General features: G+C 40.3%; 3 protein-coding genes across 4 annotated transcripts; all 3 read right to left on the bottom strand.

The window, feature by feature from the left end:
• Positions 1-50,825: 50,825 nt before the first annotated feature.
• LOC139444008 (uncharacterized) lies at positions 50,826-69,811 on the bottom strand. Its single transcript, XM_071224907.1, has 9 exons — positions 69,656-69,811; positions 68,730-68,866; positions 66,737-66,878; positions 62,776-62,897; positions 61,188-61,298; positions 60,366-60,411; positions 57,084-57,144; positions 56,218-56,305; positions 50,826-50,966 (listed from the first exon to the last, which is right to left on the bottom strand). Exons 1-9 carry the CDS (start codon positions 69,762-69,764, stop codon positions 50,826-50,828), a joined length of 957 nt encoding a protein of 318 aa, XP_071081008.1. The 5' UTR covers positions 69,765-69,811.
• A 6,716-nt stretch (positions 69,812-76,527) lies between these two features.
• On the bottom strand, positions 76,528-111,936 carry LOC139442547 (putative ATP-dependent RNA helicase DHX57). 2 transcript variants are annotated; one of them, XM_071223370.1, is made up of 29 exons: positions 111,853-111,936; positions 110,418-110,658; positions 109,355-109,492; positions 108,447-108,632; positions 105,166-106,138; positions 104,388-104,509; positions 103,642-103,837; positions 101,952-102,076; positions 101,502-101,635; positions 100,456-100,510; positions 99,275-99,486; positions 97,257-97,363; positions 96,472-96,581; positions 95,642-95,701; positions 94,578-94,691; positions 93,629-93,792; positions 91,711-91,787; positions 90,907-91,002; positions 89,980-90,029; positions 89,444-89,534; positions 88,502-88,597; positions 87,251-87,334; positions 85,747-85,887; positions 84,048-84,162; positions 83,111-83,172; positions 81,845-81,934; positions 81,344-81,487; positions 79,413-80,399; positions 76,528-79,275 (listed from the first exon to the last, which is right to left on the bottom strand). In XM_071223370.1, exons 2-28 carry the CDS (start codon positions 110,651-110,653, stop codon positions 80,256-80,258), a joined length of 4,122 nt encoding a protein of 1,373 aa, XP_071079471.1. In that variant the 5' UTR covers positions 110,654-110,658; positions 111,853-111,936; the 3' UTR covers positions 76,528-79,275; positions 79,413-80,255. The 2 variants fall into 2 exon arrangements, with proteins under 2 accessions (XP_071079471.1, XP_071079470.1); XM_071223369.1 differs by lacking the exons at positions 76,528-79,275; positions 79,413-80,399; positions 81,344-81,487; ... (2 more) ...; positions 84,048-84,162; positions 111,853-111,936 and adding an exon at positions 111,631-111,710 and having other exon boundaries at positions 85,712-85,887.
• An 11,039-nt stretch (positions 111,937-122,975) lies between these two features.
• Positions 122,976-140,194, bottom strand: LOC139442409 (E3 ubiquitin-protein ligase synoviolin A-like). The gene is made up of 14 exons (XM_071223223.1): positions 140,027-140,194; positions 137,693-137,785; positions 137,016-137,168; positions 136,734-136,782; positions 135,796-135,899; positions 133,377-133,503; positions 132,698-132,797; positions 132,486-132,551; positions 130,859-131,109; positions 130,591-130,656; positions 130,124-130,306; positions 128,915-129,092; positions 128,008-128,183; positions 122,976-123,488 (listed from the first exon to the last, which is right to left on the bottom strand). The coding sequence occupies exons 1-14, from the start codon at positions 140,153-140,155 to the stop codon at positions 123,313-123,315; spliced, it is 1,851 nt and encodes a 616-aa protein (XP_071079324.1). The 5' UTR covers positions 140,156-140,194; the 3' UTR covers positions 122,976-123,312.
• Between the last annotated feature and the right edge of the window lie 3,985 nt (positions 140,195-144,179).

The following is a 144,179-nucleotide window of genomic DNA, read 5'->3' as shown; positions in this document are numbered from 1 at the left end:
AATATCGTATCATGGCAACATTCTCCAGGTTGTCAACAGGGTCCGGATTATTTAGGTTTTCCACCAGGAACAACCATTGTGAATGATGACGAAAGTCTGTCATTCTCTTGGATTTCAAATCAAACTTGTCCGCCTGCAATGTAACATATGAAAGTGAAGGACTGCACAACTCATCGTGCACGTGACATATCGGAAAATTAAATCTGAGACAACAATTATCTTTTTCGATTTGCGTCGCTTAGCTGCTTAGTTCCAATCCCATAATCGCCTTTGAAATTGAATGAATTAATCGTCAATGCCGTCGTATATCTCACTCACCGTCGATAGTAGGTACTGCATCGGCCCCTGGTCCACTGCGGCGATCACGTGGATATCAGGAAACTGTATGTCGTGGATGTCTTGCAAAACAGTGTTGATGTTGGTAGTGTTCAGGTCATAAACACAGACCTGAATACCACGACCCGACGCCCGGTACACTTCAGAGACAAGGTCACCACAACCTGAATACGCCAGTATTATAAAAAAAAAAAAACCTTATAAATTGGGTATACGAAGTAAACAGACACAATCCGTACCAGAATGCCATGTCGAACAGGACAGTTTCGGTAACTGCTAAGCTAATCTACATGAGTTGTGAGTTAAATGACGAAGTGGAGTTTGAATTATAGCAAAAGGGATTTATAAAACCACACCCCACACCCCCACACCCCTGTGTGTTTATCCCCTTTATGCCGAGCGTCAGACAGGGTAACAAGTACCATCTTTTAACGTCTTTACGTATGACGCTTTCCGCACAAACGCTATATCAACTAGACCGAAGCAGTCCAACAGAAAGGACTTTGTATTTAAAATGTTTAAGATGGACGACCCTTTGACAGTTACAGTACTATGGAGCGATCATTTTATCTTCTTCTATGTAATATCTTTTCAGACATAAATAAACAGCCAGGAAGTAAAAACATTATTTTAAAATGATGATGAAAGATGAAAGCAAAGATTTCAATCACATTTTCCGTCAGACGTCGGTACACCAAACAGAGTCAATGATACAACAGTCAACTCTTAAATGGAAAATGATTTTACGGCACAACACACATGCACATACCGTTTCTACAATGTAGCAACATCGCCAAGTTGTTCCATCCGAGTCCCTTAATGAGATCATAAATTCTCCCTCCGTAAAAAGGTGCATGTGCGGAATCTGAATGAAACGTTTATTATTAACAGCGTTCTTACCAGACCCCTCTTGCAATCTTTCTATCGGAACTATCTCTGTATTTCATGCTTGTCGTCAGAAGGTCTAAATGGGGATCGGAACGTCGATCTGTGTATCTTGGTTGATTGCGTGTCATCTAAGGATCATTACTCGTGCTTTCAGTCACTGCATTGTGAGGTGCAGACTTACTTACATGCCCAAATGATATAGCTGGAATACTGCCGTGACGTTAAAACACCATTCACTCACTCACAAAACAAAAGCAGTCAACTGTTATTCTACGTATTCGAACGGCACACCTTCATGTATGGAAATACCGACCTACAACATAGGCAATAACGCAAAGACTTCTTTCCTTGAGGGTTAGACGCAATCAACTCAAAATGGGGACTTTTGTCCTTTTTATATACACTTTGTATGGAAGCGAGCGAGTGAGTGAGTAGTTAATGCTTAACGCCGCATCAGCAATCCTGGTCTAATCTGACCATATGTAAACAAACAATAAAAGTGATGCTGAAAATCACTAAAACCTCAATCAATATGACAATCAGGTGTAAAAAAATCTATAATTTATCACAGAGTTGGAGTTGTTTTAAATATGCCAAAATCAAGTGGTTAGAAACTGTTCTAAAAGGTTCAGTTAAGATATGAACATTATCATAAATGTTCATGTCCGATAAGTGCAAAAATCAATATAGCAAGGTCAAACGTGCTTGATAGTAACTGGGCTAGTGCAGGGGATACGAAATATGTACGTATTTAAAAACTGTGGCCAATGCGCCAGCGCTGTAACACAACTTCATCGCGGCCAAATGGACCGGAATTGGTTTGGTCTCCAACTAGTGGTTCGATGGCATGGGGCTTATTCAAACCCTCGATGTTCCATCTTTATTGCCAATGGATCAGTCACATATTGTCTGATGGAAGGTTTTAGATCAAAATACAGGACGTTTGTGTTTGAAGTTTTTTATTGAGAGCGCCTTTTGCCGAAGCATCTGTTTTACAGTAAAACCATACTCACTCACTGACAATGAGTGGTCATTTCAAATTGCCAAACTTGGCAATTCTTGATGAGGAAATGATTGAACCAGAGCAATGTACACATATTCACATATCTATTCTATCATGATCTTTGCCACCACAACAATAGCAAGCAGCACCATTGTTTGAAGGTTTTCTGTCCATGGCCACATTTCTGGCAATTAAAGCATCTGAGAGGATTTGCAACAAACATGTCACGACTCAAAGAGAAGCATCCTACTTTAATTGTTTGAGGCAACTTTGGAACATCAAACGTAAGGAGTTAAATAGATTCCATCCTTCTTAAAGTTGAAACGCTTTGCCTCAACTACACCCTGCATACGTAATTGATGTCATCAGTGAAGAGATCGGCAATAATCTTGTCTCTGTCTCGGATAATTCCTTTGCTGAAGTTCAGAGATGTAAGTGTCTCTCTTGACACATTCTATAAGAATATCTATAGCCCCAGATATAATTTTATTGACATTCTTTACAGTTCCAGCGATACCTTGAATTGGTTTTTTTTTTCTACTAAAAACGTAGAACAGCTGTTATTCACTAGATTCGGCAATGATGAACCGAGGACAGGTTTCACGTTTCAGTATGGCATGGTCTGGTTATCATATCTTCCTCATCATCAGTTTCATCTGTATGAAACCATGGTTGTTGAGTGCGTGTTTCACCCACCATGGAGTGTCAACAAGGACAAATGTCTGTTAGCCTCCAACAGGTGGCACAAATGATGCCATGAGGGCATGCTCAAACCGAAACATTATATATAACTTACAAGATTGGCCCATGAACCACCGCCTTCTGGGCTTAAGGACTCCAGGCAAATATGACAAATAATTCAACATACAAATATACATATTTACTTTGAGAACAATTTAAGGAAGGACAATTTCCACAATGAGGACGGAATTGTATCAAATCTGGGCTAAACAGAAAACGCACGATACCTTGACATGACCAGCCGATTAATAGGACCAGGCCCATCCGACCCGTCAAGATAAAGCAAGGGTCGAAGTGGTGTATTGGGCACAGGAGCACTATTCCTGGAACCTATGTCCTCAACCACCAGATCTCTGTCCTCCATCGACACAGGGGCGCAACCCAAGGCAAATGGCTTTCCCAATTCGGTCACGACCAATTGGGTGCTTGGGACACATTCTACCCCGGGTCTCCACGGGTTTGGTATTAAAGAATTGTGATCCTGAGTCATGAATGTCAATAACAACGGTATGCTCGGCTACTTCCGCAAAATACAGAATGCTGCTGGTATTTGGATGAGCCATGCAAGTATGCTCCATGCGAGTTACCTGCCCTTGTGTATTAAAACTCCAGGAAGAAAGATCGCATAATTTTCACACATCAAAATGTCGTCCCATACTCAAGCTGTGGGAAGGTTATATCGCTTTTATATAAAGGACTGAGTCATATATTTTAGTCCATAGCTGTTAGGTACTAAAATAGTGTCCCTCAGAGTTTTGTGAGATTTCGTGTCATAAATCTTATGTTGAATTAGTGAGTGAGTTGGGTTTAACGCCGCTTTTAACAGTATTTCAGTTATATCACGCCGTGTCAGCTTAATGTGGCTGGGAAGCCCGAAGTGATGCAGGTCTCTGACGTTAACCACTTCGGTGAAACCCACGAGCACGGGTATGGTGCTGACAAACCTAAAAAAATAATCGGGGCGAACCGGAATTCGAACCCACAATCTTATGTTTCTGTTCTCAATGTTCCTTGCTGCTACTGCAATAGTTGTTGCAAATGATACAGAATTGGAAAAATAACAATACTGACCTGTTACATGTGTAGCAGTGATCAAAGACACTACGAAAATCATGCCGATACCCATTGCCCTTTTGGCACTAACCACAATGCCTTAAAGAGGGTGAGTAGTCTTTACCATGACATCAACAGGACACCGATTTGCTCTTGTCCGAGCATAATGAAGCAGGTCTGGAGAAGAAACTCTACATTTTAATCAATCATTCGCTCATGACTTAGATGTGTACATGGACATTAATGTTAACTGACTATCATTAAAGTAATCCTTTTACACGGCAGTCGTGACAACCAGCTGATGCTCGAGCTCGTACATGTCTTAATTACTCTGTATCTGGGACAGATAAGCAGATATCGCAGATAAGAGCACGATAATGTGTAGGATAATGGGTCCTTCGTAACATGAAACTCTTTTAAGAGTACATTCAACAATTATATACAAAGTGCGAAATCGGTTCAACCGGATGCGCTACTTAACTCGTATATTTAGGATTAAATCAAACACTAAAAGGTTCCATATGAAATTAGAGTTATGGAGTAATATTTCACATTTTGTAAAAGGACGGGACACTGGTTGTTTGTTGGTTGTTTTGTTGTTCAACGCCGCACTCAGCAATATTCCAGCTATATGACGGCGGTCTGTAAATAATCGAGTCTTGACCAGACAATCCAGTGATTGATATCATGAGCATCTATCCACGCAATTGGGATTGATGACATGCATCAACCAAGTCATCGAGTCTGACCACCCGATCCCGTTAGTCGCCTCTTACGACAAGCATAGTCGCCTTTTACGGCAAGCATGGGTTGCTGAAGACCTATTCTACCCCGGATCTTCACGGGTCGACGGGACACTGAGTGTGCAAGATATTTATTATTTACAAACGATGACGTATTCTATACTACCCAACAATAAAAAAGGGAACTAATGATTTGAATGTAGCGATCTTTGAGATCACCACGTACACCACGTGTCTGTGCCTATAGGGAATCTTAAAATATCTAATCCAATTGAGCTAAGCACGAGCTTCAAATGCCTACTAGACAGTATGGGGGCGGTAGTGTCATGGTGTAGAGCGATATCACACATGACAGGCAAACTGATTTTATCAAAGTGAAGGGACATTTTACTGGCCAGCGATATGTTGAAATATTGCGTCCTGTCGTTGTTCCATTCGCTAGAATTATCGGCACATCACAGTGCCAGGCCACATGGTGCCCAGGTTGTCACCGATTATCTCCGACGAGAAGGCATGCGGACACTGACCTGGCCCGCTAAGTCACCTGACATGTCTCCAATAGAGCGTATGTGGGATGTACATTTACAATATCATGGCGTTACATCTTAACGCATCATCTGACATGTCTCCAATAGAGCATATGTGGGATGTACATTTACAATACCATGGCGTTACATCTGAACACAACATCTGAGGTGAGGTGAGGTGAAATGGGGTTTAACGTCGCGTCCAAGGTTATTGCACTTATATAGCGACGTGCATGTACGTGTGTGTGTTTGTGTGGCTGCTTGTACTAGTCCGGACTGATGCCGATTTATAGTGCTAGCCCACTGAGATACCATGCCGCAGTTTAACATGAATACCCCACTCAGACACAGTATACTGACTCCGAGCCGACCAGTCCTTGTTTTAGCCCCTTCATGCCGAGCAGACAGGGTAACAACAAGTACCATCTTTTAACGTCTTTTGGTATGACGCGGTCGGGGATCGAACCCCAGACCTTCCGCTCTCCTGGCGGACGCTCTACCACTAGACCACGGAGGCGGTCACACAACATCTGACATGTCTCCAATAGAGCATATGTAAGATGTACATTTACAATACCATGGCATTACATCTGAACACAACATCTGACATGTCTCCAATAGAGCATATGTTGGATGTACATTTACAATATCATGGCGTTACATCTGAACACAACATCTGACATGTCTCCAATAGAGCATATGTTGGATGTACATTTACAATATCATGGCGTTACATCTGAACACAACATCTGACATGTCTCCAATAGAGCATATGTGGGATGTACATTTACAATATCATGGCGCTACATCTGAACACAACATCTGACATGTCTCCAATAGAGCATATGTTGGATGTACATTTACAATATCATGGCGTTACATCTGAACACAACATCTGACATGTCTCCAATAGAGCATATGTTGGATGTACATTTACAATATCATGGCGTTACATCTGAACACAACATCTGACATGTCTCCAATAGAGCATATGTTGGATGTACATTTACAATACCATGGCGTTACATCTGAACACAACATCTGACATGTCTCCAATAGAGCATATGTTGGATGTACATTTACAATACCATGGCGTTACATCTGAACACAACATCTGACATGTCTCCAATAGAGCATATGTGGGATGTACATTTACAATACCATGGCGTTACATCTGAACACAACATCTGACATGTCTCCAATAGAGCATATGTGGGATGTACATTTACAATACCATGGCGTTACATCTGAACACAACATCTGACATGTCTCCAATAGAGCATATGTGGGATGTACATTTACAATACCATGGCGTTACATCTGAACACAACATCTGACATGTCTCCAATAGAGCATATGTGGGATGTACATTTACAATATCATGGCATTACATCTGAACACAACATATGACATGTCTCCAATAGAGCATATGTGGGATGTACATTTACAATACCATGGCGTTACATCTGAACGCATCATCTGACATGTCTCCAGTAGAAGATATGTGGGATGTACATTTACAATATCATGGCGTTACATCTGAACGCATCATCTGACATGTCTCCAATAGAGCATATGTGGGATGTACATTTACAATACCATGGCGTTACATCTGAACACAACATCTGACATGTCTCCAGTAGAGGATATGTGGGATGTACATTTACAATACCATGGCGTTACATCTGAACACAACATCTGACATGTCTCCAATAGAGCATATGTGGGATGTACATTTACAATACCATGGCGTTACATCTGAACACAACATCTGACATGTCTCCAGTAGAGCATATGTGGGATGTACATTTACAATATCATGGCGTTACATCTGAACGCATCATCTGACATGTCTCCAATAGAGCATATGTGGGATGTACATTTACAATATCATGGTGTTACATCTGAACACAACATCTGACATGTCTCCAGTAGAGGATATGTGGGATGTACATTTACAATATCATGGCGTTACATCTGAACGCAGCATGAACCATCTGCAACATCGTGGCCCATCTTTGGATAGGCGGAATGGCAGGCAAAACCATGGGCAACCATACGCAAGTTAATCTCCAGTAGAGCATATGTGGATGTACATTAACAATACCATGGCGTTACATCTGAACGCAACATCTGACATGTCTCCAATAGAGCAAATGTGCGATGTACATTAACAATACCATGGCGTTACATCTGAACGCAACATCTGACATGTCTCCAATAGAGCATATGTGCGACGTACATTTACAATATCATGGCGTTACATCTGAACACAACATCTGACATGTCTCCAATAGAGCATATGTGGATGTACATTAACAATATCATGGCGTTACATCTGAACACAACATCTGACATGTCTCCAATAGAGCATATGTGCGATGTACATTTACAATATCATGGCGTTACATCTGAACACAACATCTGACATGTCTCGAATAGAGCATATGTGGGATGTACATTTACAATACCATGGCGTTACATCTGAACGCATCATCTGACATGTCTCCAATAGAGCATATGTGGGTTGTACATTTACAATACCATGGCGTTAGATCTGAACACAACATCTGACATGTCTCCAATAGAGCATATGTGGGATGTACATTTACAATACCATGGCGTTACATCTGAACACAACATCTGACATGTCTCCAATAGAGCATATGTGGGATGTACATTTACAATATCATGGCGTTACATCTGAACGCAACATCTGACATGTCTCCAATAGAGCATATGTAGGATGTACATTTACAATACCATGGCGTTACATCTGAACACAACATCTGACATGTCTCCAATAGAGCATATGTAAGATGTACATTTACAATACCATGGCGTTACATCTGAACGCATCATCTGACATGTCTCCAATAGAGCATATGTGGGATGTACATTTACAATACCATGGCGTTACATCTTAACGCATCATCTGACATGTCTCCAATAGAGCATATGTAGGCTGTACATTTACAATACCATGGCGTTACATCTGAACGCAACATCTGACATGTCTTTAATAGAGCATATGTGGGATGTACATTTACAATACCATGGCGTTACATCTGAACACAACATCTGACATGTCTCCAATAGAGCATATGTGGGATGTACATTTACAATACCATGGCGTTACATCTGAACACAACATCTGACATGTCTTTAATAGAGCATATGTGGGATGTACATTTACAATATCATGGCGTTACATCTGAACACAACATCTGACATGTCTCCAATAGAGCATATGTGGGATCTACATTTACAATACCATGGCGTTACATCTGAACACAACATCTGACATGTCTCCAGTAGAAGATATGTGGGATGTACATTTACAATATCATGGCGTTACATCTGAACGCATCATCTGACATGTCTCCAATAGAGCATATGTGGGTTGTACATTTACAATACCATGGCGTTACATCTGAACGCAACATCTGACATGTATTTAATAGAGCATATGTGGGATGTACATTTACAATACCACGGCGTTTCATCTGAACACAACATCTGACATGTCTCCAATAGAGCATATGTGGGATGTACATTTACAATACCACGGCGTTACATCTGAACACAACATCTGACATGTCTCCAGTAGAAGATATGTGGGATGTACATTTACAATATCATGGCGTTACATCTGAACGCATCATCTGACATGTCTCCAATAGAGCATATGTGGGTTGTACATTTACAATACCATGGCGTTACATCTGAACGCAACATCTGACATGTCTTTAATAGAGCATATGTGGGATGTACATTTACAATACCATGGCGTTACATCTGAACACAACATCTGACATGTCTCCAATAGAGCATATGTGGATGTACTTTAACAATATCATGGCGTTACATCTGAACGCAGCATGAACCATCTGCAACATCGTGGCCTATCTTTAGATAAGCGGAATGGCAGGCAAAACCATGGGCAACCATACGCAAGTTAATCAACAATATGCCATCAAGGTGACGTGGATGTATCGTCACACCAGATATTGATCTGCACGCCCGAAATGAATTTTTCCGACATTTGACGTCATGACACCTTCACTATCATTTCATTAGTAGGTACATGTATGTATCAAGAAGTCCTAACATTTAATTGTAGCGTTGCGAAGTTTGAGGGGAGAAACTCAAACATTTTGGTTAATGAGAAGTAGTCCTAATAATGTGTAAATGTAACATAGGCTGTTAGGTGTTTAAGCGCTGTATTAAGCAATATATGCTTGTAATTGACAGGCGACTAAGTGGATCGGGTGCTTAGGATTAGGACCTACCCGACGGCGTGGTACGTTGCTAAAACAAATCCATTGCCGGTTAGTCTGCTACTCGATAATGCACAGGTTGCCTTGATATAGCTAGATGCAATATTGTTGATACGACGTACTACTCTATTGTAATGGGTGAGTATGTTTTAAGGACTGCTTTAAACATAACTTAGTGATATCACAGCTTGTTTGCTAAATGAGGGAGGCAAACTCGAAGTGATACAGGATGTATACCGGTAAAACTCCCGAACTCGGGAAATGTGCTGACAAACCTAAAAACATAATCAGGGGGAACCAGCATCACAGATTTCCTTCGTCTTTTCAAAGCCGACTGAACTTCCATGTCCCCTTGATTTATTGCACGTGGAATTTGTTCATATTCTCCCACTCACTGCCTTATTATTCCCTCTGGTTCATGCATTAAACAGTGATATTGCATTTCAAGTTACCATAGAGCCTGCAAAGCACGCACTACTGACGAAGCACGCACATGTGCTCACGGAGGTTCATGATTTTCTGGTGTTTTGCCGTGGCAGCGTAATTTTTGCGATTGCATGTTTTATTTCACATACTACAAATGGGAAGTGCAACGTCAGTATATTATTGCACCCGCCATGTACTAAAACTCCGGGAAGAGACGTGCTCAGGTCATTTGGGTCACCCATGTCCATTGTTTTCTTTCAGATCACAGAAAGGAACGAGTTGTGCCCAATGCGGCCATATTGCATTTCAGGGTGAAACGTGATGTTTGTTTGTTTGTTTGTTTGATTGTTGTTTAACTCCGCACTGAACAATATTCCAGCTACATGACAGCGGTCTGTAAATAATCGAGTCTGAACCTGACATTCCCTTGATTGATATCATGAGCATCGATCCACGCAATTAGGATACGATGACATGCATCAACCAAGTCAGCGAGCCTTAAAAGCGACAAAACTTACTATTCACGTGTTGATATCAGACGTTACGAGTTTTGTAGCTTGTATGATTAGAACATCATTGGAAGAAACTTGTCTGAAGGACACTTGAATGACCTTGAAAATGACATTGAGATATGATTGAATAATCAAGTACAGAAATTCAGGTTTTTACCCTTCGAGGTGCAATAACGTGCTTTGGGAATTGTATTTAGAAATAAAGAATGCTCCTTTCATTTTGTTTCCTCAAACAAATAATAAATTCTAAACGGGATCCCTAAACTCTTTAATTAACAAATTTGAAAAGAAACGAAAAGATACCAGACTAATACAATATTATTTTGATCAATATTTATCAGAACAACTTTTGTCCATGCTGTCGGCGTCAGTTATGACGGAGGCATTTGACGTCATCTATTGTATTATGCCTTAATAGCATTCCAGCGTGACGTCACAAATCTCCCGAGAGAGTTGGCGTAGGGAAAGAGTGCTGCGGAAAATTACAAATTACTTTTGCATTTTACAGTCCAGTGGGGAAACCTCATACTGGTCGTGATCCGTGAAGATCCGGGGTAGAATAGCTCTTCAGCAACCTATGCTTGCCGTTAAACGCGACTATGCTTGTCGTAGGATGCGACTAACGGGATCGGGTGGTCAGGCCCGCTGACTGGGTTGATGCATATCATCGATCTCAATTGCGTGGATCGATGCTCATGATATTAATCACTGGATTGTCGGGCCCAGAGTGCGGCGTTAAACAAGAAACCAACCAACCAACTAATACTGGTCGTACGACGTGACCAAATAGATCGGGTGTCTTGGCTGATTGCCTGTCAACGCACCCTGACAGCGTCCCAATATGGATCACTGGATGACAGGCCGGCTGGAATATGTCGTAAATAAATACTCCCTCGTGACAAGAAGGCGAGAAATGCACACGTAAAGAATCAGTACACTGGGCATCCTAGAGAAGAGATCAAACGTGTAAAAACTAACAACCAGCACAACTTTAAAATGCAAGCAAAACGTCGCGTTTGTTTTTCATTAATAAGGCATATTGTGCAATAGGATTGGGTTTCTTCAACATATATAATTTATTATTATTATCAACCGTATCACTGAAAATACCAAATGTTCCTCGCCAAATGATTTATTCTTTTTATTGTTCTGTTTTGTCACGACTTAATGAAATATAAATGAGAGGCAGAATCAAGCGTTGGATTCATAACCTTTGCAACATAGACTGTCGGGCAAAAGAAAGTATACACTTGAAAATTCGAATTGACCAAATTTTTACAAACGTCATCTGAACGTTACTAGTATGATCAGTCGCCGAGACATTGCAAACTTCAGGTCCAAAACACAACTATGATACCCGTATCATGACTTTCACCATTGACGGACCATTTCTTGTTTGTTCAATTTTAGCCACCATCAAACATGAGTGTGTATTTCCTTTTGCCCAGTAGTATATTCTGAGATGCAGTGAAATCTCAACCTAGTGAAGATGCATGATTGCCAGTCATGCTGCGAATGACAATGTCGCGATCTACAACTACTACATGCAATAATCAGAAGCAGACCCAATATTGACATTTTCATGGATGAACCAAACCTTCGGAAAAAGAACATCAGAAACATGCATCACGAAATATCTCGATGCCCCTCGCTACTTTGTCGATTGCCAACATGATGCGCGATGCTATTCCATGCAATCTAATTACTATATGGCAAGTACACTTTTAATGAAAATTATGTGGGTGGCGGATGCCACCGGTGCTGCAGGATATGTTTATCCTAGTGGTGAACACCTGGTGTCATAACTGATTTTCAGTGATCCATTCATATCATTTTCATCACTATTTTGCCTTTTACGCCCTATGGCATCTGTTGGCAGGTATTCGAGACTGGTCTCTGGCGATGACGTTTTGAAGTTAATAACAAAGGTTGTCCGTTTAAATTACGTCACGTTTTGACGTTTTTGATATATACGAGCCCTTTGTCCCTAGGTTCGAAAGTAATAAGCATTTCCGGTTTAATGAAATCGCTTCTGGTTTGGGAAACATGTGCATCATGTTGTACTTTGAAACGAAGTCCTTCTTTGACTGTAGCTACTTTAATAACAAAGTCATAAGCACCTTCAGTTTTTTTTTTAAAAATTACTCACGGTTTGCAAAAACATATGCCTAATGCAGAACAACATTGAAACAGAAAATTCCATACCTGTAGCAACCTTATTAACCAAAAGTAGTATTAAGTAATTCTGGTTTTGTGACATACATGCCCAAAGCAGTACAGTTTCAAAACAGTAAGGCTGAAGAGTGAGTGAGTGAGTTGAGTTTATCGCCGCATTTTACAGTATTCCAGGTCAATCATGGCCTGTCAGTTTAATGTCGGAGGAAAACCCGAAGTGATGCAGGTCTCAGACGTGTATCACTTTGATGAAACCCATCTGACGCATCAGTGACAAAGTTATGTCCAATGCAATTCCACACTTTGACTTGTACCACATGTTCTCAAACCTCTTTTCAATTGAGGTTGCAAAGAAATTAACCATTTACCACAGATGGATTCTGTGGAGTATTTATGTCTGATGTTGAGCAAGGCTAATGATACATTTTACTTATGTGCACTACTTACGAACATATATGCATGTTATTCTATTAAACATTAGTGTCACAAAAATATATGTACGTTCAATCCCGTCTACTACAAATAGGGATATCAAACATATTTCGCCATATAGTCCACTACATTAATGCCATTAGATTGGTTGGTTGGTTTGTTGTTTAACGCCGCACTCAGCAATATTCCAGCTATATGACGGCGGTCGGTAAATAATCGAGTCTGGACCAGACAATCCAGTGATTAATATTATGAGCATCGATCCATGCTATTGGGATCGATGACATGTATGAACCAAGTCAGCGAGTCTGACCACCCGATCCCGTTAGTCGCCTTTTACGACAAGCATGGGTTGCTGAAGGAAGGGAACGTTGATTGACTGGAACATTTACATTAATGCACAGCTGCAACTTGTTTGTTTTTTTATAAATTTGGTGTGATGCTATTATCAACTGACATTGTTGAAGGCTCTGTCCAGGAGCTTAAAGTATCGTAAAATTATTGTCACCCTGTGTGACACGTAATCCCATCATAATCGATTTAACTATCATCAACCAGTGTTTTCAAGCCAACTCATTGCCGAGTATTTTTTAATATTGGCTGGTATTGTGCACGATCACCTGTAGCTAAAGTGATGACGTAAATCCTGCTGGGGTATCATGCAGGAAGCCGAGGTACTGTAAGTCCACATGATGCCCAGCGAGGTGGCCTTGCTTTGGTTTCAGGTGGCCTATAGCCTTTATACATGATATTGTTATGCCCAAATATGTTTAATAAATTGTTTTAAAATATAACTTTGTATTCATGAACAAACTATGTATATATCAATTTGGTCTCGACGCTATAATAAAAATGTAGATGCGACGTTAAAGTTTAACTCACCCACTCACTCAGACGTATCTTGTGATCTTATCTGCTAAAATGCCTTTAAAATATACTCTTTTAAAAAAGAAACTTGACACTGACTTTCAAATGTAATATAATGCGATTGTTTCAAAACAGGACACAGAAACCATAATTGAAACACTGTTTGAAGATCAATGTACACAATGTTCAAAACATTAATCGTGTCACCTAGACAGACACACGTACACGATACAGTTAATGTCACAGGGGTACAGACAATGTCAGTATCGGTTGTGCCTACCACGTGCATCAATCACCGCTTGACACCGACCACCCATAGATGCAATCAAGTTGTCCATAACACGCTGTTGGATGTGCTGCCATTCATGCTGAAGTGCAACAAGAAGCGCCGGAAGTGTTTGGGGCGGTGGATTCCTTCTGCGAACGCGTCGATCCAACTCGTCCCACAGATGCTCAATCGGGGACAAATCTGGTGACCGGGCTGGCCAAGGTAATGTCGGGATGTTGTTGTGCTGTAAGAAGTCCTGACAAACACGTGCAATATGCGGTCGAGCGTTATCCTGGTGGAACTGTCCGCCATGAACGTTGACGTGAGGAAGAACGTAAGGCTGTAGGATCAAGTCTCTGTAACGCACACCTGTCAATGCCCCTGCCACATGCACGATGGGCGTCCTACCACCGTGATGAATTTCGACCCATACTGCCGCCAAATGGGAAAACCTGCTGCACACAGTTGGGGGCGTAACATTCACCCCGACGGCTGTAGACATGTGCACGCCCATCAGCACGTGTGAGTAGGAAACGGGACTGGTCAGTAAACCGTTTGATCTGATATTCTGCGTACCCCAGGGATATGTGTGGTTGTAGACGTGGCTGTGGTAGTGCGGTCTCGGAGGTGTCGCAGCCGGATGTATCGATCTTGTGCTTGGGTTGTCACTCTTGGTCTTCCTGACCTTGGTCTGTCGTCAACTCTGTTGGTTTTGTTGTGTCGGGTCCACAGTGCGGAGATTGTCTGTCTGGATACGCCAAAGTGCCTGGCCACTTCTTGCTGAGTTGCTCCAGCTTGTAATCTCATAATGGCGTTATTCCGTTGAGCTGCATTCAGTCTTGGCATTCTGTCACCGCCTCTACTGCCGTTATAAGGACTGTATGAACAGCCGTTGATGTGGATTTTATACCCATTCAGCAGGGGGGCCTGCATGCCTTAATGGAGGATCCTGTGCTGCACGTTTACAGGCGGTTGCGTTTGGAAGAAGCTGTACAATTGATCCCCAAACGCTACGTTTATGTGCTTTGCATGTGTTTTCGCGAACTATAGACACATCATCTTTCTGTTTGACTTATTTGGTTCTCATTAAATGTAATTATTTAAGATATTTGGCAAATAGTGGTTTTACATCTATGTCAAGTTTCTTTTTTTGAAGAGTATATTTATTACAACTAGTCATACTAAAATAATAAATGAACAGAAGTATGCGCCTCGTATTCTGAAGATCACGAACTGAAATCAATCGAGTCAGGTAACATAGGCGAGCTACACACACATACAAGGCTGTCAAGAATATTCCACAAATTTACAATGGCACTCATCACCCTACTCATTGTTCTTGCGTGGACGTTTCACAGTAATAGCAATACAGTGGCTGGAAATGCTGATTCCGCAATGACGTCCGATAGTGGGTTGTCCAGATGTGCAATAGACTGTTCAGCAAAGGAATCATGCTCGTTCTTTGCGGTGACAAGAACGTATCAAGATATTTCAAATCAACGTGAATCATGTGTTTTAATTGATGAGTACAGAGACAGTAACCATGACAAGATGTCTGTGATGTATCGCCTTAAACTGCGGAGCAACGATGAAATGACGGGCATCACCTGTTCTTCATTTGCGAAAATAACAGACACTGAAAAGATAGATATTTTAGCAAAGGAGACACACGACACCAAACCAGCACACACAGCACGTAAAGGATCTGAGAATAAAGAAGATGAAGCAACTGGTGCAACAGAGAAGATGATGAATGAGATAGTGGATCCTAAATGCATATTCCCTTCTGGACATCGTGCATTGACTGATAACATCATGTTCACTACCTCAAGTCGAGAAATTTATGCGTATGACGTGCAAAATAAGAAGAGACTTTCAACGGGACTAAAATACACGGAAAAAACAAACATTAACTTTGTCATAACAGAATGCAAATTGTTTACTCTCAAGAATGGAGTTAGTCTTACAAGTCAAAACATTAATGGAAAAAGTAAGAGGACTGTCATGAAAGGAAGAATTATATCTTTTGCCGTAGATACAACAACAAGACTACTAGTTACCGTCTGGCTCAGTCCGATAAGTTTCTATTTCGTGTCATTTTCAATAGATGGAAAGAATCTGAAATTTATCCCGTATCGGTCCCGTGCGACTTTTGGCTATTTGGCTGCTGCGAACAATCATATATTGTGGACTTCTAGAAAGGGTACCGGGTGGTACACGTTGTATTCGCTTGACTATAATCAGAGTGGAAAAGTTACAGTTCTTTTGAAGGAAAAGGTACCTAAACAGCATGTTTGCGTCAACACAGCGGGCAAAGGGATGTCACAGCGGGAAAATGGTCTGGAGGTTGTAGATCTTCTTACAAAAAGTAAGACATTGTTGCTGTGCCCAAACGCCAGTCACAGTGCTTCTTGTACTATAAACAGGGAGAAGATAGGATTGGTCTGTTTCTTTGAAGAATGGATAGAGATACATAGTTATTCTTGGAATAGAAATTTAATATCAAACGTTACTCTTCCTAAAAATGTTAAACATATTTTCATATCAGTATGAAAAACGTACTTTACAGAAAAAAGGTATTTTGCCATGTTGTTTTATGCCGTGAGAGACAAAAGGGAAACGGTCCAGCCGAGGACTATTTTAGAAAGAAGACGGAACTGTCACACTCTACATAGAAGCACCTGTATTAACCAAGTCTCTTGTGCTCTTCATTCGTTATTCTGGTTTCTTTCATTCTTTCTATTTTCATTTTGCTCTTTTACACAATGCAGATTGACTGAAACAGATGAGAAGCTGTCTCAGTGCTTAACAAAAACAAACAATTACATGTCTATACGTTTTAAACGATAATTAACTTAAAGAGAACTAGGCTCACATTTGAACTTGATGGGCAAGTATGGTAAGGTGAGCTTCTACAGATGAACTAACACACACATGGTGAAACAATTATCAGTTGTACACACCAGAGAAATACTTAAAGGTTAGCATAATATATGCAATGTAACATTGCATTTACATTAATTGCTTGAGGCTTGGTGTGAAATTGTGAAACTGGCTTACCATTAAATTGTTTGATAGGCATTACTTAGAAGTTGTTGGCTTACCATTGTTTTAGACCATAAATCTTGACTTGGCGACTTGGTGTCTTGGACATGTGCCTTCTCAGACCACATGGCTTGAAAACCTGACTCCAAACCATTTACCTCCCCTTGTTATATATTTGGAAGGGTAGCGTTAGACCAGTTAATTCAAATTTTAGAACTTTAAACGAAATGGCAATATTACAAATTGCAAACTTAAAAGGAACGAAAAAGGAATATAGCCTTTTAGATGCTAAATGAAAACGGGTGAAATTTTTACCACTACATCACCGAAAAAGTCTTGTGAGGAGGAAATGTTGCTTTAAGAATCATTGTTAGTCCTGGTTATTTTACTGATGTTGACAACTCCAAGGCAATATTTGTGACACATATTGAACTTTCATCAGTCAAGGAGTCAAATAACTTTTCTTGAAAAAGGACACTTGTGTTTCATTATAATGATATGGAGAGCCAGTGGTCAAACCTTTTTCAATGTGATTTCGATTCTAATTGAGAGGATTTGAACCATCTGAACAAAGACTATTTATTCCTGCTTCAGTCAAGAACTCAAGCAGTTTGGGGGAAATTAAATATTGCGAAAGATTTCTATGGGCTTCACACAACATTAATGTTGAGTTTCCAATCATTTAATGATGACATTTCCAAACATGACGTGATGTTCGATGCAGTTCCATATTTTTACTTATTTTACCATACTGTTATGTTCCCGTATTTGTTCAGTTGGACAATTCACTTGCCTTTGCATGTGTTTGTAACCTGTGCCATCGGTGGGAAAGGATATGCTCCGATGGAGGCGGATTCGAATCCAAAATTATCGTCCTTGATCTGGATCTGTTAACGCGGGGCTTACCAAACAGATAAATGTCTACGACTCTACAGTCCTTCCTCCCACAATATCACGAAATGCACCTATTATTAAAAATTTGGTTCAATATGTTTTCATTATCAAAATGATAGATGTTAATATACTGTTGTTTTATGTGAATTCATTCCTAACCCCATAGGGCCATGGGGATGTTAAATGATATTATATATACACACGGGAATAATATACATTAATACACAAATCAGTAATTCTTTTGTCAGGTAAATCCCATGTATCCCATTATTATAAAAGCTGACTGAAATCGATTTTGTGGTCAGGTTCGGTGACTCGATGGCGTGGATACTAGTGTTGCGTATGCTTTCTGTCGTGGTTTGTCTGGTCAGGACATTAATATTTACAGGCTGTCTTTGTAATAGCCGGCATCTGTGCAGTGTACCAATCATTACCATCTTGGGTAAAAAACTTATCCCGATGGCTGTTTATAACAGCATCGTTCTAACTATGTCCTTGGTCAACGTCCCACATCTTATAAGGTTCCCGTGAAGATCCGGGGTAGAATAGGTCTTCAGCAACCCATGATTGCCGTAAAGGACGACTGTGCTTGTCGTAATAGGCGACTAACGGGATCGGGTGGTCAGGCTCGCTGACTTGGTGATCATCGATCCGAATTGCGTGGATCGATGCTCATGATATCAATCACTGGATTGTCTGGTCCTCGTTTGATTATATAGCTGGACTACTGCTGAGTGCGGCGTGAAACAACAAACAAGCAAACAAACAAACTACAACAAAACAGGAACGGAGTAAGTCTCATTTGATTTCCGTGAGTTCCGTGATTATTTACAGACCGCCGTCATGAAGCTGGAATATTGCTGAGTGCGACATTAAACAAGAAACCAACCAGCCATCATAAGGTTACCATCACAGTCACGATGCTGGCATGGAAATCATATTTTTAAATAGTTTAAACATACTTTGATCCACCTTGGCGTATTTTAATTTCCCAAGCTGGAAGAGGCACTGTGTTTAGCTTTACAGTACTCCACAAGTTTTTCCCCGACAAGAGCTACAGCTGCAAGGCCCACACCAGCTGCCAATAGGGACAGTTCCCCTGTCATATGTGTGAATCCAACCGGGTTTACTTCATCGGTGACATCGCACATGTGGGGAGACTTCGATAACTTGGCCAAATGATGCTGGATGATCCCACTGCTCTTCAGCTGCATCATGCTGAAATAAGAAATAATTTTATTGCTGCAAGGGAATGATTCAGCCTCAACTTTGCAATCAGCAAAGTGTGGATGCTAGATGTCCAGTGGACCACTTACACCAACCCTGAGTGAACCCCAAGCCCCATCCCAATGCAAAGAAGCCTGTATGCATTTTGTTGTCGTGTATGGGTAAATTGTTATTATTTTAAATTTTATATGTAGTCTAAATTAGTTTGTAGTAATATGTAGCTACAAGTATTCAGTTATATATATTCTGTAAGTAATAAAGACAAAATTGGCTTTCAGATTGCAAGTTCTTTTATTCTTGTATTGCAAGGTTTCATTTCGGTAGCGTCATGATGTAGTTTATTTATAAAGCACATGATTGTCTTAATTCATCTTTGTACTACGTGAAGACACTGTAAAAAATTAAACTCGAAATGCCCGTGGCCTCACAAAGAAAATCGCTCAGAATGGACTATATTCACACATTATTTTTCAATATATTCTTACACTTCAAAACGTCTGTGTACCAAGCTGTACGCCAATTGGGGTGATTTCGATTTTCGAATCGCAGATGTCCTCATCATGTCATCAGCTCCAGCTTATGGCATCCACATTTCGCAAGTGTATTTGTACTTCAGAGCAGGTACATGTTGTTCATATGCTTTTCATGCTTTCCAATCCCGGTTTTACCACCAAAATTCGGGTTAAGTCATTCTAGAACTGTTTTGGTAGGCCTTCAAAGGAATTTACTAAATATGACACGCTCCTTTGTCAACATCGGTGACGCAAACACATAATTATCCCCATTGCAGGTTTTACCGCCGCACAGATTCTGTTTCCGTAGATATTCGAGACCGACGTTGACGTACAGAATTCGAACCAGCGACGCTCCAGGTTAATTATATCCCTGTCCTTTGGAAGTTTAAATCTTGACCAGCATCCACTGGACAACCTCAACTTGAGTTTCAGACTGCTGTGGTCATCTGTTGTGCTGCTTTCGCAGACATGAAGTTCAGCATACAATTTCTTAACGGTTAGAAAGAGAAAAAGTCTTTCCCTATCGTGCTTTTCAAATCTTCGTGTTTCATGTCGTGACATACCTTTTTCCCGTTATGCTGGTACTGAATCACTTTCGATTCTCACTTTTTTCCATTTTTCTCTAAAAACCAAATAGTGAGCTATTGTCATTGTTCTGTATGTTACCGACATACAGAAAATTGCAAACGGGTTGTAACTTTGAACTAAATGTTTTACGTACACCCAGTACCATGTTTCACTTCAAAGTAACACCTCGCAAATAACTGCGAACACCTGGTGTCATCACTGATTTTCAATGACCCATTCATGTGAAACGTGAAACGTTTGGTTTTGAACCATATTATTAGTTGAAATTGAATTCCAGACGATTACCACACAGGACAACCGTATATACAGGATTATCCCCAGGCTGTTTTCTGGTCATCACTGGTCTTGATATGTGGCCTGAAATGTACAATATATTAACGTAGACATGTATACAAAGTCCTTCTTTTTAGAATCCGGAGCACTCAATGTAAACGTATCACCACTAATTTAAAATCCATTTCCTACAGCATATTCGTGTTTCTCACACTTGATTGCAGTTTATGTACGTTTATAACGGCTATTAACTCCACGTTCTTATGAAAGTTTGACCATTTAAATATGAGTTACAAAGATAAAAGTTTATATGAGCGCGATACTGAAATTTCCTGCTTTTATTGATAAATGTGGAAAGCTGTATTGTCAAACGATACAGAACAACATCCATCAAGAAACTTACTTACCGCAATGATCTGTAATTTTTAAACAATCGAGAAAAGCATCACCCTCACGTCCTTTTTTGGTACTGAAGACTGGCGTAATCTACGCGCATATAATCCGCTTCTCAGTTCGAAATTACTCCGGTTTTCTGACGGTTGTTTTGTGTCTACCAGCATGTACCTACCACCCTGTACCTCGAGTCATATACCCAGTCGTCTAAGGCGCCGCGATTCGCTGTGCAGAGTTGCGTCCCTTGGGCACGCCAGAGACCTATGATTGTGGGTTCGGTTTGCCCCAATTATGTTTCTAGGTTTGTCAGCTCCATATCCGTGCTCGTGGGTTTCACCGAAGTGGTAAACGTCTGAGACCTGCATCACTTCGGGCTTTCCTCCCACATTAAGCTGACACGCCGTGATATAACTGGAATAATGTTAAAAGCGGCGTTAAACCCAACTCACTCACTCACTCACTCGATTCATATATTTCTTTTAAGAAACGATTAATTTAACCCTATAGCCTACGGACTCATCAAGTTGCCATTGTGAATGCAATAATATTATTTCTCCTATTTAGTACTTGTTCGTGTTCTACTGTGTAATATATTGATATTAATTATTTTCTGATTATATGTAGCTATGAGTATTTTGTTGTAAAATGTAGATGGAAATATTTTGTAGATATAGTATACATGTATACTTGTATTTGGATTTTAAATAATTGCAATAATATGTAGCCATAAATTGTGCTGTAACATGTTTTTGTGAATAAATATATTCTAAATTCCAAATGTTCATTGTGTATTTCAATCAAACAGAACGTTACTACATACACTCCTCGGTAGAGAAACGGCTTATAAATTGGTCCCCAGGAATCTTAGTTGGTCGTGAAAAAAAAATTAATGGACTGAGCTCGGTGACTTGGTTGATTGTGTGACATCACATCGAACGGTGTGGGACAGTCCAGAGAATATTACGGGATGTAAATCTGTTGTAATTAAGCAGCAAGGTGTAAATGGAAAGATTCAAGGTATATTTGGACCAAACGCCGTCGTTTGTTTTTGAAATCAGTTATGTATATCATATATCTCCGGAAGCGTAGTAGGGCCACGGTGAATTTTTTTTTGTCTAAATATCTCCTACGTAGGACTAAGTATCTCCTACGAAGGACTTAGTACCTCCTACGTAGGACTTACTATCTCCTACGTAGGACTTACTATCTCCTACGTAGGACTTCCTATCTCCTACGTAGGACTTATTATCTCCTACGTAGGAGATAGTAATTCTAGGCCATACTAAGTCACCATGGCCCTACTACGCTTCCATATATATCTCCTTTATAGCCTTGGAATTACTTTTTTAAACTACTGTGAAGGGTCAAGGACATGTTGACGGTCATAGCCTGAAGAATCTTGACTAACTGAAGGTCAATTAAAGTTGGTATATGCTATCCTTCGAGCGGAGCAAAGATCGAACAAGGTCAAGGTCACAGTGAAGGTCATTTGTCGAGTACCTGTACTATTCAATCTCATTAAAATCAGATCTTAGTCCTCGCTATCTCCACACAAAGATCTTAGGACATCCCATTAAGGGTCACGCCAGAAATTATTTTATTCGCAGATCACGATCAAGCCAGCAGAGGATACCCAATAAACGCCATTAATTTTGGCAAAAATGATTGAGATAAAACTGGACAGTTCTTAAGCTTACCTATCTCTTTGGTTTGCAACAGGCCTCTGTGTTTTATATATTCTGTTGGGACGTATGAGTTTCTCATGTGATCAAAGAAATTACAACAACGTCAACTGACAACATACACTCAACGTTATTTCTGAGGGGTATATTCATGAAACGTCATATTTTCAACTTCCAAGAGTTGCGTTTCAGTTGCATATGCAATGAACAATTTTATGCCCACATTGACTGTTGCTTGTCATGTGTAGCACGTGCGGGGCTAAAAATAAAACTGGTTGCGTTCAGACGTGTTTTGGGAAGCGTTTTCCTTCACCGTCAGTCTTGTAATTAATAGTTCTAGTTACTTTGAAAGCACTCGGACAGTCATTTTGTTACGAAATGTCAAGTATACACCATGAAGTCGTTCATCCATGTTTCTGTCAGTTATATCAATAATGATCTGCGTTCCCTAAATTATTTTTATTAGTATATTTTCCCAAATCGATAATGATATATGACTTATGTATGACTTGAGGAATGTACTTTACTGGTATGAGTGAGTGAGTATGGTCTTACGCCGCCTCTAGCAATATTCCAGCAATATCACGGCGGGGGACACAACAAATGGACTTCACACATTGTACCCATGTCGGGAATCGAACCCGGGTCTTTGGCGTGACGAGCGAACGCTTTAACTACAAGGCTACCCCAACGTCCCTTCACTCCATAGTGAGTAAATTGGATAAGTGCATGGTTTTAACAAGTTATCACTGATTACTTACACCCGATCGAAGTCTCTTTTCAAATAGGATCCCAAAGGGAGAGCATATGTCATTTGTTGCCAGTGAAGTTTTTCAGTCAAAAGTTTCAACCGACAGTCTTTTCTCGCCATTTCCATCCCCAAAGTCCCCTCAATCACAAGGGCGTAGTTTTCATTTATTACCCTGTTTAACTGCAACTGGGAGTTCAGTGAAAATATAGAAGGGTCAGTCTCATTTAAAGATGAAAGCCTTGACCATATTTCTCTCACTTGACCGGATTTGGTTCTCTGAAAGAAGGAAATGATTCTTTGTCAACTGAAACCTTGGTGCTCGTTCATTCAAATTTAGCTTCGTGCTTATTCAAGCAAAAATATCGAATGGTAAAGTCATGCTCATGATAATATTTACTAAATACAGTAACCCACGTTTATAACGAACATGCTCATACCGAACTGACGGATATTACGAACTGTTTTGGGGCCCCGAACAGTTGCTGTATATAGGCTGTATATGTGCCTGTAATGAGCTACGGTTATAACGAACTAAAATTAGTGGTCCCTTTTAGTTCGTTATAACCGTAGTTTACTTAACGTGTTAACGTTCTGTCTCTACCAAACAACATCATCAGGTGACATCCTAAAGTACATTTCACTGGTTGCCTTTGTTGCCCCTCGGCCCAAGTAGTCGTTCTCTAATTGATACAATAGTATCCAGATATCTCAAAGTGGTTCAGATCACTATAATTAACTACCCGTGAAGATCATGGTGGAATAGGTCTTCAGCAACCCATGCTTGTCTTTAAAGGCAACTATGCTTGTCGTAAGAGGCAACTAATGGTATCAGGTGGTCAGGCTCGCTGACATGGTTGAGGCATGTCATCGTATCCCAACTGCGTGGATCTATGCTCATGATGCCAATCACTGAATTGTCTGGTTCAGACTCGATTTTTTACAGACCGCCATCATATAGCTGGAATATTAATGAGCGCGGCGTTAAACAACAAACACACACAGGTAAGAGTGAGTGAGTGACTTTGGTTTTACGCCGCTTTCAACAGTATTCCAGTTATATCGCGGCGTGACAGCTTCATGTGGGAGGAAAGCCCGAAGTGATGCAGGTCTCAGACGTTTACCACTTCGGTGAAACCAATGGGCACGGGTATGGTGCTGACAAACCTAGAAACATAATCGGTTCGAACCGGGATTCGAACCCACAATCATAGGTTTCTGATTGCCCAAGGGACGCAACTCTGCACAGCGAATCGCGGCGCCTTAGACGACTGGGCCACCCGTGCCCCCCAACACAGTAAGATATATTTGAAAATGAGTTAGTGTTCATTTGCTAGATAAGTCTTTTGACACCAGCCAACAGTTTTCAAGAACATCTAACAACCAGTACTAAGCACTGTACTAAGTACTAAGTACAGTACTAAGTCTTTCACGTGACTTCTTTGTAATTCCAACGCAGAAAAGTGTAATTATGTACTTGGGACTTATATTAAAGAAGAATGCTTGCTCACACTCAGTATTGTCCGTGGTGCTCCACTTGCCAACATTCCTATAGTATAGTCCTGTCTGTCCAGCAACTCTCTGATGTTGGTGAAAGGGGGCGCCTCTGTTTTAACCGCCATGGACGCCGTGAGCATGGCGCTGTACGCAGCTCCCATTATCACACAGAAGATGCAAAAGGTGGCAACAAGAACGCGTCCTGCGCAGGATGAGGGCTGCAGGCGTCCACCTTCGGTATGAAAGGGAGATAATAGTCGCCAGGTCACTTCGGCTGTGTTGTCGAACGTCATAGATACAGTGCAAGCCGCGTTGATAAGTATTTTAGTTATATTCCGGCGTATCAGCCTAATGGTTGTGACCATATTGTGAACCCAAGGGAGTGTGTGAGTGAGTTGGGTTTAACGCCGCTTTTAACAGTATTCCAGTTATGACAAGGCATGTCAGCTTAATGTTGGAGGAAAGCCCGAAGTGATGCAGGTCTCAGACTTTAACCAGTTCGGGGAAACCCACGAGCATGGTATGATGCTGACAAACCTAAAAACATAATCGGGGCGAACCAGGATTCGAACCCACAATCATAGGTTTCTGGCGTACCCAAGGGACGCAACTCGCGGCGCCTTAGACAACTGGGCCACCCGTGCCCCGAACCAAAAGGAGATGGGTATGTTGATAACTGACCAAGGACCACCATTGTGGTGAAACATGACATAGCAACTCCGACAGGCACCTCTACGTAAGTGAATTAAGGCGCCATTGACCATTGGGACACTGGTGTTTAATCTGATGTAAATATTAAACACCAACGTCAACGTCATAACGTTGAGAATAACCAGTCTTAATTATCTGTCGAAATACATGCCTTTGCTTGCCCCGCGTACAAATGACCATACACGACTTAAAGACGTTATTGTTTCCTGGATACAATGGGGTTTTTTATATTCAAAGCCTATCAAAGACTTCTAGAAAGTGCATATTTCCCTTTCGGACAAATGTGTTTTAAAAAATACGATATAGTTAAAAATAAAATATATTTTACACAATATATGATAACGATATCAAATAAAAGATTCAACGTTTAGCCATTGTACAATTGACAATGTAAGTCAATTCAACAATCGTGTGAATAAATAATGTTGTAAAGATTACATCTGAGATATTCAGTTATTTATAAATATAAATCTCCAGTAGTGTCATACCTTGATGCAGAACGCAGCCCATAAAGTAGTGGTATAATTCTCCAATGGGCGTCTTCTCGATGGCCAGCATTGGTCCTACCTTGATGAAATACTGTACGATCAGATACAGTAACGGCATCACCACCAAGGCAACAAGGAAGCACAAGTAGACAGACGTTTGGAATGGACGGAGAAAGTCGAGTAAAGTGTCCTTCTTCAGTTCCCCCTTCCGATACAATATATCAATTGAGTCAATGAGGATTTCAGGGAAGACAAAATCCAAAACACCGAACCTGTCCTCGTGAACAGTCACTTCAGCTGCTGCCACATCAGCCTCCTGGAATATAAGACACGTCAGCTTGATGGAACAAGATATATCAGCATATTAGAATAATTTTGTTAGTTTGCTCCGGTTATAACAAGTTACGGTTGGATCACTTACCACAGAAATAGTGTGAATATCCGACCAAACAAACATTTAATATCATTATGTTTACAACTGATTGGGGGCGGTCGGGCAGCCTAGTGGTTAAAGCGTTCGCTCGTCACGCCGAAGACCCGGGTTCGATTCCCGACATGGGTACAATGTGTGAAGCCCATTTCTGGTGTCCCCCGCCGTGATATTGCTGGAATATTGCTGAAAGCGGCGTAAAACCTTACTCACTCACTCACTACAACTGATTGTTAATTAATTAAACGTCTAGCTAGCTATATCTATCAAGCAATGTCACTACGTAGTAATTATTGTCAGAACAATACGATCTGTGTTCATCATGTGCATTGTAATACAAATGTAACTATGGGACGATGGCATATCGGCCTATTGGAATATAAGACACATCTGCCTATTGGTGAGTGAGTAAGTGAGTGAGTTGGGTTTAACGCCACTTTTAACAGTATTCCAGTTATATCGCGGCGTGTCAGCTTAATGTGGGAGGAAAGCCCAAAGTGATGCAGGTCTCTGACGTTTACCACTTCGGTGAAACCCACGAGCACGGGTATGGTGCTGACAAATCTAGAAACATAATTGGGGCGAACCGGGATTCAAACAATCATAGGTTTCTGGCGTGCCCAAGGGACGCAATCTGCACAGCGAATCGCGGCGCCTTAGACGACTGGGCCACCCGTGCCCCCTAGCCTATTGGAATACACGACATATTAGCATCATATAATAAGACATATCAGCCTATTGGAATATAAAACAAATCAGGCTATTGGAATATACGCCATATCAGCCTATTGGAATCTACGATATATCAGCCTATTGGAAAATACGATATATCAGCCTATTGGAATACACGACATATCAGCATGTTATAATAGGACACATCAGCCTATTGGAATATACGACTATGAGCCTATTGGAATATAATAATAACATAGAGGAAAGGTATATCCCAATAAATGCTTGAAAACAATAAGCATGCCTCGGACTGTTGAAGAAAGGAAACTGTCATCCACAAAAATACATTGTTGCAAGATGGGGGTTATAAAATATATTTCGGCTAGTTTTAATTTTAAAATATCTTGGTTTGCAGCGGTAGCTGATAAAAATATGTAGTCTCCATACAAAATCCCTGAATTTGTTGTGATCCTATGCTTACCCTTCTAGCCATTATTCCCACCAGGCCGCTCCATTGTCCGTCTACCTTGTTTCCCCATTCTCTGTCGGGCGGCGCTATTATCCGGTCGTAGCTGATAACAAATTACTCACACTTAAATATCAACAACCGTGGCATGACGTATCTTTGAAATGTGGTTAGTCACAATATACGTGCAAACATCACGCAATTACGGAGGTTTGTGGTAATATTGGTTTGGTACAATATCGACAATATTTTTTATTTTTTATTTTATTTTTTATTATTATTATTTTTTTTTATTTTTTTTTATTTTTTTTATTTTTTTTTGCTAACGATCATTGGATAGAGGCTTTCATGATTTTGAGGATCTGATAAATTGCGGGGGGTGGTGGCTATGATGTAACTCACCTGAAATTAAGAGCCAGAGATATTTCTCTGAGTATATCGAAGATAGGTCCAGTGGCCACGCTGCCATTATAGTGATGCAGAGCCCCTGACTGAAATGTGAACTTGTGTATCAATATCAAATACTTCAGATTTATTGGCATCATATTGTAACGTATGGATTACTTTCCGATTACTTTCCGGTAGTCGATAGTTCATACTTACCATTGCTGTCCTCCAACACCCGTGAATACATAGAGAATAGTTCACGGGTCGAGTGAAATATCATGTTTCTCTCATCGAGTGACCACGTAGCCACGAGTGAAAATATCTCCATAAATGACCTTCTGTCATTATTTTGCGTTTCAATGTGGAACCAAGGTAAAAAGGAAGTCAACAGTTTTGGACGGACCCGACACTTACGATAAAGGGAGACAATTTGAGGGGAAGTCACTCTTGTACGACAAAATTCCGTCAAAGCGTTATGTTCACAGCAGTGAAATATCAATAGTTATGTTTACTGCAGCGAAATATCATTTATTATGTTCCCAGCAATGAAAATATCCCTTTTCTCATCTTCTGAAAACTCAATCTTTCTCACTTAAGTATATAAGAAATACGACCGCTTTGCGATGACGTGTGTCTATTTTAAGACAGGTCGCGGTAATGAAATGGGTCCATGTGGAAATCAAATTAGACTTTCCCCGTTCCTGTTTTGTTATAGTTTGTTTGTTTGTTTGTTGTTTCACGCCGCACTCAGCAGTATTCCAGCTGAATATTCAAACGAGGACCAGACAATCCAGTGATTGACAATATGAGCATCGATCTACGCAACTGTGATACGATGACATGCATCAACCAAGTCAGCGAGTCTGACCATCAAATCCCGTTAGTCGCCTCTTACGGCAAGCATGGGATGCTGAAGACCAATTATAAACCTGATCTTCAGGAGGACTCCGTTCATAAACTTACGGCGATATTCTACCGTAGTCTAGGGAACGAACCAAAGCATAGAGCAGGCACGTGTTGCATTTGTCGATGTAATCTGAGCTCTCATTGGTCAGACCACTCGGTGGAACCAGGCAGTGGTTTTATTCGATGGTTCAAAATAGCGAATACACCACGAAGCATTCGTATTTATTCACGGGTGGTGGAGGACCGTAGCTGCACAGCGTATACAAATCGATGGCGTATTGGCGATGTGGGTACCAGGACTAGCAAAAAAGCAGATAATATGTTCCGATAACTCCGGACATAACAAATATTGGGCTTCGGCGGAAAGATTATACTGTATGGAGGAGGTATTCATGTTAAACTGCGGCATGGTATCTCAGTGGGTTAGCACTATGAATTGGCATCAGTCCGGACTAGTACAAGCAGCCACACATACAAACATGTGCATATAAGTCGCTATATAAGTGCAATAATCTTGAACATGACGTTAAACCCCATTTCACATTACCTTCAGTCCTTTTTTAATATAGTTATGACACTGACGACATTAATCTAAATAATACCATTTTACCGATGGAATCCGATGTTCTGATGAAAATGAAGAAATTGTTTGCCTTTTGTACTTTGCAGGGTTTTTTTAAAATGACCACGAAAATTATATAATCATGTCATATATATAAATATCATATATACACTGACAGAACTGTATTTACTACAAGATCTCAGTGGCCTTACGTCCAATTTATTGGTAATGTGGACTCAGTAATAACTACATATGCTGCACTATATACACAGTGATTAAGCACTGTACAGTATATGGGATCGAAATATTCCTCTGTATCGTATTAAACCTGAAATACTGTTTATCGGAGAGGCACCAACATTAGGAAGTACTCCTCGTCTTTCAATTCATTTTAACCAATCGAAAAATCCAAACCTTCATGTTATTTTGCCAAATGTATAGACCTAACACCTGACATAAATAAAGTATTTTTGTGAGAATATATTCTCAATAAATCATGTACAATTCTATTTAAGTTGTGTTTATCTAAATACCCCTTTTGTGGCGACAACGAGAGCTCGCTTGTTGTAGCCGTATTTCACGTTGGGAAACAAGTCATCAAGTATATTGCATTTCCTGCAGGAGTCAATGGGTGTACGTGTCCAGTGTTTGGTGCTGCCGATTCCTGTAAGACGGGTCACAGACAGAATAGTACCTGGGGGATCACACTGTAAAATAAACAAAGTATAGTGACTGAATATGGTTATACTGTAGACTCTGCTTTTAGCAGATATTTCTTATGATAATGGACCCATGAAGATCCGGGGCAGAATAGGTCTTCAGCAACCCATGCTTGCCGGAAAAACGACTATACTTGTCGTAAGAGGCGACTAACGGAATCGGAAGGTCAGACTGGCTGTCTTGGTTGATGCATGTCATCGTATCCCAAATGCGTCAATCGATGCTCATGGTGTCAATGTCTGGATTGTCTGGTCCAGACTCGATTATTTACAGACCGCCCTCATATAGCTGGAATATTGCTGAGTGCGGCGTTAAACAACAAACAAACGAACAAATATCATCATCTTATGATTATGGAAATGGCTTTATGACATTTATTTTATGTATGGCACATTCAGTAACATTCGTGTGAACACAAAGCTGTCTAACAAGAATGAACTTCTCTTTCTACCAAGATTTCAAAGAGCGCCATACGACTTGTTCAGAAGTTGTTTGATCAAGGTTACAACATTCAAGGCCTCAGTACAGCTCTCAAAGGTTTTGTGGTAGACGTGGAGGACGTTTTTCAGGTTTGCAATTGACATGTATTTGTGACGGGCATCACCAGTGGGGCAGGATACGCCCAGCTATTTCGAAGACACCTGGTATCATCACTTTTTGATATGATTCATAAACACGTGCTCATGACATAGTCGGAATCGTGCAATCGACACTGCTTTTAACAGAGATTTCTATTGAATATGGAAAGAGTTTGGAGAAACTTAAGATAAGTTGTTATTTTAGTTTAACGACGCACTTAACAATTTTGCAGCTTTATCACTGCGCCTGTAATAATCTAGTCTGGACCAGACAAATCAATGATTGCTATAATGAACAAAGATCCACGATTAATATGATGAGCAAATATTCATGCAATAGACCAAGTGACCCATCCTGACCACTCGACTGAGACAGTCACCTTGTACGACAATCACGTGATGCGTACCTGTCGTGCAAAACTGCTTCATCTATTCAGTACATATTAGTCTTATACAAATTTTCGGATTTATCTCAAACTGGCTCTAAAGTCATATATTCAACAGACACAAACAAAGATATACTTGCATTGGTCTCCCTTGGTGTGGTGAACAAGGCAATATTCTCAAGATACACAATACCGGAAGTCGGGATGACCTCCTGGACGACTGCTAACCAGAAGGAAGAGTGACGGAAGTCTGTAGTTCTATTGGAAGTGGTATCCACAGCGTCAGCCTGTTATGACACAAGATTCAGTAATCATTGCCACCATGCAGCAAGATGAAAGGTTGTCTTTTTATTTACACCGGTTTATGAATACTAAGACGCGGATCCAGAGGCTGAATCATTTGTGGCATACGAAAAAAACAAACATTTAACTATTTATTTTATAAACGCAAAATGTTACTGGAATGGATTGCGTGTAATCATCTGTCTTTTTTTCTACAAAATGCACACACACACAAAATTGTCGTGTCATGGATATATACACATATTAAGTGGTAGAGTAGGTCAGAATTTTGACAGATTTGATGATAATATATAATGCAGTAAACCATTCAGGTTAGCATTTGTGAACAATAAAGAAAGATAAATCGGCATCAGTCCCGATTAGCGCGCGCGCACGCACGCACACACACAGACGCACGCACGCACGCACGCACGCACGCACGCACACATTCTACCCCACCCCCACCCACTCTACCTCGCACACTTTCCAAAAAGCTTTCCCCATCCTTTTCCTGAAAGCAAAATCGGCGCTTGAATTTGCAAACTACAATATCCCAAATAATGAATCAAATTACCCCTTGCACTTTCCGCCATCTGTCTCATGAGAGAACACCTTTATATTAGGTTAAAAAAGAGACATACTCTGACATGTCAATGAAAAATAATCTTCTTCATTTCACCCTAACCGACAATGCTTTTTTAAGGGGCACTTGTGGCTCTGACGTCTAAACAGTCGCAAACGATGTACAGAGTTGTGTTCTTTGGACGTGCAAGAAACCTATGCTCATGGATTCGAATCCCGGATCGCCTGATTATGTTGTCAGGGTTGTCAGCCATACCCGCATTCGTAGGTTTGTACAAAATGGTAAACGTCTGGACTCTGCATAACTTTAGGATGTCCTCCCACATTAAGCTAACACACCGTCAAAGAACCTGAACACTCACTTTAACAGAACACTAAACTAACATGTTTTTGAACCATTTAATTATATTTAAAATCAAAATTGTATTCTATAGAGTATACATCCGAAAAAGTAATTACGAAGGCCTTACGAGAAAATACCTTCGATTCCATTTGGGTTAGTTGGATAAATTCGCAAGCTTTTATAGCATAGTAAAGAAAGCATGATTGACTTCATTCGAAATAGTGTCAGTCCATAGAAAGGGGATAAGGAAGTACTTACTGCAGTTATTAATGCCTGTACAACTGGTTGGTCACAGACTAGGATGAAGTGAAGGTTTGGAAAGACGTGCATGTAAATATCCAGCAGGATGTCCCTGAAATACCCATGTGGCTTCTTGCTGATGTTGAAGTGAAGTACCCGGATGACACTGTGTGGACGCTGCAACTGTTGAGTCAACCCTTCAAGGAACTTGTCTGTAACGAGGTATTGTACACGGTATTCTGGTTTCTTTGATTAACAGATGTACCGGGGTATAGGCATAGCACTTTCAAACAATGAACATAAATATGTTTCTTTGTTCTTTATCAGCGAAGAGGGTTTAACAGAACTATGTCCTGGTCATACACAAAGACAACTATACACCATGAACACAAAATAAACAACGCCGTGTGACATGTTTAAGAAATATGCCAAACCATACATGTTCATCATGGTTAAACAAACACAAATATTACGTCATTGATAGAGATTAAACAAGGCTTAAGATCCATGGTTAAACAAGAAAAACGCTATACGTCATACTAGAAATATAAGCAAGACCATAGATGCTCGTGAAACAAAGACAACTATGTATGATGCTTAACCAAAAAAATGAAAACTGCATCATGCTTTAACAAAACTATGCGTCATATTTACACAATAAACAAAAGTATATGCCATGGTCAAATGAACAAAACTATGTGTCATTATCAAACAACAAACAAAACTACGGTTATTGTCAAATAATACACAAGTACTGTATCCATGTACAAACACAATATGTTTCCTACTCAAACTAACGAAAGCAGAGATCACAGTCAAACAATAGACAAAACTAGTGTCAAACAAAGTATGTATCCTGATTAAACAAACAAAACCATGTCCATGGTTACACAAAACTCAAAACTGTTTGTCCTTGTGCAATAATTAACTAGCTATATATGTACCCTGGTAAAGGAAATAGCATTAAGCTATCATCATGGTAAAACCTTAACAAAGAACTTTGCCTAATCAATGAAAAATAGTTTAACGACACTGTAGCTCACCTGGATATATAGTCATTAAAAATGCAATAATTAACTAGCTATATATGTACCCTGGTAAATCGAATAGCTTCAAGCTATCATCATGGTAAAACATTAACAAAAAACTTTGCCTAATCCATGAAAAATAGTTTTACGACACTGTAGCTCACCTGGATTTATAGTCAACTATTAAAAATGCAATAATTAACTAGCTATATATGTACCCTGGTGAAGCAAAATATCATTAAACTATCATCATGGTAAAACATTAACAAAGAACTTTGCCTAATCCATGAAAAATAGTTTTACGACACTGTAGCTCACCTGGATATATAGTCAACTATTAAAAATGCAACGATTTACTAGCTATATATGTACCCTGGTAAAGTAAATAGCATCAAGCTATCATCACGATAAAACATTAACAAAGAACTTTGAAAATCAATGAAAAATAGTTTTACGACACTATAGCTCGCCTGGATATATAGTCAACTATTAAAAATGTTAACAAGGACGGCCACTTGACATAGTAAACGTTCCTCTCAGGATTTCTATTCTAGATTCTGCATTAATATTGAAGCCAAAAATATGAAACAAGTAGCTAAATTTTAAAATCGACGACAATATGAATGTTTGTTTCAGTGCACAACTACCACATTTACTTTGCCTTTTACATCTTCTGAGGAGAATATGGCATTTTCTAATGCCATACAATTGTTTTCAATTGTTTCACACACAAAAAGTAAACTCCCAACTATTTGAACACAATATGTCATCATGAGGAGAAACACACATACCAAACTTCAGCTTCCTCGTGCAATTTCAGAAATGTGACCAGAACCAAAATGCATTTTGAAGGAATGTAGGAGCACAACTGGCTGAGCAGGGGCCATAAATAAGATTTTCATTATAGCGGCCATATTGAAAATAAGATTCAAACCTCTTGAACAAATTCAGATATCATCATGGCTGGAAACAAGCAGTTAAAGTTTCAGTTTCTGGGGAGATGATGTTTACATGGTGAGAAAATGTATTTTGGGAGAATTTAGGAACATGGTCTGAAGTGCAAAGGCCATTTAAGGTTAAAATTCAAAATACTACGAAAAGCCGATCGTAAGTGTTGTACCCCACTACTAACTTCGCTGATACAAGATTGCATGTTATTTTGAAAAAGAATGGCTGATAAATGGCCATAAGAAGTTTCAACTTTCATGATTCTAATGTTTTGTTTGCTTTTTTTTAACGCCGCATTCAGCAATATTCCAGCTTTTTGACGGTGCTCTGTAAATAATCGAGTCTGGACCAGACTATCCAGTAATTGACATCATGTGAATCGACCCACACAATTACCACCCGATCCCGTCAGTAGCCTCTTACGGCAAGCATAGGTTGCTGAAGACCTATTCTAACCCGGATCTTTACGGGTATATGATTCCAATGAGACTTAGATGAGGTACAAAATTGCATGCTATTTTGAAAAAGAATGGCTGATTAAGCCCAAAGGTCAAATCAAGGCCAAAATATTAAATGGCACCTTTAATTTGGACCCCTACAACCAATAAACACATACTAAATTGCATTATATTTTGAACAATACTGGCCGCGTGATGGCCATGAATTTTGCAATATGATTACCATATTGAAAATATTATTTAAACCTCTTGAACAATTCAGATATCATACTTGGTGGGAACAAGCATATGAAGATTCAGCTTCTTTGGCCCAGTGGTTCCAGTGGTTCCAGTGGCCCAAGATGTTTACTAACGACGACGACGACGACGAGCAGGCCATGACATAAGCTAACTGGAGAGCTAAAACTGGATCACTATTCAAACAATAACTAAACTATGCATCCTGCTTGGCAAAGTAGACACACTTTATGGATAACAACTTCTTTAATTACTGTAAGGGCGACGTTTCGGTATATATCCTTAAACCGATGTCAAGCAAGACAGTCTTGCAAGATGTCAAGCAAGACAAGCCAGACAGTCTTGCTTGACAACGGCATAAGGATCTATACCAGAACATCCTGCTTTGCTTGGTATATACTACTTACCGCTGGACGAATCGCCGATGAGCACAACAGTTTGCCATCCCAGTTGTCTAACGATGTTTGATAATGTCGTTTCCAATAGGGCTTCATTCAGTTTATGTGGTAACGAACCTATGGAATTGTTCAGCCTGTTTTCTTTGTATTTTAGGAAGTATGCAAAAGAACTCGGTGTGCCGTTTTTGGGGAGATATCCGTATGCCACCATGTCTGCCAAAGTGAAATATCATTGGTAATACCGGGAAGGTCATTTAAAAAATGAATTGCAATTGGCATTCAAAACAGATAAAACAATGTCTACAGTGTGTATTCAGAAAATTGCGCATTATCCTCCAGTTACGATACAAACCTGATACATCGAAGACATCGAAGACAAAGTTTGCACTCAAACTGTTTGAAAAATGCACCATGCCTTTTCATAGATAGTTGATATGTCTCCAGATTATGTACATCAACACTGCTATAATTATGTCGTGGTTGTACATGTAACTGTTTGCACAGAGTTTCACCAAATATTTGTTTGTTTGTTTGTTTGTTGTTTAACGCCACACTGAGCAATATTCCAGCTATATGACGGCGGTTTGTAAATAACAGTCCGGACCAGACAATCAAGTGATTGACATCATGAGCATCGATCTAAGTCATTTGGGATACGATGACATGCATCAACCAAGTCACCAAGCCTGACCGCCTCTTACGACAGGTTTGGATTGCTGAAGACCTATTGTAACCTTGATCTTCACGGTTACGAAGTCATCGTGACGTCTGCGTTGACCAGTCACTCTATAAATAAATGTACTCAAACCTTCTTCAGAACAGTCACATCAGCTGGAACACAGACTGAAGACCAAAAAATATCAATTGTAATGTAAGCACGCAAACACATGAACCATCAACTCACAGTGTTGGTATTCAAGTTGACAAACAAACATTGACCTGGTGTTCCGATGAAAGTGTTATGTTTTGCATTCATTAACATTTGTAGCTTTCTTTAATGATATGTATGATGATGATGATGATGATGATGATGATGATGATGATGAGAAGGTTTACTCGGACACATCTGATGGTGGGAGGCCACATGCTATAAGGCAGATAGATCAATTGTCCATGATTCGAATGTTTTGTTGGTTTGTTGTCAAACTCAGCAATATTCCAGCTATATCACGGCGATTTGTAAGTAATCGAGTCGGGACCAGACTATCCAGCCATTGACATCATGAGCATCGATCCACACAATTGGGTTACGATGACATGCATCAACCACGTCAGCGAGCCTTACCACCAGATCCCGCCAATCGCCTCTAACGACAAGCATAGTCGCCTGTTACTGCAAGCATGGATGCTGAAGACCCTTTCTACCCCGGATCTTTACGGGTCCATGATTCTAATGAGACTTAGATTAGGACTGTTACTAGATGATTTAACAAACCAATTTTTATAATTTCAAGTGCAACATGCAGCAGATGGTTTCACTATTTTATATGTTCAGCTCTCTTTGTTGTTGCAGGGGCCATTAAGGGAAAATGTAAATGCAACTACACTCTTCAAAAAAAAGGAAACGCACAGGTAGTATGTAGTTCAGTGGACATAACTACACAAAACATCCGGTATATAAATTGGATATATGTTCTTGGAAAATGTTGGAGGCCTGATATTCGACAAACGGTGTGTCAAAACGCACAGCTGTTTCGACAGGACAACGCTCCATCGCACCCAGCTCGTGTCACGGTAGATTACCTACATAATGCCAACATCAGCGTCTTGCCCTGACCGTAGAGATCTCCAGATCTCAACCCAATCGAACACCTCTGGGATGAAGTCGATCGACATGTACAACAACGCCAGAACACGCCGCAGACACTCACAGAACTGGCCGACGCGTTACAAGCAAAATGGCGCAGGTTTCCGCAGGACAGAATTCGTACATCTATCAAGTCAGTGCAGAGGAGATGCAGAACCGTGATTGCTGCCCGGGGCAGTCACGCGAGAGTTCAGCGCAACCTTGTGGTCTTATGTGACATGACAATGGACAGTTTTCAATGCTTTTGTACAACGACAACATGTGACTATCGAGCTCCAAAATTTCATATTTGTATCTATGATATTAAATTAAATATATCGACTAAATTTACTAAAAATCTTCCTGTGCGTTTCCTTTTTTGAAGAGTGTATTCCAGATTCATTTTGTAGACATATCCTACCAGTAGAGTAGATTTAGATTGCACTGCGATATGGACAGAGGACGTTCACACCTAGCTCACATCAGCTACAGTCACATACATGTATGACATACAAGGCATTGATTAAATTATTCCAGCTGGTGTTGTAACATTCTCTTCGGACTTGTATTGTGATTGACATCAGAGGCAGTGGTCGCGTTGAACTATGTGTGCAAGGCGCTGCTCTTATGACAGGTTGTTTTAATCTCTGATTTAACTACACCTAGAGGTATTGATCTCATTATTCCCCCATTTAAAACAAAAAACATCAGCTGACTCAACATGAGGTGTAATATAACCAAGGAAACTGCCTTTTTGAGGATTCATGTCGAGCGTCAAATGATAGAGTTACAAACTGTCGCATATTACAAGGTACTATTTCCATCACAATGGCTTAACACAAATATTGCATATATGTATGTATTTGACAAATATTCAACCACATCTTGTTCAATAACAATATCTGTTGATACAAATTTGTTAAGGATGTTGCCAAGGACAGAGTAAAATATTTCTTGGAATGTGAGTGGACTTAAAAATAGTGTAAATACTGAGTTTCTGCATTATTTAAGTTTGATTGAGATAGTGGGTCTTTATGAGATAATGGGTCTTTATTGAGACCTTCAGTAGGCATGCAATAGACTTATTACCTGAGTTTGTTCACTTTGGAACCTCCAGGAACTATTCTGGTAAACCTCGGTCAGTGCGTGTTGTTTATTTTTACATAAGAAAATCTACATCATATTTGTTTGAAAGGAGTCATTTTGGTTTAACAATGATCTGGACCAGGAGAACTTTGACATGCTTCTTAAAAATTCTTATAAATAAGTCCTCGATACAAAAGGCATTGAATCCTTGAGGAATGGAGATATCTCACCTCAATACGCGACAAAAGTGTCGTGTCATGGATATATACACATATTCAGTGGTAGAGTAGGTCAGAATTTTGACAAATTTGATGATATTTTGACTGATAATCGTATGCTTGAAAATGTGGATTTGTTATATATAATGCAGTAAACCATTCAGGTTAGCAATTGGGAACAATAAAGAAAGATAAATCGGCATCAGTTCCGATTAGCGCGCGCACACACACACACACACACACACACACACACACACACACACACACACACACACACACACACACACACACACACACACACACACAAACAGACACACACACATAAACAAACACACCCACGGATTGCCAAGGAAAGTCCATAAATGATAACCACATGGTAAATTAAGCTCTAGCTCTTCAGCAGCAATCCATATTTAACCCATGTTGTTGACAATGAGTCTGAACATAGTCATCAGTTCATCAATAAAAAAATGTTGATGATTTATTTGTGTCTTGGTCATCGTGGTAATGTCATGTACATGTTTGATAGCATGACTTGTATAACTGAGCTGCAACGCAGATAATTACTATAAGCTATCAATAAGGATAGCAACACCTGTGTGAGGAAAAACAGAAAAGTGAATGATGTGAACTAAATATATTTTGTATTGATTGTTGAATCAATATTCAATACAATAGGTGAAGCAGTTTCCTTACAAAGAAGATACAGTTATTTGTCTTTTCTTTACGGTAAGTTCATGGTATATGTTTTCACTGTAAATGTAACAGGAAAGTACATGTATCTTGATAGTAATATTCAAACACCTAAATATACAGGATATATAAGTGTTTTACATATGCAATCTGAAAAGCTCAGCTACATTTGAAACCTTGTTAATTATACAGTCCTCTTTTCACTCTTCTTGAGAATAATTCTGATAGGACATTTGGGACAGCATGTCATTCCAGCTTTTTTCTTCAAATCTAATTCTGTCAACAGTCCATTCGTTCAAAGTTCAAACCATGAAACAAGACAAAAGTCTTTCGGTAATAGCCAATTGACCCTGATTTTGATAATAATATCTTTGAGACTGTTCAAGCCGAACACAGCCCTTCTCATCAAGAGAACAAAAGAATCGAGGACCATTTGCATACTCCTTGGACTCCAGTCAAAACGTGCAGGACACTTTATCTCGAGAACACCTCCAGTTTGTCCATCAACACTGTATCACAACATCTGTGCTATCACCAAGGTGTGGGTACTTTGGATGAACAATAAAACCACACTGTTCCACACAAACACAGCTCTTGTTTGCTCTTTGTTAGACCTTGCGTGCTGCAGGTTCATGGCTAGTCTCTCATTTACAATTACTAACATTAGAAATGTCTCTGTCTGAAGCCAAAAATATCTCCAAGAAGATTATCTGACTTTGTGTCATTCCGCATCAACACAACATCTCTAAATTTGGTATAAGTCAGTCTTTCACTTCTGGCATCTAACCATAAGTCCTGTTACAATCTCTAAATGTTAACATCTATCTCTCCAATATGCATACAATCAATTGGTGCCTGCATTTCATCCTGATAATGGAAAATGGGCAACCACATGGGACATGGGCCATGGGACAACCAACCGTCATGGTTAATGACGACAATATCAATGGCGTACGCTTTCGGGACGTCATCGTACGACATCATGTTCTACCCTTTTGTGCAAATACAGACACGTAACGTCACGTTGGAGCAGGATAATGCCCGCCCGTGTGTTGCAACAGACTCTATGAGTCAGACATCTCCCAAATAGAATATGCCAGGTATGAAATGGACTAACTGTTACGACAGGACCAGAACCAGCCGGTTACCCTTGCTCAACTTGGCCAATCTTTGGTTGACATTTGGAGCAGCATCTCCCAGACTGTTTAATCAATCTTTAATGCACCGACGCTGCCTCGCCTGTATCAACGCAAATGGTTGTCACATCCGATATTGACATTGTTCATTGAGCACCATTCCTCTTTTAGGGCGTGTCGCTGTCTCCTGTTACCAGGTATTGGGGTTTTGTCAATGAAATTCTTATGATAAACAAATATTATGTTGTTAGGTTCAATAACATAATACTCACACCACTTAACTTTACCACAATTAGTTTTTCCCGCTGGTAGCACTATGTTGTAAGCTATATGTTAGTCTACCTACAGAATTGAAACATTGGGTATTAACAGAGTAGGGTATTTGAGATTGGTGTATGAGGTTGCGCCCTCTCTTCTGTTACCATGTATGGGTTTTGGCAAGGATTTTGTGATGGTCGTAACTGAGCTAAGGGTCCCATCTCCACCATCTCGTAACTGTGTTTTGGGATACCCAGGAACCCTACAGTAGTTACTTAAGCGCATGGCCATTTTGTGTCGCCATGGTCAGTTTAAGACATCACTCTGCAACTCGTATGGACGTGAGGGTTTCGCTAGGTCACGGAGTGAGGGAAGAGCGATGGTGGTGGGATCTATTGTCTGACATGATACCCTGAAGTTCTTGTTTCGTCCAATCAACAACACCAAAAGAATATGAAAGGACGGTACAGCATAAGTATTTGTGGCTTTTACTTCATTGCGAGCGTTCAGCTCTGAACTCCAGATTTTCTTAAGTCTACTTTTGAACTCTGCCCGATTTTTTTCCTTGATATGGGCATTCTGGAGTTTGTCCCTAATCTGCATCCCTAAGTACGTATAGGCCTGGCCTTCCACGAGATGGTCAATAACTCCTCCTCCAAGTAAACTGACCGATCCTCCCTCTTCTACCTTGCCACGTTTCAGATGAAGAATGTTGCATTTGTCGAGTCCAAATGACATGCCAATATCATCGGAAAATGACTCCACAAGGAGAATCTGTTTTTTTTAGTGTGGATCCTCCATTGGCAATAAGTTCAAGGTCATCCATGTAAAGGAAATGAGTAAGGGGTGTTGGAGATCTGCTGAGGAGGTCCAGGATGATAACCTTCCTCTTTGCTAAGCACAGAAAAGCAAAGGACTGAAAGAATCGCCCTGAAATATTCCTCTTCTAATAGAAATGGGAAATGTTGGTGTATCAGTGTGTCTGTTGGTGTATCAGTGTGTCTGATGGTGTATCAATGTGTCTGTTGGTGTATCAATGTGTCTGTTGGTGTATCAGTGTGTCTGTTGGTGTATCAGTGTGTCTGTTGGTGTATCAGTGTGTCTGTTGGTATATCAGTGTGTCTGTTGCTATATCAGTGTGTCTGTTGGTGTATTATTGTGTCTGATGGTGTATCATTGTGTCTGTCGGTGCATCATTGTGTCTGTTGGTGTATCATTGTGTCTGATGGCGTATCATTTTGCCTGTTGGTATATCAGTGTGTCTGTTGGTGTATTATCGTGTCTGATGGTGTATCAATGTGTCTGTTGGTGTATCAGTGTGTCTGTTGGTGTATCAGTGTGTCTGTTGGTATATCATTGTGTCTGTTGGTGTATCATTTTGCCTGTTGGTATATCAGTGTGTCTGTTGGTATATCAGTGTGTCTGATGGCGTATCATTTTGCCTGTTGGTATATCAGTGTGTCTGTTGGTGTATCAGTGTGTCTGATGGTGTATCAATGTGTCTGTTGGTGTATCAATGTGTCTGTTGGTGTATCAGTGTGTCTGTTGGTGTATCAATGTGTCTGTTGGTGTATCATTTTGCCTGTTGGTATATCAGTGTGTCTGTTGGTGTATCAGTGTGTCTGATGGCGTATCATTTTGCCTGTTGGTATATCAGTGTGTCTGTTGGTGTATTATCGTGTCTGATGGTGTATCATTGTGTTTGTTGGTGTATCAGTGTGTCTGTTGGTGTATCAGTGTGTCTGTTGGTGTATCAGTGTGTCTGTTGGTGTATCAATGTGTCTGTTGGTATATCAGTGTGTCTGTTGGCGTATCATTTTGCCTGTTGGTATATCAGTGTGTCTGTTGGTGTATTATCGTGTCTGATGGTGTATCATTGTGTTTGTTGGTGTATCAGTGTGTCTGTTGGTGTATCAGTGTGTCTGTTGGTGTATCATTGTGTTTGTTGGCGTATCATTTTGACTGTTGGTATATCAGTGTGTCTGTTGGTGTATTATCGTGTCTGATGGTGTATCATTGTGTTTGTTGGTGTATCAGTGTGTTTGTTGGTATATCAGTGTGTCTGTTGGTGTATCAGTGTGTCTGTTGGCGTATCATTTTGCCTGTTGGTATATCAGTGTGTCTGTTGGTGTATTATCGTGTATGATGGTGTATCAATGTGTTTGTTGGTGTATCAGTGTGTCTGTTGGTGTATCAGTGTGTCTGTTGGTGTATCATTGTGTCTGTCGGTATATCATTGTGTCTGTTGGTATATCAGTGTGTCTGTTGGTGTATCAGTGTGTCTGTTGGTGTATTAGTGTGTCTGTTGGTATATCAGTGTGTCTGTTGGTATATCATTGTGTCTGTTGGTATATCAGTGTGTCTGTTGGTATATCATTGTGTCTGTTGGTATATCAGTGTGTCTGTTGGTGTACCAATGTGTCTGTTGGTGTATCATTGTGTCTGTTGGTATATCAGTATGTCTGTCGGTATATCATTGTGTCTGTTGGTATATCAGTGTGTCTGTTGGTGTACCAATGTGTCTGTTGGTGTATCATTGTGTCTGTTGGTGTACCATTGTGTCTGTCGGTATATCATTGTGTCTGTTGGTATATCAGTGTGTCTGTTGGTGTACCAATGTGTCTGTTGGTGTACCAATGTGTCTGTTGGTGTATCATTGTGTCTGTCGGTATATCATTGTGTCTGTTGGTGTATCAGTGTGTTTGTTGGTGTACCATTGTGTCTGATGGCGTATCATTTTGCCTGTTGGTATATCAGTGTGTCTGTTGGTGTATTATTGTGTCTGATGGTGTATCAATGTGTCTGTTGATGTATCAGTGTGTCTGTTGGTGTATCAGTGTGTCTGTTGGTGTATCAATGTGTCTGTTGGTGTATCATTGTGTCTGTTGGTATATCATTGTGTCTGTTGGTATATCATTGTGTCTGTTGGTATATCAGTGTGTCTGTTGGTATATCATTGTGTCTGTTGGTGTATCAGTGTGTCTGTTGGTGTATTATTGTGTCTGATGGTGTATCATTGTGTCTGTTAGTGTATCATTGTGTCTGTCGGTGCATCATTGTGTCTGTTAGTGTATCATTGTGTCTGTTGGTATATCATTGTGTCTGTTGGTATATCAGTGTGTCTGTTGGTGTATCAGTGTGTCTGTTGGTGTGTCGTTGTGTCTGTTGGTGTATCATTGTGTCTGTTAGTGTATCATTGTGTCTTGGTGTATCATTTTGTCTGTAAGTGTAACATTGTGTCTGTTAGTGTACCATTGTGTCTGTTGGTGTATCGTTGTGTCTGTTGGTGTACCATTGTGTCTGTTGGTGTATCATTGTGTAGTACGGTTTTGTACACAGCACAATTTTCCCCAAAGACATCCCAGGCATCTCTTCGCAGTGTTGTCCGACATCAAATCGTGAGACAATTATATTGCATTAAGGATCGTTGTATAAAACCCAGTACTTCTACACTCTATTGTATTACCATCTGGCAATCTCTTACGATTGTGTCAACCATCATTATCATTCCAGCTTATTAAAGACTGCGATAACAATATTTAAAAGTTCAACAATCAAACCGAGATGCCTTTGAAAATAATACTTGGCTGAGGTTGGGGGGGGGGGGGGGGGGGGGGGGGGAACAAACAATACTGAAGAGTATTTACTTTTGGTGTCACTTCCAAATAGAATAATGCAAATATTTTAACGTGATCCGCGTCGTAATATGGAATGTTATCTTCCATTTGATCTTCTAGGTTCTTTGTGCATGCGTCCATGCCTCAGGTTAACTTGAAGACCCCACTTAGACACAGTATACTGACTCCGAACCGACAAGTCCTTGTTTTAGTCCCTTAATGCCGAGCACCAGGTAGGGTGACGACAAGTACTTATCTTTTATCGTCTTTTGGTATGACGCGGCTGGGGATCGAACCCTGACCACTTGACCACGGAGGCGGTCTTTTTTTTATCAGATGATGTATTAAAATAACCGATGGTCTGTCCCAAGTGAATTAACTAAGAAAGTCTTGTGCCTTACGATTGAGTAATTCTATACATTAACCATAATCTTTGATTCTTAGAAAATGAAGAAAGAAGGTGGTTTACCCGTCAAACGTTGCGACATTAGTCCAATAAAACTATTATTGGGACGTCACATAATCCGACTATGACATCATGTCCAGTGACGTACAGCGTCGCGTTGCAACACTTCGTTCAAAGTTTTACAATGGACAATAAGATATACTCGTTTAATGTGAAGGTTACCCAATATACGGCTTTTCCATTGACGCGAAAATGACGTTTATAAGTGTATGAACGACACACTTTGACGGACTACTTTCATAGTCCCAGGGAAACCCCTGGGAATTCCTGGCAGGAATAAATCCAAAAGCGTTGTTTCTGATCATGTTAATCTTTTAATCTTAAGCTTAACTTTTCAGAATGCATTCGGAAAGGTCGGACAGTTTGACTGCATGTCCGTTCACGATACTCGATACGACCGCAGTGAACAAAACGACGAAATGCACATCGCAACAATCCACTCGATCTGTGTTTAGGCTGACAGTGAGAGACTACAGCAATCTATGAATTTACCTCAGTATCTATTTGACGCACCTTCATATTTACCTTCATTAACAATTTCGTAAATCTCTCCCGTCACATGTGAGGCATTTTGACTTCCTGATCTTGATGTAAATGTATAACGACGCTGGTTGATAATATTATTTAAATCCATAGACCCGTGAAGATCCGGGGTAGAATAGGTCTTAGCAACCAATGCTTGCCGTAAAAGGTGACTATGCTTGTCGTAAGAGGCGACTTACGGGATCGGGGGGTCCCTGGTTGATTGGCTACACTGTCTGTGTGCTCATAGCTACACTTTTGCATGCTCATAGCTACACTTCTGTGTGCTCATTAGCTACTGTCTGTGTGCTCATTGCTACACTTCTGTGTGCTCATTGGCTACTGTCTGTATGATCATAGCTACATTTCTGCGTGCTCATAGCTACACTTCTGCGTGCTCATTAGCTACTGTCTGTGCTCATAGCTACATTTCTGCATGCTCATTGGCTACACTGTGATCATAGCTACACTTCTGCGTGCTCATTAGCTACTGTCTGTGTGCTCATAGCTACACGTCTGCATGCTCATTGGCTACACTGTGTGATCATAGCTACACGTCTGTGTGCTCATAGCTACATTTCTGCATGCTCATTGGCTACACTGTGTGCTCATAGCTATACGTCTGCATGCTCATTGGCTACACTGTGTGCTCATAGCTACATTTCTGCATGCTCATTAGCTACACTGTGTGCTCATAGCTACACTTTCTTTGTGTGCGCATTGGCAACTATATAAAGAAGTCGACCAGAAAACAGATGAAGAGGGTTTGAGATGGCTGAAATCAAACTTGCTAGGATTGAGTCGAAATCCTTCCTTTCTTTGGTGTAAATTTACATAAATCTTGGTTAGGACATTGGGCACAATGTGACAATAATCTTACCTGTGAAAAGCATCGACACCCAAACAGGTAAACAAAGCACCCGGAAGAAGAAAAGAAGCATACTGGTATGCAACCTGAGGTATTACAAATCTGTCGTGTGAATAGCTTCATCTGCGTTACATGCTGGTAAAGCTGCACGTTGAGAAACGGTAACACATGATTGGATAGTTGCTGAACTTGAAATTGATTTTTATTCAGTCAATGGCAAGAAGAGAATCAACAATGTGGTTTGTGAGATGGAAACGATGTATGAAAACTCGTTACTATGACAGCAATCCCTTACACGAAACGATTTTGAAAGGATAGAAAATGTCATATTTATATTCGCCATTTTGTTCAATAGGACACCGCTCTCGTTCAATAATATTGTAACCATACCGTGTCTATCTTATTTGTTGTGGAATGCTTGCTTATCGTATTGGAGTATCTCGGGGCGGAAAAGGTCAGACTTTAAGATAGTCAGGTGGTAATTAATGAGTTTGGTTTCAGGCCAATGTGAACAATATTCCAGCTGAAAGTATAATAGCCTTCATACGTCGTGTCATCTTAACGTGAAGTACGTGACGACTACTGGGGTAAAAGGTAGCCATGAAGGAATATAATCTGGAGAACTCTGGGATTTGAACACAGCATCAGCATATCCTGACATGATAAAGGGAAGTAACTCTGTGAGCAGTAAAACATCACTTTATGAAATGCGAGTATTAAACAGTATTAAAGTGGAATTAAATTGTAACGTCCTCCAACAGGATCTCATGAGTCTGTTGAGAATAGGATGATCTCCAGTGTCAAGCCCGTCCTATTGAAAGAACTGATTTTAGGGCAGAACGGTATCCCTCATTAGTGTTATGATGGAACTTGTTATTCTGGCGGAGATCGATAAGGAAATCTGCCAGTTTTGGAATCGTAACAGGTACCACATCCCTGCCTTGTCTTTTGTGCCACTGGCAGAACTTGTTCCATCAGCTGCCAGAGATGGCAGATGAAGATAGTCCCCATGAACGAGTAACTGCTTCCGTACTAAAAATGTAGGTCAATGCAACAAGCGTACTCAAGCATCGGAGACACGACTTCGTCTTCAAAGGATGGCTTTATACGAGGTATAAGGTGACCAAGTTCTTTCGTGAGCGCCAGACAGGGTAACAACAAGTACCATCTTTTAACGTTTTTGGTATGACGCGGTCGGGAATCGAACCCCGGACCTCCGCTCTCCGGGCGGACGCTCTACCTCTAGAACACGGAGGCGGTCCAGCTCTTCTGTGAATACTTGGTGTCATCACCGATTGTCAGTGATCCTTTCATATAATTTTCAGTTATTCTGCCTTTTATGCACTATGGAATCTGTTTCATTGGATAATTGAGCATGGTTACTCTCTGGCGTTGCCGTTCATATTTCATTTAGGTCAGCAAACGATTTGGTTGGTTTGTTGTTTAACGCCGTCTGTAAATAATCGAGTCTGGACCAGACAATCCAGTGATTAATATCATGAGCATCAATCCACGACATTGGGATTGATGACATGCATCAACCAAGTCAGCGGGCCTGACCACCCGATCCCGTTAGTCGCCTTTTACGGCAAGCATGGGTTGCTGAAGACCTATTCTACCCCGGAATCGAGTGGTCCAGGAACAATTTGCCTGTGGTAGGGGTTTCCAGCGTTGCCAAAACATCAATATTGCAACCATTCTGTGCCATCCGGATCCTATACTGGTATAGTAGATAGGTCGTCCGACACCTGTCTCGTCTGGGGCATGTTAGGCACCAGCATGTCCGAATCTGACAGCGTCCAGCTCAGAGCCACGAACGGGGTAAGGTTGACACTGGACATATGTGCTTTGTGTGCAATTTGGAGCACTCATCCGTCCTGTCTCCTGGCTGTCTCGGTCAGTGGGTAAGCGGAGAACGGATCTGGATCTAAGGAGAATCGTACGTCAGCTGCAATGACCGTGTCATTAGCGGGTCTCTTCTTTGACTTCTTCGGTATGGCCAGGTTAACCATTACGCTTCCTGTTACTTTATCCGTGGCAGCTATGGTACTCCTTGAGGTGCTGGTCTTGGGCTGTCTGTCTGTTCCACTCTGTCTGGGTGGATCTTCAGTTTGTTTGTTTGATATCCTCCCCTTACAGTCACCTTACCTGATATCCTCCCACTTACAGTCACCTTACCTGATATCCTCCCACTTACAGTCACTTGGCCTGATAACCTTCCCCCTTACAGTCACCTGGCCTGATATCCTCCCACTTACAGTCACCTTACCTGATATCCTCCCACTTACAGTCACCTTACCTGATATCCTCCCACTTACAGTCACCTTACCTGATATCCTCCCACTTACAGTCAACCTGGCCTGATATCCTTCCCCCTTACAGTCACCTGGCCTGATATCCTGGCCACTTACAGTCACCTTACCTGATATCCCCCCCCCCCCTTTACACTCACCTTAGCTGATATCCTCCCACTTACAGTCACCTTACCTGATATCCTCCCACCTTACAGTCACCTGGCCTGATATCCTCCCACTTACAGTCACCTTACCTGATATCGTCCCACTTAAAGTCACCTTATCTGATATCCTTCCCCCTTACAGTCACCTTACCTGATATCCTCCCACTTACAGTCACCTTACCTGATATCCTCCCCCTTACAGTCACCTGGCCTGATATCCTCCCCTTATAGTCACCTGGCCTGACATCCTCCCCCTTACAGTCACCTGACCTGATATCCTCCACCTCACAGTCACCTGGCCTGATATCCCCCCCCCCCCTCTTACAGTCACCTGGCCTGATATCCTCCCCTTATAGTCACCTGGCCTGACATCCTCCCCCTTACAGTCACCTGACCTGATATCCTCCACCTCACAGTCACCTGGCCTGATATCCCCCCCCCCCCCTCTTACAGTCACCTGGCCTGATATCCTCCCCCTTATAGTCACCTGGCCTGATATCCTCCCAATTACAGTCACCTGACCTGATATTTTCTTCCTGATATCCCCTCCCCAACTTTACACTCACTTTACCTGATATCCTCCCACTTACAGTCACCTTACCTGATATCCTCCCAATTACAGTCACCTGACCTGATATTTTCTTCCTGATATCCCCCCCCCCCTTTACACTCACCTTAGCTGATATCCTCCCACTTACACTCACCTTAGCTGATATCCTCCCACTTACAGTCACCTTACCTGATATCCTCCCACTTACAGTCACCTGACCTGATATCCTCCCACTTACAGTCACCTTACCTGATATCCTCAAACTTACAGTCACCTTACCTGATATCCTTCCCCCTTACAGTCACCTTACCTGATATCCTCCCACTTACAGTCACCTTACCTGATATCCTCCCCTTACAGTCACCTTACATGATATCCTCCCCCTTACAGTCACCTGACCTGATATCCTCCCCTAACAGTCACCTGACCTGATATTCCCTATTTCACAGTTGGACCTGACACCTGATATCTTCCCCTTCAGTCATCTGACCTGATATTCTCTTCTTCACAGTCACCTGACCTGATATCCTCCCCCTTACGGTCACCTGACCTGATGTCCTCCCTCTAACAGTTACCTGACCTAATATTCCCTATTTCACAGTGACCCGACCTGATATCCTCCCCTTACAGTCACCTGACCTGATATTCTCTTCTTCACAGTCACCTGACCTGATAGTCTTTTCTTCACAGTCACCTGACCTGATATCCTCCCCCTAACAGTTACCTGACCTGATCTTCTCCTTTTTGATCTGGTGAACACAGATATATCGATCTGAAGGCCAGGAGCCTGGCAAGACGGGAAACCAAACTAATTAAAACATGCAGACCTGTGCAGGAAATGGCAAGTGACAATGTCTATATTCACATACACAGCCCAACTTCTGTCAACACTTCACATCCGGCACCCAACACATTTCACATCTGCTGCACTACGTATGTCAACACTGCAGCAAAGTGCACAAGGTTCTTATTCAAACATCCAACACATCTAACTCTCTACACGCATTGTGCATGCAAAACTTCTAATTACACCAATATTTGAAATCAAAGTTGCGTTCTTTCTCGGAAAGCTAGTGTTGGTACAGTGGGCAACCACATCCAATTACAAATGGATATTCAAACCCATGACAACATATGTAACACAAAAGCAGCTTTGCACAACCAGAGCCATGCATTGAGGCAATGATGAAGACACACACTTTGTAATTACTTATTTATTGACTAGAAGAACGTCATCCCAGGACTCTGTACAAATGGATACTTGTGAGGTCGGCGTCATCAGCGCCGGGACTGTCTAGGAGCTGGTGCCTGCCCTTCTGGAGAGCTGAGGTCAGATCAATAAACTCCACACACTGCTTCAAATTAATACCAGTCTGAAACAGAGACAAATGAACGTCTATCATCTGTGGTAACACATCATATTTTTCAGGTTTCACATAGCTATGTTACATGGCACCAAGGGATTTCTGAAACCGATTTTTGTATATCCAACAGTACAGCACACATGCGACGCCATGCTGTCAGAGGAGGATGTCTCTTAATCTTTCAGTTGTTTTTTGTAAGTGGAAGGATGATGATAATTTTTTCTGACGTTAGCGACAGACTGGATTTCATTGTCAGGATTGCAGGAAAATAATAGCGGGATCAGGTTAGGTTAACAAAACTATTTCTGATTTGGGCCTCATGTGTGTTGTGACATTGTTGAGAAGACTTGGTGCAAGTCTTATGTAATGCTTAACATTAAGAATGCAATGAGCTTTCTGTGAACTTTCTGTACATCCACCAAAAAAAGAACACATTTCATCACTTAATCAACCTTCCTTTGATAAGTAAAGTAACTTGAAATGGTCAATGTCCGAAATAACTGACTGACTGCCTACCCGTGGCTGTTAACTTTTCAGTCGGGCTGCATGAAATTTTCCACCACCTGCATGACTGTCTGGCAGATAATTTTAAGACAACTTACTTACTCACTTCTATTATACCTCCTCGTAGATTATCAAGTGATTGTTTGCATTATTTCAACTGAATCAAGACGAGATTTGTCTCTTACTTTTTTTGCAATTTTTTCAAAATTTATGATGCCTGAATACAAGCACGTAACTATGAAGATAGGCAGGCAACACTTATGGGTCACTTGCACGACTGTCTCGTTGGGTATTAAAATCATTTCAAACACTGAAAGGGTTACTGTGATATGATCCAGTGTCACTGTCAAATGGTCAAGTGTTACTGTCAAATGGTCCAGTGTTACTGTCAAATGATACAGAGTTACTGTCAAATGGTCCAGTGTTACTGTGAAATGGTCCAGTGTTCCTTTCAAATGGTCCAGTGTTACTGTCAAATGGTCCAAGGCTACTGTCAAATGGTCCAGTGTTACTGTCAAATGGTCCAAGGCTACTGTCAAATGGTCCAGTGTTACTGTCAAATGGTCCAGTGTTACTGTCAAATGATCCAGTGTTACTGTCAAATGGTCAAGTGTTCCTTTCAAATGGTCCAGTGTTACTGTCAAATGGTCCAAGGCTACTGTCAAATGGTCCAGTGTTACTGTCAAATGGTCCAGTGTTACTGTCAAATGATACAGAGTTACTGTCAAATGGTCCAGTGTTAATGTCAAATAGTCCAGTGTTACTGTCAAATGGTCCAGTGTTACTGTCAAATAGTCCAGAGTTACTGTCAAATGATACAGAGTTACTGTCAAATGGTCCAGTGTTACTGTAAAATGGTCCAGGGCTACTGTCAAATGGTCCAGTGTTACAGTCAAATAGTCCAGAGTTATTGTTAAATGATACAGAGTTACTGTCAAATGATCTAGTGTTACTGTCAAATGGTCTAGAGTTACAGTCAAATGGTCCAGTGTTACTGTCAAATGGTCCAGTGTTACTGTTAAATGATCCAGAGTTACAGTCAAATGGTCCAGTGTTACAGTCAAATGGTCCAGTGTTACAGTCAAATGGTCCAGAGTTACAGTCAAATGGTCCAGTGTTACTGTCAAATGGTCCAGAGTTACAGTCAAATGGTCCAGTGTTACTGTCAAATAGTCCAGAGTTACTGTTAAATGATACAGAGTTACTGTCAAATGATCTAGTGTTACTGTCAAATGGTCTAGAGTTACTGTCAAATGGTCCAGTGTTACTGTCAAATGGTCCAGTGTTACTGTGAAATGGTCAAGAGTTACTGTCAAATGATCCAGAGTTACAGTCAAATGGTCCAGAGTTACTGTCAAATGGTCCAGTGTTAGTGTTAAATGGTCCAGTGTTACTGTCAAATGGTCCAGTGTTACTGTCAAATGGTCCAGTGTTACTGTTAAATGGTTCAGTGTTACTGTCAAATGGTCCAGGGTTACTGTCAAATGGTTCAGGGTTACTGTCAAATGGTCCAGTGTTACTGTGAAATGGTCCAGTGTTACAGTCAAATGGTTCAGTGTTACTGTCAAATGGTCCAGTGTTACTGTCAAATGGTCCAGTGTTACTGTCAAATGGTCCAGTGTTACTGTCAAATGGTTCAGTGTTACTGTCAAATGGTTCAGTGTTACTGTCAAATGGTTCAGTGTTACTGTCAAATGGTCCAGGGTTACTGTGAAATGGTCCAGGGTTACTGTGAAATGGTCCAGTGTTACTGTGAAATGATCCAGTGTTACAGTCAAATGGTTCAGTGTTACTGTCAAATGGTCCAGTGTTACTGTCAAATGGTCCAGTGTTACTGTCAAATGGTTCAGTGTTACTGTCAAATGGTTCAGTGTTACTGTCAAATGGTTCAGTGTTACTGTCAAATGGTCCAGGGTTACTGTCAAATGGTCCAGGGTTACTGTCAAATGGTCCAGTGTTACTGTGAAATGGTCCAGTGTTACTGTCAAATGGTTCAGTGTTACTGTCAAATGGTCTAGTGTTACTGTCAAATGGTCCAGAGTTACTGTCAAATGGTTCAGTGTTACTGTCAAATGGTTCAGTGTTACTGTCAAATGGTCCAGTGTTACTGTCAAATGGTCCAGTGTTACTGTCAAATGGTCCAGGGTTACTGTCAAATGATCCAGTGTTACTGTCAAATGATACAGAGTTACTGTCAAATGGTCCAGTGTTACTGTCAAATGGTTCAGTGTTACTGTCAAATGATCCCAAGTTACAGTCAAGTGGTCTAGTGTTACTGTCAAATGGTCCAGTGTTACTGTGAAATGGTCCAGTGTTACAGTCAAATAGTCCAGTGTTACTGTCAAATGATACAGAGTTACTGTCAAATGGTCCAGTGTTACTGTCAAATGGTCCAGTGTTACTGTCAAATGGTCCAGTGTTACTGTCAAATGATCCCGAGTTACAGTCAAATGGTCCAGTGTTACTGTCAAATGATCCAGTGTTACTGTCAAATGGTCCAGTGTTACTGTCAAATGGTCCAGGCTACTGTCAAATGGTCCAGTGTTACTGTCAAATGATCCAGTGTTACTGTCAAATGATACAGAGTTACTGTCAAATGGTTCAGTGTTACTGTCAAATGGTTCAGTGTTACTATCAAATGGTCCAGTGTTACTGTCAAATGGTCCAGAGTTACTGTCAAATAGTCCAGAGTTACTGTCAAATGATACAGAGTTACTGTCAAATGGTCCAGTGTTACTGTAAAATGGTCCAGGGCTACTGTCAAATGGTCCAGTGTTACAGTCAAATAGTCCAGAGTTACTGTTAAATGATACAGAGTTACTGTCAAATGATCTAGTGTTACTGTCAAATGGTCCAGTGTTACTGTCAAATGGTCCAGTGTTACAGTCAAATGGTCCAGAGTTACAGTCAAATGGTCCAGTGTTACTGTCAAATGGTCCAGAGTTACAGTCAAATGGTCCAGTGTTACTGTCAAATAGTCCAGAGTTACTGTTAAATGATACAGAGTTACTGTCAAATGATCTAGTGTTACTGTCAAATGGTCTAGAGTTACTGTCAAATGGTCCAGTGTTACTGTCAAATGGTCCAGTGTTACTGTGAAATGGTCCAGAGTTACTGTCAAATGATCCAGAGTTACAGTCAAATGGTCCAGAGTTACTGTCAAATGGTCCAGTGTTAGTGTTAAATGGTCCAGTGTTACTGTCAAATGGTCCAGTGTTACTGTCAAATGGTCCAGTGTTACTGTCAAATGGTTCAGTGTTACTGTCAAATGGTCCAGGGTTACTGTCAAATGGTTCAGGGTTACTGTCAAATGGTCCAGTGTTACTGTGAAATGGTCCAGTGTTACAGTCAAATGGTTCAGTGTTACTGTCAAATGGTCCAGTGTTACTGTCAAATGGTCCAGTGTTACTGTCAAATGGTCCAGTGTTACTGTCAAATGGTTCAGTGTTACTGTCAAATGGTTCAGTGTTACTGTCAAATGGTTCAGTGTTACTGTCAAATGGTCCAGGGTTACTGTCAAATGGTCCAGGGTTACTGTGAAATGGTCCAGTGTTACTGTGAAATGGTCCAGTGTTACAGTCAAATGGTTCAGTGTTACTGTCAAATGGTCCAGTGTTACTGTCAAATGGTCCAGGGCTACTGTCAAATGGTCCAGTGTTACAGTCAAATAGTCCAGAGTTACTGTTAAATGATACAGAGTTACTGTCAAATGATCTAGTGTTACTGTCAAATGGTCCAGTGTTACTGTCAAATGGTCCAGAGTTACAGTCAAATGGTCCAGTGTTACAGTCAAATGGTCCAGTGTTACAGTCAAATGGTCCAGAGTTACAGTCAAATGGTTCAGTGTTACTGTCAAATGGTCCAGAGTTACAGTCAAATGGTCCAGTGTTACTGTCAAATAGTCCAGAGTTACTGTTAAATGATACAGAGTTACTGTCAAATGATCTAGTGTTACTGTCAAATGGTCTAGAGTTACTGTCAAATGGTCCAGTGTTACTGTCAAATGGTCCAGTGTTACTGTCAAATGGTCCAGAGTTACTGTCAAATGATCCAGAGTTACAGTCAAATGGTCCAGAGTTACTGTCAAATGGTCCAGTGTTAGTGTTAAATGGTCCAGTGTTACTGTCAAATGGTCCAGTGTTACTGTCAAATGGTCCAGTGTTACTGTCAAATGGTTCAGTGTTACTGTCAAATGGTCCAGGGTTACTGTCAAATGGTTCAGGGTTACTGTCAAATGGTCCAGTGTTACTGTGAAATGGTCCAGTGTTACAGTCAAATGGTTCAGTGTTACTGTCAAATGGTCCAGTGTTACTGTCAAATGGTCCAGTGTTACTGTCAAATGGTCCAGTGTTACTGTCAAATGGTTCAGTGTTACTGTCAAATGGTTCAGTGTTACTGTCAAATGGTTCAGTGTTACTGTCAAAAGGTCCAGGGTTACTGTGAAATGGTCCAGGGTTACTGTGAAATGGTCCAGTGTTACTGTGAAATGGTCCAGTGTTACTGTCAAATGGTTCAGTGTTACTGTCAAATGGTCCAGTGTTACTGTCAAATGGTCCAGAGTTACTGTCAAATGATTCAGTGTTACTGTCAAATGGTTCAGTGTTACTGTCAAATGGTCCAGTGTTACTGTCAAATGGTCCAGTGTTACTGTCAAATGGTTCAGTGTTACTGTCAAATGGTCCAGTGTTACTGTCAAATGCTCCAGGGTTACTGTCAAATGGTCCAGGGTTACTGTGAAATGGTCCAGTGTTAATACCTGCAGCTGTTGTAGGGACTCCTCTAAGCTGGGCACAGTCACAAGGATTGTATTGTTCCTTAGAGTTGTAAACAGGTAACTCCACAATCTGCCGGATAAAAAACAATTTGAAAAAGATTGCAAAACTTGTTTACAACTGCGAACAGTTTTGTTTACGGGTTTCTTGAAATAACAATATGATTAATCTGGCAAAATTTACAATCAATAATAATTTCATACTACTTGTACACACAAAGGAACCAGGTCTTTTCCAATGACTTCAGATATATCAGTTCATGATCATAGCATCGAAACTAGTGACAATGTGCTCAGTCGTGGTCAATGTGCTTTAATTAACAGCCCAATGTCAAGACACAGTGAATGTCCTCTATATCTGTCTGATGTGTTTAACCTCACTTTTCCAGAAATTATATAAAATCAGTAAATACTATTTTTTTATTTTACTAATTAATAACAGTGGGACATTAATGTTTAATGCCACACTCAGCTATATTCCAGTCATATGATGGAGGCCTGAAAATAATCAAATCTGGATTACAAAATTCAGCGATTGATATTATGAACAATCCACTCCCTCTGGACAATGACATGCTATAAACCAAGTTAGACCACCTAATCCATTATATCACCTTGTATGACAAGCATAGAATCCTGGAATCTTGGAATCCTCATGGAGATAACCATCTTTTCTGAGCAGTATGAATCTCCTGACGATATACATGTATATCTGATGCCAGGGCAGTTTTTGTCACGAGCAATTGGTCACCTGACCAGGAAGTATGCCTTTCAATAAGAATCATGGTCTAACCATAAAATATTCCATGTCTGAAGATAATAATTAATCACTATTACAATGTGGTACTTACTTTTCCTGTAAATCTTTCGGCACGAAGAACTCAAACACATTGTTCAAGATAACCACATCACCTGCAAATAAAGTCCTTGTTTTTATTCACACAATAGATTATAATGAACAAGCAGCCATGGTCTGTTATAGGTCTGTGTGCACATCCCAGATCAGGTTCTGTCTAAGTCATATGCATGTACTCTCTCCTACCCAGGGTTCCTTGCGGTCAACCTTCGTCACATCTTACACAGTCCATTCAACAAACTACATTGTTTTATCTACCGTAAATCTTGAAAATTATGCAACTCTAAATTAATACGACTGCTGACCCCTAGCCCAAAATGCGACTCAAAATCAATGCAACTCCCCATCCCCCACCCCCCACCCCCCAACCCATCCCTAGTGGAATGATACATATTCTTACCTTATACCAATCAAACAGCGAAAAGTACCGCTTATTAGCACTGAGTAAAAACAAACAATGTTTTCCTGAAAACACCACACAGTTTATATGTTTATTCTGTTGACTGGCATTAAGGAAGCTCAAAGGCAATAAAATTATTGAACCAACAACAGTTCACTGATTGGAGTGGTCAATGATGCCTAGTTTGTGGGTAGAACTCTTGACCTCAGCAGTGATAACTCACCGGATGTGTAATTTCTATTCTTTAATTCACATTGTTATGTACTTGTCATAAATGCTGCTGAATTGAATTATATTCAAGCTGGTATTTCCGTCATCCAAAGTGTGCAGTGAGGCCGTCTTATTGTTGATAGTCATTTTGGAGACATAAATGCGAAGTTTCATTAATGCGAACAAAGACCACACATATTTTTCAATTTCAATTAGCGCTCGCATTAATTTCAAGATTTACAGTATTTTATTTTAAAAGTGTACACATTTAGATATATATAACATGAAATGGTTAACTTAAAATATTCAAAATCATGAAGAACTCTTTCCACGTATTTATTGCATATTTATCCTCCATTTACAACGGCTTTACAATTCTACATGCAGACACCGCCGCTCTACAGATAAATAGCAAGACGGTCAAATTGATGTGTATACAGTGACCCCTCACTACAACGCTACCTCGGGGTCCGAATAATGGATGAGCGTTATAAACAATCAGCTGTATAACCAAGGTGAGTCGTAGGGGGTAGATGTCCAACACGACAGAACATGCACTGCCTACCTACCACGATGTCAATGCACATATCAGAGCTTTAAAAAAGAATAGAAGTTGTTTATGCTTCATTATGTAAACAAATATTTATCGAGTGTTATGGGCTTTAAAAAAACATTGTATCCCAGCAAATTCAAGTGAACGGACAGGTATAACAAACTTGTCAATAAAAATATGAAATTCAATATAAAACATAAATAGACATGATGATTTACCATTATTACATATATTGTCATTCTCCTTACTGTCACAGTTGTCAGCCGGGTGTTATTAAACTTAATGATTATGCAAAACATCTGTAAGTCACACTGAAATGCCACCATTAGGCCGAACTGCTCTCACTTCTGATTAAAAGTGTTTGTTTACAAACAAGAGAAAAGTCAGATCACGTGATATGCTAATCAGCCTGTGTCAGTGGTGTAACACTGCGCTGGAGCAGGATTCATTTAATGAGAAGCTAAGGGACAGACTATTTCATATGCTAAGTGTTTGACATCATTTTCACCCTACATTTGTGAATACATGCTTGAGTATAAAATCGTTATCATTGTTCTCAGATTTCCTTCACTTTGTGCCTTTAACATTTATAGCTAAATTATCACAAAAATACCTCTTGCTTTCAGGATTTGTTTGTTTGTTTGTTTGTTTGTTGTTTAACGCCGCACTCAGGAACATTTCAGCTATATGAAGGCAGTCTGTAAATAATCGAGTCTGGACCAGAAACACCTATCATGAACATCAATAAACAAAATTGGGATCGATGACATGCATGCTTTCAGGTAAGTGTGTCACACATCAATGTCATTCAAATTGTCAGTGTAGCGTAGAAATTTTCTATTAGACAGTAAGGCAGGTAGGACTAAACTTCCCCTCTCCAACAGAAAACGGTACAGCAGGCAGGCATTTCAGACACTGTTCAAAACACGCTAAAATAATTCCAAGAGGAGAAGCCAAAAACATTACTTTTAGGCTAAAAAAATAATAGTCTTGGTTCTCAGGCACCGCCCGCATCATCATAAAGTCTGCTGCACGTTTCGTTTTTATTTCCATTTTCCCCCAAAAAATCCTAATACTTAAAGACAATGCAAGATAGAGCATGCAGTTACCTCCCTTTAAATGCACACTGATTTATGGCACATCTCATGTTATGGTCATGGCGGCAATAGGAGTTTGTATACTTGTTTATGTAGGGAGGCCCTTTCCCAGGTTGATGGTACACAACTGTTATCTGGTGACACTATTTTGAACAACCCTAAACAAAAACACTCCACACCCCACACTATTTGGCTGGGACTGATAACTAGGGTACTTAGGTCAGGTGGGTCCTGAGTAGGACCCCGGTACCCACAGGACTACCCAGACCCATGGTTAGTCACATGATATATTGTTTAATGACAAAAACTCACTGTACCTCGGTGGTTACACTACAAGTCGCTAATGTTTGCATTTCTTTCTGACGATGCACACATTCCTTTTGACTTGTTGATGTTTGAGTAAAGATAAAGCTTCAGTCAACTTCAGTGTGTGCATGATCTGATCATTTGATACATGTATCTAAATATTTTTGGCCATGGCTGAGGTAAAACAATTCCCAATCAGACATTTTGTTCTTAACTCTTGAAACCTGCAGAGAGTACCCAGGTAGGGTCGGGTAATAGGGGGTCGGGTACCCGGGTCGTAAATTGGGACTCGTCCAAGCCCTACGCACTATATTTCAAAAGTCATTGCCTGAGAACCAATTCTTTTATTTTCTTAAGCCTTAGTAAACAAGGTGAGTGACTCATGTTTAATCATGATATTGACTACTTGTATAGATTGGCCAAACAATGCATGAGAAAGCATCCAGACCTATCAACCAAAGCGCTATCTATCACATCAGTGGAGAGAATGTACTTTCATATCCGAAGATACAAACAAACAGAGACGACAAGAAATATATTCATGAAATTGATCCAAATAATATTTGTTGATCTTGATGTTTGCCAGGAACCACTGTACAAAGCATGAAACCCATTTCACCCACACGTGTTCATTCTGACCATCTTATCTCTTTCTTCATCTGGAAGCAGATATCTGCACCTGATGTATGGCTGGGTCAAGGGCATACTTACTGGAAGCTATCAGCGTTCCCTTGTTCTGTATGTCATCATGCATCACCTGCATCAAAATGATAGTCAATATCAAAATCAATATTATAGTCCTGGTCTGTCGCAAACAGTCAGAATACAAGTTGACATTATCGGACAGAGATTGTCACTTGTTTCGCTACAGCTCATGACGATGCACTTAATGAAATCTTTTTTACCCCAAACATGTTTGTTTTGTTTGTTTGTTGTTTAATGCCGCTCTCAGAAACATTCCAGCTAAATATGACGGAAGCCTGTAAATATCAAGTCTAGACAGACAATCCAATGATTGATATAGTGAACAACAATCCACATTGTCGGGGTACGATAACTCACGATCACCAAATCACTGAGTCTGAGCATGTATGTATGTAGCACTTACATATACAATAGTTGTAGGGTATGTAGCACTTATATATACAATAGTTGTAGGCTATGTAGCACTTATATATACAATAGTTGTAGGCTATGTAGCACTTATATATACAATACATGTAGTTGTAGGGTATGTAGCACTTATATATACAATAGTTGTAGGCTATGTAGCACTTACATATACAATAGTTGTAGGCTATGTAGCACTTATATATACAATAGTTGTAGGCTATGTAGCACTTATATATACAATAGTTGTAGGGTATGTAGCACTTATATATACAATAGTTGTAGGCTATGTAGCACTTACATATACAATAGTTGTAGGCTATGTAGCACTTATATATACAATAGTTGTAGGCTATGTAGCACTTATATATACAATAGCTGTAGGCTATGTAACATGTCTATTGATGTAATGAAGGCAGGTACCTGTATTCTGTCCCCCATCTTATACTTGGAGACAGCAGCTGTCTGGAGGCTGGTGAATGTTGAGTCAAGCTCTACCCCCACAATGTGCTTGGCCTTGCTGTACAGGTAGGCCTGGTGGATACACAAACTCATCTCACACATAGTATTATCATATTACCCAAACTTACTACAAAAGAAATATATATACATGTACAGGGCTATATAAAAAATGCACCAGTGCAACTAGCTTTTCACGTCAACATGCACCTGGTGCAAATGAAGCCCTGGGCCTCGATCTCAGCGCTACAATGATCTTAAGCCTATGTTAAAGTATGGGACTTACGATCACCTTAGCGCTAAGATTGCTTTGAGGAACAGGGCCCTGGGCCTACTTGCACAAAGCGATCTTAGGGCTAAGATGATCGTAACTCCCATACTTTAGCATAGGCTTACAAGATCGCTGTGATGATGTAGTTAAAGTTAAGAAATCTATTTTGTCTTCCTCCGTTTCCATTAACAATGTTGTTTATGATAAAAAACTCCACCTGAGATTGATTTGAAGATTAATTTCTTTACTTCACCCTGCTGATATTTGCAGATCATTTTAAATATTTTATGAGATAACCTTAAAATATAAGATAATTGTTTCAGTACTTTTTTCTAATTCTAATTTTGAACATGTGTTTCAAAGAAAATTTTGTTAACCAACTAAAGATTGATCAATTAAAAAAATGAAATTATTATAACTGCTCAATGACAGGAAATCCTTCAAGAGGAACACCAGTATACATTCTCAGTCAGGTAAAAACACATCCCACTTACACTGACATAGTGAGATTAGCACAGGTTGGATCAATTGTTTTAGAAATAAATGATGTGGGATTAGTTTATCATACAATAAAATAACTCAGGGAGAATAAACCATGAGGGGTGCAGCCCAAAGTGGTTTATTCTCACTGCAGTGTTTTATTGAATGAAAAACAACTCCCACTCGTCTTTTATTTCTCATATGAGATATCAACATTATGTACAGCCTCTGTAAGGATGTTTTACTAAAATCCACAAGCTTTACATATTTACCCGTATTTTAATAATGATGACTCCCTCAACAGAACCAACCTAGGCAAAGTCAGACAAGTCCATTTAATGCACAGGGCCCCATTCCTCAAAGCGATCTTAGTGCTACGATGATCGTAAACCTATGTTAAAGTACGGGACTTACGATCACCTTAGTGCTAAGATTGCTTTGTGGAACGGGGCCCAGATGGGTATTTCCCGCATATTCTCACAATCCTCACGTCAGTTACCTGTACCTTTTCTCCCAATACTAATTGCCATATCTCTCACTTTTGGATACGATCATTCGGCCATCTTGTTTAGCTGCGTAGCCCAGCTACATCTCAGTTGAACAACTCACCAGACACTCCCCTCTCAATAAGTAAAATAGTCCAATATACGACGTCACCAAGTTGCGGGCACAACTTCAAATCTCCAGAAATGACGTCATGATAGAACAATGTTTTATCATGAGATAAACCACACTTGGTTCTTCATTGCTCTTTGCGATTTATCAAGTAGGTATTGTATTTATGTAAACAAAAGACTGTACCCCATACAGCACAGCGCCAGTCCGAGACCCAACATCCAGTACCGTCTTCCCACTGAGGTCGGGCAGGGCGTAGTTAAAGATGTACTTCACCTGACTGGCAGATGCCGAGTGTGTGATGAATGCTGCAAACAAACCAGTTATTGTAAAGTTGGGTGAGTGAGTGAGTGAATGCTACCATCACATACTGATCACAGTTCATCAATAAGTCTGGCTCAATAGGCACATGCCTACACTTACATTTGAAATGAAATGTTTTTATAGCTGGAAATCGGTGTACTTGTGAGAATGATCTCCTCTATATGTGGACTGAGACTTTCCTGTGAGTATAGAGGTGTGGTGAGGTGTGGTGAGGTGATGTGTGGTGTGGTAAGGTGAGGTGTGGTGAGGTGTGGTGAGGTGTGGTGAGGTGAGGTGAGGTGTGGTGAGGTGAGGTGTGGTGTGGTGAGGTGAGGTGAGGTGTGGTGTGGTGTGGTGTGGTGTGGTGTGGTGAGGTGAGGTGAGGTGATGTGAGGTGATGTGTGGTGTGGTGTGGTGAGGTGAGGTGAGGTGAGGTGAGGTGTGGTGAGGTGAGGTGCGGTGAGGTGAGGTGTGGTGTGGTGAGGTGAGGTGTGGTGAGGTGTGGTGAGGTGAGGTGTGGTGAGGTGAGGTGAGGTGTGGTGAGGTGTGGTGAGGTGTGGTGAGGTGTGGTGAGGTGAGGTGTGGTGAGGTGAGATGTGGTGTGGTGTGGTAAGGTGAGGTGTGGTGAGGTGAGGTGAGGTGAGGTGTGGTGTGGTGAGGTGAGGTGAGGTGAGGTGAGGTGAAGTGTGGTGGGCTGTGGTGAGGTGAGGTGAGGTGAAGTGAAGTGTGGTGGGCTGTGGTGAGGTGAGGTGAGGCATGTGAGGTGAGGTGTGGTGTGGTGGGCTGTGGTGAGGTGAGGTGTGGCATGGTGAGGTGAGGTGAGGTGAGGTGTGGTGTGGTGTGGTGAGGTGTGGTGAGGTGAGGTGAGGTGAGGTGAAGTGTGGTGGGCTGTGGTGAGGTGAGGTGAGGTGTGGTGGGCTGTGGTGAGGTGAGGTGAGGCATGGTGTGGTGAGGTGAGGTGTGGTGTGGTGAGGTTAGGTGTGGTGAGGTGAGGTGAGGTGATGTGTGGTGTGGTGTGGTGAGGTGATGTGATGTGAGGTGAGGAGTGGTGAGGTGAGGTGAGGTGAGGTGTGGTGTGGTGAGGTGTGGTGAGGTGAGGTGAGGTGTGGTGAGGTGAGGTGTGGTGAGGTGTGGTGAGGTTAGGTGTGGTGAGGTGTGGTGATGTGTGGTGTGGTGAGGTGAGGTGTGGTGAGGTGAGGTGAGGTGTGGTGAGGTGTGGTGAGGTGATGTGTGGTGGGCTGTGGTGAGGTATGGTGAGATGAGGTGAGGTGTGGTGAGGCATGGTGAGGTGAGGTGTGGTGAGCTGTGGTGAGGTGAGGTGAGCTGTGGTGAGGTGAGGTGAGGCATGGTGAGGTGAGGTGTGGTGATGAGGTGAGGTGTGGTGAGGTGAGGTGAGGGGTGGTGAGGTGAGGGGTGAGGTGTGGTGAGGTGAGGTGTGGTGAGGTGAGGTGAAATGGGGTTTAACTTCGTGTCCAAGATTATTGCACTTATACAGCGATGTGCATGTACGTGTGTGTGTGTTTGTGTGGCTGTTTGTACTAGTCCGGACTGATGCCGATTTATAGTGCTAGCTCATTGAGATACCATGCCGCAGTTTAACATGAATACCCCACTCACTCACAGTATACTGACTCTGAGCCAACCAGTCCTTGTTTTAGCCCCTTAATTCCGAGTGCCAGACAGGGTAACAACAAGTACCATCCTTTAACGTCTTTTGGTATGGCGTGGCCTGGGATCGAACCTGGACCTTCCGCTCTCCGTGCGAACGCTTTACCACTAGACCATGGAGGCGGTCGTGAGTACTGAGACAGTCATGGAAGAGTTTACTGGTCTCAAAAAGAGATGCTTCGATCTCACATGAGATGGAGATAGACAATGGAGGATTGCCTATCATGAAATGACCTTTATCTGAGTCTTGAATTAAGACTCTTCAAGACATGACTTTCCCAAGCAGGCAACTCTTCTATGACTCTCACCCGTCATATTTTCCATCTACCCAAATAATTGGCACAAAATTTATCTATAATAGTACTGGTACATAAAGGTTATTCCTAATTTTAGGATTTCTGTTTCTGAACATCAGAATTAACATGAATGAAATAAACGCAGAAAACAGCAATTGCTGTGGCTCAATGATTGAATATTATTAAACGATATGTAAACAAACTGTCACCTACAATAAATGTACAATGAAACATTACTTTTACTGAGCTGAGAATGAAAATCGAGTGCACACAGATGCACTGACTGTAGAACATTGAGCATGCTCAAGGGTGTAGATTTGGCACATTATAAATATGCACATTATCTTTTGTAGTAGTAGTAGTAGTAGTGGTAGTGGTAGTGGTAGTGGTAGTGGAAGTGGAAGAGGTAGTGGTAGTGGTAGTGGAAGTGGTAGTGGTAGTGGAGGTGGTGGTGGTAGTGGTGATGGTGGTGGTGGTAGTGGAGGTGGAGGTGGTGGTAGTGGTAGTGGTAGTGGTAGTGGTAGTGGTAGTAGTAGTAGTAGTAGTAGTAGTGGTAGTGGAGGTGGTGGTGGTGGTAGCAGTAGTAGTAGTGGTGGTAGTGGTAGTGGTAGTAGTGGTAGTGGAGGTGGTGGTGGTGGTAGTGGAGGTGGTGGTAGTGGTAGTGGTAGTAGTGGTAGTAGTAGCAGTAGCAGTAGTAGTAGTAGTAGTAGTAGTAGTAGTAGTAGTGGTGGTAGTGGTAGTGGAGGTGGTGGTAGTGGAGGTGGTGGTAGTGGTAGTGGTAGTAGTGGTAGTAGTAGCAGTAGCAGTAGCAGTAGTAGTAGTAGTAGTAGCAGTAGCAGTAGCAGTAGTAGTAGTAGTAGTAGTAGTATAGTAGTAGTAGTAGTATAGTAGTAGTAGTAGCAGTAGTAGTAGTAGTAGTAGTGGTAGTAGTAGTGGTAGTGGTAGTAGTAGTAGTAGTAGTAGTAGTAGTAGTAGTAGTAGCAGTAGCAGTAGTAGTAGTAGTAGTAGTAGTGGTAGTAGTAGTGGTAGTAGTAGTAGCAGTAGCAGTAGTAGTAGTAGTAGTAGTAGTAGTATAGTAGTAGTAGTAGTAGTAGTATAGTAGTAGTAGTAGTAGCAGTAGCAGTAGTAGTAGTAGTAGTAGTAGTAGTAGTAGTAGTAGTAGTATAGTAGTAGTAGTAGTGGTAGTAGTAGTAGTAGTAGTGGTAGTGGAGGTGGTGGTAGTGGAGGTGGTGGTAGTGGTAGTGGTAGTAGTGGTAGTAGTAGCAGTAGCAGTAGTAGTAGTAGCAGTAGTAGTAGTAGTAGCAGTAGCAGTAGCAGTAGTAGTAGTAGTAGTAGTATAGTAGTAGTAGTAGTATAGTAGTAGTAGTAGCAGTAGCAGTAGTAGTAGTAGTAGTGGTAGTAGTAGTGGTAGTGGTAGTAGTAGTAGTAGTAGTAGTAGTAGTAGTAGTAGCAGTAGCAGTAGTAGTAGTAGTAGTAGTATAGTAGTAGTAGTAGTAGTAGTAGTAGTAGTAGTAGTAGTAGCAGTAGTAGTAGTAGTAGTGGTAGTAGTAGTAGTAGTGGTAGTAGTAGTAGTAGTGGTAGCAGTAGTAGTAGTAGTAGTGGTAGCAGTAGTAGTAGTAGTAGTAGTAGTAGTAGTAGTAGTATAGTAGTAGTAGTAGTAGTAGTAGTAGCAGTAGTAGTAGTAGTAGTGGTAGTAGTAGTAGTAGTGGTAGTAGTAGTAGTAGTGGTAGCAGTAGTAGTAGTAGTAGTAGTGGTAGTAGTAGTAGTAGTAGTAGTAGTAGTAGTAGTGGTAGTTGTAGTAGTAGTAGTAGTAGCAGTAGTAGTAGTAGTAGTAGCAGTAGTAGTAGTAGTAGTAGTAGTAGCAGTAGTGCAGCACTGACTGAGAGGCTGGACATCCCTGGAGCCACAGCCGGTGCAGTAGTTCCTGCTCATCTTGCCCTCCTCGCACAGCTCGTCTACAGCATCCTCGTCATACAGGAAGGCGTCAACGTGTACCGTGGTGCTGGGATCACAGTCAGCATTCTTAACATACAGAGGATGACAACATGAACAGGCACATATTTTTTTTATATTTATTTTTCGTAATCATTTACTTTTATCTTATTCAAACATATACAATAAGAAGAAGAAGACAAACGTTTTTACTGGAATAAGCAAAATCAAAACAAGTGAAATGGCCAAGAAGCTCAACTTAAGCTACAGATATATCAATGATCTGATATCGTTCAATGATGGTCAAACAGCCAATACCATCCCACTGTTATACCCACTTGAGCTATAGAACAGTAAAACCACCTCATCTGGTTCACAACTAGATATATGCATAAAGGTTAAATGTAACAAAATATGTATGACAAGAGGGATAACTTTCCAAAAGTCAATTTACCTTCCAAATCGAAAAATATTCCAGCAGCTCCTGTCCTGTCTAGATTTCTTTTGAGGTACAATCGAACATGTTTTTCAACAAATATTTCAAAGAGTGTCATCCGACTCTTGCTCAAAGGTTATTTGATCAAGGTTACAACATTCAAGGCCTCAGTAAAGCTTTCAAAAAGTTTTATGGAAGACATGTGGAGGACATTTGCAAATGTGTCGCAAAACTGACAAAAATGTTCTTTTTTTCCTCACTTTATTTCTGTTTTTTCTTGGGTACAGATAGGACATATTCCAACATGATCTGAGACCAGCCAAATCAAATTTCTTGTTTTTTTCTGAATTTTTTGGTCTGTCATTATGCAGAGAGGCAGGTGGCAAAATGAAACTAAAATAAAATGTTATCCAGTTGATTTGAATTTTATAACCTAAAACAAATTCTAAGACAAAAGAATTAAACAGCAATACAATAAAAAAATATATTTTCAATAAAACAACATCTCTTGGTTACTTACGCAAAACTAAGTGTAAGCTTGTCCATAAAACAAGAAAGTAGATTGGGTCTGACTAAACTATTAGGTTTATTCAATGATTTTGTCCTTTTCTTCTTCATGGCCAGGTACAACAGTTTCCCTGTGAATACCTGTACAGAACCTTCTAAGCCACTCTATTTTCAATCTGAGCACATTCAAATATTGATGTGCCTTTCTGGTACAAGAAAATGAATAAAAAGTTCGAAACAATGCACCTAACATTTTTAAATTGCATGAATGTAGTATATAGTTTTCTTGCAGTGCTATCATAAAATCTAACGTATTGGATCAAAGTCCTTTTAATATTAGAAACAGAATGTGGTGTCTCATGGAAAATAGCATATAGTTTTGAAGATAATTAAGGTATTGGAATAGGTTGTATTGATACAGGTTAATGATATAGGTTTAACATAGTGAAATCCTGTTAATCCAGACAAAACCATCCTCAGTGAAATTGTCCAGGTTAACAAAGTTCTGGTTCTCTCATGCTCGAAGCTGTCTCGTAGGACTGGGACAGGTAACTCGGGTACTCGGGTCGGGTGGGTACTGAGTAGGACCCGGACTACCCAGACCTGTGGTTAGTCACGTGATATACTGTTTAATGACAATGACAATAAAACATGTTACACTACAATGTTCGCATTTCATTTTGACTATGCATGCATTCCTCTTCACTTTATATCTTCCAGTATAAATAAAACTTCAGTCAACCTCAGTGTATGCATGATCAGATCGTTTTATATGTGTATCTGAACAGTTTTTGCCAGAGCTCTGATAAAATAATTCCTAATCGGACCTTTTGTACCCAAATATTGAAACCAACAGCAGATACCTGAGTAGGATCAGGTAATAGGGGGGTGGGTACTCAGGGAGTATATTTGGACTTGTCCCAGCCCTATTGTCCACATTGCTGGGGTGTCTGTCTAACAGTGTCCAGACTAACTAGGTTTCAGTATACACAACTCACTGGTCCTGTCTTGGGGAAATGGAAGCTCTCCGTGCTTGACACGGCATTGACCGGAAGCTCTGCCCGCAGGTCACTCTGAATGGTCTCCAACATGACATCTTCGTTACTCTTCTCCCTCGTCACATCTCCCCATTCACCTGACATACATTATATCATTCATATTCAGCAGTATAGTACTTGACATGAATCAAGATATACCATATTCGACGTAATAAGCGCCCCGCTCTAATAAGCGCCCACGACGATATTTGCTGATATAATGGCTAGTGAACAATCCCAATTAGCACCCTTCCGATTGATCCAAGTACACAAGACTTAGTTATTCGTGTATAATACGCACTCATGTGGTATATGCACCCTTAATTACTGGCGATTAAGTTCTTGAAAAATATATCTGTCGTGAATAATACGCACAGACTTTGCTTTTGTATCATTTCTGGCTGTCAGCATAAACCACGAAATTTATGATCTTTCAACCCTTTCACAAAAATTATATTCTAATAAGAAAGCGCCCTGGGCGCTTATTACATCGAATACGGTAAGTTCAATTGTCACAGTCTCTCAAAACTTCTACCTATATGTAATAAAATTATTTTCATTTAATTGAACAAAGATGTAAACCACGGTGCCACGGTACAAAAGCTCACCTTGATTCTATTTAAATTGATTAGATTAAAATTAAAGTGAGCTAAAAACTGTTAATAATCCGATAGGTCTAACTGAAAGTCTTTGTAATCATTTTAATAGATTTATATACATGGTTGGGAAAACAAGAACCTCTTCAATCATATCGGCAGTCAGCTGTCGAGCACGTGTAATAACATGCCTGTGTAACCAGCTGATCTGTGAAAGTTGATTCACAGAGATTGTCAAATATTGCACTTCAACAACCTTTCCTGTTTTTCCAATCGAATTTATATTAATACCTGAATTTATTTTATCCTTGATCCAGCTTAGAAAGTGAGACCGGACATCGTCTGTAACATGGTGTAGAACTGCTTCAAATTCACGTTTGACTGTCTCTAAATCTGCCATGTCGATTTCAGGAAGCTGGCGGAGAAATGAAAACAGTCACACGTGTTGATGGTATTTCCGGAAGTAGGGGAATCCTTCAAACGCGCATGCTCCCAGGGAAACCCCTGCTGAAAGAATATTCTGGCGGGGAATTCAAATAATGAGTGAATACTATGCATATTACGTTGTTGTCTGATATCATGCCAGAGAATAATCATTTTACGTTGAATGGTCTGAATTTCACCATAAAGGAACGAGAATCGGGTTTTTTAATGAGCAAGCAAGTAAATAGAGATTATAATACTGTGGCATACTGATCTTTCGAGAAGTGTAAGAATTCTTTTTTTTCCCGACAGAGAGCGAGGGTAATACACTAATTCTTACAATAGTTTCTTAAAATTGGTAATCTTTGTTAGCTCCCCCTTATAAAATGTACTGCTCACGACCTTCGTGTAAGAAAACCTCAATTATCGAATGACGTCAACAACTTTCAGCTCATTCGTCACAACTCGCCTCTTTCCGTAACCTGCATTCGGCTTGTCCCGGAATAACACGAGTTGGTCACGAATGCCTTCAGCTTTAACGTCGTTTCTATTGTGCCGTCATTTCTACCTTACATCACAATAAGACTCGAATTACATCAACAATGCCGTCACTCTCGCTCGGGAAATACCGGAATTTAGGCACGAGTGTCGTAAACCTAGTATACAGGAACACGAATATAATGTTCTATTTATTAACGAAGAAGATGTCTACATACAGATACATTTAAATGTTTTCTCTATAAGGACAGCAAGTCTCCAACAGCAGCGGAACCACAATTTGTCGAATGACGTTAACAATCTTCAGCTATGACGTCGTTTCTAGTGTGACGTCATTCCGACCTCACGTCACAATAGGATTCGAATGACGTCAACAATGCCGTCCGGATGACGGAAACAATACACTGTTGTCTCATGACGTGAAATGATCACCCAAGGGCACATATGATTTTAATGAACCCCGTTATGTTTGCCCTCGTAGGTAGTAAACGACATTTCTAACTCTATGGGTAATGATTAGAGAATACCATCGAGCTACGAGCAATAACGGAGTATCTGTCCCGAGTGAATGAATAGCGAGGCAATGGCGAGGGACTTACATCATTCATTCACGAGGGACAGATAAACCGTTATTCCGAGTAGGTTGTTCTTTTATATTACCCATTAATAATTGGTCAAACACTCGCGTCCTCGTGATCTCGCACTTTTGGCATATTTAGCTCGTTTCCAAAGGTCGAGAGCGGCGTTAAACAACAAACAAACAAAGGTCGAGATCGCGAGAATGCAAGATCCAAAGATTGTCCCTTACAGTATTCCATACATACGATTTTCTAATTTTCTATCTTAAAATGTTAATGAGTAAAATATAGAAAAATATCTACGTATGACATGGCCACACTACACATAAACTTCACTGATGGTAGCCTATTTTTTAGGATGACGTCGCGTTATCAAGACATGAACAATGGTTGATGTTATATCCTATTTTTTCAACACTGAAACAATGTGACGTATTGAGGCTTCAATTCATCAATTAGCATTGAGAATTACCAAAAAATGCATGTGCAAATATAGGAAAGTTATTACCCATGACCATTCTACGCTTATCGGAAATACATCTAGAATACTGTTCAACGCGTACGCGGCGTTAAACCCAACTGTCGGTTATTTGTGGTTATTTATTCCAAATAACAATGGTCCCAACAGATTGCCGTACCTTTTTAACGCCCGAAGGTATGGCGCATTCGTCACCACTCGCCTCATTCCGTAGACGCTATTCGGCTTGTCCCGGAATAACAGGAGTTGGTCGCGAATAGGGTTTGGTGAAGTTGAATTATAGAATTGAGCTGACAAACGAAGTTGGTGAGGTTTTAACACTACTTGATTGCTGCGAACCGTCATTTAGGAATTTTTGGAAGTAAAAAAAACAGGTATAAAATGTTGTTTTCTTTCAGGTCTTTGAAAGGCATTTGAAGGCATTTTGTTTTCTTTGTATTTAAATTTTGCTTACATTTCGGGTTTCCGTGTTTCGTGAAAAGTCGTTGGAGCAGAGCCAGAGGTGTACTCTTGTGTACATCTAGAATTACCTCTGACCTGGTGTTGCCGAAAATCGATGGTGAAAATAAGATGAGCATCAAGTTGCTTTCGTCCGGACATTGTTTGATAAATGTTGTTTTGGTTGTTTTTTTACTTTATTTGCAGCATCGAATCAAAATTTGACATTTACAATGTTATTTTAGTTATGTGATGATTAAGTTCATGATTTATTAAATGTATCGACATTTATCAGAACTGGTTTGGAGATTCAGTAAACAAACTAAGCAATCCGTAGATCTATGAATAATACATGTATTTCTAATGTTATATGGAACCAAAAGATTTGGAATTACGGAAACAATAGCCACGCGTACTACACACCCTTTTTAAATACAGTGATCACATAACTTAGTTAATGCAACACAGATGTAACTCATGTATATAAATACAAAGTAATGATATATTTTTTAAAAACATCACAACAACTAAACACGAATTAATTGCTATGCGATGATTACATGGCCCATGTTTCTGCCACTGGCATAGTTCGCGTTCACGTTAAACACACACTCATCAAATTAACCAGCATGCAGAAGGTGATGGAGGTCCACCATTGGAAGAGTACTTTCTCGTGTTGCTGGGTCTATGCAAATACACGGTGCAGTGTGAAAGTCTAAGCTCTGTAATATTTCAAGTACAGTGTTAATAAAACTTGAAATATTACGGAGATACTGATTGATGGAAGTCGTTATGCATTTATGTTAGTGTTAATGGACCCGTGAAGATTCCGGGATAGAATAGGTCTTCAACAACCCATGCTTTCCGTAAAAGGTGACTATGCTTGTCGTAAAAGGCGACTAACGGGATCGGGTGGTCAGGCTCGCTGCCTAGGTTGATGCATGTCATCGATCCCAATTGCGTGGATCGATGCTCATGCTATTAAGCACTGGATTGTCTGGTCCAGACTCGATTATTTACAGACTGCCGTCATTTAGCTGGAATATTGCGTAGTGCGGCGTTAAACAACAAACCAGCCAACCAACAACAGTGTTAATAGCCGAAACCCCAACCGCTTAAAAGGCTACTCCAGAACACCGACCGGGAAATTAGCTATACATGCTATAGAAGTCAGGTCTTTGAAAGGCAAGAGTTCGTTTGTTTGTTTGTTTGTTTGTTTGTCGTTTGACGCCGCAATCCGTAACATTTTAGCTATATGACGGCGGCCTGTAAATAATCAAGTCTGGACCAGACAACCCTGTGATTAATATTGTGAGCATCGATCGATTTTGTGAAACGATAACATGCATCAACCAAGACAGCGATCCGTATAGTAGCCTCTTACAAGCATAAGGTGCGGTCGGGTAGCATAGTGGTTGAGGCGTTAGCTTGTCAGGCCGAAGACCCGGGTTCGATTCCCGACATTGGTACAATGTTTGAAGCCCTTCTGGTGTCGCCCGCCGTGATATTGCTGGAATATTGCTAAAAGCGGCGTAAAACCATACTCACTCACTCACTCACTCACTCACTCTTACAAGCATAATCGGCTCTTACGACAAGCTTGCTTGAGTTGCTGAAGACCTACTCTAATCCGGATCTCCAGGGGTTTAATACTGTTACTGTTCAACAGAAAGGCTACTAGGTATCTTACAGGCTTGGCGTTTCAATAAGTCTATGTAATAAAAGATACTTATTCTTATAAGGCTGTCAAGGTACGCGGGATTCGGGAATCTATTTAGAGGGCATTCGGGATTCGTCAGTACTGGATGCTAAACGCAAATATAATTGTATTTGGTATGCAGATTCAACATTTAAAAAATAATCCTTTAAATGTTGTGTTTATTTTGGTAAATATTTCACAGATTTAACATCAAATCACACCCTTTTATGACCTATAGGAACGTGTTCTATAGTTTTTCGTCTAATTTCGTTTTTTGCCTTGTAGAATTACTTCCGTCACGCGCTTTTGAAATGTGTGTATTCGGGATTCAGGGATGACCAAATGGGATTCAGAGTGAAAAGTATCATGGTTTTTGGGATGATTTATACAGCGGTGAAATATAGAAACATTGACGGTCGATAGCGTCACGTGACCGTGCTGTACAAATATTGCACGTGCCTTTCAGGATTGCCTACCTTGTTTAGCATTTGCTGGGCCCTGATCGACCATATTGGATATTGGACATATTAGATGTTGGTATCAGTTGTCCGGAGATTGCATTCATGACATGAAGCATATTACTCATAATGGCTTTTTAAATGCAGCAGGGCGTATTGTGTGGGCCTCCGATCGTTTGATCAATTTCAACGGCGTGGGAATCCACAAGAAATATTTGCAGTTACTTACAAAGGTTGCCATCCAATTATTAATCGGTAACGTTAATAATGTCCACACTGATGCCGGCAACAAATTGGTAACTTATAACGTTGATCTGAACAACAATCAGTACGGACAATGGATGGGTGGATGGGTAGACAGTTGCTTGGAAAAGAGACGGGTGCAATTAAATTACAAAAATGCTCTTGTACATAATTCGGTAAATATTTTGCGTTTGGTAGCCAAACAATCGTCAGATATATCTTATCTGTGTGGAAACCATGTCACCTAAAGATTCGACCCGTGAAGATCCTGGGTAGAATAGGTCTACGGTAAGCATGGCAAGCAGGCGATTATGTTTGTCGTAAAAGAGGCGACTAACAGGATCGGGTGGTCAGGTTTGCTGACTTGGTTGATGCATGTCATCGATCCCAATTGCGTGGATTGATGCTCATGATATCAATCACTGGATTGTCTGGTCCAGACTCGATTATTTACAGACCGCCGTCATATAGCTGGAATATTGCTTAGTGCGGCATTAAACAACAAACAAACAAACCCTAATGATTCAGTTATATTGATGTCAACGTGATAGCACAAGGTCGCGTTCCACTGAAAGGCATTAGGAGCTACGATCATCGTGTCCATGCTTTAGTATGCCGTCGGAGGGTGTGGACCGAACGGGGTTCAGGTCATGCATTTTGATCATCCCAATGTTCATTGTATTTGGCTTTTATGGCAAACGCTGATAACTGAGGATTTCTGAGAGTCGCCAGCAATGGGTCGGTTGGACGTTTCATAGACATAAATTTCTCCAGACTGTCAGCTTAAGGTGAGAGGAAAGTACGAAGTTGTGAACGCCCCCTTGATGCTGACACGCCTTTTTGAGATTGTTTGTTGTTTAACGCGGCACAATATTACAGCAACATGACGACGGCCTGCATAAATTCGAGTCTGGACCAGACAATCCAGTGATTGACATTGATTGTGAGCAGCGTACCACACGGTCGGGGTAGTATGACACACAGTCACATAGTCACACAGCCAGACTGATCGCTGGGGACCTGTTCTAACCCAGAATCCCCATAGGTGTCTGTTTTAGAGGTCTTTGATGAAACCAGGTTGAACTGGTATTCAGCAACCCTGTTTGTCATAAGAGGCGACTAAGGGGATCGGGTGGTCAGGCTCGCTGACTTGGTTGATGCATGTCATCGTATCCCCATTGTGTAGTTCAATGCTCATGACATCAATTTGGTCCAGATTTGATTATTTAAAGACCAGCCTTATATTGCTGGGAAATTGCTGAGTGCAGAGTTAAACAACAAACACAAAAAAACACAAGCTTCTTGTCTGGGCGCCACCATTTTGTTTTTAAGCAATGCAAGTTATATGAGAGGTTGAATCTGATTAGTCAGTAGGGGGGAAACTGGACTCTTAAAGTCAGATAACTCTCGTGCCCAGGGAAGATATATTTCAGCTGTATATGTAAATAATTAAGTCTGACCAGACAAACCAGGGATTCATAATGGTGAGCTGCGACCCTGCCATCAACAAAGTCCGGGAGATTAACCAACTGATCCTTAACTCGGAACCTATTCTAAGAGGGTCCTGATTACGTATACTGCTCTATAGCGAATAACAACTCAATTAAACTATCATAAGAAGTGTCGACTTTTTATTGAAAAAAAGTAACGTAAAATGTCCATAGAAAATGCTTTGCATAAATGTAAAGTTACCATTAAATAAGCACAAGCATTATTATCCTGGTCAATAGATCTGTGTGCACTCGATTCTTTCGTTCTATGCACCCTGGGGACAAACAAGTTACCAAATATCACACATTTGAAGGCACCTCTCAAATTTAATCACCAAAATATGACAAGGAAAACCGGTTGAGGACATCTCTACTGACTAAGCCTATTTAAACTAGATACTGACTAAACCCCCACGTTATACTTACAACAGACGTGTGTCACCCCCATCAGGACCCTCTCCTCACCAAGGATCCCCCACAAGGTGAATATGACATTCAAAGTCATTGTTTTTTCTGAGTGAGTGAGTAGGGTTTAACGCCGCTTTTAACAGTATTCCAGTTATATCATGGTGTGTCAGCTTAATGTGGGAGGAAAGCCCGAAGTGGTGCAGGTCTCAGACGTTTACCACTTCGGTGAAACCCACGAGCACGGGTATGGTGCTGACAAACAAAGAAACATAATCGGGGCGAACTGGGATTCGAACCCACAATCATAGGTTTCTTGCGTGCCTAAGGGGCGCAACTCTGCACAGCGAATCGCGGCGCCTTAGACGACAGGGCCACCCGTGCCCCCTTTTGTTTTTATGATAAAACTGATCTAGAACTATATGGTTACACTACAAGTCACTAATGCCCGTATTTCGTTCTGACTATGTATCTATTCCTTCTGACTTTTATGTTTGAATTAAGATAAAACTTCAGTCAACTTCAGCGTATGTATGACCAGATCGTTTTATACATGTATCTAAATACATTATGTCCATGGCTACGGTCAAACTATTCCCGGTCAAACTATTCCCAATCGGACACTGTGTACCTTTCTCTTTATATCTACAGCGGGTACCCGGGTCGGGTAATAGGTCGGTGGGTACCCGGATAGTACATTTGGACTCCAGCCCTACCCCCTGGCATACATAACAAGCTTGCTGTTCTTACATCAAATCTTTTTATTAGCACTAAATGTTATCTTACCTACCAGTCAGCTGGCAACAATTACATGCATGAACATGATGGACTGAGGTGTGTTATTCTTATTTGAAAATTTGCATTGCTCTGTCAGTGTTGAGTAAACTCAAATCAGGACAAGACTACTTGGCTGCAAGTATTGGCTATGTACTGCTTTTGAAAGTCTCTGTGACCAGCCCATAATGGGCAGTGAAAGCAGAGCAGTACAAACCTGTGATTTCGCAGCTTCAGATTTCATTACCAACACATCTCTGAACCTCACTTCACATATTCCAGTTATATCACGGTGTGTCAGCTTAATGTGGGAGGAAAGCCCGAAATGATGCAGGTCTCAGACGTTTACCACTTTGGTGAAACCCACGAGCACGGTATGGTGCTGACAAACCTAGAAACATAATTTGGGCGAACTGGGATTGGAACCCACAATCATAGGTTTCTGGCGTGCCCAAGGGACGCAACTCTGCACAGCGAATCGCAGGGCCTTAGACGACTGGGCCACCCGTATCCCCCACTCCACAAAGCGATCTTACCACCACAACCATAATAACACACGTTTGCTTTAACATGTACATGTATTAGGACAGTTGTAGTCGGCCCTGGACCACAATGCTGGTCTTTCCAAAGCATGTGTTTTTTAGTTAGTTTTTTTTATGAACTGAGAATCCAAAATATTTGAATGTCAATTTTATGGAAAGCTAGTGACAAAGTTGTTGCAGCATAAATATTGATCAGATCAGGTTCTCCATCCAATCCAGTGCCAGTTTCATAGAGCTGTCCACTGTCAGTTTGTGAAAGTAGTGAGTGAGTGAGAATGGTTTTATGCTGCTTTTAGCAATATTCCACCAATTTCACGGCAAGGGACACCAGAAATGGGCATTACACATTGTACCCTTGTGGTGAATCGAACCTTGGTCTTCAGCGTGACGAGCGAACGCTTTAACCACTAGGCCACCCCATTGCCCTTTGTGAAACTGGGTCCACGAAATGAATGGCAACCATTACAAACAACCATCATTTCACAGCCCTACAAACTGTTTGTGGTACAAGTTTCTTTTAGCTGTAAATAGATATGAGAATAATTCTGCCACAATAGTATGCTTTACAATTCAAATAAATATTAATGGTATGTACAGACCTGAGGCAATAAAAGATAGAAGGTAAAAGATTCATCCATTCTCATTCGTTCCACATACTCAGTGATATTAACTCATATACACTCACCGACTTGTGATAACAATTTTTATTTACAAGCACTGACTTTAGGGTAAACTGATCTGCTTGGGGAAATATACACAAATGTGGAATAAATTTTTTACATCGAAGTCGACCCGTGAAGATGCGGAGTAGAATAGGTCTTCATTAACACATGCTTGCCGTAAGAGGCGACTAACGGGATCGGGTGGTCAGGCTAGCTGACTTGGTTGATGCATGTTATCGATGCCAATTGCATGGATCGATGCTCATGATATCAGTCACTGGACTGTCTAGTCCAGACTCGATTATTTACAGACCGCCGTCATATAGCAGGAATATTGCTAAGTGCGGCATAAAACAACAAACCAACCAACAACATAGAAGTCTATTTTCTTCTCACCATACCTGTACCCAAATATAGAAAGGGAGGTAACCCTTTGACTTGTCATTCCCAAAAAACGTTTTTCTTTTCATTCAGGTTTTCATCATTATCGCTTACAACAATACTTTTAAGGGACCACTTAATAAAAGAAAGATATCTTTAATGTTATCCTTATTTCATTTGGACACCAACTCCTATGATTTTGGAAATAAATATGCATCGAATCTGTATATTATTTAATCACTGAAGAAAAAGAAGAAGTCGGAGGAGTATGTGATACTATGATAGACAGTATTACATTTGTTCTTGTGAAACATTGGGAATTACATAATGCATATATGTAACATGATTGTCCATCACTGTGGGCTTTTCTCATGCATCAACCTGAAAAATACTGTTCCAAGTGGCATTGAGGCGAGCAGGTAGCCAAGTGGCTAAAGCGTTTGCTCGTCAACCAAAAGACCCGGGTTTGATTCCCGACATGGGTACAATGTGTGAAGCCCATTTTAGGTGTTCCCCGCATGATATTGTTGGAATATTGCTAAAACCGGTGTTAAACCCAACTCACTCACTCACTCAAAGTGCCATTAAACCCAACTCCTTGACTCCCTGAACAAAGATGAATCACACACACGTTTGTCAATTCACACAAGCCCATACTAGTCTGTATATACTTGGTCATTCAGATAAATCAGAGACCATATCTCTGCATAAATACACAAAACCATTACATACGAATTCTCTTGATTGTAAAACTGGATAACAAAATACCATACAATATAACAAATCATTAGAGAACTTTGAAATTTGTTCATATCAACAAGATACATATAGAGAATCTCACCCTCGTGTCTTTTGATATCAAATATATCAACACAAGTGGAAAAACTCAAAGGCTTGCTGAGGATTTTTTCCACTTTTATCAACGAGTGTTGATATATTTGATATCAAAAGACACGAGGGTGAGATTATACTTATCAACCAACATCAGTTGTCCAACTTTTTCAGTTTGTAGACAGTAATCAGCAGTGTCTTGGTGAAAAAAGTACTGCTTACCGCTTCAGCAGCAGAGCCATTAGTGAAGTCATTGTGATGCAATTTCATTGCAGTAATATCTACAATGTAGATATCGCTTGATCTCACCCAAGCGATATCTCCTTTGGGAGCCAGTTTTGGATGATAAAAAGCCATGACACAATGGCTCCTGAAGAAATATCCAGTGGTTCTGAGGAATAAATGTCTTCAATCTTCAATTCCAAGTCAAGCTGGTTTCCATGGAAACAACAAACGTCCAGGTTTTCAGTTACCTTATTCACAAAAGGCACAGCTTCAATAAAAGCTTAAGTTTATACATGCAAAGTTTTGTGAATAGATATTTCATAGTTTCAGAATATCAACTCTGTACTAGATTCAACACATATAACAAAAATAAATAATCCTAAACACCCTTATAGTACTAGAGTGTGCACACAAATAGAGCTCCACCATCTAGGTTTGGAAGACGGCAGAACAGCTTCTACTGTGCAGTAATCAGCTTGACGATGGTGACGATTATCGTGCTCCCTCGAGGACATGTACACAAGTCCATGTTGGGCATCTTGATGATGGTAGAACAGCTTCTACTGTGTAGTGATCAGCTTGACGATGGTGACGATTATCGTGCTCCCTCGAGGACATGTACACAAGTCCATGTGGGGCATCTTGATGATGGTAGAACAGCTTCTACTGTGTAGTGATCAGCTTGACGATGGTGGCGATTATCGTGCTCCCTCGAGGACATGTACACAGGTCCATGTGGGGCATCTTGTTGATGGTAGAACAGCTTCTACTGTGTAGTGATCAGCTTGACGATGGTGGCGATTATCGTGCTCCCTCGCGGACATGTACACAGGTCCATGTGGGGCATCTTGATCTTGTCAGCCAGCAACTGGTCCAGTTCATTCTTCAGCTCCTTCACAAGCTCCGCAACCTGTGATAAGGAAAAGATGGAGTATATGGCTCTGGTCTAAACCAAACACACACACACACACACACACTGAGAACCACACCATTCCATGGATTCATTATATACACACAATTTTTATTATCATAGACCCACAATTATTTTTGCCAGAGAATCACTCTAAGCAACTCTAGCAGCAAACCAGAGTCAAACCAATCAGGACTGTCCTTTGGAAGTGAAGTGACAGAATCGCAGTGTTATCATCTAACGGTAATTACCAGTTATTTACAGGTAAAGTTAGTCTTGGACTGGTAATTCCTGTGACTGCCAGTCCCTGTGGACCGGCAAATAAAGTACCTTTTAAATCTTTGTTGCTGAACAGAACATCAGCGGTATTCATATAAAGGATATTTTTCGTAAGAAGTCACCTTGTCTGTTACCATCAGAGTTTCCCCCTGTGTAAGGAAGTATTATTTCGCTCTGCTTCAATTCTAAATATATATTTGTAGCAACTTAGTTTTGAAATATGTTTAAAAAAAGAGAAAATTATGACTGAACTTTGAGTGAATGATGTGGAGATCCAACTAAGTTACTTCAGAGATGACCTCATTGCATTGACATGATGTTATAAAGAATTATAACCAGGTAATTCCAGGACTTTTTATTTGTTGAAAGTTGGGACTGACAAATGTTATGGAGTACAGGTAATCTTTAGTCCTTGTGGACTGGCAGTTTCAAAAGCCAGGGGGAACACTGAATTTGTCACCTGTAAAATATGATAGCAGATTTCTGATACCAACACTTATGGTTTACGATGATGACTTACTTGACCTTACGAATAAACTCACCATTCAATACACAGTTAAACAATAAAAAGGCTTAAATTGACGATTACGTCACTTGACAAAAAAATATTTTACAGAGAGCAAATAGAACACCAAAATACACTGGCAGCCAATTATTTACTGTACCTGATGTGAACCAGCCATGAATCGTATCCAGCCGTCATCCACCGAGAGGATGAAGGAACCCTTGCTGAGCTCCACCGAGAGGGTGCCACCCCCAAACAGCAGCAGAGGATACACCGACACCATCGTGCAGTCGCGGATATACACCTGCAACATCGACAACAATCACCTCAGTACACAATGTCAGTATTTTGATAGACAGTAAACTGTGGTTCAACGAACTCAAAAGAACCAATAATTTTAGTTTGTTATGACCATAGCTCAATAACCATTTCGACTGTCAGACATCTTGGATCAAGTCACGCTTCCTTAATCTAGTCATCCCACTTCAAAGGCTATAGTCGTATCACTGTTTTACTATTGTTAATTGAGGGTGTAACTTGAGGAAAATTTTTGCCGTTAATCACTTGCCAAGTATCATGAGAATCAACTGATCCTAACTCTAAAGAAATTCATAATAACTAACATATTGACTTAATAATAACCAGGAAATATGTTACCAACCTTTGACGTTTTCACTTTTTCGTGATACACCAGATATGGGCTGTCGTAGTGACGTACTTGGAAGTTGACAGACGATGGATGGACAGACACCTATGCAAAAAGACATGGTGAAAATCATCATTTAGAGTGAGTGAGTGAGTATGGTTTTACGCCGCTTTTAGCAATATTCCAGCAATATCACGGCGGGGGACACCAGAAATGGGCTTCACACATTGTAGCCATGTCGGGAATCGAACCCGGGTTTTCGGTGTGACGAGCGAACGCTTTAACCACTAGGCTACCCGACCGCCCCTGATCATTAAGAAAAATAATTGAATTTTTCCCTCATGTTCTCATATTTTTATTAGTGGTGGGATGATACATCAATGCATCGATGGATCGCGATATTGAACTTCCCGATACAAGTATCAATCACAGTCGCACACTACATAAACAATATCAATACATACCTTAAATGTTTACTTTTATGGGTATTACACCAAACACTAACTAGTAGTGAAAATTAGTTGTGAAAAAGTAAATATTCTCATCCATTGCACCATACTTGGCACCTCCAACTGTAAATCGTCAGTGTGTCAGGTACTTGACTACCCTGTCTTTGTAAAAGATTGCTTATGCACCACAGACAAGAGCACATGCAAGTATCGTGACACGTATCGGATCGTGAACAAAGTATCGTGACACGTATCGGATCGTGAACAAAGTATCGTGACACGTATCGGATCGTGAACAAAGTATCGTGACACGTATCAGATCGTGAACAAGGTATCATGACACGTATCAGATCGTGAACAAGGTATCGTGATACATGAGATCGCACAGTTGGTGTATCATCCCAGCCCTAATTTTTATACAAACAGCTTCTCCTTGACAGGCAAGACATTTGGGTCGTTGTGTTGCTGTGCATTTGGATCGTTGTGTTGCTGTGCATTTGGGTCGTTGTGTTGCTGTGCATTTGGGTCGTTCGTGTTGCTGTGCATTTGGGTCGTTGTGTTGCTGTGCATTTGGGTCGTTGTGTTGCTGTGCATTTGGGTCGTTGTGTTGCTGTGAATTTGGGTCATTGTGTTGCTGTGCATTTGGGTCGTTTGTGTTGCTGTGCATTTGGGTCGTTGTGTTGCTGTGCATTTGGGTCACACACTTTTGAATCTACCAGCACACACTTGGCCATTGTCATCATCTTCCTAAAGACTCAGACAGGTACAAAGTTTTAGGAAATGCTATGTTTATTATTGTCCACAAACATTATCAGCAGCAGAGATAACTTACATATCCATCCATTTTCGTCTTGAACTTCATCTCCTCGGGTCTCGGGGCTTTCATAATGGCTCCTGGTCAACAAAGTACACAGTCATAAACTTCATGAGGACATGGGACATTTTACATGCTTTCAATAGTGCCAATTTCAGACTCTGGTACAAACGATCAAGTAGTTTCTTACAGGTGATCCTGGAATCTTAGTTCGGAAATATATGGAAAGGTCAAATTTAGTTACTGAGTGAGTGAGGGAGTATGGTTTTATGCCACTTTTAGCAATATTCCAGTAATATCATAGCAGGGGACACCAGAAATACTTAGCATAAAATACCTCTTAGAAACATGTGCAAGAAAACTGCAACAAAAACAGATTGTATTTGAGTCGGGGGCCAGTCCAAACATAAAAGCTGTACAATAGATGCTTGTCTGAAAATTAATGTATTGATTATCTAAGCATCAATCTATACATGGCTTAAAAAATAAAAGAATTGGTTCTCAGGCAATGACTTTTGAAAACATAGTGCGGGCTGGTAGTGTTTTTTCAGGTTTTTTTGTACAATTGTGTACTATCAACCTGGGAAAGGGCCTCCCTACATATTCAAGCATACAAACTCCTATTGCCACCATAACAATGACACGAGATGTAAAGGGAAGTAACTGTTTGTTATATTGTTTTTAAGTGTGAGGAATTTTTTATTTTTTTGAAAATGGAAATATAAACAAAACATATGGCAGACTTTATGATGATGCGGGGGGGCCTGAGGACCAAGCCTATTATTCTTTTTAGCCTATTGTTATGGTTTTTCTTCTACATAATCAGACAATTTGTTCAGAACAATAATCATTCCAACACATCAAGTCTTCAAACAATGACAGCTTTGCAAAATAAAACTACTGTCCTGAAGTGTAAATATCTACTGGAGTGTTTCTATGGTAACTGATGTCGTACCCCCACTGCTCTGGCTGTACCGGGTCTCAGGGACGAGGATCTGGACGACATTTGGGTACAAGGCACCAACCAGCACCGCTGACACCAGCTTCAAGTTCTTTGAGTTGACATTGGCCTGTAACACAAGCACATTCAAGACAATTATATGGTTTGGTTCTATACAGGTACTAATTTTAGAAAGGTTTGGCCAGAATGGTCAGCAACCAGGACCAACTCCTCTTCTCAAAACATGATTTATATGTCAGCAACTATCCTCCTCAGTGTAACCAGTCATCACTCCTTCCTTCACAACCCCTCCATCACTACCTGCCACCCTCTGACACACTCACCTCCTGTCCTGTGGCCTCCAGCACTCCATCCCTCCCTCCTGTCCGGGCTGCTCTCTCCACATCTCTCAGTGTCACTCCTTCCTTCACAACCCCTCCATCACTACCTGCCACCCTCTGACACACTCACCTCCTGTCCTGTGGCCTCCAACACTCCATCCCTCCCTCCTGTCCGGGCTGCTCTCTCCACATCTCTCAGTGTCACTCCTTCCTTCACAACCCCTACCTGCCACCCTCTGACACACTCACCTCCTGTCCTGTGGCCTCCAACACTCCATCCCTCCCTCCTGTCCGGGCTGCCCTCTCCACATCCCTCAGTGTCACTCCTTCCTTCACAAACCCTACATCTCTACCTGCCCTCTGACACACTCACCTCCTGTCCTGTGGCCTCCAACACTCCATCCCTCTCTCCTGTCCGGGCTGCCCTCTCCACATCCCTCAGCATCACTCCTTCCTTCACAAACCCTCCATCACTACCTGCCACCCTCTGACACACTCACCTCCTGTCCTGTGGCCTCCAACACTCCATCCCTCTCTCCTGTCCGGGCTGCCCTCTCCACATCCCTCAGCGTCACTCCTTCCTTCACAAACCCTACATCACTACCTGCCACCCTCTGACACACTCACCTCCTGTCCTGTGGCCTCCAACACTCCATCCCTCTCTCCTGTCCGGGCTGCCCTCTCCACATCCCTCAGCGTCACTCCTTCCTTCACAAACCCTACATCACTACCTGCCACCCTCTGACACACTCACCTCCTGTCCTGTGGCCTCCAACACTCCATCCCTCCCTCCTGTCCGGGCTGCCCTCTCCACATTCCTCAGCGTCACTCCTTCCTTCACAAACCCTACATCACTACCTGCCACCCTCTGACACACTCACCTCCTGTCCTGTGGCCTCCAACACTCCATCCCTCACTCCTGTCCGAGCTGCCCTCTCCACCTCCATCAGTGTCACTCCTTCCTTCACAACCCCTACCTGCCACCCTCTGACACACTCACCTCCTGTCCTGTGGCCTCCAGCACTCCATCCCTCCCTCCTGTCCGTGCCGCCCTCTCCACATCCCTCGGTGTCACTCCTTTCTTCACAACCCCTACATCACTACCTGCCACCCTCTGACACACTCACCTCCTGTCCTGTGGCCTCCAACACTCCATCCCTCCCTCCTGCCCGGGCCGCCCTCTCCCCATCCCTCAGTGTCACTCCTTCCTTCACAACCCCTACCTGCCACCCTCTGACACACTCACCTCCTGTCCTGTGGCCTCCAGCACTCCATCCCTCCCTCCTGTCCGGGCTGCCCTCTCCACATCCCTCAGCGTCACTCCTTCCTTCACAACCCCTCCATCACTACCTGCCACCCTCTGACACACTCACCTCCTGTCCTGTGGCCTCCAGCACTCCATCCCTCCCTCCTGTCCGGGCTGCCCTCTCCACATCTCTCAGCGTCACTCCTTCCTTCACAAACCCAATATCAGACAACAGCTCCACAAACTGCTGCTTTAGACTGCACAGCATCTGCAAATACACCACATGGAGATTTTCATAAATAATCTCACGTAAATACTTCTTAAAAATTTACAAATCTGATAATTAAGAGTGTAATGACATATCACGCTATCGATGTAATGCAATTGTTTGCCCTCGATAGTACTATATTGATAGGAACTTAAAAATGCCACAGTAATTTCAATAGTATGCATAAGAATTAATAGCTTCAAAAGATGCATTTAGTTGTAAACAGAACATAAATTATGCAAATTTCAATCCTGCCTTTGTGTTGGTAAGCAAGGATAATGATAACTTCAGATTAGAGTTACCTCCCTTTGGTTTGAGTAGACAGGAAAATGGCCGACTTTGAGATTGTCAGCAATATTTTATTCATTTCCATTACACTGACTGATATAATTATCAAACAAAATTGGTTTACTGCCTTGGCAATACTTTTGCAAAAGTTGACAACTATCACAACACTATTGCAATAGTGTGGGGTCAATAATGAAAATAGCCCCAATAGTCACTGCTACTGATACTGTTTGATATTGTGTATGACATTGTGTATCTTATCTTATTTGATATTGTGCATTATATCGAGTATCGTATTGTTTCATATGGTGTATCAAATCATGTATCACATTGTGTATTATATCTTGTTTGATATTGTGTGTCATATCGCGTTTCATATGGTGTATCATATCATGTAGGACTATGGTGTATGACATTGTGTATGACATCTTGTGTCATATCGCTTTTCATAGGGTGTATCATGGCATGTAGGACAATGTCTCACACAGTGTATGACATTGTGTATGACATCGTGTATGAAATTGTGTATGACATTGTATATGACATCATGTGTCATATCGTGTGTCATATCGCTTTTCATATGGTGTATCATATCATGTAGGACAATGTTTCATACAGTGTATGACATTGTGTATGACATTGTGTTTCATACTGTTTCATATTGTATATCAAATCATGTCTCACATTGTGTATCATATCATGTATTATGAAACAAAATACTATAGAGATATACTTTTTGCCGTACTTTGAATCTATAGAAAGAGGTCTACTTACTTGCTCAATCAATACAGAAAGAGGTCAACTTACTTGCTCAAACAACACAGAAAAATGTCAACTTCCTTGCTCAAACAACACAGAAAGAGGTCTACTTACTTGCTCAAACAACACAGAAAGAGGTCAACTTACTTGCTCAAACAACATAGAAAGAGAGGTCACCTAACTTGCTCAAACAACACAGAAAGAGAGATCAACTTACTTGCTCAACCAACACAGAAACATGTCAACTTACTTGCTCAACCAACACAGAAAGAGGTCGACTTACTTGCTCAACCAACACAGAAAGAAGTCAACTTACTTGCAGTGACTTTATGGAGAGGAAGTTCTCCCGACAGAAGACATACTGGTTGTGGGAACCCTTTTCCTTTGCCTCAATCCAGCCCTGTGAGAATACAGATGAATACAGTACCAGGCCACACCACACACACTCCAGGCACATGGCCACAGTTCAGTGTATAAAACAGCTGCCTAATAGAGACTGCATATGTAACGCATACATGATGTGTACAACCCTGGTTTCACTGTTGTCCCCTGGCAGTCAAATTTGCAGTTGCACCATCACCCATTTTCAGCACCAGTTCAAAAGTTTGATTTTGGATAAAAATATGAATTCTTTAAGTTTAGGGGCAGGGTCAATGGCCAACCATCCATTTCATATATTTCACGGAGCCAATTTTAATTCATGTGCTGTTATGGGGGTGGTGACAGATTATGTCTCAAAACTTAATGAATTAAGTTTTATATTCAACATCAAACTAATGAACAAGTCTCTAACTTTACCTAATTCGAGTTTTGAGCCGACGTTTTGGTATAAGGCAAAATATGCTTCGGATTATACATTTTCAGAACATGAACAGTTTACCAGGAAAGACTAGGTTATTTGACTTCCATAGTAGAAAAAGAATCTGTAACAGGATAGAAGTTATTGCTGTATATGTAGCTTTGTCTCTTAAAGCAGTAAATAGGATTGATGATTTAACACTTTCTGAAACATCCACATAGATATCATCTTCTCGAGGCAAGGGATTATAAAAAGTCCAGTTTCCACCCTTGCCGAACTAGACTGGAATTTGTGGGATTGATTTTAGTACCACCAGTGGCTATTATGAGTTACGTCCCTTCCATGTCCCTCTACTGACCAATCAGATTCCATCTCTCATATCTCTTGCACTTGCTTCAAACTAAATAGCGATGCCCAGTCAAAGACAATTTCATCAATAATAAAGATCTATATTGTAATAAAACACGTTTTTCATAGTGAAGTGCATCACTTGAGCACCTTGATTAAAAACATGAAAAGATTTGGAAAATATCTGTCGACACACAGTTGACAGTACACATGCTCTGCAAATCCTGCAATTGAATGAATTCGGCACGGCAGTTGCCATGTTGTTTTTTTAACCAGTCCACCCAATTTGTAACTCCATAATTCCAGCCTAGTTCGGCAAGGGTGGAAACTGTCAGTCAGTTAAGTCCCGTGCTTTGGGAAGATTCATAGTTGTAGACAAAGTGGGAGCATGTAGTCTTCCATATACACGACACAACTCACCATGTAGGCATTCAACATGGTCAAGTGGTCAGAATTGCCCACAGCAAACTCCAGCTTCTTCTTGTCTGCTTCATCCCTCTTGTCAAATGGGGAAACCTAAAATAACAGTATTAGTTGAATAGATCTGTACATCCGCCTTCATGTCCTACAGCAATTGTTATTTCCATGGAAAGTATTTGATTTGTTTGTTTGTTTGTTGCTTAATGCTGCACTCAGCAATATTGTAGCTATATGACGGCGGTCTGTAAAGAAATCAAGTCTGGACCAAACAATCCAGTGATTGACATGAGCATCGATTCACGCAATTGGGATACAATGTCATGCATCAATCAAGTCAGCGAGCCTGACCATCCTATCCCAATAGTCGCCTCTTACGACAAGCATAGTCGCTTTTTTCGGCAAGCAGGGGTTTCTGGATCTATTCTACCCTGGATCTTCACAGGTCTCACTCACAAAAGAAGACCAGTCAACTCTTATTCAACGCATTTGGACTGCACGCCTACATATGTGGAAATATTGACACAAAACTAAGGCAATAATGCACATAGTTCCTTCTTTCAATGCAATCGGTCAGAATGTATTTAAGATCGTATTACATACACCATATCAAGTCAAAACTACAGCAGCATATATAAAGTGAGATCACAAAGCTGTGACTTTGGTTTAACCCCATCAGTATCAGCTCAAAATGAACCTCACCTTTCCATATGTTGCACAGCTTTGTCAACTTCTTTCACACACCAACTGAATCAAATACAACTATCGAACTAAACGTGTATTTACAACTGCCTACTCTTCAGTCTACAGAACAAACAAGATTTGCAACGATGAAGTAGACAATGTACACTGAGCATGTGAATGCCATGACATAACCAGCGTAATCCCTACCCCTGTCTCTTCATCCTAACATCTTCAGATGGATAACTGTCAATGTCTACTCACAAATGGTGACTTGGAGCTGAGGGTTGCAGCTATAGTGAGGGCAGCATCCAGACAGCGGAAGATGGCGCCGAACAGCATCAGCTTCCCGATTCTGTCAGCACAAGACAGAGTGAGTGACATAGGTTGTACAGAGGTTCATTTCTATATTGGGTGTCGGCTTTATGTGGGTTCAAACCCCCGATGTGACCTAGGTCATAGATACTGTAAATCCCGAAAGTTTTACAAGCAGGAAAGTACTGTGAAAACTCTGAGTGATACACACTGTTTGTTTGTTAAATGCTGCACTCAGCAATATCCCAGCTAAATGACAGCAGCCTGTAAATAATTAGTCTTGACCAGACAATCCAGTGAGTGATAATGTAGGCAACAATCCAAGTCCTCTAGGTATGATGACACACAATCATCCAAGTCACTAAGCCTGACCACCCAATCCGTTGCTGGGGACCTATTCTAACCCAGAAACCCCATACAGTATTACCCATAGTGATGATATTACCGATTTCCCCGTCACAACATATACAGACAAAGTGACCTACCGAACATCAACTGGCAATGATCCAACATGGTAGCCGAGAGGAGTCAGGTCCTAGAAAATGTATTTCATACTGTCAACTTGCAATCAAACAAATAGAAAGAGCGAGCTAAGAAATATGTTGGTGTTTGAGTTCAAATGCCATTCAACCAGTGGTAATTATGAGTATAGTCATATGATGCAGATAGATCAGCTATACAATGGTACAACTGCTTTGTAGACAAAGTTGGCACTGAAGGACCCTACTGTGTAGTAAGATAGCCTCCATGGTCCAGTAGGTAGAGCATCCAGCCCAAGAGTGAAAGGTTGGGGTTTCTATACCCGGCTGCGTCATACCAAAAGACATTAAAAAGATGGCACTTCTTGTCACCCTGCCTGGTGCTTGGCATTAAAACAAGGACTAGTCGGCTCGGTGTGAGTACACTGTGTCTGAGTGGGGTATTCATGTTAAACTGGGGCATGGTATCTCAATGGGGTGGGTAGCAGCATGAATAAATCAGCATTAGTCCAGACTGGTACAGACAGACACACAGACACAGACACAGACACACGGACAGACAGAAACGCGCGCACACAGACACAGACACAGACACACACACAGACACACACACAGACACACACACACACACACACACTCTGAACGCAATGTTAAACCCTATTTCACCTCACTGTAAAGCAAAATTATCTTACTTTTAGTTGGGTCCCATTTCAATTGAGTCCAAAAAATAAAAAGAGTACATGAAATTGAGGTGAGGCCAAATGTTTGACTAGAAGCATCCCATAATTTCTGTTCAGCAGAAGTTAGGGACAACACTCAAACTGGCTTAACACAATCAACTTCACTAGAAGAGAGTAAATAAGTTATCTACAATTAATCTATTTTTTTCTACAGTGATGAGAAACAAGATCTATTTTTTTTTAGTTGCCTTACCTGTAGGTCATCGAGTGCGCCAAGGTCCTGCAGCCTCTTGATGGCGTTGTGGATGGCATCCCCCTTGGGAGGTTCCAGCAGGCTCTCCAGCACCTCCTGGTAGATAGAAGGAGATCAAGTCATTTCCTGAATGAAGTCACATTTAGACCCTGAGAGATACAATTATGATGAAGGGAGGGACTACCCAATCTATAAAGTTGCCTCTTACGACCAGCATAGGTTGCTGGGGGGCAATTCTAACCTGGAATCCCCATTGGGTACAACCAGCATAGGTTGCTGGGGACTGGTTCTAACCTGGAATCCCCACGGGGTACAACCAGTATAGGTTGCTGGAGACTGGTTCTATCCTGGAATCCCCATGGGGTACAACCAGTATAGGTTGCTGGAGACTGGTTCTATCCTGGAATCCCCATGGGGTACAACCAGTATAGGTTGCTGGAGGACAATTCTAACCTGGAATCCCTATGGGGTACAACCAGTATAGGTTGCTGGGGGACAATTCTAACCTGGAATCCCCATGGGGTACAACCAGCATAGGTTGCTGGGGGACAATTCTAACCTGGAATCCCCATGGGGTACAACCAGTATAGGTTGCTGGGGGACAATTCTAACCTGGTATCCGCATGGGGTACAACCAGTATAGGTTGCTGGGGGACAATTCTAACCTGGAATCCCCATGGGGACTCAGAAGCTTCATGTCAAATATCAATCACCAATATCTTCCTTGCGATTTTATCATTTTCAAAACTGTTGTTCTGATATGGTATGGTGACATAACCATAAAATAGTAACCCAATATGTTACCTGAATTCCATGTTTTTTAAATAAAGGAAGCATCTTGATCCTCAGGACAATCTGTTCCAGAGGTGCTCGTTGTATCTCTGAAAAGAAATGTTTTGACAGTGAGATTCTAAATTCATCTGTCTTCTTGCATGCATTTTTTTCCCTACCAATCCTAGCCCTATCCCTGACCACTCTAGCCCTATCCCTTACCAACCTAGCCCTATCCCTTACTATCCTAGTCCTACCCCTTACCAACCTAGCCCTAGCCCTAACCAACCTAGCCCTATCCCTTACTATCCTAGTCCTACCCCTTACCAACCTAGCCCTAGCCCTTACTATCCTAGTCCTACCCCTTACCAACCTAGCCCTATCCCTAACCAACCTAGCCCTATCCCTTACTATCCTAGTCCTACCCCTTACCAACCTAGCCCTATCCCTAACCAACCTAGCCCTATCCCTTACCAACCTAGCCCTAGCCCTTACCATCCTAGCCCTATTAATTACTAACCTAGCCCTATCAAAAAAGCATCCTAGCCCTATCTCTACCCATCCTGGACTGTACTCTCACTTACTGACCAGGTACATACAGACACTGTACTTTCACTAACTGACCAGGTATATACAGATACATACACACAGACACTGTACTCTCACTAACTGACCAGGTACACACAGGTACATACAGACACTGTACTCTCACTTACTGACCAGGTATATACAGACACTGTACTTTCACTAACTGACCAGGTATATACAGATACATACACACAGACACTGTACTCTCACTAACTGACCAGGGACACACAGATACATACAGACACTGTACTCTCACTAACTGACCAGGGACATACAGACACTGTACACTCACTAACTGACCAGGGACACACAGACACTGTACTCTCACTAACTGACCAGGTACATACAGGTACATACAGACACTGTACTCTCACTAACTGACCAGGGACATACAGATACATACAGACACTGTACTCTCACTAACTGACCAGGGACATACAGATACATACACACAGACACTGTACTCTCACTAACTGACCAGGTACACACAGACACTGTACTCTCACTAACTGACCAGGACATACAGATACATACATACAGACACTGTACTCTCACTAACTGACCAGGGACACACAGATACATACACACAGACACTGTACTTTCACTAACTGACCAGGGACATACAGATACATACAGACACTGTACTCTCACTAACTGACCAGGGACATACAGATACATACACACAGACACTGTACTCTCACTAACTGACCAGGTATATACAGATACATACATACAGACACTGTACTCTCACTAACTGACCAGGGACATACAGACACTGTACTCTCACTAACTGACCAGGGATATACAGACACTGTACTCTCACTAACTGACCAGGGACACACAGATACACACAGACACTGTACTTTCACTAACTGACCAGGGACACACAGACACTGTACTTTCACTAACTGACCAGGGACATACAGATACATACAGACACTGTACTCTCACTAACTGACCAGGTATATACAGATACATACATACAGACACTGTACTCTCACTAACTGACCAGGTATATACAGATACATACATACAGACACTGTACTCTCACTAACTGACCAGGGACACACAGATACATACACACAGACACTGTACTTTCACTAACTGACCAGGGACATACAGATACATACAGACACTGTACTCTCACTAACTGACCAGGGACATACAGATACATACACACAGACACTGTACTTTCACTAACTGACCAGGGACATACAGACACTGTACTTTCACTAACTGACCAGGGACATACAGACACTGTACTTTCACTAACTGACCAGGGACATACAGATACATACACACAGACACTGTACACTCACTAACTGACCAGGGACACACAGACACTGTACTCTCACTAACTGACCAGGTATGGGTTGGGGGCGGAGATGATGTTCAAATCTGTGTTGTGTGAAGAGATGGAAGCAGACACCAGACGCCACACGACCTGCTCGACCTTTCCTCTGCTGCGCGTTGGCCCGAGACACCCACACCATCTCCAGACTCTCCATCCCCTTGCAGGAGTCATACCTGTACCGACAAGACAAGCGTTTCAGTGCTGATGATGAACTCTTAGAATCCGCAGCATTAACCCAATACATCAACATTAATAAGTTCACTATGATATGCCAGAAAATGCCTGACTGTTCATTTCCGCATAATCTTGAGTATAGTGCGCACTTTTTCCCCAAAAAACACAGCTGTGTAGAAGGGGGTGCGCATTATACATGACACAATGAGTTTTGATGGTTATTTTCCCCCAACGCAAAGACATTACTGTGAGTGCAGTAAACTACGGTCAGGACAAACTCAAAGGGACCAGTAATTTTAGTTCATTATAACCGTAGTCCATTGCAAGTATATACACAGGATTATATACAGTAAATGGCTGGGATAAAAAAAAGTTCTTTATATCCGTCTGTTCGTTTTAAGTGTGTTAGTCATTAACATAGTTTTCTGCATTTACTTTCTATACTTAATCAGATAAAGATATTTTTTGCCTGTAAAGGTCATCGAAATGCCTTGTTCTGGATGTTATTGGGAAAATTGTGACATTATCAAAATGTTCCAGTTCTGTGCCACAAACAGATCTCAGGGAAATGACTGTTGTCATAACTCCAGTTATTCGAAATAGAAGTACAATACTCATAGCAGGCCATAATAAATTAATTGCTAGATTATCACCCTATCCCTTTAGTCGCCACTTACGACAAGCATGGTCGCCTTTTAAGGGCAAGCATAGGTTGCTGAGGACCTTTTCTACCCAGGATCTTGGCCTGATGGAATGAGCCCTATATAACAATTTCTGTACTTACCTCTTCTCCTTCATCCTCCCAGCATCAATGACAAACACAACATCATCGATGGTGATAGACGTCTCAGCAATGTTGGTGGATATCACAATCTTAGTGACACCTTCTCGGGGTCGCCTGAAAAATCGACATAGTGTGTCTCATCTACTCTTAATTCATCACACCATATACATGAAAACCATGAGTATGGTGTTGAGAGACCACCAATCTCATTAATATCAGACCTTAGTTCTCGCTACTGCTAAACAAAGATCTGAGGACATCCCATTACCGGTCACGTCCGACCGACCTTGCACAAACTTTGACCAACCGATGGAATGACCAATCAGAAACCAGCTTTCTCGTGCTTAACGGCACAAATTTGAAATTGGCGACTATGCTTCGAAACATATATTGACAAATTCTCGATTACAAATTTGAAACCTGAACAAAAAAACATTCTGGAATGACTAATAGATGGTCTAGAATGTAAGGATTCAGTTGTTAAACCCGTAACTATCGTTCGGAATACCCCATGTTTAAGTTTTCGAGATTGCATGATTAGAAATCACATTCCGAGAGTAACTTTCATAATCTGGTAAGCGACGCACTGATTGGTCGGATGATAGGTCATTCTGACGCGACCCCTAATGGGATGTCTTCAGATCTTTGTTTAGCGGTAGCAAGAACTAGGATCTGATTTTAATGAGATTGAGAGACCACAGAATACACAGAAGTGGATTCAGGGACTTGATCAGCGGCTACTGTCAGCAAGGGGACAGCACACTGCTCAGTGAGTTGCAGCAATTTGAACATTTCAATGATGATTCTACACTCGACTCATCCGAAGAAAATTAAAAACTTAATCAACCTCCCTCTCAATCATTACATGCATGAGTGAGTGAGTATGGTTTAACGCCAATTTTTGCAATATTCCCACAATATCACGAGGGAAAACAGAAACGGGCTTCACACATTGTATCAATGTGGGGAATCGAACCTGGGTCTTTGGCGAGACAAGTGACCGATTCCACTGCTACTTCCCCGCCCCCATTACAATCATTAAGTCTTTTAGAACTCTTACTCACGAAAACACAGCATGCTGATCCTCACTGGATAAAGATGAATGGAGAGGCACGATCTTGTATCTGTAAACAGGAGGTTAGTGGAGCATGGTTTTACACTACTCTCAATAGATTGTATTCAAGAAATTTCAATGATAAAATGTAACAAACAAACAATGAAAAACAGGCTACGAGGCCCAAAGGGATCATTAGAAGTGTTATTAACCTAATAAATATCAATCTCTATATTTTATATAGTTATCACTGGTAATGTCCATTTGCACGTCAGGTTCCATGTTCAGTTTAGCATGGTCACAGGTAACCTAGCTCTACAATTAGTGTGGTACAGATACAGTAGGTTTATATCCACATGAAACAGTTTAGCCTATCACTTGGCAGTAGGGTACAATATGAATCAAATCAAATGCAACAAGAAAAAAGTTTACAGGGCTCACTAATTCCCTGACTTTGACTCCAAACTAATTCTAAGTTCAAAACATGAAAAAAAACAATATTTCTCAGAAAATCTGATTACTGAAATCAGACTTTGCACTGCACCTCTCCTACTGGTATAGATATTGTACCCCCAATTGGAAAAGAATCCATGCAGTAGTTTTCAAGTTATAGGTCGCATAAATGTTTTAGTCAAAAACTTCTAAGTAAAAAAATGAAAATCAAAATATTGAAATCAAACCTCGCACTGCACCTCTCTTATAGGCATAAAAAGTGTTCACAAAGTTTGAAAAGAATCGACATAGCATTTTTCAAGCTATAGGTCACACACAAAAATGTCCTCGGAAGGACAGATGGAAGGACGGATGGAATTCCTTGGAATAACTCCCACTCCCACTCACCTTCCCCTATTCCTGCTCCCAAACTCTTTGCTTGTCATCAGCATGTCATACAAGGTCTGTATCTCAGCAAAACCAGGCATGAAGATTAAAATAGCCCCATCTTTGCGATACTGAAAGCAAAGATTTAATACAAGCATTCTTGATGGATACCTTGTTAACAACACAAACATTGTCTGATAAACCGTCACTGAATGCTTAACAGTATGCACCAGTATTTCAACAACAACAAGGTATTTCAACATTCATATTGCCATTGGGGTCCAAAAACTGTTTTCAAAAGTGGAAGTTTCAAAACTCCACGATGTCTGTTCAGCATGTTCAGTACAAGTGCAAAACAACAACCAGGTACTATTTATTTATCTATCTATTCAACTGTGGAAAAACACTATGCTATACCATGATACCAACATACAGTCTTTATCTTCACTGATCAGTATCAATATATATCACTGTCAATACTGTTCTGCATATGTTTACACATGTGGCGTCTCCTTGGGCAAGTTACTTTGTTCAAATATGGGCACCTGTTCATCCAGCAGTGAATGTGTAACCGGTAGGATGAGATGGCAATGTGGTTGTTAACCTTCTAGAGCCTAACAGGCAGCTTAGGTTGTATACTCCCCAGGGAGCTGGGAATGATTCTTGAATGCACATTGATCCAGTGACCCGGGTAATAACAGCGCTTTGTGCATGGCCCTGAGTGGTGTAGAAATATGCACAATATAAAGAGCCTATTATTATAACTTTAACATATATTTTTTCAGTTTATTTTTCAAGTGGATTACCTCATGTTTCCCACCCACAATCCACTCCAGTATAGCTACAATGAGGTCAAAGTTGATTTTCTCCATGTCCATAATAGCCATAGCCTTGATGGTCGACTTGTGGTATTCTGGAAAATATGGATCCGCAAAGTGAATGCAGTACTCCAGCTGTATATCAGCAACATGACTTGTAACTTATCAAAGTATAGGCTTGGCAGAACAGCCATTCATAGAATCAGTCATGACCCATGCTGGGTGCCATGACACACAATCAGCCATGACTCACACTGGGCACCATGACACACAATCAGCCATGACTCACACTGGGCACCATGACTCACAATCAGCCATGACTCACACTGGGCACCATGACACACAATCAGCCATGACTCACACTGGGCACCATGACACACAATCAGCCATGACTCACACTGGGCACCATGACACACAATCAGCCATGACTCACACTGGGCACCATGACTCACAATCAGCCATGACTCACACTGGGCACCATGACACACAATCAGCCATGACTCACACTGGGCACCATGACACACAATCAGCCATGACTCACACTGGGCACCATGACACACAATCAGCCATGACTCACACTGGGCACCATGACACACAAACAGCCATGACACATACTGGGTGCCATGACACGCAATCAGCCATGACTCACACTGGGCACCATGACACACAATCAGCCATGACACATACTGGGCACCATGACACACATCCAGATATGACCCACGCTGGCCGCCATGACACACAATCAGCCATGACACACATTGAAACCACTGGCTCTCACCAGTCAGAGACAAACATGGCTTACTGGAACCCATGGACAATGGGTAAGAATAAGAATACAAATCACTATTATTAACATAAGATTTATATATATTTTTTTCAAAAATCCCTTATAAATGAGCAATTGAATATGACTACACTTTTATCTCAATACTTGGTCACTGATAATCTCTGCCTGCAATTTGTGATGAGGCTCGACAGATGACCCAGCCATCAGTTGTCAGCCCAGGTAGTCAAGTGAGTTAGTGAGTGAGTGAGTTGTGTTTAACGCCGCTTTTAACAGTATTCCAGTTATATCACGGCATGTCAGCTTAATGTGGGAGGAAAGCCTGAAGTGATGCAGGTCTCAGACGTTTACCACTTTGGTGAAACCCTGGAGGACGGGTATGGTGCTGACAAACCTAGAAACATAATCGGGGCGAACTGGGACTCAAACCCATAGGTTTCTGGCGTTCCCAAGGGACACAACTCTGCAAGGCAAATCTCGCCGCCTAAGACGACTGGGCCACCCGTGCCCCACCCCCAGGTAGTCAAACCTCCAATCCCCATTTCAGTCAGTTAGGCATGCATGGTGCATAGCTCAGCCTGGCTTTGTTTCACAAAACGATCTCCGCACTGTGATTTGTGGTGGGTTTTTGATGCCACACTCTGCAATATTCAAGCTGTACAATACCCGCCTGTAAAAGATAGTCTTTGCCAGACAACCCAGTCATTGATATTATAAGCAATGAGCCAAACCATTGGGGTTCGATGACACATCATCAAACAAGTCATAAAGTTATTTCTTACAATCAGTATAGGATGCTTTTGACATCCATAATCCCCACTGGGTCAATTACTACGAAGGTTACAATGCACCTACAATAAAGTACAAAAGCAAACAGCTCAGGTCAAACACATTTGTCAATGCCGAAACACTGACAGACCTAGGAATCAGATGAACAAAATGGCCACCTTGAGGGACAAGACCTAGTTATTTCTTGATATTCCATAGTACAAAACGTTAGCAATAACTTCCATAAACATGATGAGTGAATATTGTTTTACGCTGTTTTTAGCAACATTCCAGCAACATCACAGTGAGGGACACCAGAAATGGCCTTCACACACATTCTACCCATGTGGGGAATCGGCCCCGGGTCTTCAGCATGATGAGCAGAATTTTTAACCATGAGGCTAACACACTGCCCCATAAACATGATGAATGATTGGTTTATTTAGATTCCTACCACTGTATCTGTAGAAGAGTTGCTTGACAGACAGGTTGTCATCCCTGATGTTGTCTTTGGCTGGCTCCACCATCACAGTGTTCCCTATCTCCTCCAGTTCATCATGGACGTCGTCTGCTGATATACGACCTTGACCTCTCCCTGGCTGGGCACGCATGGCATTGCTTCGCTTGATCGGGCGGGCATAGGCAGAATTCTCTTCCATAACAAATCTGTAATTGTGATCCTTCTTGTAATGCACTGATTTAAGGTAATGGATGCGACATTTAATATGTAATAATCCTCAATGGACTGGTGCTATACAGTTCAGAAGCTGACCACCAACTTCTACTGGAATCCAGTATGAGCTCAGTTAATTCTGAACAGCAGATGCCATGTGTAACCATGGGTTTCTGAATTCTAGGAAGGAATGACATTTTCTTTACGATTCAATCAACAATAAGCAAACACAGAAATTTGAAAAAAAGGATGGTGCCCTCTCTACCCTGTTATTCAAGAGAACAACATCCAACAGTGACACATCAAATGTTGTTTTCTTTGTTGTTTAATGATGCACTCAGTCACATATCTTAAGTTATATGACAGCGGTCTGTAAATAATTGAGTCTGGACCCAGTGTCTGAAATAACTGCCTGCCCCCCTGCCCATAGCTGGTAACTTTTCAGTCGGGCTGCATGAAATTTTCCTCCACCTGCTCGAGTGTCTGGCAGATAATTTTAAGACTACTTACATATTCAGTTTTATTATAATTCTTTGTAGACTCTCAAGTAATTGTTTGTATTATTTCAACTGAATCAAGACGCGGTTTTACAATATTCATAATGTCTGAATGCGGGCAGGAAAGTTTGTAGATCGGCAGGCAACACTTATGGGTCACCTGCCCGACTGTCTTGTTGGGGTTTTAAAATTATTTTGAACATATGACTGGAACAGACAACTCAGCTATTGATAGCAATTTGGGTACAATGACATACAATCAACCAAATCGCTGAATCGCATCACTACCATCACAGCAAGCAGGGGACACGACTGATGCACAGGATCCCATCCTTGAAGTGACTTATCAGACATGACAATAACTTCCACTCCTTGCATTAACTTTTTGTATGTATATACATCAATATGAATAAGTTATAATCATCACACTGCTGTAATGGCAATGAACGTGCTCTCCCTGCTTACCTTGTGTATTCAATGGCATCTTCTAGGAAGAACTGATCAACAGGGAAGGTCCTTCCTGTCAAACAAACAGACATGTGTATATCATCCACACTTCAGCAAGCACCTGCTCTTTGGGGAAGTAAAGCAAGAAACAACCATCTTCCTGAGCCAAGGGAGTTAACTTACTATAAAGTCCAGTTTCCACCCTTGATGAATTAGACAGGAATTAAGGAATTACATTTTGGCTGTACTAACAAGTCTATGCATAGACCAATGAAAAATCATGTAACGAAATCAACATGCGGTTTGTAAACTGCCGTGCAGATCTTTCGGCCGATTGCAGGAATTGCAAAGCATATGTACCTACAACTTAGCATCAACAGATATTTTCCAAATCTTTTCATAGTTTTAATCAAGGTGCTCTCGTGATTTGATGCCCTTTGCGAAGTAAGACCCATTTTATAACAAAATAGATCTTGATTGTCGATCAGATCATCCTCACTGGACGACGCCATTGTACTTGAAGCAAATGCAAGTGATGTGAGAGGTAGAATCTGATTGGTCAAAAAGGAGGGCCATAGAAGGGACATAACTCGTAATAGCCTCCAGTGGTGCCACAATCGAGCCCAGAAATTCCAGCATAGTTCGACAATTGTGGGTACTGGACTTTTAACTCCCTTGCCTCAGGAAGATGGAAACAACAGTCTCATTAACCACTGAATATACATGTCAGAATACATAGTACAAAAAGTTGGGAGGAAAACTGACTGTGGTGATCCTGCAGTAGAGAAATCATTTCCTATATGTAAATGATCAAGGCCAAATGTAAGTCCTCCAAATATTTTCAACTGAGAAATTTTCTAAAATTTAATAGATCATTAAATTCCTCGGTCAAATATATACTCTCTGGATTACATATCTTTACTATGCTTAAACAAATAGCAAATAATTTGCAATTAGAGAACAGGAACTATCTAGAGTAAGACAATGGTTAGGATATGTTTTTCTGGAAAGGTTTCTGATAATATCTCCTTATTGGAATCACTTGTATCAACTGCTCAACTTACCAGGAATCTCCAAGACAGGGCACTCTTTGAAGTATTGCGAGAACAGATCAGCATTCAAGGTAGCACTCATCAGTATCACTTTAAGGTCATGCCGCACACGCAAGAGGTTACGCAATATCATTATCAGAAAGTCACTGGAAAACATTGAAAAAGTCTTGAAATAAGACGCTAATACTCAACTTTGTAAGATAAGTTGACAAATTAACCTTTTTTTTCTACACATTTTTTACACACTGCCACTGTCTAAAGATAAATAACTCCTAACATTAAAGTCAAATCCATACTCTGTCAAAAAGACTAAGACTTATGAACAAATTAGGTCTTAATCATGAGTCAAAAGGTTCTACTTCAGAGAAAACATTACCTCTATGACAAAATGTGATCCTAAAACCTCAGACTGCCCTAAGCAACTGTAGGAATAGACATTGCAGGCAGCTCTAGAAGACTTACCTGTCTTCTGATCGTTCATGTACTTCATCAATAATGAGATGTGTAACGCCCTCAAGGCTTGGGTCACCTTCCAGTTGTCGAAGAATTATTCCTGTCGTGCAGAACAGCAAGCGTGTCCATGCAGACTGAAACAGCAACAGCCATCCTTGTTGGTTGAAGAAGCAAGTGTGAGAACGATGTTAGAATGGTGTTGACTTTAATAACGAAATCGATTGTTCATGTGTTTGACTAATGTAAAGAAAGAAGATGAAGTTGATATAGCTTCATATGGGTGAGAGACTTTGGTTAAGGTGCTGGCTCATCACGCCGCAGACCTGGGTTCAAACCCTATATGGGAAAAATGTGTGAAGCCCATTTCTGGTGTCTCCTCGATAGTTGTGATACGCCTGGAACATTACTTAGTGGCATAAGGTGGGCCATCTTCCTGAGGTAAGCGTGTCGACTAGCCTATATCAAAGCCTAGTTTCTACCTTTGCCACATCAAGCCCACTTTTCTTGGCACAACCCTGGCATCACTTTTCGTAGATAAGGAGTTGTGCCCCTTGTAAAATGAAAACATGATATCCAATCAGATCGCTGTTCTTATCTAGTATAACTTCTCAAAGATGGTGACTACAATAGGTGACGACATAGTCGATCAGATAACGAAAACATTCGCAATTTCATCCCCGACACAAACATAGGCAATCGTTGGAGGGTTTAAAGATGAAAAAGACATATTCATGTCAACAAAGACAGGCAGCTGTAAATCACTTTTATAGAAGGTGTAGCAGTCGTGGATGTTGATTTTGTGAAATGTTTTCTGATTGGACTATGTTATTTAGCACAGGAAAGTAGGCTTGATGTGGCAAGGGTGGAAACAAGACTTTAATAAAAAGGCTAGTGGACGCTCTTGCCTCGGGAAGAAGGTTTGCTGGGATGAAATGTGGTTTAATGTCATGTTACAGACTACACTAATAGAGCTATGTGCATGTATGTGTGCATGAAGCTGCTTGTTCTAGTCCAAACTACAGTGCTAGCCATCTTAGATGCATTGCCACTGTTAACATGGATAACCAACAATACTGACTCTGAGCCGACCAGTCCTTGATTTGTCCCCTAAATGCTGAGCTATGAAGAACTTTATAAACCTCCAGTGACATCATCTTATTGTTCTCCAGTCAGGTTAAATCTCATAAACGTGGATGTTATACTATCCCAGGAATATTATTAATACAACATCTGTTCAAATTGTAACATGTAATGAAAAGTAAAATCAAATGACAAATGTTTTCTTTATATTCCCGAGGATCGAACATGCAACCTTTGTATTTGTATCTGGGTATACCACTAGGCTACAGAGGCGCTGATAAATCGTCATGCTTTTGAGAATATATTTTTCAAGATATTTTACACCCGTTTCCTGAAGTTCATAGAAAGTATGTTTGAAACATAAAAATATTGATAAACGTTGTTTAAAGTTTCTTTTTTCAGTTTATAAGTTAGATAAAACACTTTCCCTCAGGTTTTTATGATATCAAAACCCTTATTATTGGGATAAAACCTCGGGGCTGACGTTTCTTGGTTTTATACCTCGGATGCATGTTTTAAATATCATAAAACCCCTCAGAAGAGCTTTATCCTACACATGAAGGCGACATACATGACATGATATCCGTGGGACACTACATGGGCTGTATGTGTATTATACCTGCTTGCTCTCCAGTCTGATCTGGTAGCCAACACTCCGCCCTAATTTTTCACATCGTTCATCGGCCACCCTCTCAGCCACAGATATCGCAGAGATACGTCGCGGCTGTGTACAGATGATGTTACACATCTTCATGCTCTTGGATCTGAGGTATTTGTCCAGGATAAACTGGGGCACTTGTGTAGTTTTTCCACACCTGCCAAACAGAATCAGTTGTGCTACAATCAGTCTGACACCATGCTTTAATTTTAGCTAATTTACAAACAAATCATGGAAAAGCAAAATTTTAAGAGCAGGAGAATTCAGTTTTACAGTGAAATTGAAGTAACATAACATTAAATATCAAATTAGTTCATGAGTCGCCGCATTTCGATGTGCAAAGTTGCGTCCCTTGGACACGCCAGAAACCTATCCCGGTTCGCCCCAATTTTGTTTCTAGGTTTGTCAGCACCGTACCAGTGCTTGTGAGTTTCACCAAAGTGGTAAACGTCTGAGACCCGCATCACTTCGGGCCATCCTCCCATATCAAGCTGACACGCCGTTGATATAACTTGAATACAGTTCAAAGTGGCGTTAAGCCCAAATCATTCATTCATAAGAGCCATGAAATCTGATGACCAATAATATTCAAAGAGTAGAAAGTGAAGTTTCAAACTGTTTGGAATTAAGAAGTAAAAAAATGGCTTTATGATATTTCATGGGTGTCAAATGTAGAATCTAATCCCCAAATAAGGTGCTACCCCTACCCTGTCATTCCGCTGATGACGACAACCTGGTTGCTCTCTATGGTCTCCACAATCTCATCTTGTCTGTCCCAGGCCGGGAGTTTGCCACGCTGAGCAATCATATTCTTGTAACTACCCGATGACTAGTAATCAAAGAAAATGTTAACACAGTGAAAGAAGGAAAAAGATGGACATTGATATTCAAACAATAATTATAATACAATAGAAATAATTTATGGATAACAACTTCTTTAATGCACTATTATAGCAATGTTGCGGTATAGATCATTATAACATTGTCAAGCAAGTACATTAAACATTTCTTAAAGAAGTTGTTGTCTACTTTGTCATCCATCAACTTCTAAGAGGTGAGGTGAAATGGGGTTTAACGTCGCTTCCAAGATTATTGCTAGTCCAGACTGATGCCAATTTATAGTGCTAGCCCATTGAGATACCATGCTGCAGTTTAACATGAATACCCCACTCAGACACAGTATACTCGGACACTGCGCCGACCAGTCTTTGTTTTAGCCCCTTAATGACAAGGCAAGGTAACAACAAGTATCAATGTCTAACGTTGTTTGGTTCGTTTGGAATCTAACTCCGCAACTTCCGCTCTCTGGGCAGAGGCTCTACCACTAGACCACAGAGGCAGTCCTCAGGCAGACCTGTTGAGTAGTTGCTGAAACATTTCATGACCGGTAAATTTCATTAACAACTTTAAACTAGAGTTTGGTTACACACAGTGATGTCTCAGAGTTACATAAGAATTATTCACATGTCAATGAATCGGACTGACCTGTTTCTTTTCAAAGTCGTCCTTCATGAGTCTGTTCTTCTTGAATAGCTCTGTTTTGTTGATCCTTCTTGGGACAACATCCTTCCTTCCATATTTCTGTGTCGGAATAACTTCCTCCACGACATTTTTCTCCCCTTCCTTCTCCATCATCTCAACCATCTTCGCCACCTGCTCATCATCATCCTCCTCATCATCAACACCTTGGTCAGCAGACGCTCCAAAGTTGCCCTCCTCAAGAATGCGGAACTGATTCCGGGATATGATGGCCTTGGGCACGCTGAACTCCAGAGGAGGTTGTTCCACCAGACTCTGCAACACCCCATCATCTTCCAGCAGACTCAGCAGAGTAAATATCACAGGCTCGTGGTGCTCGGAAAGACTTTTGGCTTCTTCTATTAAGAAGCGTGTTATATGCAGGCAGCTGTGAGTTGGGAGGAAAGGGTGAGAGGAGGAAAAGGCTAGAAAGGGGGGTTCCCGGGGATATTTATTCCCAGGTGGGAACCGCACCTCCAGTTGATATGAACTGTTCATTTTGGTATGCTGTTCCTCAACAATGTCCTCGTCAGGGTTTAACACAGAATGCTTGTGACGACATTTACTTCCAAATTTACATGACCCTTTTTGAAAATATTTACATATATTTTTGTCGTACTGTCGTGTGACCGTCTGCTTAGGTTTAGAGGATGCAGGGTGAAGGATTTGGTTCAGAGATTCAAGATCAAGATGGAGAATCCATATTTTGTTTGCTATCCTCTCTTCGAACTTATCGTCATAGATCGACTGTAAGGCTGTCATCTCCTCCATGCGAGCGTCCAGTATCTCCTGCCATTCCTCGGACGTCTGCTCGCCGTCTTGGGGCACGTCCACTTTCAGGAGATTGAAACTCTCACACAGTAAACGCTCCAGAGAGGCCCCTATGTCTTCATCACATGCTTTCAGGGCCTCAATACACCTTTCTTTGTCAAACCCATACCTGCAAAGCAAGATCAAACCATAGCACAGCAACACCCCAATCAATGACAATCATACTGGAGACCCGTGAAGATCCTGAGTAGAATAGGTCTTCAGCAGCCCACGCTTGCCGTAAAAGGTGACTATACTTGTCGTAAGAGGCGACTAACAGGATCGGGTGGTCAGGATCGCTGACTTGGTTGATGCATGTCATCGTATCCCAATTGAGTGGATCAATGCTCATGATGTCAATCACTGGACTGTCTGGTCCAGACTCGATTATTTACAGACCGCCGTCATATAGCTGGAATATTGCTGAGTGCGGTGTTAAACAAACAAACAAACAAACAAACAAATAAATCATACAGGACTTTGATCATAGAACTCCAAGGGTAGGTGCTGGTGCAGTGGTCCAAGACTCTTTCCTTACAACCAGGCATATGCTGGTTGGTATTCAGGGCTATGGACTAATGATAGTGATAATTTGAGTCAGAATTCCTTTAAAATTCAAACACAACTAATCACACGGAGGGAAATTTTTACAAATGCCGAGATGAGAATGGAAATTTTGCTTTCAGATGAAACTTCTTTGCAATGGAACGTGGTCCATAATTTGGGGTGTTTATGAGTGAGTGAGTGAGTTGGGTTAAACGCCTCTTTTAACAGTATTCCAGTTATATAACGGGGTGTCAGCTTAATGTGGGAGGAAAGCCCGAAGTGATGCAGGTCTCAGACGTTTACCACTTCGGTGAAACCAACGAGCACGGGTATGGTGCTGACAAAGATAGAAACATAATCGAGGGGAACCTGGGCTCCTGGCGTGCCCAGGGGGTGTTTATGGGGGAAGCCATGAGATTTTACCAAATATGTGGTCACAAAAATTTGTTGATCTGCGGAAAATTCTAACCCCTGCATATGTGACCAACCATGAGATGATGGACCTTTTGGGTTAAAAATTACATTTTGATCTCTAATTATATTTTAAAACTACAGTATCTAAGGGCCACAAAAATTCATAAAATACAATTCATATTTATTACAGAGCCAATTGGCATCAACCATTTGGACTCATGAAGAAGATTTTTGCTTTTTGCTGATGGAGCCTATATACAAGGCCAGGGGGAGGGGAGAGGAGGATCTGGGGACTGTAGAATATAGAAAAGGTACATTGCAGTATACGTGTGCCACGGTGTAGGAGTGACAGAGGGGCCAAGATACACAGGTGGTAATGTGGGGTATGTTCAGATAGAGGCTGAGAGATTTGGCTATAAACAATGTTACTGGTCAAGTCAAAGATTATATGAGTCTGGTGTAATTCGGAAATGGAGTTTGGCTACTTATACCCCACTTTTGACTCATTGCCATTGGACACTTTTACCTCGATAGGCACCAGTTCCCCACTAGGCTTATCTGTATAGCAAGTTACATCAGAGAATATTCAACAGTTTTGGAGTTCTGCTCCGGAAACGAGAACTAGCCTCATTGTCTTTCACTTTCACTCTATACTTTCACTTTGATGAAATGGCTATTTACAAATTCAGTTATTAACACAGTTTAATCAAATCCAAATATATACACTAAATGAAAAGTTTGTGCTTCATTTTGACATATTTCTCCCAATCAAAAGTATTCTAGCATTGACCTTCATATAAAGCTTTCATACACATTGTACATCCTCTATATCTCCTGGTCTGCCTTTTCAGTAAACCAACACAAACCCTTGGATCTACTCCCGTGGTTCTCATGATCTCAAATTACCCTTCCTTGACACATGTAATAAATTTCTCTTCCTCACAATCTTGAAATCAGCAACCAATCAAAATGACTTCTGGGTGAGATTTTGGCATTGACATAATTTCAAAATGGCAGTCTTAAACCAGCATGCCCTAGACAAATTAATAAATTATGTTTTAGTCGACAAAATGTATCCTGAGTGTCCTCCTAAGGAGAGGGAATTCTTCTGCTATCAAGTGTTCCCAGTTGTATCTGACATATTCAACAAGGTAGGTCAAGTACTGGTGATGTCCCATCAATCAGTAAAGAACAGTGCATTTCAATGGCTATTTTAAGTATCGTTATTCAAACTGGACCCTATGCAAAAATATGATGGGGAATGAATTCAGGAAACATATCCTAATAGTATGGCGATATAATACCCTGGAGTATAGAAGATGGGAAAGCAGCATCCAGTTTACAGGCATGGCTCTCGACACCCACTATTCAAGTACTGCTACCAACTCCTAACACAATACCGCATCCATTTCATCAGTGAACACAATTAGAGGCCTTAGGCCAAAGCACATTGTTACATATTGTGAGACTTTACAAACCTTGCAAGTTTCTGAATTCCAAACTGATTGATAGTTTTAGGAGCCTTGGCTCTTTTTGGTGTCTCTCCAATATCTTCAGCATGGCCATAGAAAGCAAAGCTGCAGCCATCTTCAATCTGCAAGGGCTGCTGTGTGATCCAGTAATGGTGGTTATCTCTTGTATCCAGTTCATCATACTCATCTTGTCTGCAACACCACAATCAGATAAACCCTCTGACAAACACTGGCAGTACAGCACAACTATTAATCTGGAGAAATTTATTATCTTGTCTTAAGAAGACTTACAGTGAGTGAGTGAGTATGGTTTTATGCCACTTTTAGCAATATTCCAGCAATATCACAGCAGGGACACCAGAAATGGGCTTCACACATTGTACCCATGTCGGGAATCGAACCTGGGTCTTTGACGTGACGAGCAAACGCTTTTACCACTAGGCTACCCGACCGCCCCAAGAAGACTTACAAGGTTACTGTTAATAATAATGATCATATAATTACTAAATTAAGATAAAGATTCAAGCTTTTACCACTGGTTTACAAAAACATTTGTGTAAAGACAAATGTAAATTGTTCAATAAACTCTCAATCGTTATTTTATTGATTATCAGGAAACAGTCGCTTAAGGTGCCGCAATTTGCTGTGCAGAGTTGCGTCCCTTGGGCATGCCAGAAACCTTTGGCCGTGGGTTTGACCTGATTATGATTCTATGTTGAGTAGCACCATACCCATGCTCATGGGTTTCACCGAATTGTTAAACGTTTAAGACCTGCATCAAATGGGGCGGCTTCCCCCCCCCCCCATTAAGCTGTGATATCACTGGACTACCGTTCAATGCAGCATTAAACCCAACTCACTCACTCACTCTTTTTGATTATTCAAAGAAAATGTGTGATGGTCAGTGTTCTTACTCAGGCATATCCAGTTCCTCCCCATGCAGGTCTCTCAGCATGTCTCGAACCATCTCCTGGTTCTCTGTGCTCATCTGCAGATGCTGCATTGTGACCTTCACCTGTGGCCCATTGTGCCGGCGCTTTGGGGCTGTGTATCTGAGTTAAATCAAATTATCAAGCTTGTATTTTTTGACAACTGAGCTTAGAATTAATAACTTAGAAATATAATTAAGATCCTGAAGTTGATACTGTGATATGACATTCAGTGATGATATTTTTCTTGCGTGTATTATAAATTGCAGCAATATCACCTATCACCTAGCAGTATCACCCTAACATGGGACACATAAATACACATGTATCCTACGTATCCCCCAAGATGTACCTCACATGATACTGCTACAAGGAAATTATCTTATCGACATGTTATAATCTGCTATTTTAAAAGAATTTTAAAAATTCAAAATTGATAGAAAACAGCTGTTCAATTGTGCTGCGGACAACTTTCATTGGCTCGGAAAAAGCGTGCAGTCTTTCAGTTTGAAGTGGGATGTATTCTCCTACTCAGAAAGCCATGTGTAGCCTATCTTCTTCGTGGGTGGGTATACTATTAGGGTTATAATCACCCTCTCAGAAACGTATTTCCCTCCCTGGTGGGATACATAATATTTTATCAAGATCAGACCCAATCAGATCTCATCATTCTGACACAGAGGTATTGTAGAAGGCTTTGTATTCGTCAGCAAAGAGGGCATGATATTCTTAATAAGGAAACCTAAATCTATCATAGAAAACATCTGTATTTGACATCTGTATTTTATAGCCCCAAAATGATATTTACAGGAGACAAACCTGCTTAGAGGCAACCAAACATGATATGAGGCGGTAGAAGGTTTACAGCCACAATAACATCTCATCCTACCGGGTACCCATTCACTACAGAGACAGAGTAAAAAGTTTGTCTGAATTTCACCTTAATTAACTTTTTTCACAATGTCCTCTTTGAAAGATGTAATGTCCCTCATTTAATCCTTCCTTGCCTACATCCCAATAATGTTGAATATTAAAATAGTTTTTTTACCCTCTATCATAATCATCATCATCGAGGGGCAATCCATCCAGGGGGTGGTCTTCCCAGTCATATTTATCATCAAGCCCCTTCCTTGTGAAACCTGATCCACCTCCTCGGGAACCTCCACGCGGACTTGCTTGCTGGCCTCGTCCGCGGCCCCCTCTCCCTCTCTGGCCACGCCCTCGAGTAAATCGCCCTCCTCCTCTGTTTGGGCGTCCACGCCTTTTAACTGGCCTGCCTTCCATTTGAACTACAGAAGTATCCATAAAATTTATATGTCTCATATTATATACTGTGTTTCTGTGACTGGGAAATCATTACAGGACAAGGTAAAAGGTCTGAATAATTGAAGAAACTAGCAAAACCTTCAGACAAATTGTTATGATAGTTAGCAGCGTGTTCATAGGAACAAGAATTAAACTGTTCATTTCAACATTGCATGTTTTGATTTTGGTTTGTTTGTTTGTTGATTAACTCCTCACTCAACAATATTCCAGTTATATGAGAGTGGTCTGGAAATAATAAAGGCTGGACCAGACAATCCAGTGTGTGATATCATGAACATCAATCCACTCAATTGGGATACGATGACATGCATCAACCAAGTCTGTGAGACTGATCATGACCAGCCGATCCCATTAGTCGCCACTTACAACAAGCATAGGCGCTTTTTACGACAAGCATGGGTTTCTGAAGACCTATTCTTACACAGATGTTCACAGGTCTGCATGTTTTGAACTTACCAGGATTACAAAATTACATTAAATGTATACTAAGCTGTGTTGAAAAGGCTGAATTTATAGTTTTTCAGGAAGCATTTTTCTAGTGTGTGATAATAAGCATTGATAAGTAGATCTAAATGCATAATAAAAGTCTTTGATCCAAGCTCAAATTTTCTTAGACATGTTCAAACATATGGAAAACAAATCATCTTTGGTGACAGAAATGGTCATACTTAACCTATCCCTTGAAGTCATGAAACGTCATCCTTTCACCATCTTTACGATAATTTTAGACATTCTCTGATCATGCTACAAGATTCAAACTTGCAAGCACAATAAAGGGAAAAGACTAGTTGTCAACTATTTTAAGTAGTATATATTCATTTTTGCGCGATTGCATTACCCTAAAGTATTAGTTGCCAGACACATTCCAATAGTCTATAGGTCCTTGATGATTTCACTAGACCAGAGAACATCTGTCTCTGACTAGATACACTTACTGGGACGGCGCTGCTTCCTAACAACTACAGTTGGCAACTAGACATCTGCAAGACGTGATCAGATCTGTCAAATGTCGGTTAGTTGTGCAATATTCACACAGATAAGAAGTAACCCAAGTATTCGAAAATGGACTGAGCATTATGGTATGATCACTTGCGAGAATTAACAGTCACAATTCTAAGAAAGAGGTTTCGTAGAACGGTATTTATAGATCACCTCACCTCTGTATCTACTTTCTCTCTGTCACTCCATATTGCACGTGTGGCAGTCAAACCGGAAGTTTACTTCTGCCTACGTTGTACAAATATGATTCCGAATATTTTCCGAAATAAGGTTCATCATTAATAATATATCGGAATACGGATTATTAAATTTCTCACAAACACTACCTAAAAAAATAAACACATGTTATAAATGACGTAGGCGTACTTATATTCTACGCCTAAACGTTGATAAATAAAAGATAAAGAAACAGTAAAACAATTTGAGCCTGTGATTGCATTTCAAACCATTGCTAAAGGGATTCCATGACCAGAATTCTTGTTCTGGATGTTTCACTGTGATCATTTGTTTAACAATCGGAAATTATTGGAAAGATCTGGCATCTGGTACTGTAAAATTAAAACATTGTATTCATTATATCATTATATATAGATTTTACATTTACCACAACAATTTCACATTGGATGCTTTTGCTCTGCATTCTACTATCAGAGTGTATACATTTACCAATATCATTAAAACATCAGTTGTGTCATGTCTCATTCTGTGGCTGAAATACTGAATACTGTATTGTAACCTGCTCATCACGACTTAGAACCTGTCAGAGTGATATCATGTCTGTTTCACAGCTGTTTAAGTACAATGCTTGCCGTAAAAGGTGACTATGCTTGTCGTAAAAGGCGACTAACGGGATCGGGTGGTCAGGCTCGCTGACTTGGTTGATGGATGTCATCGATCCCAATTGCGTGGATCGATGCTCATGTTCCTAATCACTGGATTGTCTGGTCCAGACTCGATTATTTACAGACCGCCGTCATATATATAGCTGGAATATTGCTGAGTGCGGCGTTAAACAACAAACCAACCAACCAACCAACATATGCAGAAAGTGGTAAAATAGGTCTTCAGCAACCCATGCTTGTCGTAAATGGCGACATTGCTTGTCGCAAGTGGCGACTATAACAGTGAGGTGAGGTGAAATGGGGTTTAACGTCGTGTCCAAGATTATTGCACTCATATATAGCGACGTGCATGCACGTGTATGTGTGTGTGTGGCTGCTTGTACTAGTCCGGACTGATGCCGATTTATAGAGCTAGATCACTGAGATAACATGCCGCAGTTTAACATGAATACCCCACTCAGACACAGTATATTGACTCCGTGCCGACCAGTCCTTGTTTTAGCCTCTTAATGCCGAGCGCCAGATAGGGTAACAACAAGTGTCATCTTTTGACTAACGTCTTTTGGTATGACGCGGCCAGGGACGCTCTACCACTAGACCACGGAGGCGGTCGGCGTCTATAACCGTATCGGGTGGTCAGGCTCGCTGACTTGGTTGATGCATGTCAGGGTATCTCAATTACATGGATCAATGCTCGTGATGTCAATTACTGGATTGTCTGGTCCAAATTCGATTATTTACAGACCGCCGTCATATAGCTGGAATATTGCTGAGAGAGGCGTAACAACAAACACACACACACAGTAAGTGCAACTGAAAATTGACAATAATGTTTAGCATTTTATACAATGTCAAAAAATCAGTATTCATATTTGTATTCTATGCCATGAAGTCATACCTCCAGCTCGTCCAAATATTCTTTGTGACCATTGATGTTTATCTCCTGAAATGATACATTTGTACCACGATGGCTGAAATGCCTTGCATGTGCACTAGAGAGAAAACAATCAATTTAAACAAACAGCGTGCGTATTAAAATTTGCAGGATTTATTGATTATTCAATGCCAAGAAATTTTATCTGGAAGCTGTGGCCTTCATGATGTTAATAAACACGGTAAAATACAAAAGTTATCAGTCAATTTCTTCCTCTCTCTCCACGCGAACTCCCACAGTTGGGAGACAGAGTCCATGTCATATTGGAAAGCAATGTCATGATACAATTGATATTGTCAGATGCTTCTGTGATAACTGAACATGTCTGGTTGGCACATTGTGGGAAAAACAAGTATTTATAGCAATTGTTCTCATAAATATTGATGAAACTTTATATTTAATTAATGTTGCATCCAATTCGCCAAGTCGAATGTCATGTTTTTCAAATTTGGGATAGAGAAAAATAGATAATTATCAAGAATTATCCATGCACAGTGAACCAGGAGATTTCCCGGTTTCGATTCCCAATTATTCATGTGTTTCAACCAATCGGATTGCAGCACACACTCCCAGTCATTTTACAATACCCCACAGTTAAAGGGGCACTGATCTAACGCAATTCCCCGGACTGGTTGCTGCCTTTGTTATTGTTTTTTCCCAGTGAGTACCCGGATGATACGCAACGCAACTGAGCGTGACCAGAGACTGGGCTACCGTCTGCAAGGACAGCTAAATGAACTTGGAGGCTGGAGGCGATATTTGTTTTACGCATTTTTGCATAAACACTGATTGGTTAACTGTGATCTATAAAGATTTCGACAAAGGTCGCATGTTAATTATTTAATTAATCCATGCAGTGAAAGCATTTTCGGGTTTTGGATTGCGTCGATAATACGATTACTACTCCCTTGTTGTCATCCACGTTTTCTCGTATAACCCTACACTTGTGTATTTGTCGTCATTCCCTTGATGCTCAGTTAATGAATTTATTACAGGTACAATTAGTGGTAGCACCACTTAGATTACCTGACAAAGGTTCCCATTTGGCATTTATTGTGTCTGGGGTAATTATTCAATCTAAATCCAGGTTTGAAGTGAGGTGAAATTTGTGTTATGTAATATGCACGTGGCAGCCAGGTTTGAAGTGAGGTGAAATTTGTGTTATGTAATATGCACGTGGCAGAGATGAATGATCAGTTCATTTACTCTTTTTTTTGTAAATCAACGGATCGTTCTTGGTCATCAAAGGATTAACAAAAAATACGTTGATTGATTAATCACTGTAATCTTGCACAGTGGATATGTCCAAAGTGAGTGTTTACATGTCTAGGTTTACTAAAACAAAGGGAATACACTCATATCATGGCGTGAAGTGCCGATGTAAAAACAACATACTTTGTTGAAAGGGTTAACTGATAATACGTTGATTGATTGATCATTGTTATCTATCACTCAATGGAACCGTGGACGTTATGAAAATAGTTGTCACGTGGGCTTTGTCAGCCGACCCTTGAGACTTGACACCTATGTGAAACACCTGAAACAATCCAAGTGATCCAAGTGATCAGTTGAGAAACGAACACGGGTTATAATATCCCGAAACGATATATATCTCTTAAAACATTTGATTGTTACAGAGACACGTGACATCGAATAAGTTTCTTTGTACAGCTGCAGACGAGTGGGATATTGTTCCTTTGTGTGGATATTCACGGATACATTCCTCGAACAAGGAAGCTGCCTAAAATTTATACACATAAATTTGGTGGGTTGTAATTATGGTATTTGCATTTTGTTTTCCTTCATTTGAACCGATTCGTTCTTGTTTCTCTACGTCTTGGTTTGGGAAATTCTTCAATGCGCGATAGACGTTGTTTTCACCGGTCTTTTCCTTTGTAAGCGTGTATATATTACCGTCAATTTGTTAAATTTGATTCTCTCAGGCAATTTATAAAATGTGTAAATATTTCAGCCATTTTGACTAAGAAATCTGTCCAGATTGATTAAGACGATCAAAATGGCCTACAAACATCACAACAGATTATTATGTAGGATTAGAAGCCAAACAGCATAGAAATGTACTTTTCAACGAAATGTTTTTCAGTCACTTTGTAAAATATTTAGACGTTTAATAAATATGTTACACATTTTGACAGTAAAAAAATATACACACTATAAAAAAGCAATGCTTAGGTGAAATATTTACTTCGTGTTGCAAGTAAAAATAGTGTAAACGAAAATAGCAAAATTACCAAGCAAGTGACTTATCAAAACTTCGTCACCATTACCGATGCTACCCCCAAAGATACCTACATTTCCTTATTATCTGGAAAACTGTATTTCATTTTGTTGATCAGTGTGACCATACGCCCTTATTACTACCGGTATCCATAAAAGTGACTAATGCGCTTACGAAAGGCGCAGCAGAGCTCGCGAACTAGTCTAGATTTCTGCTATACATCCGGGTACTCACTGGGAAAAAACAATAACAAAGGCAACAACCAGTCCCGGGGAATTGCGTTAGATCAGTGCCCCTTTAAACTAAGCGAGTGAATGTCGCTGAATGCCGTCTGCTATATTCCAGTTATATCATGCTGGCCTGTCGGCTACTTAAAATCTGAAACAGGCAACCAGTGATTTAAAGCATGAGAAATTATCCTTGTGACTAGGGCACAGTGACATGCAATCTGCCAAGTCTGACCTCCAGATCCTCATTATTTGGCTCTTACCACAAGCATGCCGAGATCAGCGCGACATATCCTTCCCCACAGAAAATATGGAACAAACCCATTGGACTGCTCAAGCAGGCGTTGCATAGGATTAACGATTCACTTGTAAAGGATCCCTTTATAACATGATACAACAGCAACCAGGGACGAAACTACAATTGTAGCAGAAAAGCAATAGCTTACACTTTAAAAAAAACAAAACACATAAAACACGAAAATTTAGGATACCTCAATGTAACATCTATGCAGTAAATTATTAATTGAAACTCATCAGTTGCTTGATAACGGTGTTAGAACCCACACCGAAACGTCGCTCCTAACTGTAATAAAAAAAAAGTTGTTCATCCATAAATCCTATCCTTACTTACCAACTTCTAAATGCCTATCAAAGAAGTTGAAATTTAATGTCTAACTTGAAAATCGGAACCCTTACGCACTTTAGGATTTTAGTGGTAGATGGGTTATCAAGTTGTCAGAGTGGCCACTGAGGATCTTTATCCTTATATTCACATGGCTGTGAAAACCCTGGTCACTATGCCAGTGTGTTCGTTCAGTGCAATGTCGCAGATCAAGACATATCTCAGGTCAACAATGAACAACGAGAGGACGAGCTCTTAGGCACTCCTCCATATCCACAAGGACATGGACATGGACATTGACATTGACATGGACATCGCCATGGACAGTGACTAACGATTTTGCCCCAATATTTTAATTACAACTGATTTGCAACCAACATTTCAACGTTAATTCAAACATCAAGATTCTGCGATTCTGTCGATGACTTGGTGATTTTATATTTAATTTGTATTTCATTGTTGTGATCAAGGTCAAAATGTGTGTTCAGTGTTTATTTCAAAGTCGAATTATTATTTTTTTAAACAAACATTTGTTGTATTTTAAGTTCATCTTGCATTGAGATATCAGTTATGAAGTAATGAAAACTTTAGGAAATAATTTGAAGAAATATTAGCAAGTATAGTTATATGAAGATTTAATATAACCATACTTACTAGTATTTCACTCAGGCTAGCAGAGGGCCCTTTAAAGTAAGTGTTAAAAATATTCGTACTTTACGACATCAGCGAACCGCGCACTCACAATTATTTTCAATATAATGATAGGTCGGCTCGCGTACTAATCACATACTGGGAATGAACATGTAAAACACATAAAATTATTATTATCCATTCGTTTTCATGTTCAAATTTCAAATGTCATCATAGATGAAGTCTTGTAAAAGGGATACATATAAGCAAGAGAATTTATGGATGCCATCTTCTCTATTATGTGAAACACAATGTCTCAGAGTATTGACTTACTCCTTCATCAGGTGAATGGAAGCCAACATTTTACTGTAATTAGCGCTGATAGTTATGGACAACTGGAAGCCAGGACTTAAATTATTACTGATTGGTCGGTAATTGGTAATGGACAATGGGCAAACGGGAGGCCGTGGGAAATTAGCACTGATAGGTAAAAGAATGGAATAGCAAGGGGCAAATGGAAGCTTGCCTTCCAGGGGGTGGCGGCAAATATGACACAAACCAATCCCATCATGGCTACCCGCGACTCTGACCCTACTATAACAAATGACCAGTCCCTCATATATCTTATACCCTACAAAGTAATAAAATATGACTCAAGTGAGGATCAGGTGATCACTACGGCTGCGGAGTATTACTGCAGAATATTACTTAAATGGTGATACGGACTTAGTGAATAATAGAGTGTGGACTGCTGCACACTAATATTTACCACTTGATTAGTCCTGGATGACAGGCTTTTGTTTAATCCAGGATGACAGGCCCGTGTTTAGTCCTGGATGACAGGCTTTTGTTTAGTCCTGGATGACAGGCTTTGTTTAGTCCTGGATGACAGGCTTTTGTTTAGTTCTGGACGGACAGGCTTTTGTTAAATCCTGGATGGCAGGCTTTGTTTAGTCCTGGACGGACAGGCTTTTGTTTAGCCCTGGATGACAGGCTTTTGTTTAGCCCTGGATGACAGGCTTTGTTTAGCCCTGGATGACAGGCTTTTGTTTGGTCCCGGATGACAGGCTTTTGTTAAGTCCTGGACGGACAGGCTTTTGTTTAGCCCTGGATGACAGGCTTTTGTTTCGTGCTGGATGACAGGCTTTGTTTAGTCCTTGATGACAGGCTTTTGTTAAGTCCTGGACGGACAGGCTTTTGTTTAGCCCTGGATGACATTCTTTTGCTTAGCCCTGGATGACAGGCTTTTGTTTAGTCCTGGATGACAGGCTTTGTTTAGTCCTGGATGACAGGCTTTTGTTAAGTCCTGGACGGACAGGCTTTTGTTTAGCCCTGGATGACAGGCTTTTGCTTAGTCCGGATGGACAGGCTTTTGTTTAGTCCTGGATGACAGGCTTTGTTTAGTCCTGGATGACAGGCTTTTGTGAAGTCCTGGACGGAGAGGCTTTTGTTTAGTCCTGGATGACAGGATTGTGTTTAGTCCTTGATGACAGGCTTTAAATTTGTCTTGATGGAGAAGCCTTTGTTTAGTCCTGGATGACAGGCTTTTGTTAAGTCCTGGAAGGACAGGCTTTTGTTTAGTCCTGGATGGACAGGCTTTTGTTTAGTCCTGGATGACAGGCTTTTCAGGCCTTTAACCATGTAGCACAATGTGACACCGACAAATGTACGAAACCAATATTATATGCACATCCTTGTTGTGCATGTCATGTGAAAGTGTGAAATAGAAACATACCCCATACCCCATCTTGAAAATATTGTCCACATACCCAGTCGTGAAGGTAAGGCGTGAATTAAAATGTCACGAACAAATTTCTCTCTTCAGCCAACTTGCAAACAATGCCATGACAATAAAAGGTCTAAAAGAATTTCAATATTGAAACAGACAATATAAACTACATGATTGTATTTTCTAAGAGAAGCCTCTGAAGTTATTATGAATGGGATGGATTTAGCCTTGGCCTTTAAAATGAGTGAAACAAGACAGAAGTTGTAAAAATATAGATAAAATAGAATCTCATATTCATACACCCAGATTGCATTTAACATTATTCAAGCCATATCACAACAGGGAACATCAAGAAAGGGCTTCACACATTGTACCCATATGGGTAATTGACCCCAGTCCTTCAGTTCAATAAGCAAACACTAAAACCAGCAGGCTACCCCTCTTTCCCTTGAATGTTAAGGACAAACATATTGCCAATGTCATACGAATATAAGAACTACATTGTCATTAACTCTGATTAAAGATTATTTATTCACAAAAATATTCATATGTACAGTTACAAGAACAAGACAGGGCACATGCTTGATAAATGAATTTACACACAGATGACGTGCTGAAACAGTTATTTACACAATAAATATTGGCATTGACACAAATCCCATAATTTGACTGTGTCGGAAAATACAAACCACAGTACCAACCTCATCATGAAATAGCAAGTATTTTGAAACAGTCAGCATGATCAATAAACTAGGGAATATGTAAGTGTCATATGAGAGGAAACAAACTCATATTGACTGGTACTCAGGTTTCCTGGATGTTTAATTCAGAAGATACAGCATGGAGCGTGGTTAAATAATCATTTGAATCTTGAGAATAGTTAAAAATATTTCAACCACGATCATATCAAATCCATTATCCACACATTTGAACAAACCCTGAACAAATTGTAAAAAGAGCACACAATCTGAAAAATCTGACTGAATTCCCTACACATCAAATAGCACCACAAAGAAGCCATCCATTATTACTTAACATATTCGCAAGGCAACTTTGGTGTCACAAGCACGTGATAAGGAGGAAAAGGACTGCACTTACTGCAAAGTTGATTTGAGGTTTTAAACGAAAAGATTAGAATTTGAAACATACCCCAAAACAGTCCCCTCACCTGTGATCTCTGACTAGTTCTAAAATCTTATTTAGTTAGTTTAATCTTGTTCAGCCCAGAGTCATATTGAAAATGAAATTAGTAATTCACAGTCATATTCTTAAGTTCCTGATAATTTCACATTCTGTTAGGAGCAGTATGGTACTTCTAAAAGTATTACATGGATAGAGACACAAAGCTTCTGAGGTTTCCCGGAAATGGTACATGGTTTGTAACCATAATGAAAGATAAATATTATAAATCTATGATGGAGGACGTGTCTACTTCTATCACTGGCGACTTCAATCAGTACAGAATACTTGTCACATCTGACCTCAGATAGCAAGACAAAATACACTTTCACTCTTACATTCTGAACATTAAACACAATGCTATTTGATGGGTGAAGCTTAGTACTGGTACTTGAAGTCCTTGTCGTCCAATGTCCTACCATTGGATACACACAAGTTTCTTCATGAAGAAACAAATAAGAATGGAAGAGAAGAAAAGAACATGACATCAACAAAATATTTGACACTGAACTGAAGAGTGGAAGGAATTCAGTATAAAAGATCATAGCTATGAAATGGTGGTCATAAAATCTTCTTAACTGTAAATGGAAGTCCTACACTATTCAAGGGCCCTATATCAGTGCAGAAGAAAAGCTTGCAAATAATGAGAAAGAAAGAAAATATAGACATAATTTAGATGTGAATACTATGACAGGGCAAACATTTATTTTGTATTGCATTTGTTTTTATAAGATAAATATATATATCACAATCTAAAGTTTAATAGAAGTGAACGAATGATTTCTATCTCTGGAGACAATTGAATAATCGTTCTTGATGGGATGTCAGGTCACAAGCAATAAGCTGTATAATGCATAAGTGAACTACTGTGTCAGATCCACAGTGAATGTTCAGGAATGACTGTTAACATCTTGTTTATATTTTTTTTAAATTTACTTTATTTTCAGTAATATGAGTTATCTTGCAATATTAACAATTACAGTAACATGAAATACTTGACTAGATTTCTATGAAATGGAATGCATGTGCATTAGATAAATGGGTTGAGTAATTTTTTAACAAGTAAGGTTGAATCAATGATCAACACACATTTATCATACATTGCGGTCAATGAGAAATTTATTGCCTTTGTGAAGCATTTTTTCAAGTACTAATATATACTCACTGCCAAAAGCTATGCGAATACCATACATGTTGGTTAAGAGATGCAGACTTACTCATAAGCAAGAGATATTAGATTGATTCGATGCACAAACGAAGCTCATGAACGCATCACATGTGACATCATAGATCCATGACTCGAGATGCACCATTTGTCTCGTGCAGGATTAGTGTGTAAAGTTTGAAAATCACACGCAACATATCATGCAAAGTATAAAGACACCCTGTGGTAACATCTGACTGATTGTTTTGTCATTAATTGGTACACATTGGAAACATCTCTTCTTAACGAACATACTTCTCTGTATGTTTCTATGGTTCATTTTCTTTTGGCGGTGAGTATATCAGATTATCATAGAAACATCAACACAAACAGATGTCATATCTGATGTCCATAATTTTTTATCTTATCTTATCAAAATGTCATCAGCTGGTGTATAGAACATATACAGAAATTACATTATACACACACTACTGGCTGGAGTAAATTTTACACAAATTGTGAACTATTTAATGTGCTTGCTATATGTCTGATTAGTGACAAGTCAAATACAGAATATTAACTCAGGTTTCTGAATATATTGCCATGATGCCAGGTACAACACTGGCTATTTAACTACAAAATGCAGCTGACAATCCTTTGTTTCAATCATAATTACAAAAGTATCTATGAAGCATGAATTTCATCAAAACATAAATCACTATATCTAAAATGCACCTGAACCTGTCTTGGTATTTCTTCAATTAAAATGGAACCATAATAACCAAGCAACATAATTGCAACAAAATATGTACGGCAATTTTGGCAAGACTTGGATACATTAATCTGCATAGATCATCTGTTGTGATTGAGTCAGCTGTCTATACAAGACATATTCCATTCATCCAAACAATATACAACTCTGATGAAACATTCCATTATTCAACAAGACAAGAAGCATGTATCTAGACATCTTACCATTACCGTACAAAGATACCAGTTTCAATAAAGACCCCTAACATGTCAATAAACAAAGCAACTTGCAAGGGAACAAAACTTAGTAATGAACATGGGTACAGACAGTCCATGATTGGACATCATAGAGGACACAATAATTGCCTCTCCGAAGTTGATGTTGTACACATATGTACAGCAGAGACACAGGGAGTTCCAATCAAAAACTATACATGACCCAATACTCTTCCTTATCACATATGAATCATGATGAACAGACATTTCATGCCAGTAACAAAATAACTACAGTGTAATATCAAGTATACACAATCAACTATTAAAAAGTAAGTGAATATTGTTTGATGCCATATCAGTTAGTTTTCAGCCATTTGAAGCAAGAATGGGATGTTTCCTCACCAGATCATGGTAAGGAGCACGAGGATATAGAAACACTTAAAACTAAATTTCAGCAAATCTGTCATGATTCCTTAAAAGGGGACTGCATGTAACGACCTGGTGCCCATGTTCTGCTTTGTTCTAGACACCGTAATTAATAAGCCTGTGATAGGCATTTAGAAGTCGGAAGAAGATGAAGACAAATGAGCATTTATGAAAACCTCATCTTTATTGTTTGCAACAATATTCAGGTCTACATGTTGATCGTCTTCATTCATACTTCATTCATCCGCTGAAAGGGGCAAGAAATACCCTTGATACAGTGTTACAAACAAAGAAGTTGTCATTAAAAATCTCATGTCCGCACTGTACTTCATGTGTGTGAAAGGGAAATCATTAACTGTGAAATTGATATGTCATTAAATATCAACCAGCAGAAAAAGTGGGATTTGAGGGACTTCAATCAAATTTGCCAGGACTGCCAAATAACCTAAATCTTACTCCCCTTTAAAAAGTTCGAGATTGGACAATATCTGCTTCAATATCTATCAAGTACAATGTACTTGCTACTATGTAAGGAATACTGGAGAAAGGACACTTTTTCACTGAGTTCATTCTTGATGATATCACCAACAAGATATCATTGGCATAACTGTATCTTCTTGAGACCACACTGCAGCTACTGTACGAGTTATAAGTCACACACATTCACGTTAGCAGGGATCTCAGTCCAGATCTAGGTTATCGTTCACATCATCATTCTGTGAAAACTTTTTTAATCTCCTCTTCCTGACCTCGTGTAACTCATCACCATGCTCTTCTTGCGCAGGATCCACCCACTGGGGAATGTCTTCCTCTGTCGGAGGCGTATAACCAATTGCACCTTCTAAATCGGAATAATCTGAAACAACCATAGCAGGAATGAGAATGGATCAAGTAACAATAAAAAAAAATAATAATAGGTTTGAAAATTGCACTGAATACAATTCATATATGAGATCAGTTTCATATACCAGACGAAAGAGGCGACTAACGGGATCAGGTGGTCAGACCCGCTGACTTGGTTGATACAATTCATCAATCCCAATTGCTCATGATATTAATCACTGGATTATCTGGTCCAGACTCAATTATTTACAGACTTCCTCATATAGCTGGAATATTGCCGAGTGCGGCATTAAACAACAAACAAACAAATACACCCGATACTGTTAGTCGCCTATTATTACGCTTATAGTTTCACATGTAACTCATTATGAAAAAAAATGTATTTCTTTGCCACATTAGGTTTTGTATTGTTTCATGGTTTGTGAAACTATAAGAGTAATAGAACTTACTATTATACCTTATTGTTTCACAAACCATGAAAAAAAACATAACTTAATGTGGCAAAGAAATACATTTTTCAGCATAATGAGTTACATGTGTCATCAGAGGACCACACAGAATAATACAGGTTGAACACCCAGACACTGATGGTCAAGGGATATACACAAATGTTCAAATTGTAACATCAACACTTTTGACAAATGTAAGAAAGACTTTTGTGTGAAAACTTTTGGATTGTAAATTGCATCTACCTTGTTCCCACCAACAATACAATGTAAGGCATGGTAAATCAATGTCATGTGAAACAAGACCAAAGCCTGAGCATTTCAAAATTGTGTTCGGTCTAGTAATCTCAGCTCATAATGGTCTGTGTAAAGACACTAAAATCTACCTAAAATGATGCAAAGAGCTAAGTTTAGGCCAGTAGACACGAAAGTGGTTGAAACAGATGACATAGTCAATTGTGAGATGACAAGTGAATGATGTCACATCAACACATGATATCAAATCCTCATTTATGTTTGTTTGCTTTTCGTAAAAAATCTCACCCAAACGCACCCCTCTCACACGCAAGTGCACCTGCAACACATGACCAACCTGTCTGACTCATTCATTTCTTGTCACTCTGGCTGCTTTGGCTAATGCCAGGAACAAAGTCTTTTGTGTCAGATGTTCAAAGTCAGCTTCTTCCAGCGGTTCGTCAACATTACATGTAAGATGTTGCAGTACTATGTTTAAATCCCAAGCTGGAGTTGTACACTTTTTCTGTTGATCCTCAACTTCATAGGATGTCAGTAAGGCTATCAGTTTAGGAACCTTAGTGAGGTTTTCTCCATTGGCCAAATAAGTTTCTGAGGTTCAACCCTTCAGAAGCCTTTTGCTCCAAAGATGACACAAAAATTCCGCTTGTGGTGATGTAGCTTTTGCTGCTGAGAACGCTTTTTCTCTACTGGTCAAATTGTTGTCATACAAGTTTTTTGTGGATGTGCAAAGGGTTCAGGAGACTGTCCTGATGGAGTGGCCTCGTCTTGTGAGGTTGTTCGTGATATGCTCCATACGTGAAGTGGGTAGAGATCCAGTTGTGGATGAACTTGTTTAGAGTGTGGATGAAGAAGCATATTTGGCAAGTCCAGGAGCTTTACAGTTGGGTTCTCCTGCTGTTGCGACGAGGGATGGGAACCATGTTCTCTTTGGACAATAAGTTGCAACCAAAAGCAGTTGAAAGTTCTTTGTTTGATATCTGCAACACAATTGGTATCAGAGCTGGTGGTGGGAACGCGTATGCACGGAGACCTTCCCAAGATATTGCCAGTGCGTCGTTTGACCAAGCCTGTCGCCAGTTGAAATGCTTCTGGATGGAGCATCCACTCTGTTGGGTGACGGTACTGATAGTCTGGACAGGGCGTCTGTTAGGAGAGTGGATGCTCCTGGGATGTGACTTGCTTTGAATTTTAGATTCAGGATGTCCATTAACTCGTACAGCTGGAATGTTAACATCAGAAGAGTTGCCAACCTTGTTGTGCCTTGATGGTTTATGTCGATGGCACAGTTGATTTGTCTGTTCTTAACATTAAGTTCTTGTCTCTGAAATGTGGCGCCCGATGAGATACTGTCCCGAACCCGAGATGGTTGAAGTGGAAGAGCTTTTCATCTGCAGACCACAGCCTCAACGTTACTTCCGAGCCCAGATGGACACCCCATCCTTGGAGTAAGGCGTCTACAAATAGATATTGATTGTAATTCCAGCTCATTCAAGAAGGTTCCTCCACAAACATTCAACCTTATTGTCCACCATTTGATATGTTTCTTCAGATGTTGTGGAAGTTGTAGTTCTTGTTGATCGAGGAATGGTTTGAGGAATCTCTGTAATGGGTGCAGGCGAAGCCTCCCCGTACTATCAAGGTTTGGGCTGAAGTTGCAACTGGTTGTATGTGAATTAATGCTAGAATATGACTGGATGTTCATCCAACGATCTTCTGGAACTTGAATAAGGTTCTGCCCCGTCAGGAACCTGATGCCCAAAAACCTGAGATCTTGGGACAGGTTGAGATCAGACTTCTGGAAATTGGCTAACCATCCTAGTTGTGTTAGTAGTTTCAGAGTGAAATTCAGCTGAAGTCTGATTGGCTCTGCTTGTTGATGAGCTTGAATCCTGTTGTCCAATTAAAAAGCGCAACGGATCTTCTTCTTGTGCAGAAGGCCACAACTGGTTTGGTCACCTGATTAAATAACCACAGGGCAGTTGAAATTCCAAAAGCAAGACTGTCCATTGGTAATGTTGACCCTGTACAGAAGATGCAGATATTTCCTGAAGTCTGTATCGATTGGGATGTTAAGGTAGGCATCGATGCTTGCCAGGTAGTCGTCCTTCTTTATCATTTATTTTAGTTGTGGTAGGTGGATCATCCTGAATTTGTCAGGACTTTGGAGATACTTTTTGTTGACTTCTTTCATAAAGGGTGCCAATCACCTCTGTTAGCATGGACTGCAGTTCTTCTGGATATTGAAGTACATTGTATTGGCGGTTGAGAGATGGTGACGCTCCTCTCATACACAGGGATGAGAATGGATATTTTCCATTTCAGAGGAAACATCTTTGCAATGGAGCGTGGTACAAAATTTGGGGTTGTTTAGGGGGAAGCTATGAGATTTTAACAAACTTGTGGTCACTGAGTGAATGAGTGAGTATGGTTTTACCCTGCTTTTAGCAATATTTCTGCGATATCACAGCGGGGGACACAAGAAATGGGCTTCACACATTGTACTATGGTCACTAAAATACAAATGAGTTGTCCAGAATGTCCCAATATCTTGCCAGTCTTCCACTTATGGCAGATAGCGGTGCTTGAACGGCTGGGGGTGGAAGTTCCCAATCAGTCAACAGCTCCCCTTCAATGGTAGGCGCGGTATCCCCTTGATCCCCTTCTCCAGTTGGACTGATCACGTCTGTCCTATGGTCTCCGCAAGGATCCACTCTTGCGTTGTCTATATCCACTGAAGCGTTTGCCCTTAGCCTTTTTGATGCCTGAAAACCAACAAAGTGTTGATTGTTAATAAATCAAGTTCATAGTCGGGACTGACTTAATTAACATCTGGTCCTTAGAATCTTGGGCCACCTCCTTGTTGATGCTGCAGATGAAGCCATCGAAAACAAAAGAACAATTCCAAATGTGATGTAACAGAGGCTTGGTATAGAGGTCAGGCCAATGGGAGTTGGCTATCAAGCCCTGGCATCAGAGAAGAGTAAGACCGGCTAATACTGAACTGACTTGATTCGTTTCTTCTTCAAGATCATTGCAGACAGGAACATCCTCTCCCAGTCGGTCTGAGGGTTCTTTAAAGTATTCAGCATTGCCTTATTAATGGAGCGGGACACTGAAAGTCCAAAGAAAGAATGTCTTGTCGTCATATTGGGCTATGCTAATTTTTATGGTTGACGCGCTATGCTTGGCTCTTCACATCAGACATCAATGTACAGTCCTCATCAAACTCCATGGGAAGGCAGACATCCCGTGTAAAGGAAACTTCTTGGCGTTGGCAAACCGTGGGTACGAGTAGCCTTGGGAAAAGAGGCATCAAGGTTTCTGGCCATCTGTGAAATCAGCTTCATCGATGGATTGATCAAGGTGTCAATATCATCTCCCTTGATGAAGTAGGACTCACTGGTAGGATTATCCCTGGAGAGTTATGAAATGGGTAGGCCATCTGCGACCCACGCCAACATCTTGTGATCCTCACAGATGGATGGAAAGTTTTCTGACTGGGCTGAGTCATAATTGTCAGGCTGCACGCAGATGTCTTCTTTCATTGAGGAAGGCTCCGTGAACCCCTTTGTGGAGCATATTAACTTTGACATTGTGTAGGTCTAGCTGGGGCGAATATGACAGTGATGAGTCAGACAGGTTGGTCACATGTTTCCTGTGCACTTGCGTGTGAGAGGGGTGCGTTTGGGTGAAATGTTTTCTGTTTCTGTTCACAGCACAAAAGTTTCCACTATGTTTCAGGAAGAAGAATGCGATAAGTAAATTAGTATCAGTCTGGATAAGGTAAAATACATGTTATTTCTCTTCCACCTGCACATAAATACACACCTGTTTTATCTTCTTTCTTAACTTGTGCAAAATTATTTTGTGATTTTGAAATATTGCTCTCGGACTTGACTGTAGTTTTGGGCCTCGCTCCCATTGATGGTGCCGATGTGTTTGATGAAGAAGATGGAGTGGTTGCAGCAGTGGAGCTCACTCTTGTAGAGGATATACCGGGCATACTAGTACAAAGAAAGAATTGGTTAAAACTAGTTAACAATTACATACTAACAACAAGACACTGAAAATGTTCTATCAGGATGAAGTTGAAGAAAACTGTCATTTATTCAGTACAGTGACATTAAAGTCTTATGCAACCCAAATGAAAATAACAGGTATTACATCCGTACAGCAAAATCTGTTTACTCAAAGTAACATTCAAAACATCGTAACATAATTGTACCAGTAGAATCCCAATAGGTACTATGGGCTAAGATCAACACTGTTTCTCTTGAACAAATGACAACTCAACATGCCCAAGTTCATGATATTTCACTGTATATAGAGAATCTCACCCTTGTGTCTTTTGATATCAAATATATCAACGAGTGTTGATATATTTGATATCAAAAGACACAAGGGTGATTTTAATCATCATACAACATCATTCTTCCAACTTTTTCAGTTTATAGACAGTAATAAGCAGTGTCTTAAGTGTAAAAAGTACAGCTAACAGCTTCAGTAGTAGAGCCATTAGTAATGTCATTTGATTGTGAGGTCATGGAAACCAATGATGTCACAATGGTCTGCAAAGCATTGTGATGCAATTTCATTGCAGCAATATCTACAATGTAGATATCACATGATCTCACCGAAGCGATATCTCCTGTGGGAGCCAGTTTTGGATGATAAATCACTATATTTTACTCATATCAAAACAATAAAAAGAATATTCCACTCCAACTCAGCTTACCTCATTTGTGAAGCCACCTGATTATACTGGTTTATAAGAACCATAGCACCATCCAGTAGAGCCTGAATATCACGCAGCCACTGGATTCGTGCTTCCACATTCTCTCGCTCCTGTCCCTCCATCGTTTTCAGCTCCTCTGCAGTCAACCCTGCCATGTTAGACGGAGCCTGCGGTAAACCTTCAAACATAAAACAGCCACTTGGGTTTAGTACCTCACACTTTTAACATCTTCAAAGAAAGGAACACATATGTCAAGAGTTACTCAGTGTTTCACAGTTTTAAACAGATCATTGTATTGTACTGTCATAGGTATTGTGAAACAACATACTGTGGATCGAATTTCATAAAGAATAAGAATATGTCAAGGGTTACGGAGTGATTAGCAGTTTAAAACAGAAAACATTTTATGTACCATATTCGCCATATTAAGCACCCCATTCTAATAAGGGACCCTTGACCAACTTCTACACTAATCTAGAAGTAATTTTTTTAAGCACCCCATTCTAAGCTTAAACATTTACATTACAGTCCATATCTTCCTGTATTTATTACCATGATTACAGACTTTTCACAGAAAACACACCCAGCTTCAAAGGGGTATATAATTGCTTTGTACCTATCATAAAAAAAATTGTTTGAGTCTCATCAACGTTTGGACCTTTTTTGTTTTGTTTTCTACCGCTGGATCTCCAACAACAATTGTAACTTTTGCATGGTCTTAATAAGCAAGCCCTCTTTTTCAATTTTCTAAACACCAGGGGGCATAGTACCTGATTACAACAAATAAGGTAAGATTATTTAGTACTGTCACAGATATTGTATTTGTTTCTTTGTCATTCAATGATGCAATCAGCAATATTCCAGCTATATGACGGCGGTCTGTAAATAATCGAGTCTGGACTAGACAATCCAGTGATTGACATCATGAGCATCTACCACGCAATTGGGATACGATGACATGCATCAACCAAGTCAGCCGATCCCGTTAGTCGCCTCTTGCGACAAGCATAGTTGGCAAGCATGGGTTGCTGAATACTGGTCTTCATGGGTCCAAAGATATTGTAAAACATACTGAATACCATGAACTTGTCATAACATGAAACTATTACCATAAAGTTTTAATACCATGAAAAATACAGTCATACTGCTTAAAGACATATTTGAGTTAACTGTGATAAAAAAGAATAGATAATAAAAATTCAGTCCTACCAAATGGTGGGTAGTATGGCATCATTGGAAAGAAGGAACCATATGGTGGCATGGCACCAGGGAATGGTGATGCCATTGGCGGTGTTCCTGGGGTTGTACTTGTAGCTGTAGCAGCTGTAGGTGTTGTTGGTATAGTAGGTGTCGAAGGAGTTGTACCTGTAGTGTGTGGGGCCCCTCCTGCAGCTGAAATGAAAATCATTAGCAATGGAAATACATGGAAACTAAACCTAACTTCCTGAAGTTCGGTTTCCATTCATGACACACAATATCTTTACATCAAACAACAATTGATATCATGAAGTCAATCACCAATGCATTTAATAATCAATGTCTTTTTAGTCTTTTGAATGACGTATGTCAATTTTACAGAATGCCACTTTTGAAATTTTCATTTTTTTCAACAAGCAAATCAATTTGATAATCAATCTGAAAGGTGAAAAAAACTGAAGGTTACTTGAATTGCATACCTTGTGGCTGTTGGGGTGGGGGTTGTGGAGGGGGCCAAAAGGGCATCCCTTGAAACATCGCCTGAACTGCAAAAGAAACACATAACAAAAATAATACATATTCACATGCAGCAGATATGATCTTAAAAAGACTAAAGTTAATATCAAAACAGATTCTCTAGGAATGGTCAAATCTAAACATATGAGCTTCTACTTGCCCTCATGATACCTTTAAAGTTTGGCGAACTGACTCGAGCCAGTGGGATAATTCTGTCCCTGATATATTTACAATTCTGCATCTGGACATCCTGCTGTGGTTGAGCTGGCCTGGCTGCTGGTGTTGTCTGTGCACGGGGCATGCGGAGGACGTCCATCCTACAGGTTGGGCAGGTCTGTTGTCGTTGGAACCAGGATCTTAGACAGTTGGTGTGGAAGATGTGATTACAAGGCAGTTTCTTGGAGGATGTTACCATCTCTTCTCGACAAATAATGCACACATTGTCACCTGCTTCTAGTTCCTCTGGAGTTGCATCAGGGTACCTGGCAAGAAGAATAGTACAATGAATAATAATGCTGAAAACCGTTACTGCTTCGTTTGTAGGATGTTATGTAATGGGCCAAGCTAAAACATATGCCAATGTCCAATACAATAATGATCCTTATTTGTTGCCAGCGGGCAATTCCTAAATTAAAGGAATCTAAGTATTAACAATTGTCACAATTCTTGGAATGAGTATAAGAGTTGGCATTGTTTTACAAAGCCTCTAGTATTATTTCAGCAATTTCACAGCTGGGGACAACCGAAATGGGCTTCACAGATTACCTGGGCCTTTGGTGTGCTGAATGAGCACTTTAGCCACGAGGCTACCCAGAGTTCAATTCAGAAACTGGAATGTGACCCCTTCCTTTCTAAGAATTGGGGAAATTTGCTGAAATCAGGGCACAGACAAATATTTTTGACATACAGACATAATACTTAGAGAAAGGTACTTTCTTACTGTCCAACAGGAATTCAACTTGTCAGTGTCACTTTATGTATTCACATAACGTGACATTTTCACTTTTCACACTTTATCTATTCACTTTGCAAAGACAGTTCATTCTTCCAGTCAGAGTTAAAGAATAACACTTTCTCTAGTTCTTTCAACAGTCATGTTCAAGAAAACAATCTTAAGCTCAAGACAGTACACCAGTTGCACGATCTCAGACATCAATTGGCCTCTTCATTATCTTTAGCCACATTCTGACCTGCAGTTTAACAGTCTTAAAAAATAATTCCATTAACTTGGACCCATAACCTGCCTTCATTTCTCTGACGCCATGACAAGCGAGTAACAGGGATATGTGATCGTAAAAAGACAGATTACAGCTGATTGGGCCCAATGATGTAAGGGAGATAACTCATTTTGGGTCTCATGATGTCAGGGAGATAGCGCTCATTCCCGGAAATGATTATACCAGCCAATCAAATCATGTTACTATCATGATCAATTCAATAGGAACTTATCGCTAAACCTACTAATCGTTACTAATGCCAACTTAAAACTTTCGAGGATACGATAAATAATTGATGTAATCCAATCTTACAAACATGTTTACTTCTAAATTTGACAATGATTGACAAAACTTGGTGCTGAATTGAAGTCAATAGTCAAAGGTACAATCAAAAACATATTTTAATTTTTGGATATTATGTTCTGACCGTTTGGCAGTGTGATGTATATTTTTTTTTCACCATTAAGAATTTTGTGTGTATAAGTCCCCACAGCCTCGTTCTGAAATGAACACTTGCTATCCCATTGCCCCCATATTTCTTGGCACACTGACAACTGTTACAAGCAATAGTATGCTACATACAACAATAAACATTTACCCTTAAAATATTTGTAACAGGCAAACAGAAACTTATCACTTACAATGTGTTCATATTTCTTATGGCTCTCCGTGACATTATCACATCATGAAGCGCCTTCTTGAAAGACCTAAAACAAACACATCAGAGTTAATTTGGAATACACTCAAAGCAACACTTTTCTTAGAGCAATAATGCAGATTTGTGTAATTACAAAAATTACAAGTTTCAGTACACTTATACACAAATAGACAAGGAGTTGGAATAAAGGGTTACCTGAGTGAAAGATACATCGGTCTAATGGCAAACAATGGGAAGGTGTGCACCTTAATCATAATTGCCATAAACACTATGTACAGCATGACTCGAATGAATCCTGAAACAAAGACAGAAATCCATCATACCATGATGTTTGTTTGTTGTTGTTTAACGCCACACTCAGCAATATTCCAGCTAAATAATGACAGTTTGTAAATAATCGAGTCTGGACCAGACAATCCAGTGATTGACATCGTGAGCATCGATCTACACAATAGGGATACAATGACATGCATCAACCAAGTCAGCGAGCCTGAGCCCCCAATCCCTTTAGTCGTCTCTTACGGCAAGCATGGGTTGCTGAAGACCTATTCTACCCCGGATCTTCATGGAGAGATCTACCATGAAGAGGATCCAACTGAAATAACATCAGTAGAACACATACTTCCTCAATGCCGGTAACTGCAAACTCTAGATTTATCTTGCATCTTGTGTCTCTCATAAGTTTAGCTACAGACATACCAAACTAGCTTATTTTGTAGAAACAAGTCTACTGATGTCTCAACATTATAATGCCCATATGCATTTTGTAATCATGTTTGTAATTGTTTTACTGATGGACAAATTCTGGAGCAGGATTAATTTTGTGCTTGTTAACAATCCCTATACATTTATTCTTGCCTGCTTTTGTACGTACCCATGACAAGTTCTGTATATAGGAGATACACAGCTTTGTTCTCCCAAGGGTTCTCACTCTGCAGATCTACTGTATGCAGCACATACTTCATGAACGTCATCAACACCACTGTCAGTAGGATTGCATACTGAAACCACACCAAGTCAAGCATAACCTTGGGTCAAACTAAAGTTTGCTCCATCAGTTTTAACAGCAAGAACAAATTCTTAAGGACAGATCTTTCCGCTGAGACCACTAAGTAGGAATTATGATATGGTCTCCAAATGAAACAAAAGATAGAAAATCTGAGGGTTAATTCAGACAAATTTTTATTATCAAGTCTCTCAGCAGAATTCTACTATGTAAAGGCCTAAACATTTCATGCTCCCGAAACATTTTTGTTTGTTTGTTTTTTAAAGCTGCACTCAGCAATATTAGGGGCGGCCATTTCATCAAAAAAAGACATCAGTTGAAATAAAGGACAAAAGTAAACAATAATAGTCAAATGTTGCGAATAAAGTATTAAACAATATTAATAAAGGTAAAAAGAAAGAACAAAGTGTACTGAAGAACGTACGGTGGACACAAAGGTACACAAATCCTATTCAGGGCCCCATGAGCCAAGTTCCCGTGTTAACGGTCCCAGCCATAGTTTTAATAAATATTTTGTTGTTTAGTTGAGAGTTGACTGCAATATAATCTGCATTAAATGCATTAAATGAAAAAATGAGCAGAATGTGTAAAGTTCTTATTGTTGTTGTATTTCTTAATAAGAATTGACTTCAATTATTCATTAAATACGTGACTATAAATTCTTATAAAAAAATATGTCAAAAACATTAACTTTAACTTTACTTATTTATTTATTTATTAAAACACAAAACAAATAGAGACAACAATAAGTGACATTGCTCAGCGCACTAATGCAACACAGGCCAAGCTCATTCTATTACCATCCAATCAGGTGATAATCGACCCTTCATAGGCGTGGCCTTATTTATTTGGGGGGATTACAGATACATAAACACAATTCTTTTTTGCCTGATTACCAATCAAATACCCCAGATTCACTTGCAATTTACTTATTTGAAGGCCAATACTACAATCAAAGAGGTGTTTTATTAGTATTCATCACAAATACATATGTGATGAGTGAGAGCACCAGATGGCGTTACGCTTTGCACAATGCTTGGACCTTTATCGGATTATTCCATGATATCATTCATGTTTTACAGATGACACATGCATTCAGTGTGTAATGGCAATAACTGGTTGGTGGCCAGCCATCTTCAATGCCTTTGCACATTGCATTTGAATTAATTGTCATTATTATAACAAAGAACATAAGAATTCGAAGTTTCCAGATTTGGCAGCTTTCCAACATTGGCCTAATCGCCCATTGCATACATTTATCATATACAAAGCGGAACAAGCAGTTTTAAATTGGAATGTAGACATTGCCGCACCATCTGGCATTCTTTACTGTTAACATTGTCCTTTAGCGTTTGGTTTCTTTGTGCGCACTTACGTTCTTTAGTACACATTGTTCTTTCTTTTGACCTTTATCAGTGACATTTAATATTTTATTAACATATGACTATTATTACATACTTTTGTCCTTTATTTCAACTGATGTATTTTTTGACTGAATGCCAGCCCATACAATTTTCCAGCCACACAAAGAGGGTCAAGTCCGGACTAGAAAAACTAGTGATTGACATCATGAGCAACGATATACACAATTGGGATACGACATTCATCAACCAAATCACCAAGACTGACCACCCGATCCCGTTATCGCCTCTTAAGACAAGCATGGGTCACTGAAGATCATTCTAATTCGGATCTTCACCAGACATTTATTCATTATTTACTGAACAAACCCAATCAAGTAACTGGCATATAAATGTAGATGTCTGCATAATCTGCATAATAAGTGTAAATATTAAGTGACTTTTGACAATAATAGTCATGCTAGTCACTGATTAAACACTATTAATTTAAAAAATATCTAACTTTATACAAATCATTATTTTTTTCAAATAATAAGAGTCTTAAAGTTATGCTCCAGAATCAAACTACCATCATTTCAGTCCAATATGTCATAACAGAAACCAGAAATTTTTTTTTATTAATTCCTAAGTAGCAAAAGGTGCCTCTGTTCACTGCTAGACTGATACGTCTGCAAAGTTGGATCAAGAAATATTCAGTAGTCTTTGCATTATGCTCTGGAAACAAAACATGATGGACAAAGGATGGGATGGCCGACACTCATTCCCTTATGACCCTCCCACTTTGAGGCAGGGAATAATAACATTCATTCAAGCAACTTTTTTGTAATGAAAATCTAAAACTAATTTATGGTGGCCTTATTCACATAATACATCTATGAATAGAGAAAATCCAACAGCTATTAATGTAATGCGATATGTGGTCATACCTCAAATCCAAACACCAACTGCACAGATGCTCCCTTCAACAAGGTGCTGTAGTAAGCATGATTTATGAAGTAAACATCCAAAACACCCAGAAATGACAACAGTGCTGAAACAAAACAATACACCAGTTACTGACACTTGTATCAAAGTATCACAAACCATTCAGGGTAACATTATAACATCATTAACTATTTCTACTGATTTGGTGAGCTGGATAATACTAACTGAACAGGCTTCTAAATATGTGCAGGATTGTTCGGTACCACAGCGATTTATCTAGACACGTTCAAGAGGCCAAAATTCTGCAGCGGATATCAGTAAAAATTCCCAAGCTTGAATTAAAAAATCTTCCAGTTTATAGCAATAACTAATTATTATATTATTATGGTAACAAATGGCTTTTATTTCAATGATAACAGGATTGATGGAGAGGTCCTGGCTTTTAATGCTTAATCTAACATCACTGTATTGAATGTCAGCTTTCCTAAATTAACAAAAATGTCTTTTTTCCCTAAATAACATGTAGTTTGGAATCATGGATAAATCCATGCATGACAACAAAAGTTGCTGAAGAATGTATGACATATACCACCTCATTTGTTCATATGACACTTGATAGTTCTGTTAGGTCTTATTGAATGCATGGATAGCGATAGGAATTGGCACTTGTCCTATAGTCCTTGCCAAATTGCCTAATATTAAAGGTAGCAGAAATTTGCAAGGGTTTTGCAATAGGTTATCATTATAAATATAAGGACTAGTGGATTAAACTGTTAGTTTCTACCACTGATGGACATGATGAGTAAGCTCAACTAGCAATGCTCCATGAAATAACACTAATATCTACTGAAAATTAAGCCAACAAACAAAATTTGTGCTCATGAGACTCAAATGTTTTAGCACCTGCTATGATAATCAAGACATCATGATTGATACTTACATAATACTCGACAGTGAAACAATAAAGATATTACAGGGCTTCTTTCCATCTGAAAGAAATATATTGCGTTAAATCATCTGTACAGCAAACTGCTAAACACATAATAAACAATATTTCATATACTTGCGAATCAATGTCAGCATGTTCTATATTTTACACTTATTGGTATGTATTTAAAAAGGAAAATCACATTTACAGATGAAATTACTGTTAACATAAATTCATCACCTTTCATGTTACCATGGTTACATTATATTAACCTGATTATTTTTTAAGACTTACATAATCAACTCTATCTTCTGCAAGCCAATGGAAGCACTTTAGAAATAACAGTAAGGTAAACATGGCCACAAAACGTGGGCTGAAGTCATCCCTGAAGACGGTAAAGGCCAGACAAGTTTCTGTGACAGCATACCAGGACCTCTCTATGAGATGCTACAAAATTAGAATGAAATTGTACAGACATATTGACTAACCCTTAGTCTCTGAAATGAAAACATCTTAAGAAGTCATTCAATATATAATAGAAAGGAATCAAGCAAATCTCATCATTCTTAGAAAGTGAAGAAATCTTAACTTGCCAAACATGCCAAAATATTGTTGATTTGCTTGAGAGTATTCAATTTTTTTGTTTTAGAGTCTGTATGGGAGACTACATATAGACATGTGCATTAGCCCATTATCATGCTTATCAGCTCATTATTACTTGATGCCTAAACTGGGGCAGCATTATTTCTCTACATGCTTATTCAATTTTATTTCCATCAAAATAATAAATACATAAAAAAGTAGGACAAATTTTTAAAACCCTGTGTAATCACAATAGTAAGTATGAATAACAGCTTCCCAGCTTCCTGGGTCAGTCTACATGTATTAGAATATTACTTTATCATCAACAAAAACACTTCAAATTACTGCTTAAGAGACCAATGTAAGAGACCAAAAACAAATATAAATACCTCCATTTCTGCTGCTCTTAGCTGACCGAAAAATATCTTTCTCATGAGTTTTCCCATGAGTATTACAAACACAAAAGCCTGAATGTAGAGCACCTGTAAAGAAAAAAACCCACATAAACAATATACATGATATAGGGTTCTAAACAAGATGCTATATTCAGTGTTCAAAATTGAAAGGGTCTTGGAATCCTTGCTATAGTATGTATATGCAGCATCCCCTTAAACAGGGTAGGAACACCAGCCTGCTAACCCTGGGCGAGTACAAATTTCCCAATTTCAACATTGTTATAACATTACAAGACCATTTTATCTTTATATAAGCTAGTAAAGCTTTAGAGTTTACTTCTAACCCTGTTAAATCATGTAACTCTTTGATTATTTATATTAATGTTGTGGCAAGGACCTCTGGACCATGTTGACTTTCATTCTTAATTTGAACACAGCATATCTCAACTTGTGAAGTATTGTCGTCTCCTGATACAGTCCTTGTCCATCAATACCACATATTGAAAGGGGCATTATGTTGTAGTTTTCCAGCTTAGGATGTCATTGATCGGAAATATCAGCACCAATGACTGAAAATATCCCCCTATATATGAACACAGCATTTAATCATTCATACTGTGTTTGTTTTGTACTTTTACGAAGATTACAGACAGCACTTGAAAGGGCCAAAAACATTTAGATCTGTGAACAAGTCCTTAATATGCTTCAAATGGTTAAAGATTTCATTTGTTAAAGTAATGTACTTATCAATGAATATCTTATTTGTTATCATTACATCTCAACTACAAAATACTTTCATAGAAACTGACCAAAACTATTTTCAAGTTAAAATCATTATATTACCCGTATCTACATTCTCAACTTATGTATCAACAAAGAATAGTGGACAGTCTCAATTAAAATTATAAGAATGTTAGCCTGATTTTCAATATCAGACCTAGTGACGTCTATAACATTGTTTTATAGACATAGATCTTGATAGATGCTTCTAAAACATGTTATATTGTGTTTAAACGGCAGTGGGGAATACAGTATTACAATCTGCTTTGTTTCTGTCATGTTTTTCAGGAGAACATGGCTAGCTGGGTGTCGTACAAAACAACTTTAGCACTACGACTGTTGTAAGTCTTTGTTAAGGTATTGGAGTTAGTCACCTTAGCGCTAAGATCGCTTTGTACAACGGCACCCTGGTGTGTTGCTTTGAATAAATGCAAGCATACGTCCCATATCCTCAATGGAGGCATATTTTGATACTATGGTTTCCTCAGCTGCAGCAATAACATCATGACAGCCCACATGGCCTCAAAAATGTCCTTCAAATAATGTGGTATATAATTATTAACGTACATATTTTCCATGCCCCTTTGTGTTTAGCTGAAGATATTTTTGTCTTTAAGATGAGGTGAAATTGGGATTAACATAGCATTCAAGATTACTGCACTTATAATATATAGCAACATGCATGCACATGAGGCTGCATGTACCAGTCCAGACTTATGCCGGTTTTACAGTGCTCACCCACTGAGATACCATGCCGCTGTTTAACATGGATATCCCACTTCAACATAATATACTGACTCCGAGCTGACCAGTCCTTGTTTTATCTTGAGTGCAAGACAAGGTAAAAAGTACCATCTGTTTACGTCTTTTGGTATGCCATAGACAGAGGATTAAATTAAACCACCAAAATTCCACTCTATCCACTAGACCACAGTATCAGTCTTTCCTCTTTAAAAAAACATTATTTTTTTAAACTGTTGGTCATGTTGAGATAGTGGGATATCAAACCTGCTGATACAATTTACATCAGGTGACATCAGTGATACAGGTGAGCACTCAAAACACCAAAGGAAAAAATAGGCTATTAATAAATATGTTATAGCCTACTGTTGCTCTCCTGACTTTTGGAGTCATATCTGTAATTCTTTGTGTTTACATTGTGAAATTTAATTTACAGGTCGTGTGATATAATTAAACAAAGTTACTGTTACGGCTTACAATATTTTCAAATCATGAGAACTGGGGTGAATAGATAGATCAAACAGTTTGTTATGAAATCTGAAATCGAAAACAAAATCATCGAATCGTATTTTGGTTTTCCATTCTTGTTTTCTGATTTAGCAGGTTCTGCATTCTGGTGTTAATGTGGAATATTACACATTTAAGAAAGAGTTTAACGCATTTCTAAAAACAACCATGAACTCGAACAATAATACTGGTGTCATGTTTCACATATTGTACCGGCAAGTGAGCAGACGATCATTTTGCCCCGGTAAGACTGCGTGTCAATGCCAAGGTGAAGTTTACATTTGGGTACGATAAACTCACCGCCATACTCGGATTCGACTTGGTAATATACACCACGGAGGGATAAAACTGTTTCTTTTGATAGTATGCATTTCCTACAACGAAACCAGTTAGAGCAAAACTGGCCACTGTTAATACAAGAGACCGCATCTTGCAGTTGCGTCTGATTGTGTTCCTGTTTCCGAGCTTTTGACGTCACCAACATGGCGGTGATTTAGGTCGATTAGTAGGTCAATGTGCTAAAAATAGCACTTCTATTCGTGGCCTAACGTCATTGGATTGAAGAGAAATATATATCAGCATTCTTGTTTTTTATTTAGTAGGCATAACGTGTGAAGATTTATGGCATCGTGCTTTATTAGCATATTTATGTTACTTCTTAATTTCCTTTTTAAACAGATAAACTGCCGATACACTTTCCTGCTGATAAACTGAAAAATATTTTTTCTGAGTCTTAAAGCATGTTATAGCTATCACTATACATGGGCGGATACAGAGGGGGGGTGCGGGGGTGCGCCACCCCCCACCCCCCACCTCCCCCCCTCACCCCCCACCTTTTTATTTCGAACAAAATCTTTATTTCTGTATAAATTACCACCAAAGACAATAAATAGATCTTAATTGTGCACACACACCACCCCCCACCCCCCCACCCCCCCCACCCCCTGTATCCGCCCATGCTATAAGTTTGTTTCTTTGTTTATTTCTTGTTAACGCCGCACTCAGCAATATTCCAGCTATATGACGGTAAATTTGGTCTTTCCCACATATTCTCACAATTTTCACGTCGATTGTCTGTTACATTTTTCTCCCAATACCGATTGTCATATCTCTCCCACTTTTGGAACGATCTTTCGGTCATTGCGTTTATTTACGTTGACCCGCTATATCTATAGGGGAACTACTCACTAGTCACTTCATACGACGTCATCAAGTAGCGTGTTCGAATCTCCAGATATGACCTCATGATAGAACAATGTTTTATCGTGAAATAAACCACGCTTTATTCTTCATTGTTCTTTGCGAATTTTCCCGTAGCTATCTTATATATGGCGATAATAAAGTCATGAAATCTGAAATAGGTGTTATAAAAAACACCGATATCTATATATATTTTGTATATCCTCTAGGTTAAATGCACGAATTTAGAAATACTATCATTATACACGTCATGATCAGAAATGGTGTTTTCTATAAAACATTGAAAATTGTGTCGTCAAGCTTTAAGGTAACATATGGTCAACATGACATCAACAGCGACTCGCTGCCACGTTATATTCTGAGGTCGTTTACGGTAGGTTTGCTTTGCTTAAATATAGAACAGATCAGAGAACCTACCGCAGAATTCAAACGTTGAAGTGTATTTGTGTGCGTGGTGTATGTTTATTCGAATTCAAAAGTGAGAAATTGAAGACGAGAGACATATTGTCCCTGTGGCATCCAGGGGATGAAAACAGTACATTACGAGTGATTCGTATTATTGTTTTATTAGTATTTGCTGATCTTGATCAAAGTAGATAACACAGAGACTAATTTTAACCTACTTGAAACACGGATATATTTCCTATTGCTCGTAGCTCGCTGGTCGTTCTCTGATTGTAAACCACATGGAAGTGAACTGTAAACTTAATACCTTTGGGGCAGTCGGGTAGCCTGGAGGATAAAGTGTTTGCTCGTCAGGCCGAAGATCCGGGTTCGACCCGTGTACAATATTTGGAGCCCATTTCTGGTGTCCTCCAACGTGATACTGATGGAATATTGCTTAAGCGGCGTAAAACCATATTCACCCACTCACTTAAGACCATTGAGGTTTAAGAGCTCCAAATAGTTTGTTAATAGTTTAACGCCGCAATAATGAGTACTGGAATAGTGAGTGCTTGTTCATTTGTTTATTGTTTAACGTCGCACTCCTGCACTATTCCAGCTACATGACAGTGGTTTGTAAATAATCGAGTCTGGACCAGACAATTCAGTGACTGACATCATCAGCATGGATCTAGGCAGTTGGGATACGATGACATGCATCAACCAAGTCAGCGAGCCTGACGACACAGTCCCTTTAGTCACCTTTACGACAATCGTTGGTTGCTGAAGACCAATTCAAACCCGAAATCTTCACGGGATCCACACACGTGAGTGGAATATATTTGTACTTACATGTGTCTCAATCTGATTGGTTAAAAAATGGAATCTGAAACACGGACATTGCCGTCAGTTCCAAAAGAATTGTTTGTCCATCGAATACCCAATACCACTCGCGAATCTAAAAAAAACACATATGGAGAATCTCACCCAGGTGTCTTTTAAAATCAAATACATCTACACGGGTCGATACAAGTTTTAAACTTTCATCGACAAGTGTTGATATATTTGATATCAAAAGACACAATGGTGAGATTCTATTAATCATCCAACATCATTCTTCAAACTTTTTTTCAGTTTGTAGACAGTAAAAAGCAGTGTCTAAAGTATAACAGTACTGCTAACAGCTTCAGTAGCAGAGCCAGCAGTGATATTTACAATGTAGATATCGCTTGATCTCACCCAAGCGATACCTCCTGTGGGAGCCAGTTTTGGATGATAAATAATGGTTTTCTCCTAAAGAATTAGGTTTCATATTTACCAATAATATTTATTCAACCAAATGTCATGTGCTATCGACTAGTATCCGAAATACTGCTGAGTGCGGCGTTAAACAACAAACAAACAATGACCAGTAGACATTTTTCATCGACTAGTATCCGAAATACTGCTGAGTGCGGCGTTAAACAACAAACAAACAATGACCAGTAGACTTTTTTCATGTACCCTTTCGCCAATTGTCGACATTCATGCAGACATGTTATATATAGACACGCTTATACACCATGCATCTTGTGACGTGTGGTTGACATCCATGAAGACATAAAGACCACGTTAACCCGCCATATATCCTTTGACAAATGGTCGACATTCGGATAACCAGGTAATGTTTGTTCAGTGGTTGACATTCAATCAGACAGGTGGCCGCTGTGACGTCACGTGTATCTGGTGGTCAGCTGATGGCATTCCTGCATGCAGATGGCCATGGTCATCTCATAAACGTCTTGTGGCCAACAGTCGACCTTGTCTTCAAATAAATGGTCACATTGATTTTTTTTTTCACTGTGGCCACATTCGTCACCTGCACTCGCCCATTTCCATAACCTGCGAGAAGACTCGTCCCCCAATCGATGAATGAATGCTATGTGCGAAAATACGGCAAACCAATCAGAATGCGCGTATGATTTCAGGTACTTCGGTCAAAGAATCCCTCAGGAATATTTTTTTACATATGTCTTGTATTTGAAAATATACCCAAGATACAGTTAAATGTGATCAATCATACTGTAAGTCAAGATGTGTTTTCAATAGCATCTGGAATATGTATGATATGTAGGGGAAATATACATGCCTGGATGCGTTTAGACGGAACCCAGTCGCAAAAATTAGCACGAGAGGGGGACGTGTCGCTATTCGGCTTGTCACGGAATGACACGAGTTGGTCACGAATGACTGCATTCGTGACCAACTCGTGTTATTCCAGGACAAGCGACTCGTGCCCCTCTCATGGCCATTTTTGCGACCGGGTTCCGTCTTAGCGCAAACGGCCATACCTAAAATAATTGTCAATTCGTCGCGTTATAGTTCACATATATTTCCCAATATATTATATATATTTCAGATGCAATTTAAAGCACATCTGGACATGTGGAATTATACAGTATGATTGAACACATTTAACTGTATTGGGTATATTCTTAGATGCATGACATATGTAAAATCAAAAATTATTTCTGAGTGATTCTTTGACGAAGAACTTGAAATCATACGCGCATTCTGATTGGTTTGTCGTATTTTCGCGCATAACATTCATCGATAGGGGGACGAGTCTTCTTGCAGGTTACGGAAAGAGGCGAGTGGTGACGAATGGAATGACTGTGGCCAGTGGCCGAGAGTGTCAGATGACCAACCCGTGTATCCTGAGTGTGATGAACAATACATTTACACTAGAGACAGATGGTCACTTTAGTTCCCTATCGTGTGGCCATCTTCTTCATTAATGACGTCGTTTCTCGTTTGACGTCATTCCGACATTACGTGAAGTGATATTTGCACTAGTGCACACACGATAACGACACAATACCCTCTGGCG

Source organism: Haliotis cracherodii, unplaced genomic scaffold (assembly GCF_022045235.1).
Source record: "Haliotis cracherodii isolate W230 unplaced genomic scaffold, xgHalCrac1.p SCAF_5, whole genome shotgun sequence".
In the NCBI taxonomy this organism is placed as follows: domain Eukaryota; kingdom Metazoa; phylum Mollusca; class Gastropoda; order Lepetellida; family Haliotidae; genus Haliotis; species Haliotis cracherodii.
Note: the sequence above shows the minus strand (reverse complement) of the source record. Positions and strands in the feature narration are given on the sequence as shown.

What these genes read in the sequence shown, in the direction of transcription:
- LOC139444008 (XM_071224907.1), bottom strand. Translation starts at nt 69,764, where the DNA reads ATGGCAGATTTAGAGACAGTCAAACGTGAATTTGAAGCAGTTCTACAC. An exon ending in CTGGCGCTGTGCTGTATGGG is followed by an intron (nt 61,299 to 62,775) that starts GTACAGTCTTTT and finishes TGTATCCACCAG; the next exon opens with GCCTACCTGTACAGCAAGGC. An exon ending in AGTCCCTACAACAGCTGCAG is followed by an intron (nt 50,967 to 56,217) that starts GTATTAACACTG and finishes TCTCTGTTTCAG; the next exon opens with ACTGGTATTAATTTGAAGCA.
- LOC139442547 (XM_071223370.1), bottom strand. Translation starts at nt 110,653, where the DNA reads ATGGAAGGCAGGCCAGTTAAAAGGCGTGGACGCCCAAACAGAGGAGGA. An exon ending in CCGCCCCCAACCCATACCTG is followed by an intron (nt 91,788 to 93,628) that starts GTCAGTTAGTGA and finishes ATTTCTTTTCAG; the next exon opens with AGATACAACGAGCACCTCTG. An exon ending in GTACAGCCAGAGCAGTGGGG is followed by an intron (nt 83,173 to 84,047) that starts GTACGACATCAG and finishes TTTGTTGACCAG; the next exon opens with GAGCCATTATGAAAGCCCCG.
- LOC139442409 (XM_071223223.1), bottom strand. Translation starts at nt 140,155, where the DNA reads ATGCGGTCTCTTGTATTAACAGTGGCCAGTTTTGCTCTAACTGGTTTC. An exon ending in CCGATGTATCTTTCACTCAG is followed by an intron (nt 132,552 to 132,697) that starts GTAACCCTTTAT and finishes TGTTTGTTTTAG; the next exon opens with GTCTTTCAAGAAGGCGCTTC. An exon ending in CCCACCCCAACAGCCACAAG is followed by an intron (nt 130,307 to 130,590) that starts GTATGCAATTCA and finishes TTTTCATTTCAG; the next exon opens with CTGCAGGAGGGGCCCCACAC.